The following is a 144,179-nucleotide window of genomic DNA, read 5'->3' on the forward strand; positions in this document are numbered from 1 at the left end:
CAGAACAGGCAGAGCCTTTGGACACCGTCTCCTGCCTCTTGCTCGGGGCATGACCTCTGTGCTTGCTGCTGCTGCTTTTCAGTTAGCTCACCCTTTTGCAAACTTTGTCTATGAGTATTCTGCTTCTGTCTCTCCCACTTCCCTTCTGTAAACGTTTAACTTGTATTCTATGTAGCACCCAGACATTTTTGGATTTAAGTGCCCTGAGCTCCCTAGGATTCAGGGAAACGACAACTTGGATTATCAATAATAGCGATTCCAGTCGATCGTGGAAATTGCTGGAGTTAACAACTCAAATCTTCAGACTAGCATTGTGCAACACATGAGCAGCATCCACTACATCTTTGTTCAAATTGCCACAATGTTTTGAAGTAGTTACAAAAGAAAGTATTTTAGGGAAATCTCTCATACTGGATTTTCTATGGGTAGAAAATAACTTTTTTCTCAACTGAAGCTGGTTTAGGACCTACGCATGTTTTAATTTTCAGACTAAATCAGGGGGTTTATTATTTCAATCTTTTTAATATGTCAGGACACACATTCAATGAAATAAAATTGTGAAATGTGTTCCTGGGGCTTTAAGAGAAACGAGAGGTCCTGGGCCTCAGGTGGACAACGACAGAGCTGGGCGAGGTGGTTGAAGCAGGGTTGCAGCACCAGTGTGGCGCTTCCTGGAGCTATTCTGGGATGGATGTGTGGAGAAGTCAGGGAAATGCCTAGATTCTCACACTGAAAATTGCCTCTCTAGCTCTGTGGAGCGCTTCACTGACACCACTCTTACGGTCCCAGTCGGCTTGCCCGGATCGTACAGAAAAGAGGGCAGTAGGCCATCCCCTGGGAGGCTACAAAGCAGCAAAGGGCTTGTGATTAAGCACACTGAAGAGCCAGTGGGGAAGGTTGTTAACCCCTTGTCAGGTCAGCAGCTGGCTGCTATGAAGTTTGTTGGTGCTAAAAAGTAACAGAACAAATGTTTAAAAAGTGAAATATATTTATTTGGAATTCAGAAATTCCACGTTGTAGCACATCAGTAATTCAATAAATGTGAATTCTCAAAAAAAAAAAAAATTAACAGAACTGCTGCATCACTGTCTTTTCCATGAAATCCTGGTCTCGCTGAAGTACTTCTAGTCCCACTGTAAGGTCATGTAAGGTCGCTAGGGTATAAGATCGGGGATGGAATTGTAACACTGAAGAAAATGACAGCAGGAGATATACAGAGGAACATTTCAGGAAAAACCTACCCGCAAAGACAAGATGAACAGTTCCTCTCCAACTCTCCAGATAACTTTGAAAATGTCAGAACTGGGCATACCCAGGGCCCAGAGGCAGGCTGTGCTTGTAATTCAGAACATAGCAATTCCCGCCTGACTCTATATTCTTTGCTTACCGGAGACAGTTCAACGAATCTTGTAAAGTAGTGATATCTCCCCAACAGGAGGATGTTAGGCGAGTCCTAAGAGATAAAAAGCACAGCACCAGAGCCTTCCTAGTTTCTTCAGCTGAACAATCCAATTCATAGCATTAATTGAGCAACTACTCTGAGCTGAACCCTGATGATGTGCCAGGTAAGGTTAGAATCTTACATGTTTATGCATGACACTTCCTTTAAGTGAAGAATACCTGGAAACTTCTGCCCCTAGCGCGTCACTTGGCTAGCTGCTTCTTTTCATTCGGGTCTCTGCTAAGTGCCATCTTTTCCAAGGCCTTCTCTGACCATCCGCCCTGGAGTTGACCACCCTCCTTGTCACTCTTCATTTTACTACCCAATTTTACTTTATTTATAGATCTATGACTACCCAAAATTATCTTGCATATTCATGTGTTTAGTTGTTGGGTTTATCAGCTGTCTCCTTAACAAAAACAGAGGCTGCATGAGAGTGGGTCCTCACCTGTCCTGCTCTGTGCTCTCGCCTGGTGCCTGACACAGGTATGTGAATGGATGCCAAAGCAGGACACGCTTGCCAAAGGGTTGTCAGTCAAGGGCTGCCGCAGGCCACGCCAGACTCCAATGTCTTCCCCTTGGTCCTTCAGAGGCTGAAACTGAGATTGGTTGAGGTGTGGGGAGGGTTGCGGACTCCTTCCTGGAGGGCACTGAGTTTCAGAGAATGAGCAGGAGTTAGCCAGGTAATGGAGCAGGGGAAAGATATGCCAGGCAGAGGAAACAGCTCGTGCCCGGGGCGCAGTGGCGCGTGCCTGTAGTGCAGCTACTCGGGAGGCCGAGGCTGGAGGATCGCTTGTGCCCAGGAATTCTGGGCTGTAGTGGCTGTGCCGAATGGGTGTCGGCACTAAGTTTGGCATCAAGATGGTGACCTCAGCCAGGCGCGGTGGCTCACGCCTATAATCCCAGCACTTTGAGATGCCGAGGTGGGCGGATCACTTGAGGTCAGGAGCTCCAGACCAGCCTGGCCAACATGGTGAAAACCCGTCTCTACTGAAAATAGAGAAGTTAACTGGGCATGGTGGCACATGCCTGTAGTCCCAACTAGAATCGCTTGAACCAGAGAGGTGGAGGTTGCAGTGAGCCAAGATCGTGCCACTGCACTACAGCCTGGATGACAGAGCGAGACCCTGTCTCAAAAAAAAAAAAAAAAAAAAAAAAAGAGAAAGAAAAAGAAAAGAAAAGAAAAGATGGTGACTTTCCAGGAGCAGGGAAACACCAGGTTGCCAAAGAAGGGTGAAGGGGCCCAGGTAGGAAATGGAAACAGCTCATACAAAGGCATGGTTCCCTTGAAAGAAGGTATCACACTCTTAGATTTGTAAAAGGTTCAGTGTAACTGAAGCAGGCATTAAAGGGTGAAGAGAGGTAAAAAATTAAGTGGAGGGAAAGAAAAAGAGGGAGATAGGTTGAAAGAGAGAGAGAGACAGAGAAAGAGAGAGAGACAGAGCAAATACTGAGGGAGATAAACTAAGGTATTTGGAATATGATTAAAAGATTTTTAAGTAAAGAGTCAAAAAAACAGCGGTAAAGACCAATCAGGGCTTTTGAGTCACTCAAACCTGAATCCAAGTCCCAGTTCCACTAATTATAAGGCGTGTGCCCTACTGTCTAAACCTCAGTTTCTTCATCTGTAAAATGGGGATAATGATAAAACCCCACCTCACACATTTGTTGTGAAGAGTAATGTATACATAGTTATTTGGCCCTGTGATAGGCACGTAAAAATGTGCAAGTACTTTTAGTTTGGAAGGTTATTATTGGGGATATCATGAAAAGTTTATATTTTAGAAAACACCTTCTGACATAGGTACACAGCAGGCATTGACAGGTATACTGATTTCATGACGGGAAAGCTTTATTGATTATAGTTGATGAATAATAACCATTTTTTTTTTTTTTTTTTTTTTTGAGACAGAGTCTTGCTCTGTCACCCAGGCTGGAGTGCAGTGGTGCAATCTCAGCTCACTACAGACTTGACCTCCTGGGCTCAAGCAATCCTCCTGCTTAAGCCTCCCCAGTGGCTAGAACTACAAGTGTGCACCACCATACCCAGCTAATTTTTTTTTTTTTTTTTAAGATGGGATCTCCCTATGTTGCCCAGGCTGGTCTTGAATTCCTGGGTCCAAGTGGTCCTCCTGCCTTGGCCTCCCAAAGTGTTGGGATTACTGGTGTGAGCCACTGTGCCCAGCCACACTGTACATTTTTAGTATACTATTTGTAAAACATTTATAAAAAACATCAGTGACTAATGCAGGAAAGCCAACTTAAAATAGATGTATAATAAAAATGACCTATTATCACCATTTCAAAATAAATTATTTTACCACCAGTAGGCAGGAAGAACATTCTCTCCAAACAAAGGGTGAATGTTCAAATTGAAAAAAAGAAATTACCTTTTGAAAAACTCACTGCATCCTTCAACATTTTCCCCCAGATTAACAAAAATTTGATCCTGGATTGGTGTTTGGGAGGCTCTGATATTCAGGCTTTATTAGAGGGAGTGACCCTGGATGTAGGGAGGCACCATGGGTGGCAATTGGTCCCAGAAAGAACTTGTGAACGAATGAACTAAGTAAGATTGTCCAAATGGGTATGGAATGTGGGTGATCGACTCAAGAAATATTAAGAAGGTAGAACGAGTATGACTTGGATGTTGGGGATGTGTGATGGGAAAAACTCCAGGATGGACGACGGAAAGAAGCTTCCTACCACACAGGAAGGGAGGAAGCTTAGTAAGCAGCCATGTGGTGCTTTCTTTGTAATGTGCTGACTTGGGAGCTCCAGCAGGACATCCTAGTGGAGTGGTCTCACGGGAAGGTGGGATTTATGAGTCTGGAGCAGGTGATGCCTGAGATGCAAAATTGGACATCATTAGCTTCAGCGAGGCAGTGGAAGCCACTGCTGTGGAGGCTGCTCAGAGTGGGAAGAGGGAAGGGAAGGAGGGAGATAGAGGGAAGGGGACGGAAGAGGGGAGGGGAAAGAGACCAAAACGAACACTCTAGGGAACATCAACGTTTGAGGGTCTGATGTAGTACAGAAATTAGTGAAGGAGCTGGAAAGACAGCAAAGAGAGAGTCACAAAGCCTGGAAAGGGTGTTATTGTAGAAAACGATGTGCCATTTTTGAAAAGATAACGACAGTGAGCATTTCCAGAATGCCTTCTATCTATCAGGGACTGTGCTAAGAGCTGTACAAACTATTTCCTCTGGCTCTCCTAACAACCCTATGAAGTAGCTACCATTCCTAACCATTTCTACAGCTGAGATGCTCACATTTTACCCAAATGAAGGCAGCAATGCCCACAAGGCTAGTGAGTGGTAGAGCTGGAATCCTGTCCCATGTGGTTTGAGTCCAGAGCTCATCCAAGGGCAAGGGAGTGGCCTCTCCTGTCAAGGAATCAGCGCGTTGGTCAACAATGACAAAGCCTGAAATGTATCTGTGGTATTTGGCTATTAGAAATCTTAGCTTAGCTTGAGGGTCTGAGTGAGGTGTGAGGGAAGGCGAGAAAGAGGAATGCCACATGTTAGTGGATAGAACCACCATATGTGGTCTTGATATATGTGTACTGTATAACTCCAGGTGGTGCCATTGACATTGATCACAGTATGAGCAGCTCCTGGAGTTATGTTATGTACAGTCTGCATAGCCATTTGCAGCAGCCCTGTCTGAGGGTTATGTGGAGTACAGACGAGGCACTCCCACATACTTTGAAGAAGTGTGGTGTTAAGGGAAAGAACAAGAGAGGGTAGGAGTTAGAGCAAGAGCACTGAGAAATGAGAAGTCCTTGTTTTTCAAGATGGGAGAGGCTTGAGCCTGTTTCCATTCTAAAAAGAAGAGGATTGGCTTGCCTGGGGTAGCCCCAACTTACCTGTTGTTGCTAAGAATGATTAATAGTGCCCTTTTCCCTAGAATATTTCCTGATTTGTACAATACATTATATGACCCCCACAGGTAGGAGAACCCTGGGAGCAGGAGACAGAAGATGTAAGAGATGGAAGGACTGTTTGTCAGAATAAGATTCTGGAGACAGAGGGAGTGGCTATGGGGCAGGTAGAGGGTTTTAGAAGGGAGGGGGATAGGGCTTCCCTGAAGCAGGAAGGTGATGAGGTCAGAGTAAGTGTGGACAGCAACGGGTAAGGGAATGGATACAAATGTGTGAAATTTTTTACTTGATCCCCTTTCTTTGTGAAGTAAGTGGCCCTAAGGTTACAGTTTGGGTTTCAAATTCCCAGGCCCAATTTGCTTTACTCTGTTAGTCATGAGGCCAACCTTTTCATAAATACGGCTCCGTTTGTCTCTATATGAAAAGGTGGACAATGTGGATAGATCTGTGCTGAGCATCAACAAATAACTGAAAACACACGCTCTGAGAGAAGGGAGATTAGCAGAGTTTCCATCACATTTGAAGAGCAGTATCCCATTTCATTATGATAATTCTAATAATAGCATACGATGTGCTAGAAAGTGTTCTAAGTTTTAAATTTATGTGTTTTGAGGTAAGATTCTAAATATATCCACTCTTCTACTTTTAATTTTATTATTCCTTTTAAAAACTTTATTTGTTTATTTTAAAACATTTTTTAGAATCAGGGTCTTGCCCAGGCTGGAGTTCAGTGGCACAATCGCAGCTCACTACAACCTCAAACTCCTGAGCTCAAGCGATCCTCCCACCTCAGCCTCCCAAGTAGCTGGGACTACAGGTGTGCACCATGTCCAGCTAATTTTTAAAATTTTGTAGAGACAGATTTTCACTATGTTGCCCAGTTTGGTCTCAAGCTCCGAGGCTCAAGAGAACTTCCTGCCTCAGCCTCCCATATATAATGTTGGGATTACAGGCGTGAGCCACTGCAGCCACTGCACCCAGGACCCCGTTTTCTTTGAATAGATGAGAAACTTACTCAAGCTTCCATATCTAGTAAATGGCAGAGCAAGGATGTGAATCCAGGGCCCACACTCAACCAATATGTCATTTCTCTCTCTCTTTCTAATCTACTTAAGTTCATTTCAGGTCTTCTCTTTTATCTGTGGCATTAAGTCAAAGGTTGTGATTGTGTTAAATTAATCATGTCGGAATCCTCTAAAAAGGATGACCCAGTAATCTGATATGAAGGCTCCTGGCATGCTAGACCAGATGCCAAGCAGTACAGGGTCATTAGTTCTTAATGTTGTTGCTACCCCTGGAAGAGAGTTAGGCCCCTGGCTCTTCCCTGAAGTCTCTCAGGAGCATGCTGGAGGAGGTGCATGCTAACTAGATTGTTCAGTTTAGGAAATACAGTCATGAAATTCAACCATGTTGCCCAATAAGGCCTGACTCAGGAACTTAATGAGCAATGATGTAGGCCACTCTCTGGCTGCAGCCAGTCTCCAACTTCCCTCTGTTAACGTGGAAGCCTTCAAGAGCAAATGTGAGGCTTGCAAGAAACCTCTCCTTGATTCTTTATTTTGCCCTATCAAATATTAATATAATATATAATACATTCATTGATAAACCATGCCACTATCTCCCTTGGTGAATATAAGACAACACAATTGGAATGTGTGGAATAACCCATCGATCAAGTAATCAATAAAAACTAGTGTCAAAACTTTATGGCATGACTATGCTAGAGGTTACTGGGGTACAAGAGAAATAGGATTTATAGTTCATGACACAAGATTAATGTTAACAGTACACTTGCCTACACGGAGGAAAATATAATTCTTACATAGGATATTTTTTTAAAATCGGGGATCGGGTATGGTGGACTGGCTCAAAAGATACTGGAGGCTGAGGGTAGGAGGATCACTTGTGTCCAGGAGGTAGAGTTCAGCCTGAGCAAAATGGTGAGGCCCTCAACTTTAAAAAGAAGACAACATTTGATAGAGTTTTACTACTTTTGGCACGAACAATTTTTTAGTTGGCTGGGCGCAGTGGCTCACCCCTGTAATTCCAATACTTTGGGAGGCCAGGGCAGGTGGATCACTTGAGGTCAGGAGTTCGAGACCAGCCTGGTCAACATGGTGAGACCCCCATCTCTACTGAAAACACAAAAATTAGCCGAGCGTGGTGGTGCATGCCTGTAACCCCAGCTACTCGGGAGGCCGAATCAGGAGAATCGCTTGAACCTGGGAGGTGGAGGTTGCAGTGAGCTGAGATCGCGCCATTGCACTCCAGCCTTGGCAACAGAGCAAGACTCTGTCTCAAAAAAAAAAAAAAAAAGTTGTTGTTGTCGAATAGCCCTATAATAATGGGTTGATCTCTATGACAATGAAAACCAGTAATAACGATTATGTCTTATGATATCAATTTGATGATAAATTCTATATTTATTTGACATGATTTAACATAAAATTATATAATAATTCAACATTACATAATGTTACTAGAATTTGTTTTGTCTTTCTATTTCTTGGAACAACTTAAAGGAAATGCATTCCCATGTGCATTTGAAAATTACAAAGAAATTGTGGCTGCTTCTCAAGAAGTTTCTATTTTCTCATTTGTAGGAAGAAAAAATAAGGTGATGATATCATCATGAAGCATCCTTCCAGCTCCAGCACTAGATGATTCAATGACCCCATAGTGTCCACAAAGTGAGGTCAGGTCAGGAAGAAAGGCATTGAGCGGCATCAGCAAGACACAAAATTCGAGGATTCTTTTTCTGCTAGCCTATGAATTCTTAGACTCCCCCACTCACATTGCTGTTGGCAAAATAGCAAAAAACACGTTACCATTAAAAAATGTAATTCGTTTTTTCAAAAGTGAAATTCTCCAACCTTAACATGAAAATCATTCCTCTTGCCATTGGCATATTCTTTTAGTCATGGGAGAGCCATTGAGTTAAGCCTTGGATATCATTTCTGTGGAAACCAGACACAGCTCTAGGTCTGAAGATAACATTAAGAAGGTAATCCTTGACTTTACAGAATCACAGAACTGGGAAGGGATTTTAAGACATCACATGTTCATCTCTGTAATGCACTCAGAAGATTTTTTTGAGTGCTTTTCGCTAGGTTAAGCCCTGGGGATACAAAGATGACTAAAACCCAGCTCCAGCCCTTAAGGAGTATACACATAGTTGGAGACACCAGGCACAAACTGATGGAAAGATGAATGATAGTGAAAGAGACAAATATCATTCTATTGCTGGTATGACTAGCAATTTAAAAAGAGAGGGAAGGACAAATGTCAAAGCTGCCAAATGGTAGCAAAACTGGGTGTTGCCTCTTTCTACATTCATGATGGACGGCCCAGGAGTGGTATTACCGAAATTGTCTATGAATAAGAATATGATTTCTAAAGTTTAACAGATTGGTATTTGTACTCAAGTGATTCTAAAACCAAGGTTTTATGTTGCACACAAGTCCCAAACCTAACTAACTGTGCCTGCTGCCCTGTTTCTGCTTGCTCAGCATCCACCCTTCAAAAATGTTTGTTTGCTATGCATAGGAAAAGGCCTGTAATCCCAGCACTTTGGGAGGCCAAGGGGGGCAGATCACTTGAGGTCGGGAGTTCAAGACCAGCCTGACCAACATGGAGAAACCCCGTCTCTACTAAAAATACAAAATTAGCTGGGCGTGGTGGCACATGCCTGTAATCCCAGCTACTCAGGAGGCTGAGGCAGGAGAATCGCTTGAACCCGAGAGGCAGAGGTTGCAGTGAGCCGAGATCGCACCATTGCACTCCAACCTGGGCAACAAGAGTGAAACTGTGTCTCAATAAATAAATAAATAAGTAAATAAATGGCTGAATCTGATAAAAATCATCAAAATATAAAACGAACAATCGCAAAGTACATTTTTTAAATCTAATAAATCAGCATGCATAGGCAGACATGATTCCAACTTTTATAAATATTTGGGGTTTCCTATCTGGTTGGAATGTGTGTTTGCGTGTGGATGTGGGAGGGTGTGAAGTGGGGGCTGTGAGGGTGTTGCTGAGGCTGTGTTTGTATAGCAAACACTCATTTCTACTTGGATTGTATCTTTACCTGGAGTATGGTAGAGTTAGTTGACTTTGGAAAATACCAGTGTCAGGCCCAGCCCTGGAGAGTCAATGATATTGAGAGGCTAAGACCTCCCTGCAGTCACCACTGTGCACTGCCACTGCGTCAAGGTTATGCGTGTATATTATATACACGCTGATACAGCTGTAGACACGTATAAGGGCTGGAGGTGGTAGTGGGAAAGCTGGATTCTCATGCACAGGTAGCATTCTAAGCAGGTAAAACCCTTTTGGAAAGTAATTTTGCTATGCAATTCAAGCACTAATTGAATGCTCAGAGACTTTGTGGCCAGTAATAGCAGTTTCTGAACTCTCCCCTAAACAAGTAACTCAAAATGCAGATTTATTTATAAGCACAAATAGTGAACAATTGCAAGCAATCTTATGCCTGCCAAAAAGAAAATGGTTACATATGTACCAATCAATATGCAATGTAAGAGTGTGTAGCTCTTAAAAATGAAAACGAGCAATTGAAAATGACATGGTCATTTGTAAAAAATGCACATTTTTATTTAAAAGAAAAAACTTTGCTTTTAATATTTAAGAGAAAAACTTATGTATATTATAAATGTGTGATATCATGTACACACACCCACACCCACACACACACACACACACACACAAAATCATGGAAGGAAATATACCAAAACCCAAAAATAGATCTTCTAATTTCCAGAATTGCTATGATATACTGATGTTACTCTTTATTTTAAAAACAGAAGGGGAAATACATTTTTACTGGGTTAAATATATATTATGTAGTAGAATGACTAAAAGTCCTTGTTTTTATAGAATTTTGTTGGCGGGAGGTGGGTAGTGAAAAAAGCATTGCACTAGGAGTCAACCCTGGTAGCCCTTGATACTGGTAGGTTTCCTGATCTGCAAAATGAGGAGATGGTATTTGATGATCTCTGAGACCCCTTAAGAGTTTTAAAATTATGTCAGTCCAAGAGGTCATACAACATGACAACTGAGCCAAAACATACAGACAAAAAGTACTATAGGAGTTCTTAGACCTTTTCTTTTTATCTTATTACATCAACAGATCTTATCATGACACTCTCCAGCTTAAAAACTTTTAATGGCTTCCTTTTGCTATGAGGTTAAATCCAAACTGCTCAGCCTAAGTTACAAAGCCTTTGGTGATTTACCTCTAGTTGCTCTCTCCTGCCCCTCTCTGACCCCAGTCCTGCCTTGATTCCCAGAAGTAGCCATCTGAGTTTTAGCCACCTCCCTTCTCTGCCTCACTCTGCGCCATGTATTTTCTTCCTGATTACCCTGCCTGTTCACCTGGCCTTCACCTGGTTAAACTCCACACGCCTCAAGGCTGAGTTAGTTTGCTTTATTTCCTCTGTGTTTTCAAAGTGCCTACTGCATGTTCCTGTGGTGGCATTTAACAACTCATCACATGGCGTTTTAATTTTCGCCTTATTTGTCTGTGTTTCTTACTGGACTCTGAGCAAAGAGGGAAGCATCTTGAGACAGAGACTAGGGCTGCATCAGGGAAAGGTCAATCTCTTAGTTATTAGGTTGGTGCATGAATACAGTGGCGTGGGGAGTGGGAGGAGACAGCGGTGTGCTATGATTGTTCCTCAGACCACTCAAGACTGTGGCCATGGGGCACCTTTATAAATCACAGTACCTTCAGGTAAGCACTCTCATAAGAGAAACTAACTGGGAAAAGAAGGGGAGCTGGGCAGAAGGAATCTGGCATATGCAGTGTTTCTCCCCTGCACATTAGAATTACTTTAGAGATTTGGAAAATATCAGTGTCAGGCCCTGCCCTAGACAGTCTGATTTGGTTGGTCTGGAGGAGGGCTCAGGTATTTGCCTTTTTAAATGACTCTCAGCGATTCTTTTTTATTTTAATATTTTAATTTGACAAATCATGATGTACACATTCATGGGATACACTGTGATGCTTTGATATGTCTATACAACCCGGAAGGATTACATCAAGCTGGTTAGTGTAACCATCACTTCCTTTACATAACCTTCCTCATCGTTTTTTGTGGTGAGACATCTGAAACTCAATGATTTTGAGACATACCCTACATTATTGTTGACTATAGTCCTCCTGCTGTGCAACAGTTCTCAAAACTTCTTCCTCCTGTCTAACTGGAACTTTGTAGACTTTGATTGACAACTCGCCACTCCTCCCCACTCCCACTCCCTCAACTCCTGGTAACCATCATCCTTAGGCTATGGAATCAGTCTAAGTGTCTATGGACAGATGAAGGGATAAAGAAAATGTGGTATATAAACACAATGGCATACTATTCAACTTTAAAAAGGAAGAAATCCTGTCATTTGCAATAGTATGGATGAAACTGGAGGCCATTACGTTACGTGAAATAAGCCAGGCACCGAAAGATAAATACTGCATGATTTCACTTGTATGTGGAATTCCAGTGATTCTTATGGGAAGCAAGTTGAGAATCTCTGGTTAGGAAAGTGTGAGGTTAACAAGCTGGAAGTATCTGCCATATGTGTATGGGAGTACAAAGAGGTCACCCAGACTGTCCTATGTATTCCTTTGCTTTACACAATTTAATTTTGTTCTTTATATTGCAAACTCCTTCAGAGGACAATTTTCAAATCTAAACACACATTCATTTTGCTCCAGCAAGAGTAAAGACTAAGGGAGGAAAATCCATTACAAAATCATTCAGTAAATTATGTCTAGTTTCAGAGGAAAGCCCTTGGCCACTCATGGTAGGGAATCAACATTTCTTTTTTTCTTTCTTTCTTTTTTTTTCGGAGATGGAGTTTTGCTCTTGTTGCCCAGGCTGGAGTCCAGTGGCGCGATCTTAGCTTACTGCAGCCTCTGCCTCCCAGGCTCAAGTGATTCTCCTGCCTCAGCCTCCCGAGTAGCTGGGATTACAGGCGTCTGCCACCACTCCCGGCTAATTTTTTTTGGTATTTTTAATAGAGACAGGGTTTCACTACGTTGGACAGGCTGGTCTCAAACTCCTGACCTCAGGTGATCCACCCACCTTGGCCTCCCAAAGGACTGGGATCACAGGCATGAGCCACTGCATATGGTGGAATCAATGCTTCTTGAGACCCCATCTATGTTAGAGGGTTTCACATAGTTTTCTCATGGGAAGTTTAGAATAATTTTACTAAGCCTTTGAAGTGACTCTTACATTGGCTAGAATCGAATAAAAGACTGAAAGAAGAACCTTAGGCATGGTTAGAGTGTGATTGCCCTCGCACTGGGCCCCTACCCCGGGCCATGACCAGGACACATAGGGTTCCAGCTGCCCTTCGATGGGAAACTCCAGACTGTGTCTGGGGTCCTGGGTACCTGCAGATCAGGCCAGCCTTCAGCAAAACTGAATGGCGATGGCAAAGGCTATCTCTGCTTCTTATGGCATTTTCCTACTCTCTGATCCTTTGTAAATGTCAGTGCATGGCATCATGAGATAATCAACTAAAGAACCACATGATAAAAGCTTACTGGTCTCACAGAAGGCAATCCTTCCATTTAGTTACTTTAACTTCACGAGGTTCCTTGAGAAGATCCTTTGGAAATGATCTTAAGATGGGAGCCATTTTAGACCCCTCACGTGGTAGGTGGGGGAGATATATTTGTTAACAAATGTATGAGATTTAATTTACATAATGAAAAATCCACTCATTTCTCAATAACTCAATGGTAGAAACAATTCATATGTCTATCCATGGATAAATGAATACACAAAATGTGGTTTATACATACAATGGAATATTATTCTGCCATAAAAGGGAAGGAAATCCTGACATGTTATAACATGGATGAATCTTGAAGACAGTTCACTAAGTGAAATAAGCTAGTCACAAAAAGACAAATGCCATATGATCCTATTCATATGAAGTATTCAGAGTAGTAAAAAAAAACCATAGAAACAGAAAGTAGAAAGGTTGTTGGGAGAAAAAGGGGAGTTAGTGCTCAATGGGTTCAGGGAGCAAAATGGAAAGAGTTGTGTGAATGGATGGTGGTGGTGGTTGCACAGTGTGAATGTACTTAATGCCACTGAACTGAAAATATAAAAAAGACTAATACGTTAAATTTAATGTTATGTGTATTTTGCTACAATTTAAAAAATAAAGAATGCATTTAAAGTGTACAGTCCAGTGGTTTCTAGTGTATTTACAGAGTTCTACAACCATCGCCAAAATCTAATTTTAGGTTGTCATCACTCCACCTTCCCTGTCCCCCCCAAATCCCTCCTACCCATAAGTAGTCACTTAGGGAAGATATTTTTAACAGGCCATGAGTGTCATGCCCTATTTTGCCAGGACTTGACACTCATAGACTCTTAGAAGGGACCTTAGAGATTTAGTTCAAGCTTCTCAGATGAAGAAATTGAAACTCATAGAGGCAAAAGGTCACATAACTAATCCATGGCAAAGCCAGGTCTTTTGAGTTCCTGTGAAGTTATTTTTCCCATTACAAAAATGCTGTGTCGTTCACTTTCTTCCAACTGATGCTGACAATAGATTCACGGGGTCAGGAAGATGCTACCTTTTCCTGCTAGGGACAGCTGAACTCCTTTCTACAGTCTCCCATCTCACCGGTCTGAGCTGGGAAGCAGAGAGAAAAGAAAGAGTGGAAAAATCTGCAACTGTGTCCAATAATGTTACCTCATGCCTTAACAATGTTAGGGATGAGTTATAATGAGTTTTATTGAGAATAATGTCTCAGCCTCTCTTAGAAGAGTAACTGGAAACACAGGGACTTTTGAAAGACATGGCCTTTTGTAGAGGTGGCAGTGGTAACCTGTAGCAAACAGCAACTCTTGCCTTTCTACTTATAGTAGCACTTAGGCCTGGCAGTGCCATGGCCAGGGAGGTCATTGGATAAAAGTTGGAGTCAAGGGTGTGGTGGAGGGACTAACTCTGTGAGTTAGAGCTTTCAAACTGTGCTCCAATATTCCTTCTGAGCTCATTGGTCAATTGAAGCATTTTCACCTGCCGTTATTTCCTGGAGGGCTGGTGGAGGGGTAGGGGGACTCTGTGGTTGCTAAATATGGCAAATGAGCTACCAAATAACAAAGGCCATGGAAAATCATGTAACTATGGACTTGGAAATATCTAGACAAAGTCTGAAGCCTAATCACAGTGAGATTTGGGCCTGTCTTCTCTTCTGGCCTTTGGTTTTTTGGAGAATTTGATCTATCCTCCTCAGGGTGATATAGTCCCTTAGGAGTGTTTGGAATTTCTCCACCCAGGCTACTCAAGAGGCAGGTACTCTAAATGTCCCGTGGGTTTCCATGTGATGAGAAACCCAACTGGAGAGATTGCTGTGGGGAATCATGTAGGCTTCTAGACAATGAGCTCCCTGAGGACAGTGATTGGATTCTGCCCCTTTCCAACAGCCCTATAGACAAGGATGTAATAACCCCCATTGCCAACCCAAGACCTTGGCATTTCTGCCACATGATGCTACTGTTTGCTACAGTGACTCATTTTTAATCTCCTAGTGCCTAGCAGAGTGCCTGGCACATTTGTTTGCTGAATGAGAGAATGAGTAGTGACATTTCATATCAAATGATGCATTACTATTTACAAAGTGACTTATTTCCCATGCATGAACTCATCCTCATAACTACCCCTACTTCACCCCTGGAAGGTAGGCAAGACCATTTTACCGATGAGGTCACATAGCTGTAGGTTGGAGCGGTGACTTTCAGACTCTAAATTCATTGGCATTTATATATAGGTGTCATATTGAGACTGCCCTGTCTAAACTACTCTGTCAAAGGACTAAGAAAGATATGAACAGAGATTCAGATGTTGACCTCAGATTTAGGAACAAAATGCAGAAATCACAAATGTCCATCTGATTGGTCTCTCAACGATGGCATTATTTTCTCCTATTTGCTAATCACTGCAAGGCATATAGGTTTATAATTACATTGTGAGTTATATAGAAGGGAATTTAGGGTCCAGATGGGTAAACTGGTGAATCCCCATGTAGTTTGTAGTAGCTATTTCCTGATACAGATTTGATAAATAACACTGTTGCATGTAAAACAGTTTTGGTAATTTCAGTTAAGTTGACTGTAGCTTTATGGCCCTGGGTTTTCAAGGGAACACATGTTCAAGCATCCTCACTGCTTAATGAGATCCTTGTTCCTGTTGAACTTCTGTGACCTTATTGGTAATCAATGATTGCTTTTGTTCTTCAAAATGTAATGTTGAGGAGACCTAGATGAAATCACTCTACAAAATGCATTGAGATTGCAGGATGTGGAGAGTGTGCTGTAATTAAAATGAATTATTCTGCTTGGAGGTCCAGCATATTTTAGCTCTGCGTGCATATTGTGCATAAGGGAATTTCTCTGTGCAGAATTATTTTCTCCCAACAATTTTCATGATCACAGCACTCCTGGTAGCAGGTATCACTTAACTCCTGGGCAGCAGCTTGTCCAAAGCAAGGGAAGGGAGCTTTCCTTTCCTCGCAACTGTTGCTATGGGGGGGCGTGGCTTCGGAGCCGGGCGAGGACGCATTCGGCGCCTCCCTCCCCCCCATCCTCGTAGACTACACTTCCCGTGATGCTCGAGGGTGGTCTCCGTGGTGACGCACTTAGTGCCCGCGGAGGGAGGACGAGGACGGGGGCGGTGGCTGCGAAGGGGGGCTCGTGCTCTCTCCGTTTCCCCTACTCTCGCTCAGGCAGCCGCCGTCGGTGCCGCCACTGCCGCCATGTTGGCTTGAGAGGCGATGACAGGAGGCGGCTGCGGCGTGTGGGATTGAAAAGTGGAGGAGGAGGAGGAGAAACAAAGCTCTGAGAGGAAACCATTCCCGGGCTGAGGAGAGGGAGGACCCGGCCTCTTCCGGGGACCAGCCGAAGTCGGCGTCGCCCGGAGCTCGCGAGGCCGGGCAGGGGAGGGGAAGGCGGAGACCGGGGAGGCGGCGGCGGGGGAGGCGGAGGCAGAACCGGAGCGCCGAAGAGCCGGAGACGATGCGCCCCGACCCGCGCTGCTGCCGGGAGGCGCCCGCGGCCTGAGCCCAGAGGGGCTGTGGAGTGTCCCCGCCGGCCCCGAGCACCCCGCGCTGTCGGTCCCCCGTGCTGGTCTTTCGCTTTGGCTCCCAACTAGTTAAATGCCCTTGAGCGCGGGTTTCCGCGGCCCGGCTCTTCGCCCCAGCGGCGCGAGTTGAGCCGTTCACCCGCGCCGTCCGCGCGGCGCCCCGAGAGCGGCTCGGCAAGTCCGCGGCCAGCGTCCGGCCACCACTCGGCCGCCACTCAAGGCTCACGCGTCGATGTGTAGCTACATAGTTATCTATGTACATCCACGCTGGGGCATTTTTCTCCTGCTTAATGAGGACTTGACTCGGGAGCGAGTGTGAATCATTGCCGGGGCTGGGAAAGGAGGAAGGCGGATTTAACCCCCTCCCACCCCTCTTGATGTCCGTGTGTCACTCGGCTCGGGCCACCTGGCGCGGCCGGTCCTGGGGCTGCTGCTGCTGCTGACGACGACGACGACAGGGGCTGCCTCTGCTGTCCCGGGAGTTTCTTCCTGCTCCGGCCACACAGCTCCTGGGGATTGTTCCTCTTCGCACCAGAACCTCGGCCTGAGCGGCGCTTTGGCTCCGAAATAACTTATTTTTGGGGGAGAAAGCACATCACGAACCAGTCAGAATCGTGAAGGCTTATTTCTGTAGCTTGAAGACTTCTGCTGTTTTTTGTTTTGTTTTTTTTTTTGTTTTTGTTTTTTTTTCCCCCGTAAACATCTGGGTATATATCAAACGGCAAGATGTCCAGTAATGTCCCGGCGGATATGGTAAGTGACGGATAAGTTATGACACTCTGATTTAACTGTGGTTTCCAATCTTATTTAATCGGAAAGAGGGCAGGCGTGGGGCGAAGATTTGCTGGGGACTGTCGAAAAGCCACCGTGCTGAGCGATTTGGAGAAGTTAGAGCTTCTGGTTTCCCCCTTTTAGAAAGTACTGCTTTTAATATAGGTTCTCTCATTTGGTCGTGTTTTCTAAATCATTGAAGACAGTGGAGAAGTAGGGAGATGTATCATGGTAGCTTGAGGGGACAAAACATCTCCCTCTTTGCCAGAAGCCTCCGAACGCTAGTATTTTAACGTTTCTGAAAACGTCAGTGACAGTGGGCAGAGCTGAGGACGGGTGTCCCTAGGAGAATAGGTAAGGAAACGGGAATCTTGCTTTATGACACAGACAAGATCATCAGTGCAGTAGGGACGAACTTGATATTTTTCAAGAACAGGGATACACATCTCTTCAAGAAAAAGTATGTTAGAATTTGCCGTGAGCTTTCTGAAATGTCAGAATATGGATGGCAACAGAAATATTAAGATATTTTGGGATTTTCACAAACGTAGGCTGACCCTGTATTGGTACTTACTGTGACTATTCCAGGGCTTTTTAATGGCAAATATTTATTAGTAGTAGATTCCATATTAGACATAAAGCTAAGGAAACGTAGTATTGAGCCTCGATCACGATCACTGAGTGTTGAGAGCTTGAAACAAAAAGTACTGTTGTGTATTGACGCCTTTCTTTTTGTTTTGTTTATAAAGGCTAAGGTTGTGAGTCTGTTGACTGGAAGTAACCGTGTAACCTTACAGTGCTGGGGGCTTGGTTTGTGTGAGTGTGAAGTTACACTTTGCAGTCCTAAGGACAAACATAATGCAGTTAATTAACAGGAAGAGGAATAATCCTGTTTATGAAAGAACTGAAGTTAATGTAGTTGTGCTCACATATGTTAACATTTGAGTGTTTGTGTATTCAGTGGAAACAAATTGAACATTGCTGATGATTAAATTTTATTTTTTAATTTTATTTTTATTTTTTGAGATGGAGTTTTGCTCTTGTTGCCCAGGCTGGAGTGCAGTGGCGCGATCTTGGCTCACTGCAACCTCTGCCTCCCGGGTTCAAGCGATTCTCCTGCCTCAGCCTCCCAAGTAGCTGGGATTACAGGCGCCCACCACCACGCCCGGCTAATTTTTTTTTGTTTGTTTGTTTGGTGGAGACAGGGTTTCACCATGTTGGCCAGGCTGGCCTCAAACTCCTGACCTCAGGTGATCCACCCATCTTGGCCTCCCAAAGTGCTGGGATTACAGGCGTGAGCCACTGCACTTGGCCTGCTGATTAAATTTTAAAACACCAGATGTTTCTATAGGAGCAAACCTCATAAACAGATTTTATAATAAAAATTAAATGATTCTAAATGGCTTATTTTGACCTTGGTTTAAAGGCATTTTTGCTCTTGTTTAATTTCCCATTTAATGCAAAGGAAACACAGTGTTCTGTCTCTTGGGTGGCCACATAACAGCTTTACACTCACCTTCCTGAGTCCTAAAACTCGTGCGTTGTCCTTTTAGTTTTCGCTTCTCTTCTGGTGTGCACACATGAAATAGCCTCCTGCCTGGTTAAGGACGGTTGGACAAGGTTTCCTCCATACCGCTCTTCAAGTTGCCGGGAGCGGTCTCTAGACAGAGCTGGGAAATGCTATTTCCCTTGTTTGATGAGTGATCTGTGGGTTCATCCCCTCGAGCAAAGATTTGCTCTCTCGAAAGCCTCCATTTTATATCATCAAGCACAGTGCAAGATAGGTTAACCTTAAGTACCATCTATTCTCTCACAGAAGTTGGAATGAAATAGATGTGTGTTATTAAAACAGTGCCACTACTTCCTTTAGGTCCAGTGAAGAAAAGCTGTAATGTGCGTAGCATCAGTCACAGATTGAGATGATTTGGGAGATGCTGTTTCCAAGTCAGAGAGAGGTTTGGAGGCTGATGTTAGGATCAGAGGACTGGGAAGTAGGAGCAGGGTTTTATTAATGTCTGCAATTATAAAATATAACAGTTTATCTGTTTCAGAGTGTATGTTAAGGCCTTGATGATTCTGTGGTGCTTTGAGATCCTTTGATTAAAGGTGATATGCAAGGGCAAAGCAGTATTATGTAATAAACATATAATGCCCTGATGATGCTATTTCAGAGTGGGTACTAAGGTACAGCACAGTTTGATTGTTCTGAGTATTTTTTTTATGTCTTGTTTTCTGTTCAACTGGTTAGAGGTTAAGATTTTTTTCTTTGTGAAAGTCTTTTAAACGTTCATTTATTACTTTACTTTGCATTTTTGCTTAAGAAGTCTATCATTTGCTATATGCCTAGAATTCTTAACTTTTTGAAATATAACATGACAAATATTGGTTAGAAGTTGTCGGTTAAATGCTTCATAATTATTAAACTCTTCATACCATTAATTGACAATTGATTTTCGTTTACATTCATGACAGAACAATTTACCGCTCCAAACCTTGAAGAGCTCCTCTCACCACTCCCACGGCAAAGCTAATGACATATATCCCTTGTAGCATAACTCTAAATTGATCAGGATGTGTACTGTTACAGTCCGCTAAACTTGCATTTATGAATAAACACGTTTTTGGTAGATGCAGTAAAATGTTAATTAAGCTTTCTCCTAGTTGACAGTATGTGCTATTTAGAAACAAATGTTACACTTTTACTTTTTGGTGGTGGTGTCATTTCTATTGAAGTCAATCTTTTATATGTTAATGGTGCTTGTCAGTTGTGTAGGAAAATCCTGTTGGGGAGATGGGATGGGGTGGTGAAGTTACAACCTCTGTCATGTTTCCAATAGAGATAATTTATTCTCGAGCTACAATAATTGCTAAATCAATTGATGTTTTTGGTAAAGTCTTTATGGCCATGATTATGACTCACTTTCTTGTACATAGAACTCACATTTAAAATTTATTTTTAAACATTCAATAATTTTTTGTGTTTAGCATAAGGACTCTCATTTTTAATAATCCAAATGTCAATTTTTTGGATGAGGGAGTGGCACCCCTAGTGAATGGATTTGCTGTACCCTTTAAAACATAATTTGTTGTTGGTACTTTTACTACATTCTGTAATATATATGTCCTATACATATAAATGTATTTACTTGAAATGTTGCTTTTTCTTTGCTAAGAGTGATTGAGTTTGAACTAGATTTAATAACATCTTAGTGTAGTAACTTATTTTTGAAGAAATCTGAAAATACATGAACAGAGTATCATTATAATATATTGTATTTAAATGATGTATTTATTTATTTATTTTTCAGCCAAGATCATAGTTCATGATGCGGCAGTATTCATTGTTTATACTTGCAGTGTGACTTATGTTAACCACTGTAGGATTTTTGCAAGAAAATATTCACCGCCTGTGTTAGTAATAAGACCTAAGACTGGGCAGCAGTGGTAATTTTGTTTTCTGGATTGGTAAAGTTATCAAGAAATACATTCTTGTTTTTATAAGAGTATTGTATACAACATTTAGGCTACTATGTAGAGCTTTGGACAAAAATTATACTTTATAATATCTATTACATTGAAAAGTTTAAGAGAGAAATTGACAGGGTGAGAATAATGGCAGAGCAATTTTGTGATTCAAAACATTTTAGTTGATAAAACAAAGAAAAGCCCCGTATCTTTAACAACTGTTAATGTAAAAATGGTAGCAGATAACAACAATTTGTAATAGGAGTTGAATGAGATAATGACAATTCACATTTTTTCCGTATATTTTATGTGCTTAATGAGTATTTTCATTATAATTTTTGTTGTATCACTTCCATTCATGTAAGAATTATTGGAGCCCTCTTGTGGACAGGAAATTACTAAAATATATTTCCTTTCAAAGTGAACTTTTATCACTTTTCCAAGTTAAAGTAAAATGACATATGTTGAATATACCAGGAGAAAATGCCATGAAAGAAAAAGGTCCAGAAAATAGAAAGTTTTGAGCATTGAGAAAAGCATACTGAGATTTAATGCCCAAGGACTCTTTTCTCTTTACTTACAGCTCCTTTTTATTTTTCTTTCTCTTCCTGATGATTCTCATTTCAGGTTTAAGTTGAAGGGTTTTATAAAGCCAAAGGGTAGATAAGTACTGTTTTCCATATATGTGTTACTTGAATAGCTTAATAAATAATACATTAAGAATTGAGTGTTGGCCGGGCACGGTGGCTCAAGCCTGTAATCCCGGCACTTTGGGAGGCCGAGACCGGTGGATCACGAGGTCAGGAGATCGAGACTATCCTGGCTAATATGGTGAAACCCCGTCTCTACTAAAAAATACAAAAAACTAGCCGGGCGAGGTGGCGGGCGCCTGTAGACCCAGCTACTCGGGAGGCTGAGGCAGGAGAATGGCGTGAACCCGGGAGGCGGAGCTTGCAGTGAGCTGAGATCCGGCCACTGCACTCCAGCCGGGGCGACAGAGTGAGCCTCCATCTCAAAAAAAAAAAAAAAAAAAAAAGAATGTTTCTCTAAATTTTTACTTGAATGTGTCGCATATTTGGTATTTTGAATTAGACATTTTTATTAAGAAAACGGATAACATTGTTTCCCTCAGTTTTGAATTACTTCTTTCTACCTACCCCAGCTTGTGTCTGAAATGGTCTTTAGTTCATTTTAGGCTACAGTGATCTTTCCTTCCTGTAAACCATTTTCCTTTAGTGCTTTTGACATTCCTCTTACACAGGTATCAAATGTCTGTGGATATAGTATAACTTTTATTTCACCTCTGATAGTTTTTAGACATTCAGAAATTGTTGAGTGACTTTCTTGACTCACAAAGTATTACTGTCTTCGTTACTTATGGAAAAAGTAAATACTGTTCCGTAGTAATAGTGGTGTTAAATATGAAGTCTATAATATCTGCTTCTGTTATCACTTGAAATATGAAAACTATATTTGTAGTATTAAAGCTTGAATTTATTTTAAATTAGTGGTTAAAATACTGATGGTGCTATTAGTTTTCATAATATAAAACAGTAAATGTGTTTTAGGAGACTGAAGCATATACTTAGTAAATGTGCTCTTTAATTTTCTAAGTCATCTTATTCTGGGAGGGAAAAATGAAGAGTGACTGTAGAATTCATGGTAACCTGGAAACCTTGGGTAATAAGTCATTCTGAACCAGTAAATTTTCTGAATACTTGGAGGTTGAGTGTTAAAATAGCCCAGTCTAACAATGTTGGATTACCATTGTATTTGCTTAAATGAAATATACTATGCATAAGTTAACTGATTTTTGGCGACTTAGAGCTATGATTTGAATAATATTGCTTGCATTTAATCAGTGTTTATTGGGTACCTGTCTGTGTATTATACTAGTAGTATTAATAGGTATAAGCTATAACTATAATACCCTCAGCACCTAATATAGATTTGGAAGCTTTATGCGCCTTCACTAGATCAGTAGTTTACAAAGTGAGGTGAAGCAAGTCGATTTTGAGAAGTAAATATGAGAACGTCTATTTGTTTATTTTATGTCCCAAAAGGGAAAAGGATTGAGCTTTTCTATTCGTACTATATGAATTGGCTGTGAGGTTTTCCTAGGTCCACCTGCATTCAGGTGGTCGCTGAGAGTGTGGTTTGCTGAGGGAAGATGTGTGAATTCTGTAATGTAGATGCCAGCAAAAGCATCATGAGTTTCTCAGTTTTCTGTTATATAGTCCCTTTTAAAATACTTTTTAAAAGAAGAATCTATGATACTTTGTATTGAGATGGGGAACAGAGGTTTGCTGTCAAAGCATTTAAAAGAATTGTAGAACTCAAAGATTAATCACACATTTTTATTACAGAAGATGAGTATTCTCTATGCTGTTCTTACCCATGATGACAAGAGGCTACCACAAATAAAAATTTAGCAGATAATTTTAGGAAAACAATCCCTAAGTTGTCACTTCAAGGCAAAATCGACATTTTAAATAGTAAGTGAAAAAGTACCTGCTTTTCAAAAGAAACAAATGTTATGGAGAACATTTTGAAAGCGTATTGAGGTATTTCCTATCTGTTGAAAATCTTCCTTACAATGAATTTTAATTGACTTTGGACCATTTATTGGAAAGCCGAACATTTTGATTTGTAAAAATATCTTATTGCAGTTAGGAAAAAGAAAATTTTAATAACATTGACATCAGGTAGCTGACTTTGAATAAAAATGTTTGCGTCTTTGGTGATAGAATGGAAAAGTAATATGATTTAGTAAATTAGTAAGTGACGTGTTCTTCTATATAGATCTCATCTTTGTAAGGTAAGTTTTTCAGCTATGACTTATGACAACTCTTAAAACCAAGTGTCAAAATACATTGAACTTCACAAATGAAGAAACTAAGATTTTAAAAAATAGAGATATGTTTAATAATAATGCTCACTTAATATGTTAATAATAATAGCATTTTTAGTGATTGAAAGATTAAAATGAATTAATATTTAAAATAGTTGATAGTAAAGTAAAAAGTAAAACAAAATTTTGATCTTTTAACTTCTGTTTTTAGTATGTGTTTTATACTATGTGTATGTTTATAAATGAAAACACATATACTGTAGATATGTGCCTCAAGTATTTTATGTTTGGGATTTTCAATCAAAAAAATATAGAAGCCACTGCATTAGATGACGAACGATTTCTGAACATTTTAACTTCTTGTGTTTAATAGTTACAAGTTTTCTGTCTCCTGCCTGGTTGAGCAGCTGTTTTTTCCTGTGATCAGTGTGCCTACTTATTCCTAACCATTTGCGGTTGCTGGTTTTAATTTGCTATGGGTGTGGAAACCATATTTCCAAAGTTTATTAAAAATAATATGTGTTTAAAATGAACAAATGGTGTCGAAGTAGGATTTTAGGAGTTACCTCACAGTAAAGTGTATGATCTTTTATTTCATGGACTTGATCATATCTGTTTTGATTGCTTAGTATTCTCTTTTTTGGGGGGCTAATTTTCTGGCTGTTAGCTGTGTTTTGCAGATATGCAGTTTCTTGATAGTGAAGAACTGATTCCATGATAAAAAATAAAATTACACTTACAGCTTTACTTTGAGCTCATAGAGGAGAGAGAACTAATATTTGTTGTGTACTTGCTAATACCAGGCAGATGCTTGGCGTTTTACATTATAGCATTTGATTTAATCCTTACAGTCACCCTGGATAAATATAGTTGGTATATAAAGAAACTCTTAATACCCACCAGGTGAAGACCATCAGGAATGCATCTGTGGTGAAACAAGTTAGGTTGACTGTTTTGCAGCTAAGAAGAGCATATGCCAGATACCGCCGCCGAGTGTCAGCAAAAGAGAACGGGAGGGGTGGGCACGGTGGCCCACGCCTGTAATCCCAGCATTTTGGGAAGCCGAGGTGGGTAGATCACTTGAGGTCAGGAGTTCGAGATCACCCAGACCAACATGATGAAACCCCCATCTCTACTAAAAATACAAAAATTAGCTGGGCATGGTGGCAGGAGCCTGTAATGGCAGCTACTCCGGAGGCTGAGGCAGGAGAATCACTTGAACCCAGGAAGTGGAGGTTGCAGTGAGCAGAGGTTGCAGTGAGCTGAGATTGCGCCACTGCACTCCAGCCTGGGTGACAGAGTGAGATTCTGTCTCCAAAAAATAAAAAAGAAAAGAAAGAAGGGGAGGAGTTTTCAGTAGGGTTTGGGCTGTGCTGGAAGCAGGAACTCCTGGATTGAATGCTATTATACATCAAGTGGAGGTGGGTTAGTAATTGGGTCTTTCAGCAGTCTTTGTTTAGGAGACAGGATAAATGAGGGGGACTTGGAGAGTCATTGGTGAGAAAACATAATCACTTACAGAATGGGAGATTGTTGGTCATTTTGGAGCTGCAGTGTGACCATAGGAAAAACTTTCTACCTGTTGATCTTCTCTGTATCTTTCAGATATCACAGTCTGATTATCAACCGAGCTCATTTTTACTTTCTCGCAGCCTAGGTTCAGAGAGGGTAAGGAATTTGTGATCACATAGCGAGGAAGAAGTTGAACTAAAAATAGGAATTTGGGTCTGGTGGCAGTAGTGATAAACGTCTACCCCCCTTCCCCACAACCATAACTGAGCAAACATTGCTGAATCCCTCAGGCACGTTATCCTAAGAATGCCTTAGGTTCCTTCCCAATACCTTGTTCCAGGGAGTCCCTGCTGATTGGTCTGAGCTAGCATGGTAGAAATGGAACCTATTTTATGAAACCTTTTTTATGTATCTTTGTAATGTACTATGTAACCTCTGGATTGGAATGATTTTAATTAAGGTTGCTTGTCTTACTAATTGGTAAAATTAAAGGGAGTTTCCTTTAAACTTGTTGGAACTTTGAGTCTTCTTGTGTATTTATTTGTTACACAGTGGATTTTTCTTAAAAAGTACCACTTTGAATGCTTTATATGTATAACAAATGGATTGACTTGTAAAGGACTTGGTGCTTTTGGGGCATTTTGTTTTTGTCTTCATACTTTTAACTGCATCTATATATATATATATATAGAAAGAGAGAGAGATTATCTATTGGTTGGTCAAATCAAGTAGCATTTTTGGTCTAAGTAAATCTATATTTGGGCAATTTTCTGACTAGATTTTGAGAAGAAAATGTTCTTTCTGCTGAAGAAAATTGTTGAAGTTTGACATTAACATTTTTTATTTATGTACTTAAGATGGCAATTTATTGTGTCTAGACAAAATGTTCTTATGATATGTTTTTCTTTACTTTCATATAAAATTAGTGTTTTTCTTTGCCTTAGAAATAGTCTTGCTTTTGTATCCTGCTATTTTCATTTAGTCATGTTAAATCAAGTTTAGCCTAAAACTACCTCCTTACATATTTTAAGCCCAGCCTATATTGAACATCTATCTATGCAAATAAGTATAGAATCATATTATAATTTTGAACTGATTATGGTAGATGTATATAAATTACTTAGCTAATTCCATATTCATGAGCATTTAGAAGCTATTACAAACAATGATATAGTGGATATTCTGAAGCATATCTCTGTGCCTTGTCTGATTATTACCTTAGGACAAAACTCTTAGTAATGTAGTTGCTCTGTCAGAGGATATGTGTTAGTTTTGGGACAGGTGGGAAAGAGAAGGATATATATTTCCTAATTTTAAAGCATCCTTGAATTTCTGGATAAACCTAGCTCTTAATTATACATTACTCAAATGGTATATGCTAGATAATACTTCATTTATGTTTTTTTTTTTGTTCACGAAAAACATTGGCTAGCAATTTAAATTTCTTGTAAAGTATTTGACAGATTTAGGTATCAAGGTTATGCTGACGTCATAAAATGAGTTGGGAAATGCTTTTTAATTCTCTGGAAGAATTTGTGAGGATTGATTTTATTTCATCCACAAATGTTTGAAATAATTCACTGGTGAAGCCATTTGGAATTTTCTTGTGAAGATTATTGATTCTATTTCTTCAGTACATAAAAAGCTATTCTATTTTCTGTTTCTTTGTCAGTTTTGACAAGTTTTGCTTTTCAAGGGATTTGTCCATTTTGTCTGGATTTTCCAGTTCAGCTTAAGGTTTTGTGTGTGTGCATATCCTTTTATCATTGTTTTGATATTTGTAGTATCTGTGATCTCTCCTTTTCAAAATCTGCTTATTGGCAGTTTGGGTCTCTTTGTTCTCAGTCTTTTCAGAGTCCATTTTCAAATTGAATGTTGTTTTTAAGTTTTTATTGATTTCTGCCTTTACTTTTATTTCTTCTACTTAAAAATGTTAATTTTCTGTACTTTTTAAAGTTTTTTGAGATGGGTACCTAAGTCATTAAATTTCAGCTTATTTATTTATTTATTAAAATCTTTTTTTTTTTTTTGAGACAGAGTCTCGCTGTGTAGCCCAGGCTGGAGTGCAGTGGCACGATCTCCGCTCACTGCAAGCTCCGCCCTCCGGGTTAACGCTGTTCTCCTGCCTCAGCCTCCCGAGTAGGTGGGACTACGGGTGCCCGCCACCACGCCCGGCTAATTTTTTGTATTTTTATTAGAGACGGGGTTTCACCATATTAGCCAGGATGGTCTCTATCTTCTGTCCCCGTGATCCGCCCACCTCGGCCTCCCAAAGTGCTGGGATTATAGGCCTAAACCACTGTGCCCAGCCTATTTTTAAAAATCTTTTTAAGAGATGGGGGTCTCACTGTGTTGCCGAAGCTTGTTTCTGAACTCCTGCGTTCAACTGCTCCTTCCTCCTCAGCCTCCCAAGTAGCTGGGAATACAGATGTGCAGACCACTGTGCCTGGCTCCTTTGTGGGTTTTTTTGGAATATTTTTGGAATTTAAAAAATGTATATGAAATTCCCTCTAAATGCAGCTTAGATAGATCTTACAAGTTTGATGTATATTTTTTTATTATCATTCAATAAAGCATATTTTAAATTTTCCCTTGTGCTCTCAGCATTTGGGGATTTTCTAGCTATATTTTTGTTATTGATATCTAGTTTGGTATCTGTTGTGGTCTGGAATCATTCTATGATTTCACTTGTGGGTGATTTGTTGACACTTGCTTTATGGTCAGTCTTTATTTTTATTTTTATTTTTATTTTTTGAGACAGAGTCTTGCTCTGTTGTCCGGGCTGGAGTACAGTGGCCGGATCTCAGCTCACTGCAAGCTCCGCCTCCCGGGTTTACGCCATTCTCCTGCCTTAGCCTCCCAAGTAGCTGGGACTACAGGCGCCCGCCACCTCGCTCAGCTAGTTTTTTATATTTTTTAGTAGAGACAGGGTTTCACCGTGTTAGCCAGGATGGTCTCGATCTCCTGACCTCGTGATCCGCCCGTCTCGGCCTCCCAAAGTGCTGGGATTACAGGCTTGAGCCACCGCGCCCGGCCTATGGTCAGTTTTAGAAAATTGAGGCCAGTGTGCCATAGACAGCAATTAAGTTTATTAATCATGTTCAATCTGTTGTATCACTACTGAATTTTGTTGTCTTTTTTAAATCACTCAATTGAGAAACTTGTGTTAAAATTGCCACATATGTAAGGATTTGTCTGTATGTTTTTAGTTCTCTCAAATTGTGCCTCGTATTTGGAGGCTAAGTTATTAGCTACAAATAAATTTATGATTGTTCTGTCTTCCTCTCTGGTAACACTTTTTACTTTAAAGTTTTTTTTGGGAGGGGATGTTAATATAGCATTCTTTTTTTTTTTCTATCCATTTCCTTTAAATCTTTCTTTGTCTTTATACATAAGATGAATCTCTTTAAGCATCATATATAGTTGGGTTTTTGCCTTTTTACTAAGTTTGATAATCTCTGTTTTACCTTTAATGTAATTACTGTAGCACATTATTTGGGTTTAAATTTACAGTTTTGCAATTTGTATTTTGCTTCCATCATCAGTCCTTTAGAACTTCCCCTTTCATTTCTTGTTTTCTTTTGGATTAATCAAATAGTTTCCCATATGCCTTTCTCTTAGCTTCTCTGTTATAAATTCTTTTACTATCTTTACTGGTTAGTCTAGAGATTACAATGTACATCTTTAATTTTTTTATCTATCATAAATTTTTGCCTTTGCCAGTTCAGGGTAATGGAATGGCCTTTTAATTTAATTCCATTTACCCCTCTTCCAGTCTTTGCTTTGTTTTCAACCCCAAAGATGTCATTATTATTATTGTTGAAATAATAACAACAATGGTAATAAAATGTTGTTGTGAAAATAATCATTATTCATTTCACTTTGTCCTCAAATTTTACCATTCTGGAAGTCTTCATTTCTTTCTTTTTGATTGTATGTGCATGTGGGTAATTATCCTTTTCAAGGAACTTTTAGTGCAGGTCTTCTGGTAATGAATTCTGTTTTTGTTTGCCTGAAAATGTGTTCATTTTACCTCACTTTTAAAGGGTCCCTACTTCATGCACCTTGAAGATGTTCTTTTATCATCACCTGGCTGCCACTGTTTATGTCAACTCAGGCTTTTAATTGTATTGTTATTCCTTTGAAGTTAATGTGTTTTCCTTTGGCTGTTTTAAAGATTATATCTTGTCTTTGGTTTTCACCAATTTTACTATTGATGTGCTCTTTTGTAGCTTTTTTTTTTTTTTTTTTTTTTTTTTTTTGTAATCTTCATAAAGCTTGTAGAGTATCTTGAGGTCCTGAGTCAATCTTTGGCTTACTATATTTTGTCATTTGGGAATTAGCTAATTTTTTTTTTTTTTTTTTGAGACAGAGTCTTGCTGGTGTGCAGTGGCATGATTTCAGCTCCCTGCAACCTCTGCCTCCTGGGTTCAAGTGATTCTAGTTCCTCAGTCTCCCTAGAAGCTGGGATTATAGGCACATATCACCACGCCTGGCTAATGTTTGTATTTTTCGTAGAGACGGGGTTTTGCCATGTTGGATAGGCTGGTCTCAAACTCCTGGACTCAAGTGATCTACCCACCTCAGCCTCCCAAAGTGTTGGGATTACAGGCATGATTACAAAGTGTTGGGATTACAGTCACCTGGCCCAGGAGTTAGCTAATATTCTTTAAGTATTATTTCTATTCTGTTGTCTTCTTTCCTTATGGGACTACAGTTACATGTATGTTAGGTCATGTCACAGTTTCCATTCTTTTTTCCCCCTTCTCCTAAGCCTAGAGATTTTCTAGCCACCTATTTTCATGTTCACTTATATCTTCACTGTCCAATATCCAGTTATTTCTAATTACTGAGTTTTTAATTTTAGTTTTTGTATTTTTTATCCTAACATTTACATAGATTCAAATTCTTATGTTTTCTTTTTTTTTTTTTTTTTTTTTTTTGAGACGGAGTCTTGCTCTGTCGCCCGAGCTGGAGTGCAGTGGCCAGATCTCAGCTCACTGCAAGCTCCGCCTCCCGGGTTTACGCCATTCTCCTGCCTCAGCCTCCGGAGTAGCTGGGACTACAGGCGCCCGCCACCTCGCCCGGCTAGTTTTTTTTTTTTGTATTTTTAGTAGAGACGGGGTTTCACTGTGTTAGCCAGGATGGTCTCGATCTCCTGACCTCGTGATCCGCCCGTCTCGGCCTCCCAAAGTGCTGGGATTACAGGCTTGAGCCACCGCGCCCGGCCCTCAAATTCTTATGTTTTCATCTGTTTTCTTGAGTATATTAACTATTGTTGCAAAATTCCTGTCTGATGACCGTCATATCTAGATTGCCTGTGAGCCTGTTTCTGTTGTTTTGTTTTTGATCATTCAATCCTTTTTCCTTAGGTGCCTGGCAATGTTTTATTAACATTGTGATGAAAAATTATAGAGAATCTGAATTATGGTTATCTTTCTCCATATAGGATTTAATATCCTCTGGTGAGTAGTTAGAAAGACATTGATTACTTTGATTCATAAGTGACTGATAAGACATGAGCCTGAATTCAGGACAGTCAGGAAATTCTGATAGTCTCACTGTTGGTGCACTACTGGTATATAGCCCTTAGCTTAGCTAAGGTCTCGGTTGAAAGTTGGGCATATTTACCAAGATACCTCTTTCTTGGCAAGTCCCGAATTTCAAGTATCATAAGGCTGATGAAAGCTTTTTTTAAAAACCTCTTTTCAACATCTTTTTGTTGGGATTTCCTGAATTTCAGTCCATGCTGTTTATCATTCAGCACATTCCTGGAGAGGAAAAGTTGAACAGAATATTGGGCTCCTTTCTTTGAGGTTCCTTTTTATTTTCCTGAGATCCTGAATTCCTGGCTCCTTGGTGGTGCAACATCCACTTTTTGTGTCTTCCCAGCCCAGTGAGACTCATACAAGTTCTGGGATGCTGCTTTCTGCTTGGCCTTTTGCTTTGTGCTGGTAATTGGCAAATACCTCAAGGGGGAATTGAAGTGAGATCTTCAAAGTGTTTCCCTTCTCTAAGGAATCTTGGCTTCTCAAGTCCTGACTCTTGGTTGTTCTCCTGAAACCTTCAAATAGCTGGGGATTTAGGGGCATTTTATATAACCTTTATAGTTGTTTTCCATGGGAAATTTGGTCTGATATTGCTGTTCTCTCACAGATAACCTAATTGCCTTTTCTTTTCGTACCCTGGTTTTATTTATTTATTTATTTTATTTATTTACTTATTTTTGCTGTTTTGTGCTGTAGAATCAGCAGTCCTCTATCTCTTCTATTCTTCTAGCTGCTAAGAACGGCTAAAACTAATTACTGTGTTACTTACCATGGCACCATCAGCCAAGCAGTTGCTTAAATCAGACATCTCTTGGACCCATCCTTGATTCGTCTCTTTTCCTTATTCTTTATGTTCAGTCACTTTCGAAGTATATCTAGAATCCATCTGCTTTTCTTCATCTCCATGCTACCAACATAGTTCAAGCACCCTCTCTCTCCTGGACTATTGAATTAATCTTGGAACTAATCCTTCTACTTGCATTCACATTCCCTGTAGTACCTCTTCCAAAAATACCTTGAGTGTTTTCCGTTGAAGAATAAATTTCCATAGAATAAAATTACAAATCCTTACCTTGGGCCTTCAGGGTCTTGCATGATCTAGCGCCTGCCTAACGTGATTATCTCATCTCATTTGATTTACTGTGCTTTAATTATAGTGGCTCCTTTTCAGTTTCTCAAACATGCCTACAAGCCCTGTCCCACAGCAGGGCTGTCTTTTCCTAGGATATTCATCAATAAGACCACGTCTAACTCTGCTGCCAGGCTGGAGTGCAGTAGCGCAATCTCGACTCACTGCAACCTCTGCCTCCCAGGTTCAAGCGATTCTCCTGCCTCAGCCTCCTGAGTAGCTGGGACTACAGGCATGCACCACCATGCCCAGCTACTTTTTGTATTTTTTAGTAGAGATGGGGTTTCACCATGTTGGCCAGGATGGTCTTGATTTCTTGACCTCATGATCCACCTGCCTGGGCCTCCCAAAGTGATGGGATTAGAGGCGTGAGCCACTGCGCCCGGCCTGGATATTCATTGGTATACTTCTGTACCCACTCTGCATCACTGAGTCTTTGCTTAGGATACTCATCAGTATACTTCTGTACCCTCTCTGCATCTGCATGGGTAGTTTTTCTTTCTTCAGAGAAACTTTTCCTGACATCTAAAGTTGAGAGCCCTTACTCTCTTGGTTTCTGTTGCAAGACCATGTTGATTCCTTTGGAGCACGTATCACACTTTGTAATTCAGTTATTTGTCCTCGCCAGTAGGCCATAGATTCCAGGAGGGTGGATATATATATATTTTATTTGCTGCCATAACCAGTACTTAGTATAGTGCCTTTTGTATAGTAGATTTTTCATAAATGTTTGTGGATTAAAGGAGTAAAATGATTGCTTACAGACACTGTGCCAAGCTTATTACTTGGAACAAATTTAATCCGTCAGAAAACTCTCAAAACAATCCTATCAGGTAGGTGGGTGCTACTGTTAACTTCATTTCATTAATAGAGAAAGTGAAGCTTAGTAATGTTTGATTATTTTCCTGAAGCCAGCTAGCTAGGTAGCCTTTTTTGTGTTCTTGGATTTTTAAATTTTCTAACTTTCTGACCATTCTTCACTTTGTCATAATCCTCTTTTTTTTTTGACATGGAGTCTCGCTCTGTCGCCTAGGCTGGAGTGCAGTGGCGTGATCTCGGCTCACTGCAAGCTCCGCCTCCTGGGTTCATGCCATTCTCCTGCCTCAGCCTCCTGAGTAGCTGGGACTACAGGCACCCGCCACTGCGCCCGGCTAATTTTTTGTGTTTTTGGTAGAGACGGGGTTTCACCATGGTCTCGATCTCCTGACCTTGTGATCTGCCCGCCTCAGCCTCCCAAAGTACTGGGATTACAGGCGTGGTGGCTCACGCCTGATACTTTAACCTCAGCTTCTTGCCTTTGCTTAACATTTAATTTTTAACATTTTAAATCAGCATGTAATTTAATAATTTAAATGTGAATTTTAACATTTATTTATCATTAAGCCAAAATGTCAGAAAATAAATTTGAAAGTTGAATGGAAGTTTTGAGAAAGCATTAACTGAAGTTTGGTGTCTTTAATAGGACTTAAGTACTTTAAGTGGTGGATTTGCTGTGTGGCTATCAAGTATTGTGATTTTTCAAGCTATAAAATCTTTCTCATTACTTTGTGACTGTAAAGAGAAAGACCGTATTATAATTATATATATTTGAGTATATTATGTCATACATGAAGAAAACATTTTTGAGCCTTTTATATTTAAAGAACTATTTAGTTACCCATATTTTTTCATTTAACATCCAAAAAGATCAGCAGAATTTTCATGGTAGGTATCATTTTTATGCTTACTTACTAGTCTACATGTAATCATTCTGTTCTTTTTATTTCTTTTTTTTTTCCTCGAGGTGGAGTCTTGCTCTGTCACCCAGGCTGGAGTGCAGTGTGGCGTGATCTCAACTCGCTGCAACCTCTCGGGTTCAAATGATTCTCCTGCCTCAGCCTCCCAAGTAGCTGGGATTACAGGCACATGCCACCCATGCCCGGCTAATTTTTGTATTCTTAGTAGAGATGGGGTTTCACCATGTTGGCCAGGCTGGTCTCGAACTCTTGACATCGTGATCTGCCCGCCTCGGCCTCCCAAAGTGCTGAGATTACAGGTGTGAGCCACTGCGTTATTTATTCAGACAGTCAATAAGTATTTGTTGAGTACTTCCTATGTGTCAGACGCTCTTTTAGGTGCTGGTGTATAGTGGTGAATGAAGCAAACAAATCCTTCTCCTAATAGAGCTTACATTTAAATGGTAAAGATACAGACATTGAACAAAATAAGTGAAGTATATTGTATATTAGATGGTGGTAAGTATTAAGAAAAAGCAGTAAAGGGGTTGGGGGTGCTAAGAGTATGTCTGTGTTCAGTTTTAAATAGTGGGATCAGGGAAGGGCTCACAGAGATGTTGACATTTATGCAAGAGTCTAAAGGAGGTGGGGAACAAGCCATGCATCTCTCTTGGGGAATTGTATTCTAGGCAGAGGGAATATTCCCTTGTTGGAGTCTTTGTTCTTTTTAAATTTCTCAGTGTGTCTTCTGCCATTTCCTCACATTTTTATGTTTCTTGTGGTATTTGTTTTCTGTCCTGTGTGATCTAAGTGGTCTCATTATTTTCCTCACTAATTTGGGCAGCAAACATTTTTGGGTGCCAGTGTCCTAGATAGATCCCGTCAATAGAGCCAATCATTTTTCTCTAATGTGTTTTAAATCAATTTTCTCTTTTATCTCCACTACTTTGTAACCCGATCTCCATCCAGACGTCTTTTTACTTTAGTTATCCACTACTGTCCGCCTTCCACTGTTTTCCCAGATTTGTCTATGGAAAATACAGATCTCAGTGTCTGACTGACTATACTACCTACTAATGGCTGGCTGTCACTCACATGCTAATCCAGGCCAACCTTCTTACCATGACAGCATTAAGTTTCTTCTCTTGGCAGTTGGGCCGCAGTCCAGCCTCATCTCCTGTTGGCCCCTTGTATGTACCCTGTGTTTGAGTTGTAATGAACCCCTGCTTGTTCATAATCTTTCGTTTAACTCCTGTGCTGTTCTCTCATCCTTGCAGAGCCTTCCCTTTCTGCTTAAAGTGGACCTTGACTTCTCTTTATCTTGCTCCATTTGCACCTGAGACTTGTCCTCAACTGCAGTGCTGATTCCTTGGTAATATTTTGTAACTTTGTCAGGCAGCTAGACACTGTAAGTATAGAACATGCTGGGACCTCCAAATTAAAAATGACAGTTGGTGCAAAGCTGACTTCTAGGAGGGACCAAGGAAAGGTAGCCAGAGTGGCAGGATAGCTTCTTCCTTCAGGGATTGCCCGCAATGTAAAGCGTAGACTCCAGAGGAACAGTGCTAGCTTAAATCCTATGCAGGCATCAGTATTTCTGGTTCTGATGGCCCGGGGATTTCTAGGTAGTAGTGAGTCTCAGCATTATTTGTCGTAAAGTCATACTACTAGATGAACAAGGCTAAGTCTACAGAGAAGGTAAATTATAGAAGTTAGGTGAAAGGATTGAAATCCTAGCTAATTGGTCTGAAATTCAGAGCTAGGCCACAGAATTAGTTGCTCTTTCATAATTTTCGTTACCTGTACTCTAGCAACTGTAAGTATTTTTATGTGTTTCTCCCACTAAACAGGCTATGTACTCTTTGAGGGCGGAAAGAGGCCTTATCTTTCTAAACCCCTGTAACTAGCACAGTACCTACTAAATAAGGAAAACTCAATGAATGTTGAGTTAGCATTGCAGGTGTCTGATAGAACTTTGCACATTCATGGAAATGTTCTTTATTGTGTTGTCTAATAAGGTTGCCACTTGCTGGGCTACATGTGTCTATCGAGCACTTTCATCATGGCTAGTGTTTAAGGAGTGAATTTTTACTTATGTTTAATTTTAATGAAAATATCTATGTGTATCTAGTGGCTACTATTATTGGACAGTGCGTGTGTATGGTTTATATGATTAATTCTTTCAGAGGACTAAAAAGATCTTTGACTGTTTTTGGTTTGTTTGTTTGTTTTTGGCTCGTATGCCAAGTGGTCCCAGATTGCTAAGCTTTTCGTTTGACTTTTTGTGATTTTTCAGTTTTCTTCTTCTCAATGTCTGCGTTCTTTTTTTTTTCTTTCTATCATTAAATAAGCTGTCATCAGCCTTTCTTTCAACTTTTCTGATTTTAGTCATTTCTCATATAGAAAGACATATAATCAAGCTAGTAGAGTTGTCTTTCTTTTTTTTTTCTTTTTGAGACGGAGTTTCGCTCTTGTTGCCCAGGCTGGAGTGCAGTGGCACAATCCCGGCTCACCACAACCTCTGTCTCCTGGGTTCAAGCAATTCTCCTGTCTCAGCCTCCTGAGTAGCTGGGATTACAGGCATGCGCCACCACCCTGGCTAATTTTGTATTTTTAGTAGAGATGGGGTTTCTCCATGTTGGTCAGGCTGGTCTTGAACTCCCAACTTCAGGTGATCCACCTGCCTTGGCCTCCCAAAGTGCTGGGATTATAGGTGTGAGCCACCGCACCCGGCAGGAATTATCTTTTTTAAAAGAGCAAGTAGTGTAGGAATCTGTGACTCATTTTACCTCTCCTTAATATCCATAAGAGTGTGAAATTAGTCCTCAGGAAAGAAAAGTCTAAAAAGTATAAATTTATGTGAGCATTCAGTTGAAGAAAAAAATACCAATATGAGATTAGATGAGTCACCAAGGGGGAGAGGGAGGATACCCTGAAGGTACAACCCCTCTATTTGGGAACAAGGGAATTAAAAAAGTGAGAAAAGAAACAGAGTTACAGGAAAAAAGAAAATAATAAAAATGCTCGATTGTCATTTAAGGCATATAGGGAGAAACTCAAGGAGGAAGAGTCATCAGCAACAGCAGATACAGCAAGGAGGTGAGGAATATTGTATAATTTGGTGAAAGCTATATGGGTCTCAATGCATTATCAGATATTTCAATGTGGTCAAGAGTGTTTTTAATATAATTCTTGTAGTTTTCTCCCGTATTGATATGCTAGGCATAGAAGGATTCAGTGTGTCCCATTTTTTTGGAAGTCATTTTTTCCATTCTTGTGCCTATATCTATATTTTCCCAACACTTTCTAATTGTCAAAATATTTTGCTTTGCTACTGCGTATAATCAGGACAGGCATTAACAGTACTTGCTTTTTGCTCTGAAATTATTCCTTTTTAATCCTACACGGGTGAATTTTTCTGTTACAGAATAATAGGGCTGTTGGTTCAGTAGCAATCATCTAGTTCATGCTTTGATGCAGAGTTTGCAAAGAGATGTTTCTTATTAAATTCTTTGTACCCAGAGAAAGAGTTTTACTAAAAAAAACTGGGAAATCAGATTCCCAGCTGGCATAGGAGAGAAGCAAATGGCTTTTTCATTCCCCAAAGTACTGTCTACCTTACTCCTTTGGGATTTAGAACAGGCAGCCAAGAAAAATCAAAAGCTGGGAAAACTTTTGCCCTAAATACCTTTATTCTGGGTTCATTGATAAGTTGTATGTACTGCAGACTACAGATGTAAGCTTGTTATTATATTTTTGCTTTTCAAATTATGCCAACACGTGAGTCATTTTTGGAAGAAATGCTAACATATGTCATTTCTCAGTTAGAGCCACTAGATGGACAGCTGAAGTCTTCCTTGAGTAGTTCAGGTGGCTATCCCAGGGTGGACAAAAGGGATAGCAGTCTACTCTGAAACTGTAAAACCCTTTTTTTGTTTCCCAGGTGACTTGAATAACTTATATAACTTATAATTACCTGAAAAGCGCACCAAAAATATCACAGGTGCAAAAGGGAGGTTTTCCAGAATAGGCACATCAGATTATGACAAAGATAGGAACAATGGTCTAGCCACTCACTCTGTTTGAAAACATAGTATATATGTGGTCACATATTAGATGATTCATTTAAGCTAGAAGAGTAACTTTCCCAAATTGACCATTCTTGTCTTAACATTTTAAGAACATATTTTAATTAAAAATAATAGGAGTAATTTCTTATAAATTTATAATTGATGTGACTATTTTAATGACATAAACACAGTATTTTTTAAAAATTAACTTTTCAGAAGGAAAGCTAATTATCATTATGGAGCGTCAACTAGGTTAATGTGGTTGCCGCTCACTTATCCTCCATAGTAAAGTTAATGACGTGTATTCCTTCTGTGATTCCTCAGTGTACTTGACCAGTGGTTCCTAAAGAGAAGTATTTATGTGGCTTGTCCCATTTTGTCCTTTCTTGGCCATACTCTATTTATTTTTATCTGTCTGCACTTAAAAATCTATATTTGTGGCCGGGTGCTGTGGCTCACACCCGTAATCCCAGCCCTGTGGGAGGCCGAGGTGGGCAGATCACCTGAGGTCAGGAGTTCGAGACCAGCCTGACAAACGTGGAGAAACCTGTCTCTTCTGAAAATACAAAATTAGCCAGGCGTGGTGGCGCATGCCTGTAACCCCAGCTACTTGGGAGGCTGAGGCAGGAGAATCGCTTGAACCCGGGAGGCGGAGGTTGCAGTGAGCCGAGATCACACCATTGCACTCCAGCCTGGGCAACAAGAGTGAAACTCCGTCTCAAAAAAAAGAAAAACCTGAATTTACTGTTTTGTTTATTTTTTCTTTCATTCTAATTTTGTAACTAATTGGAAAAGCAATAAGATTATTGTAAAACTTGTAAAATAGAAAACATTTTAAGGAAAATAGTGCCATTTATAAAATTATTCTTCTTACATATGAATACTATTAATGTTTTTTCTCTCTACCCTCTAGATTTTTTTATGTGTGATGTGATATGTGTGTGCGTGTTTGTGTGTGTGTGTATACAGTTGATAATTCATTTTGAAATGTTCTAATTTGGGGAGGTCTTAAAGATCCAGTTTAATTAAGTGTCCTTTTATGTGCCCTTTTGTGTAGGCAATTTACACTCACTCGAAAGAAAACCTTTAGTTCTTTGAGTTTTTCCATAGGATAAAACAGGCTTCTTTTTAACACATCATAGCTGTACCGTATTTCCTTTTTTCAAATGCAATCTTTGACCAGGTGTGGTGGTTCGTGCCTGTAATCCCACCTACTGGTGAGTCTGAGATGGAATGATCACTTGAGCCCAGTAGTTTGAGACTGCAGTGAGCTGTGACTGCGCTGCTGCACTCCTCCACCTCAGGTGATTCTGTAGAGTAATATGGTTGTACCAGTGACAGGAAACACTTTTCTAATTTTAATCCTGTAATTTCACTAAGATCAAAGCAAGTTAAAACCCACCTAAACCAGACTATTTCGGTAGAATCAAAAGGAGCAGAGGTTTGAGTTTATATTTGAGATTTATGGGATGCTTATTTTAAAATCTTTGAGATCTCACAAAAGGACTGTTTTGTTTTTAACTGTTCCCTCCTTCAGTCAGTACTTTATCCTATTGCTAGATTTGTAAATACATATATGGTATCTATATACATCTCTGTAGTACACAAGACCTTTAAAAAGACTCTTTAGATTTTAATTATGTTTTATTTACTCCCCCTTTCACCAGCTAAAAGTAAATGAAGTAAAAACAAATATCTAAATGTGTGATTTACAAAATTTACATACATTTATCTTTTCAGAAATCACGTTTGCATAAAGTTCATTAACTGAGTTCAATGTCTGCTAATTTATAATATACTTTCCCTGCCTTATATATTCAACCAAGGCAGCATATTCCAGTGGTGGTATTGTTAATTATATCAGAATTAAGAACATCAACACTTTCTCAAAAGTACTGAATGAGAGCAAGTTTCTAGATCTTCGAATTCAGGTAATTTAATTTAACAAAGAGCTTTAGGACTAGTTGCAGTCACCTAGCAATTACTCATAAAATTGTTTTTAATTTCATCTGAGTTCCATGAGAGCCACTGTGTTGAAGATTCTGTTTTGGGGATTTATGTGCAGTCAGATAATTCATATTTTGTATTTCTGTACAATATCAATAGAATAAGACAAAAGCAAACTTACAGAAAATTAGTAAAATAATTTTGTGTGGTCTCGTACTAGAGAATATAAAGCAAATGAAAGATTTTTATTGGCTAAAAACTAAACTTTGCTACCTGTGGTATATGTTTGTAATGAACAAATGATATACATACAAAGTGTTAGAAAGCTCAACCAAAGAAGTTAGTATGTTCTTTTGGAAGTGAGAATGTCTTCATGTTCCAGTGACATTTAGTATCTGGAATGCAGTAGCAGCCTGATCTTACTTTAGAGATTTTAAAGTTAGATCTACCAATAAATGGCTGCAAAAGGTATTACATCTGGCTTCCTGAGCACTTGATTAGTTACTCAAGAGTTGTGATTACTATGACATGACATAGTACAGCTGTAAAAAATAAAGACAATTTTAAGTTTTGTCCTGTTGTGTATACCTAGCTTTGCTATGTTACAGGAAAGGTATTTTCTTTGTGATGAGTTTAGTGTAATAAATCAAACACATATATAACCTATAAGTAATAGGTTTAAAAAGTATAAATATATTGAAACACTGCTCAGATTTCATAGTCTTTTTTTTAAACAAAGTTCTTTTGGTACTTAAGTCAGGAAGCCTTCTTCTTCTTTGCATTATTTTTTAATAGTGAAATACCAGTTGCTGGCATGTATCGAGTGCCCAGGTGGGCACTATTCTATGCTTCACACATGTTAACTCAGTAAAATTTCCCTACAATGCTGTTAGGTAGGTATTATTATTATCCCCATTTTACAGATAAGGAAGCTGAAACATGAAGATTTTAAAGCAGTTTTTTGGTAACTAGTGGAGCCCTGGCATTCAGATCCTGGCATTCTGTTTCCAGAGCCTATTGTGTGACCGCCTATTATTCCCAGAATTCTGGGAAGGCATATGCTGCTATTAAATACTATATACATTAGAAATAAGGCAGTTCATTTTATATATGCATGTGGTAAGAGTATAGAACAAAAGGACAACAGTCATTTAACAAATAATAGCAAATAAGCTGAAGGGTTGACTTCAGTAACTTTAGTATGTAGTTATGTTTACTGTTTTTCTCATGGTTGGAACCTAATATGTTGATTTAAGCAATGTCTGTAGTTAATTCATTAGAATGAAAGGACAGAAATATGTGGATGATGACTCAAGGGAGAAAAAAGCTTGATATAATAGTTTTTAAATGTTTAATACTATTTCAAATATAGGAACCATGAGTGAAAAATAAACTCTAGGATCGCAAGGAATCTGGGGAGTATCCTAAACTTAGAGTTCATTCTGTGTTACTGTAAAAAGTCTGAGGACCTCAGGCCGGGTGTGGGCCTGAGGGCTCACGCCTGTAATCTCAGCACTTTGGGAGGCTGAGGCAGGCGGATCACCTGAGGTCAGGAGTTCAAGACCAGACTGGCCAACACGGTGAAACCCCGTCTCTACAAAAATGTAAAAAGTAGCCAGGCATGTTGGCACATGCCTGTTGTCCTAGATACTCGGGAGGCTGAGGCAGGAGAATCACTTGAACCTGGAAGGCAGAGGCTGTAATGAGCTGAGATCGAGCCACCGAACTCCAGGCTGGGTGACAGAGCGAGACTGTCTCAAAAAAAATGTCTGAGGACCTCTCAGTGGGCTTCTCATTTCTGATACATCTCTCTTTTCAGGATCACTCGCATCCTATTATTACTAAGGACTTAATTAGAGAAGCTTCTTTCCAGAAAAGAAGGGAAAAACCATGTGTTGGAATAAGTTAAGAGACATTGTTAGGCTTATCCGAACACCATAAATCATCCTATACAGTTTATTTGTAGAACCTTTTACGTTTTTGAAATGGTTGACATTTTATCCTTGCAGTTGTCTATAGAAAAGTTTGGGGGGTAGGGAGGGGGGGAAAAAGGATTATTGTTCTTGAATTATCTCCTGTGATAGAGGTCTCAGGTCTTGAAATCAGCCCTTTGACATTAATGAATCTTGCTCATGAATTCTTGGGGGTGGGGGCAGTGGTGTGGTCCTTGGGTTCTTTCTAAATTGTTTTTCTCCAGCTTGGAAACATGGTTCTCTTCTGACTTTTCCCTTTTTTAAAAAAAGTGATGTCTTTTCTAGTAGAAGAAATTTTACTTTTGAAAAATGCTCATAAAAAGAAATCTACGTAATTTGCAGTATCCTACTATTTTAATTCATTATTATAAGTAAGCAGTAATTATATAGATTCGATTACAGAAAGTATAACTGCTTTATTATATTAAATCTTCCAGTCCTGTGATTGGTAGGTTAATTTTTTTCCAGGTTTGTAGAAGTACCATTGTAACAACCTCCTGAGTTTATGGACTTGGCCAAATGTTTTATTCACAGGTAACTGTTTCTTTTGAACTCTGAGCATCTTTCTTTATCCCAGGATCTCTCTCATATGGATAGCCTTGATGCGGTTAAGGGTAAATGCAACAAAATCACCTTACTTGGCTCTTTCCCTTTCTTTTTACACTTCATAGTTCTCCTTTTCTGTCCCAAAGCTAAACATGGGGTTTAATTCTCTCAGACTGTAAAGCATTTAGAGAGTCACTTAGGTGGGATTTTCTAAGCACTTTTATTTTAACTTTCATGAAAAATTTCAAACATACAGAAGTAGAGAGAATATTATAATAAAACTTCCGTGTATCCATATTTCAGCTTCAACAGCTGTCACCTCATAGACAGTAGTGTTTTATCTGTATTTATATTTGCCCTACTTGCTCCTTCTCAATTATTTTGAATCAAATTCCATGTCATTCGTAAATATTCCCAGATATATAATATAGATAGTGATTATTTTTAAAACAACCATAATACTCTTATCACGCCTTAAAAATTAGCAGCAATTACCTAATATTATCAAACCGCACAGATATAAAGTATGTAAAGATGCTATCTTTTAGCAATTGAAGGCATTGAAAAATTAACATTTCAGAATGTGATTCGTGTTAAAGTGGTTTTTGTCTTGTGAACGTTGAGAAGGAGAGAACGTGTGGGAAAGGTCTTTTTAAATTCTGTCTGAGACAGTATTCTCAGAGTTCTGGGTTTTTCAGTCTTAAACAAAAATGAACTAAGTCTCAATTTGCTATCAAAATATACAAGCTATTATACATTGGCCACTAAGGTGAAGTGCAAGCACACTTGTGATATGCATATTATGTGAAGTCAGAACTTTAAAAATAAGGAAGCAAACACTTTTTTGAAAGGCTGGAAAAACTGCCTTAACATTTAAAAATAGTTCTTAGAGAAAAATTTGTCAGGTGATTGGCCTTAATTTGAGAAATTATTAGTTTTCATCTTCTTTTTTATTGGAAGGAAAAGGAAGAAAATAGTTATTTGTGTATTTCTGATCAAGTGACCTAAAGAGTTTTCTTTTTCCTTTGCTCTATAAAAGATTAGTAGTTTAAATAATTGATGTTAAGTGTCTCTGAATTCCTGTGGTTTGAAGGCTTTGCACATATTAACTTTCTCTTCCTGACTGGAAAGGATGTGTGTGATAGTATCTTTTTTCCTTAGTTAGTCTAAATTTAGATTTCTTGATCATGAATTAGAAAGCCTGTGAGTGTATGTGTACATTAGAGTATGACTGTTTTCTTATTTTTAGCTACTTTTGCTGCTGAACTTCCTTTTTTCACTGCTTGATGCAGTTAAGGGTAAATGCAGAGCTGATACTGCTGTAATGCAGCTTCTAGGCCAGAACATTTGCATATAATATGTTCTATACCAGGAACTTGAAATGGGGACTAAATGCAATTTGTGAATGAAGCACATTAATTTGCTAAACTAGCAGCTATGTCAGATTTTAAAAATAACTTTTTGCTGTCAGTTCAGGCTAGCACAAGTTATTTTCTGTAACTCAAATGAATAAAAGCAAAAGTTTAAAACATTCTCTGGATCAAATGTAATTTTGAATTTCTGGCTTACAGAGAAAGCACTTGTTTATGTCTGGTTGCCATTTACTCAGCTCCTTGCTCTCCCATCTGTCAGAATGCTGACCCAGTTTGGGATTAGAGTAGGGATTTACCACATGCACAAGTTTATACATGCATGCACACATGTACATGTGAATTTCTACCTAAGTATTTCACTTAACAAATTGGATTTCAGCATTGATCTTCTGCTAAATGGAATTTTAAAAAAATTATCTATGATTATTTTCTGCTTTTAGAGTTGGATTACAGATTACATTGAAAAAAATAGAAAACTTTCGGAAACCCTCTCCTTTCTAATACATTTCAGCTATTTTGCTTATGGTCTCTTTCCTGTTCCTCCCCTGACCCATTCTTATTTCCATCACCTCAGCCTGCTTTATCACCATAACCCTGTACCCCTCCCCTACGAAGTAGAGCGGGAACTAAGCAGTGATTAAAACATTGGAGCAAACCTGAATGGCTTAATTCATTTTAAAAATTAGAAGGTTCTGCTGCCCATTTATCCATCAGATAAGAGGCAAAATAAACAGAAAAGCTTAGCTTTAGTTATTACAGTTTATGTTTTCATCTTAAACGTGTAGCATACCAAGCTATGGTAACTGTAGACTTCCCCAAATGGCATTCAGATTCTAAACTAGAAAATGCTTTTATTTATTTACTCCAGAATAAATAAAATGTCACAGACAAGAAGTTAATGTATTTACCTCCTAAAATGACTTTAAAGATTGAGGTGGTTTAGTATTTAGTACTGAAACTTGGAATCAAACAGTTCTCGGTACAGAATGTCCAGGAATAATGAGGAAACAGCATGGCAGCACTGCTATGGTTTTTGTCTTTGGGGGATTGTTGTATGCAGGCAGGATAACTTTTACGTCTCACATCTTGAATCGAGAGGTAACCCTAATTTACCTAGCAGTTAGGTATAACAGCAGTCTGCTCCCTAGAGTTTATCCAAGAAAAAGGAAGTAGCAAATGTCTCCTAGCAATAAAAATATTACACAGATTCTTATAACCAAATTTATAAACTTTACTCCTAGAAGATTTTCAGAGTTCAACAGTGTTGCTCTTGCTCTGTCACCCAGCCTGGAGTGCAGTGGCACAAACAACTTACTGCAGCCATGGACTCATGGGCTCAAGCAATCCTCCTACCTCAGTAGTTGGGGCCACAGGCATGTGCTACCATGCCCAACACTTTATTTATTTATTTATTTATTTATTTATTTATTTATTTATTTATTTATTTATTTATTTATTTATTTTGTAGATACAAAATCTCACCATGTTGCCCGGACTGGTCTCAAACTCTTGGGCTTATTCGATCCTCCTACCTCATCCTCCCAAAGTGCTGGGATTACAGGCATGAACCAATGTGCCCAGCTCATTTACTTTTATTTTAGACATGTGTGGTATTATTTTAGGTAAACAGTTTAAAACTGATTATTTCAGCACATAGCAAGAGATTTGCTTTAGATAGTGAAAACAGTCAGCTTCTATGGTAAAAATTCCTTATTGTTATTTAGTTCTCAAAGTAGACTCCCTAAACTCTGTGGTTACATTCCATAATTTAGTCAATTTCTTCAATACCATATTGCTTTAATTGAGAAGGGACTCTATACAAAGTAAAGTAATAATACTAATATTATTCAATAATAAAATTATATGTTTACAGAGTGCTTTTTGCTTTTCAGTTAAAATACTTTCATTCATATGGTCTTATTAAAAAATAGATTATTTCTTCTTAGTCAGATCCAGGTGACGGTGGGGGAAAAAAAATCCTTCAAAGCTGACAGAATTCCTAGCATAGCATTCTGAAGTTTAGTGGAAAATAGCCCTGAGCACCTACCTAATATGTCCTAAAAGCATCATTGTGTGATAAATGATATTTATGATGACTCCATGCAGAGACTGGTTATTTGATAGATATTGAAAGGTGCTAAACTTACCTACATCAGAAATGTATAGATTATTCAGCTGTTCACAAAGATAGCTCCCAAAGATAGCGCTAACATAGACTTGTATGAGTTCAGTTCCTTCATAGCAGTAGGTAAGTTATCTAGACATCTTTCATTGAGTGCTTTTCTGTTTGAATTGGCATCTGTTTAATCACTTTGTGAATGACATAGGTGTAGAAACCCACTCATCTGGTAACTTTTAGGTAGATTTTTAGGCAATTCAGAAAGCACACTGAGAATTTCCATAAAATGAAGCACACTGAGAATTTCCATAAAATGACAGTAACATTGCCTAAAGTTTTGTTTTATGGTTCTGGGTTGGAAAGATAGTACATATTTGGGAACAAAGTGGCATTCAGAAGAGCAACAATAAAATGGGGTTTTGTTTGTTTAGTTTAGCTGTGGGTTGTACATATTCCTTGGCTTCTAGACCTCACAAATTGATTTGTTCAGGCAGTTAACACATTTCTAACTTGGATAAAATAATTTTAATGTTAATATCTTTGATCTATGGTAGGTGGGTAATTCATGGTCATTTCCCAAAGTATGCATTTATCATTTTTGGTATCCAGACTAGAGGATCTCAGAAGTTTGAAGCTCATTTATTATAAGAGATATTTCCCCCCATACACACCCATTCCACTCATCTAACTCGTTCTATTTGAAATCTCAGCTGAGTCTTTTTCTCTGGGATGCTGTTTCAGACCCTTGTAAATCTGTATTGGTGCTCACTCTTTGTGCCCCAGGATTTAACAGGATTTCTGTTATAGTACACACTGGATTGACATTTCAGTTGCTACCATGTTTTGCCCAGAGTTAGGACAATTCATAGGGGTTGGGAACTAATAGTTGTGGACTAACGCAGTAATAATAATCTTTAAATATTTGCCCAACGTATATTTAATGGAAGAGGAATAAACGGATTTTCTTTTTATAGCATTTCTATATGGAAACAAATACCTACTAATTCATTTTCTACTGGACAATGCAGGGTCAGTTTTCTAAAAATAATTAGACAAACATTTCTGAAAGTTTGATAGTTTTAATCCCTTAGTTTTTATTGCATGATTTTTCTGAGACAGCTTCTAAAGGGCGTTTAAAATTACACAATAAAATTTAATTAATTCTGGTAAAAATATATTGTTCAGTTTTGGAACTTCAGCTGACTGCAACCACACATGGCCATCTTATTCCGGTGGTGTATTTCTGGACAGCAGCCCGCCTCGGTCATTCTTTAATAAAACTCTGGTCTGTCTCACTAGCTCATGTGCTTGGAGGGCATGGCACATGGGCATCTTATTCAGCTTTATAATAGGCCCTTATATCTTAGGCCTATTACAGTGCTTGGAAAAGAGTGGGTATTAATATTTATTTGATGACTTTTTGAAAGAGTATTAAAGTTTTTCTTTTTACTCATTTATAAAATTTGACTTGGCATCTGAAAATTTTTATTATTTTTATTATATAGTTATTATAGATCTCTATATATTAAATGATTATTTGTGATAACAGTAGAAGCTGTTAGTAGGTTTTCATGTTGTTGCCATTAATTTGTTCTAGATTTTCTGTTTGGTAGAATATAAATTTGTTTTCCTTGAGAACATCTGTAAGCTAGCAGGCAGGCTCAGTTTTAGTTAAGGACTAATGAGTAAAATTTGTAACTGCGGAAAGGACCTTGTATGATTTTTGATATTTGAAGTAAATAAAACAACCTGTATTTATTCATATTGGCTGTGCAATATAACTTCACAAAATCTACAGCAAAATAACATTAGACACTCTTTTAGAAAAAGAAAGATTCTAAATTGAACCTAAAACTACTGTTTCTTCTTGGATTAGACCTAATAACTCAGTATAGAAATGAACCCTCTTGAATAAGTTGAAGAGGCATGATTTGCATTCCTTCTTTTGTAACTCTGAACATTATTTCATTAGATAACTAGAACAGTGTCACTAATACTCATTAATTACATCTTTTTCTTCTGAGGATTTTCATTTTATTTCAAAAGTGGCTCTGGCTGTTCTTCCCCAAAGCATATGAGAATATTGTGGTGGTGTTTAAAGGTTGCTTTATTTCTTGAAAATAGTGATGCAAAGTGAATTTAAAAAGTAGCAGTTTGAGGAATTGAATACAATCGTCTCTCAGTATGAGGGAAGGGTTTGTTCGGGACCCTACCATCACCCAGTACCAAAATCCACAGATGCTTCAAGTCCGTGATATAAAATGGTGCAGTATTTGCATATAACCTATGCACATCCTTTCCTATTATGTTAAATTATCTCTAGATTACTTACAACTAATACAATTTAACGTCATTATATGTAGTATTTTTTATTTGCATTATTTTTAATTGTATTATTTTCAATTTTTTCCAAATATTTTCAACCTGCAGTTGGTTGAACCTGCGAATGTAGAGTCTCGAGGATACAGCCAACTTTACAACTGTTCATATTTTACTTAAATGAATTTGCCTTTGCCTTAAGTTGTTTTGGTGTTTCCCAGACTTTGGTTCTTATTGAAGATAATTTCTTTTCTCGTTACAACGAAAAAAGATTTATGACTTTCAAGAAGAAAAATAATTTCTGAGCAAAGAGAAAATGAAGAATACTATGGCTAGCCGGAGAAGTGTTTCATGAAGTTCTATGCAGTTACTGAAGTTTGGCTGTAATTTGGCTCTCAGCAAGGCAAAGAGAGATATCTGATTGATAATAAGATTCATAATATTCATAAATTAAAACTATACCAATTGCTTAGGAAAAGGAATTTTTTTTCTGGCACTGAAGTTTGAGAGAAATGTCTTACATAGGCCCTTATAAAGGAGACATTGACTAGCTCTTTCCAAGTAAATGTAATAGGTATTTTTTTTGAGATGGAGTCTCGCTCTGTGGCCCAGGCTGGAGTGCAGTAGCCAGATCTCAGCTCACTGCAAGCTCCGCCTCCCGGGTTTTACGCCATTCTCCTGCCTCAGCCTCCCGAGTAGCTGGGACTACAGGCACCCGCCACCTCGCCCGGCTAGTTTTTTGTATTTTTTAGTAGAGACGGGGTTTCACCATGTTAGCCAGGATGGTCTTGATCTCCTGACCTCGTGATCCGCCTGTCTCGGCCTCCCAAAGTGCTGGGATTACAGGCTTGAGCCACCGCGCCCAGCCTGTAATAGGTATTTTTTTTTTTTTTTTTTTTTTTTTGAGACGGAGTCTTGCTCTGTCGCCCGGGCTGGAGTGCAGTGGCCGGATCTCAGCTCACTGCAAGCTCCGCCTCCCGGGTTTACGCCATTCTCCTGCCTCAGCCTCCAGAGTAGCTGGGACTACAGGCGCCCGCCACCTCACCCGGCTAGTTTTTTTTTTTTTTTGTATTTTTAGTAGAGACGGGGTTTCACCGTGTTAGCCAGGATGGTCTCGATCTCCTGACCTCGTGATCCGCCCGTCTCAGCCTCCCAAAGTGCTGGGATTACAGGCTTGAGCCACCGCGCCCGGCTGTAATAGGTATTTTTAATGACATAACTCTTAGTCACAATTGGGTAAAAATGACTCTTTAGAAAACAGCACTGTCCAATAGAAATAGAACACAACATATGTAATTTTAAATTTTCTGGTAGCCACATTAAAGTTAAAAGACACAGGTAAAATTAATTTTAATAACATTTCACCTGATATATCCAAAATATTATAATTTCAACTTCTAATTGCTACAAAATTATTGATGGTGTTTTACCTTTTTTCATACCAAGTCTTCAGACTCTAAGGTGCGTCATACTTAGAGCACATCTGAATTCAGATGTCAGATTATCATTAGAAATAGTCTATATTTCATAAAATTTACAGTTGAAAAAATAAATTCATATACCCAAGTTCCAAACATGCATAAGGTTTTCTGGTAACTGAATCTCACATATCAATTTTTAAATTTAAATTAATTTCAAGTGCTCAATAGCTGTATATGGCCAGTAGCTACTGTAGGGAACAGTGCAACTCTAGAGTATCTAGAGTTAGAAAAATCTTACCCAGGAGTACACATCGGAATCACCTGATACCTTCAACATATATGACCTTGGAAATGATTCAGTATGTCTGGGATGGTGCCTTGGAATATGCATTTTGGAAAGTTCCACAAATATATTCTGATTTATACCCTTGGCTAAGAATGTATTAATCCCGAAGAGAAAATGAGCTGCATATACTTAAAGTGATATAACCATCCATGAGTGGTGGTTCTTGCAGGTAGGCTTTGTACAAGAGTTCAGCAATAAGAGCCCAAAGTGCAGATATTCAACATTCCCAGCTTGAAAACTCTTAGAATTGAATTTTGAATTGGCTAAACCCTATGCTGATTTGAAAGGGAAGGTTTACATGGGGAATAAATAATGGTGAGACTGTCAATACATTCAGAGAATTGTGGACTTCAAGATGTAAACCCTGTGGCCCCGTTGGAGAGGCTTCTTGAAGGGTACAGGTATTAAGCTTTTACAAATTCATAAGATTTAGATGGGGGAGCATTCCAAGTGTAGGAACATTAGTACAAGTACAGCCTGTATTGGCGAAGAAATTTTGAAGTGAGATGGAAAGCCAGAGTAAGGGAGAAAATTTCGAATTTTGTTTATTTCAAGGGCAGCATGAAGATACTTGGATATTTGAGAGAAAATAGGGAGTGTATCAGTTAGGAATGCTTTTAGCTGCAAAAACAACCAACCAAAAAACCACAAAAACCCCCAAACAACCCCAACTAATAGTGACTTTATCACTAAAGATATTTAATTATCTGACATAACAAGAAATTGGGGAAAAGGCATTCTGGCTAGTCTAGCAACTCAGTGATGTTATCAAGCAGCCAGGTATTTTTCATTATTGGAGGTAGGCTTTTTATCCTTGTGCTTGCTGCTCAGTAGTTTCAAGATAGCTGTGTAGCTGTAGGTATCACAACCAATTGAAAGACAAGAAGAGCAAGGGGTGTGGAATGGCATGGAGGGCATGGCAGGGACAGCATAATCTACCAGTTTCCTTCCGCAGCTCTCTCTTCTTTTCAGCATAGGATTAAATTTCCTAGAAGCCCCCATCAGTCTTCTGTACATCTCTTTGTCCAGAGCTAGGTCACATGGCTAGTACTAGTTGCAATGGAGTTTACTGTAGCTCTAATGTCCTCTTCACTGTGTTAAACATTGCTTCATTTTAAAATACTCTTACTTAGGAAGGAATGAAACAAACATGGCATTTATCAATTAATATTGAGTTTAGCAATTAGTAACTTCTAAATCATACTTAGTAGGTTAAAATAAGTAAAGAGTTTATATTATTTTGCAACAAGAAATTTGGAAGGTGGCATTCCAGGTCTAGTACAGTGGCCCGAGAAGTGCCCTCAAGGAACCAGTATCCTCCTGTCTACTTGCTCTGCTTTCCTTAGTTTATGGATTTCCTCCCCCTGGTCCAAAGATTATCGTATAATAATTTCAAAGATCACATTGTGTTCTAGGTGGTGAATAAGTGGATGGGCAAAAGGCTTTTCCCTAGCAGTGCTGTGAGAAATGACCCTTCCTCCCCAGGTGCTTTAACCTATACCACCATTGACTCGAACTATGTCAAGGATCTATGCATAGCTAGTAACAGTTGAGTACGTTTTCCGGGTGTTTATTGTAAAGGCCCAAAATTCATAATTGTTAACAGTGAGCAAAAGAACACATTCCCACGTTGTAGCCAGCCTTTCAAACTAAATCATTTTGTGTCCTTCTGTTGTGTGTGCAGCTACTTCTTCCTAAGCAGAGTGCTGGTTTTCAATCATAGCTTGCATTATAAACAACATTGGTTCAAATAAGGCAAATCAGTTTCCTTAATTTAAAATAACTAATTCACATGTAGAAAACTCACTGTTACACTAAAAATACCTGTATTTTCACTTAGTAGAATATTAACTAGTTGTTAAATATTTACAAAGGCTATGCACAAAATGTACTATACACCACTGGTCTTCAGTTTACAAATCCAAAAGATGCCTTGTCTTCATCTTACTTGGCCTCTCAGCAGCACTTAAAACAGTACTGCATCTGGCCTTTTAAACACTTTCTTCTTTTGGTTTCTGTGACCCTATATACATGATTTTCTTGCTATCTCATTAGCTATTCCCTCTCAGTTTCTTTTGCCAACTCTCTATTTGCTTTTTAAATATTAGCCTTCTTCAGAGCTCAGTCTGTGCTCTCTTCTATCTCTCTCTTTTCTAGAATTGGATCAGTTCCCAGGCTAAATACCACTTAAATGCTGATGACCCACCACATGTGTATTTCTAGCCCAGACGATCTCCTCTGAATTCCTTAATCACATGGCCAGTTATTTTTTAACATCTCCACTTTTTAAAAAAAACAGACATGTCAAATTTAGGATTGATCCTATTGATACCCTCATCATTCTCCCAGTTGCTCAATCAGGTTTGTGGAATAACCTTAATTCCTCAGTTTCTCCATTATTCACATCACAGACCTCAGCAAGTTGTATGTTTTACCCCTAAAATATACAGTTGGCCTTTCATATTCATAGGTTCTGTGTCTGTGGATTAACCAACTGTGAATTGAAAATATACAGGAAAAAAAATTTCACAAAGTTTCAAAAAGCAAAACTTGAATTTTCTGCAGTCTGAGGACTATGTTGGATCCACACAAATGAAGTAATATATAGTCATTTGTATTAGGTATTAAAAGTAATTTAGAGGTGATTTAAAGTATGTACGAGGATGTACTAAGTTTAATGGAAATACTGTGCTATTTTCGATCAGGAACCAGAGCATCCCTGGTTTTTGTTATCTGCGGGGTAGGGGTCAAAGGGCAGGGTCCGGAAACATAGCCCCACTAATGCCTAGAGATGACTCTGTATTTAATGGAAACATATCTTCTTCACTGCCTCTACCCCTGTCCAGGCTTTTGCCATCTCAACTGGAGTCTTGCAAAGTCTTCTAACTGGTCTGTCAGCTTCTGTTCCTAAAGAAAGAATGCTTTATCCGTACAACCACCATGATGACCTTCAATGTAAATTGGACTGTGCTCCACTGCTGAAAACTTTTCAATGGTTTCACAGTCCACTTTAATATTTAAAGTCCTTCCAGGCTGTGTGAAATCTGACTCTTGCTTGCTCTTCAACCTCATTGGTGGCTGTCTTCCTCAATCACCATTCTGTCCTGATTTATTTATTTTTTCCTCAGATGTGCTAAGGCTTTTTCTTTTCTGCTTTGGAGATTTTATGCATGAAGTTCCCACTGCCTAAACTGTTCTACCACCTACTCTTTGCTTTTCTGACTCCTTCTTCAGGTTTCAGTGCAAGTATCACTTTCTGAAGCTCCCTCTCCCCAGGTTCCCTATTCTAGGACCCTGTTGACCCTGTTACTTCTTTATAGCACTTTCCCACAAGTTGTCTTTTGTTTGCTTGTTTACCTGTCTTCATCACTGTACTGTTAGCTCCATGTTTTCAGACATCCATCTGTGTTTTACATCATGTGTACCCAGTAGGTGTCTAGGGTAGGTGCTCAAAATTTGTGAATGCATAGTTAATAGTCATGCATCTTGGAGCGATGTTTATATTATTTTGAGGAAAAGAAAGATTTATAATTCTATTGAGCATGATCATACTGTGTTAAAAATATTAATAGTCTTTAGTTAATCCAACTTTTTTTTCAATTAAAACTTAAAAACTCTTCTAACTTGCAGTTTTATACCTGAGCACAATGGGAGATCATTGAATGCAACTACTACTTCCCTAAGAGGGGAACATAGAAAATAATATGCTACTTTATATTTTTACAAAAAGTTTTAGAGCTTACAAAATACATTCATATTGTCTCATTTGAGCTTCACAATAGACTTCTGAGTAGTTGGGGTATTCAACTTTTTGTAAGCACTGGTCTTACTACAAGGCATGTGACTTTGGGAGGTAAGTCATTTGCAAAATGAGACTATGAGGGTGGTGTAGGTATCCATAGAATTAATATATACGACAATATTTTGTAAACTACACAAAACAAAACAGATGTTGGTAATAATGATATTACAACTAAGAAACTTAGCTTCCAGGACAGTTAAGTGGCATGTCTAGGATGTCACAGGTGTTAAGTGGTATGGTTGATAACCAAACCCAGGCTGTATAGTGAAATAAAAAAAATCAAAAGGCTGAGTGGTAACATACTAGAATGTCTTTATAAATCTATGTGTGAGGTGGGGGGAGTGGGAGCTTGGGTTTTGAAATTTTGTAATTAATTTAAAATAGTAATGTCATGCTTTATTAAATGGTCATATACGCACTGTATGCATTGAGTATACACTGAGCAAATAAGAATACTGTGACACCTTTTTATGCATTTGATACAAAATTAACTTGCTAGCTATACATTAAATATTTAACTAATTTTTTCCATCTTAAGAGTTGGAAGGAAAATGGAAGGTGATTTTTAATGGTCTAGAATAGATTGTAATGAAAGCTGCTTAAGCAGCTTCTTTTTGTTCATTTTTCCCTTTAGCAAACAGAGGCTTTGAGAATTTCCTCATATATACCTGATTTCTCTTGGAAGTGCTATAAAAGCTGTTTTAATTCATGTTTGTTAATCATTGTGGTTTTTACCCACTACAAAGAATTTATAAAATAGACTATTATAGTACGTGTAACCATTAAGTAGCAATAGACAATTCTTCTAAAATTTAAAAAATGTAGGAAATATTTAAAAGTAGCAAAAAGCCATCCATATTGTTACCTCCCAAAGATAGCCTTTGTAAATATTTTGGTTTCTGTCTTGACAATCTTGCAGTTAACTGTTAGAGGTAAGTCTTGAATCAACTTTTGCCTTCTCTTTTTCAGAATTCCTTTTTTTTTTTTTTTTTCCAGAACAGCAATTATCATAGCTGATTGCTTCCTTGAGGGCTATATTTGATCTGAACAGTGATGCTATTAAGACTACACCAGATGCTATACTTACAGTTATTAAATTAAGTCATACTTCATTGAACAGCAATGTAAACAGTTACTTGGATAACAATAACTACTGAATAAAAAGGAGCCTTAAAAATTCATAGAATTAACAGGAAAAACTGGATGTAGAATTGTAGTTGAAGTCAACAATTTGGTGGAGAGCAGAAAATAAAGGGATAAAAGGCAATGAGAATTGAAGTCTGAGGTACTTGAATCACAGAACTCAGGAGCAGTAAGGCAGCTGAACTGGCAGGCTAGATTCTTATGCAGCTCCCCAGTTTACGGACTAGGGAATTGAACCTTCAGCGGTGAAGTGACTTACCCAAGATTATATAGTCAGCTAGTGTAAAAAACCAAGACTAGGAGAGTCCAAGGTTCCTGACTTACAGTTTAACCTTTGTTTCCCATACAAGAAGTAGCAAGAACTGGGCTTGACATTATAGAAAATGAATTCTACAAATACTAACTTTGTATGAAGTTTGTGGCACCTAGGTTCTCTTTAACAGTAAATAGCTGGGTCTCTGTGGAAAAGGAAAGAAAATATGGTAAACTTTCAGATTCAAATGCCCAAATTCATATTCTGACCAATTCCTTTTTGGTATCATTACCCTTTCTTTGTGATTTCATCGTTCTGAAGTATACTACATACTAGAATAACTGATAATTATAATTGAAATGATAAAATATGGTATATATTAAATATTAGTTTAGAAATATAATGTCATGGTGGGAAAGAACAAGATAGAGGATATTATTATACAACTTAAAAATTGCACCATAGACATAAAAGCTGCTGAAGAAAGCATTACAGATCACAAAAGGCAATAAAGTGAATTATGAGTTTGCATGTGTATCGCTGGGTCAGAAGAGATGGCAGAGCCATGGCCAATATACCCCTTCAGGCAGTGAACACATGTGAAGCCAGTTTTGGAGTGAGAAAAACACTTTTTAATATTTCTGAAGTTAAGCCAAAGAACGCCTCAGTATTTATAATGAAGCAAAGATCTTGGTTCAATTTAAGAAGGTGTTAGACTGGGGTCAGTAAATATATGGCACCCTTGCACATCAGCACTGCATCCACCGTACTCCCTGCCCCCCAGCGCTACCCTTTACTTACGACAGACATGGATGATTAATAGCAACTCATTTTCCACTGAACCTAGAGGTGGTTTAAGATCCTTCTTAATGGAGCATATTTTCAGCAGCTCCTCTGAATTAATACTTGGCAAGAGTGATAAACTTTGTTTTCCAGGCCGGCATTAGATATTTTCTGGATATTTTTCTTGCTAAAGTAGACTAATGTAAAAGTTAGTAAATCAATCAGTAACCATGCAAGAAGAGCTAACTACTCACTTGCTGAGTAATAAAGGTTTTTTCTCTATAGCACAGTTGTATCTGATTGGATGCTAGTATGTAATTTTACTAACATAGAAATACAAGATACTACTTTGTGGGGTTTTTTGGTTTTGATTTTTTTGGTTTTGAGACAGTGTCTTGGTCTGTCGCCCAGGCTGGAGCGCGGTGGCACAATCTCGGCTCGCTGCAACCTCCACCTCCCGGGCTCAAGCTATTCTCCTGCCTCAGCCTCCCAAGTAGCTGGGACTACAGGCACACACCACTATGCCCAGCTAATTTTTTGTATTTTTATTAGAGACAGAGTTTTACTGTGTTGGCCATGCTGGTCTCAAACTCCTGACTTCAGGTGATCTGCCCGCCTTGGCCTCCAAAGTGCTGGGATTACAGGCGTGAGCCACCATGTCCAGCCACAAGGTACTGCTTTGGATGCATACCACTTTATTCTAGATTGGCATTTGTAATGCCATAGTTTTCTGGAAATCCTTAGTAGTTTTAGAAAATGGTAGAATTGTTAAGAATTTATTTTTAAATCTATGCTGTATATAATTTAATGTTGGATAATTGCGTGGAAATTGTATATAATGACTATGTGAAATCATGTTCTATCAACTTCTTGAATGTTGTGATGTTTAAACCATTCATTCAATAAAAAATATGGGAGGGCAAAAGTTAAAATTAAGCCAAACCAGTTGTACTAGGGAGTGATTCTCACCCCCCCAAGTTAAAGGAGACTATTTTTTATTAAAAAGATATATAGCATATACAGTCATGTTTCTCAAAGAGAGGGCAGTATTGGGGATGTAAGAGCCATTTTCTAAGTGGAGATGCCCATGCTTTCATCCCAGAGGGCAGACGTATCAGAGTCTTGGAAGGGCGGGCCCAGGCCAGGAAATACAATTTGAAAAAGCTCCCTAGATGATTTTGAATCTACCTTGCCCTCAAGGACTGCTGAAATCTGGGAACTTTAAGAATTTAGAATCTAAAATTGGGTTTGTTTTCCAGACAGAATTCCCAAGAGAGAATTACTGTGGAAAGCTGCTATAGAGCATTTATTGTGATCATCCATTGTGATAAAATGGCAGACATTCTTAGTTTGGTATAGGTGTATTATGTGTTTTACATAAATCTTAGTATTTCTGATATTTTAAATACCTTTTAATTATTGAGTAGTCTCTTTAGAGAGTTGTTGTTTATTTAAATCATTGGCTTAGCTTAATTAAATGGTCCCATATTTCTGAATCAGAGGGCTATTTTGACATTTAATAATCCTGGCTCTTTCAAGTTAGTACTGTTACCTGAGATACAGAATTATACATAACCAAGTTGTATATATATGTGCATGTGTGTATTTCAGGCCACATGCACATGTGTTGTGTATGTTCAGATCATTAGAAGGTAGGAATGATCAAATGCATTATAAGCTGTTTCTGTAATCTCTGTTGTTGATAGCTATAAATCATGTTCATTGTGGAAATTTGGAAAAATGTGAAAAGGATAAAGTAGAAATCTGAACTCACTCATTATGCTGTCCCCCAGAAGTAACATCTGTTGCATTATTCAGTTTCTTCCTGGTTCGATCTTTGGAGGTGCTGTTTCCAGGAGTTTATCCATTTCTTCTAGGTTTTTTTAGACTGTGTGTATGGAAGTATTCATAGTACTCTCCCAGGGTTTTTTGTATTACTGTGGGGTCGGTGGTGATGCTCCCTTTGTCATTTCTCATTGTGTTTATTTGGATCTTCTCCCGTTTTTCTAGCTAGTGGTCTATCTTATTTAATCTTCAAATAACCAACTCCTGGATTTGTTGATCTTTTGTATGGTTTTTCACATCCCATTGTCCTTCAGTTCAGCTCTAATTTTGGTTATTTCTTGTCTTCTGCTAGCTTTGCGGTTAATTTCCTCTTATTTCTCTAATTCTTCTAGGTGTAATGTTAGGTTGTTAATTTGAGATCTTTCAGACTTTTTGATATGGTTATTCAGTGGTACAAACTTCCCTCTTTATAAACTTCCGTCTTTAGCTGTGTCCCAGAGATTTTGGTATGTTGTATCTTTGTTGTCACTAGTTTCAAAGCATTTCTTGATGTCTGCCTTAATTTTATTGTTTACCCAAAGGTCATTCGAGAGTAGGTTGTTCAATTTACCAGTAATTGTATGGTGTGGAGTGATTTTCTTAGTGTTGAGTTCTATTTTTATTGAGCTATGGTCCAAGAGTATGGCAGCATAATTTCAGGTTTTTTGATTTAGTTGAGGATTGTTTTATGGCTGATTGTGTGTTCTGTTTTGAAGTATGTGCCATGTGCAGATGAGAAGAATGTATATTCTGTTGTTTTTTAGTGGAGAGTTCTGTAGATGTCTGTTAGGTCTTTTTGGTCAAGTATCAAGTTCAGGTCTCGAAAATCTTTGCTAATTTTCTACCTTGGTTATCCGCCTAATATTGTCAGTGGGATGTTAAAGCCTCACACTATTATTGTGTGGCAATCTAAGTCTCTTTATAGGTCTTTAAGAACTTGTTTTATCAGTCTGAGTGCTCCTGTGTTGGGTGCATGTGTGTTTAGGACAGTTAGATCTTGTTGAATTGATCCCTTTACTGTTATGTAATGTCCATCTTTGTCTTTTTTGATCTTTGTGATTTTACAGTCTGTTTTGTCTGAAATTAGGATTGAAACCCCTTCTCCCTTCATTTGCTTGGTAGATTTTTTCTCCATCCCTTACTTTGAGCCTCTGGGTGTCATTGCATGTGAGATGGATCTCTTAAAGACAACGTACCAATGGGTCTTGCTTCTTTTATCCAGCCTGCCACTCTATGCCTTTTAATTGGGATTAAATTTCAGCCTGGTTGGAGGACCCCTGCTGGGAACTAGCATGGTCAGTTGGAAGAAAGAAGACAGGCTGGCATTTTCGGTTGCCAGACTTCGTGCACTGGTTCTTTCTTATCTGTGTGGGCTGATGTTCTTTAACTGTTGTGTAATTCGAGTACAGTCAGTTAACTTCTTTTCTGGATGTTTTCAGAAGGCCAAGGCACAAGCCTTGGCCTTTTATTTGTGCAGGGTCTTTATTTGTCACTGAGTTCTCTCCTGGGTTTCACAGCAGGGTGTGTTAGCAAAGTATTTTTGGTGTTGAAGTTTAAGCTGTGATCCAGTAGATGGTGCTTAAGCGTAATGGCTAGTAGGTAGGCTCTTGCTCCACGGCATGGCCCCTCTGTATTTCGTCACCATTGCAGCTGTGCTTCCTCTCCGTGCTCTGAAAGTGTGGGCTCCTCTCCCACTTAAGTGCTGGCTGCAGATCTGGCCTTTGTACTCCCAGGCTGCACACTGCTGCCCTTGGATGAGCTCAGGCTTCATGTTCCCTTCCCAGCTTGGAGGCAGCAGGGGAAGGGACCTTGGCAATAGCTGTGGCAGAGGGCCTTTCACTTGCCTCTTGGGGCTCCACCCCAGAGAAATGCAGACCCTCTACTAATCAGTGTGATTGGCCTGGGGTGGGGTGGCTGCATAGTGGGCTCAAGCCAGGGAACCCTGCCTGGTGACGAGCAATGGGGAAAGAGGACTTTGAGGGGAGACAGTCTGGCCTGTTCTCCTTAGGGCGGCTATGACTTCCTAAAGGTATAGTTAAAGCATTCAGGGTCTTCACTCCTTCCCCAGTCCGAGGGCAACAAGGGCAGTACAACTGAAGTGGCAGAGGGGCTTTCAGTTGTCTCTGGGAGTGAAATCAGAGAAATGCAGAGCCATTGCTACTGTTCAGCCAAGGATTGGGAAGGCTGCACTGCTGGGCCAAGCTTGGGCCTCTGCTTACTGGAAAATGCGGGGATTGAGGGCTCATAGTGAGAAGAAGCTGAGCTCCTCTGTACAATGACTGCCGTGCTTTAAGTGTGAAGAAAGCTCTCAGGCTCTTTGTTTCTTCTCTAGTCCAAGAGCAGCCGGTGCAGAACCGCTGCTATTGGTTGCCTCTGGGAGCCCCTCCCCAGGGAAACAGAGTCACTAGCAGTGGGAATGCTCAGCTTGGGGTAGCTAAGCTGAGCTGAATGGCTATTCAGTGGTTCCGAGAGCAGGCCTACCTGGTGAAGAGTGGGGAGTGGGGTCTCACAGAGAAAAGAGACTGGGCTTCTCTCCATAGCGTGGCTGTGGTATGCCAGAGTTACCATCAGGCCCTCTGTTCCTTTCTCAGCTTGAGGGTAGCAAGGGCGGTACCACTGCATCTGCAGTGGTAGAGGGGCTGTGGGTTGTCTCTGGGATTTTCTCCTTAGAGAAATGCAGAGCTGCCACCCACTGAAGTGTTCGGGTAGGGGCAGGGCAGATGTGCTGGGGGTCCAGGTTGAGAGGCACCCTGCCCCTACCTGGAGGTGAAAACCCATCTGGCCCATTTTCCATAAGGCTGCTGCACTGTGCCGGGGTCCCTGTCAGTCCCCAGCCGCTAAGCTGCCTTCTAAGCCTCAAGGCAACAGAAAAGAGGTCTGGTGAGCAGCAAAAATGGCAGCCTGTTTGCTCCCTCTGGGAGATCCATCCTAGGGAGGTGCAGAGCTGCTACCAGCCTGAGCGTTTGTTCCTTAGGGCAATGTTGCTCCAACGATTTAACAGACTGGCAGGTAACTATCATGTCAAAAGGTTGGCTTGACTTATTCCATCCATATTTTATAAATTTTTATGGCTGCATAATATTCTTTCAAGTTAGTCTGCCATATTTTTTCTTTTATCTTCTGTTTTTTTAGTTGTATTAAAACATTCACACTTTATCATCATTAGGATTTTAGAAGACGTTTTCGTATGTCATAGCTTTTTGTCTTCTGCCTTTTTTGAATTATTTACATTGAATCAATTTCTAGGAATGGAATCTCAGTTAAAAAGAGGGAATATTTTTTACAGCTTTTGATATTAATTGCCAAATGACTTTTCAGACAGGCTTACACTGTTCAAGTGCTCCTCTGTCTCCTCAAATCTGCCTACTCACTGGCCGTCAGAACTTATTAACTCATTCAGTCAGGGGTTAGGAGGAGAAATAAGAGACTGAAATTTAAATCCATCAGTCTTGTTACTTTGTTGGTGTCTCTTGTCATATCTTCAGCAGAGCCAGTGTTGACACTAGCATTTCAAAAGATATTTTAAAAATTAAATGTGAAATTCAGTGATTTATTGATTTGAATTGACTGCAGGGTGTTTGTGGAAGTAAGACTTAAACAATCATGAATATAAGCTTGGAAAGGAATTACTGTTCAGCAGTTGGATTTTAAAATAAACGTTTGAAACCTTTGGATGTTAGTATAGTCATCCCCCTACTCCCTACCCTAGTCATCCTAGGAAATTTTGTTCTCAGTCCATTGGTTCTGCCATTGCATACAATACTTTGACTTTTTTGGCTTTTTTTTTTTTTTTTCAGTACCCACAATGTGACAAATTTTGTCCTTTGATATTTGGACTCATTTTGAAAATAGCAATAGTAATTCAAAACAAAGTCTAAAATAAAATGGTGATAAACTACATAATATTATCCTGGCTTAAAAGAAAAAGCCAAGTGTGATTTGTAAAATAATAAGGCAAGGTTTGTAAATAAATGCCATGTGGAAGTGAGGTGATGGAGAACAGCAGAGAGATATTCCTGAACTAGGTTTCAAAATACTTCCAAAATACAGGATTTGACTCTTCTTTTCCCTTCAGTGGCAGCAATTGTGCACATCCTATCCAAAGGGACCGCTTTGAAGAACCACTCATATGCACAGAAAAACTTCTATTTTTGTTACAGACTCTTAATTTTATAGTCTTAGTATACGGGAACAAAGAAAATAATATGTGATCATGTAATTTATTGCATTTAGGTACCTTTTAGACATTTTTGCTTAACCATATAACATCTTCAGTTAGTCTTATTTTCAAATGATTTTAAATATCCTATTTGCTGAGTAGTTTAAAATGTGTGAAATTATTGTATTGCTCTAGATTTCTCCAAGAATGTGCTCTTGATGGTTCATCATGGTAAAGGTATGAATTAAGTAATACTTTACTCAGCAATGATTCTCAACCGAGGCAATTTTGCCCCCTAGGAGACATTTGACAATGTCTGCCTACATTTTTTTATTGCCACAACTTTGCCGGGGGCCGGGGGAAAGGGGGGCAGCAAGGGTAGAATGCCACTGATATCCAGTGGATAGAAGCAAGGGATGATATTATACCTCCTACAGTGCACAAAGCCCCACCCCCACCACCCAAATGAAGAATTATCTGGTCTAAAATATCAGTTGTGCTGAGGTTAAGAAACCCTATCTTAGCCTAAGATCTCTGTTCAGAAACAGAGCTGTATTCAGTTTCCCACTTACCTTTGGCAAGAAAACCTCATTCACGCCTCCGTTCCCTTATCTGGAAAATAAAGAGAGTAATATTTACCTTATATAATTATAGTTAGCACAATTTCCAAGACGTGGTAAGCAGGCAGCACATACTGTTCTCATTGTTGTCACCACCAATAATACCAAGCATGTCAAAAATTACTAAAATTATAAAGTTTGATGAGTACTTAAATGCATCTATAGTTTTCGGATTTCTCTGTTAATTTTGCTCATTTAAGAATTCACATATCCTTTGTGAAATAGCTGTGCTGTTGCAAGTATGACTACTTAAAAGTGTTTGTTTTCCATGTGTTTTCTAATTACAGTTAATTCAGACTACTCTATTCATACTTGTATTATCAAAATAATAATGGCTTAAATGCTGTGAAAAATTTGTAGAATGATTGCACATATTTAGTGGACTCTGAGTCTTTAGAATAAGGACTCTTAGTAAGCTTATGGACCGTGGCCTCTTCTTTTTTAGGGCTACATCTGCAGTAGTAGCTGTGGCTTATTAGACATCTTGTCTGTAATCATGGTAATTATGGTATTTTTCTCTTTCTTTCTAATGGCCCCCTGATGATTTTATTGATGTACTTTTACTTTAGGGAGGACGATCAGCTGCTTTAGTAATTGTACCATGCCTTCATTAAAGATGTTTAGGGCCAGGCGCGGTGGCTCATGCCTGTAATCCCAACACTTTGGGAGGCTGAGGTGGTCGGATCACCTGAGGTCAGGAGTTTGAGACCAGCCTGACCAACATGGTGAAACCCCGTCTCTACTAAAAATATGAAAAATTAGCTGAGCACGGTGATGGGTGCCTGTAATCCCAGCTACTCCGGAGGCTGAGGCAGGAGAATTGCTTGAACTCAGGAGGCAGAGGTTGCAGCGAGCCAAGATCGTGTCACTGCACTCCAGCCTGGGCGCAACAGAGCGAGACTCAGTCTCAAAAAAAAAAAAAAAAACACACACACACACACGCACACAAAACTACATTGATCATATTTATTTTATTTGATCTTTGCAGTAGTCATAAAAGGTGAATGAACAGTTATGTAATGTGCCTCCCAAATGCATGTAGGTAATGTATGTAATGTCAGATTATAGATTTGAAGATGTATTCGTAAAAATGTAATGGTAAAAAAAAATGTATTGGGGAATGTCAGTGTAGAATTTGAAGGGTTCTTTCTCCAACACTATCTTGGCCAGTGTAAATAAATGTATTTCAAGACCTTAAAGAGGATTAGGGGGATTCACCAGGGAACCACATCTTGGTGAAAATATTCTATAGAGACATTAAATTCCTGTAATTTTAAGATTCTGTCTGTACCCTTCAAATCACATTTTACTCACTAACTAAGCCTGCTTCTTTGACCATGAGCATCATATCTCTTTCACAAGGAAGCAAAGTACCTAGCATGTCATTTTCTTTCTCTTTTTCCTTTTCTGACCTGAAGAAATGTACAGTTTCAATGGGGAGACAAAGACCAACCAGCCAACAGAAAACTGATACTAAAATATGAAGAATGAGAAAAATACATTAAGAATTTTTTTCTTTAGAGCCTGTTTGATGTTTTCAATAAATAATTTCTACTAATTAATTTATAAATAATTAATTTCTAAGTACATTAACTGCTTATTCCATGGCAGTATAATTGAAATGTCAGTGGTTCAAGAGACATTTAGACTGTTCTCTTTATATGACCCATGCTTCCTGCCCTTAAATTTTTTCCTAAAATCTTCCTGTTACTTTTCTAAATCTAGAATACAAAGCCCTTGAGGAATAGCAGCTGAGTTTAAACAGTATCTAGTGAAAGCCTGAAAGAATCCTCAAATCTTTTAGAAGAATGACTTTAACTGTTGTGATCAGAATTCAGACCAAGTCATGGGAGAGATCCAAGATGAAATCATTTTATCACCTAAAAGATTGTCAGCGTTTTTGATTACAGCCTTCTTAGTGGGTTGGAGATGGCGTTTCACTGTGGTTTTGATTTTGATTTTCCTGATGACTAAATGATGCTGAGCATCTTTTCAGGTGCTTACTGGGCAGTGTCACTTCCAATTTAAAACATGTACTTGAGTAGTGATTTTGCTTGTGATTTTTAGGAGAAAGGCTTAGAAGTTTATTTATAGGACCATAACATTTATGAGAATTTCAGGTTGACCATGTTTATAAGTTTAGTTTATTAGATTTATAAGAATTATAGGTAATTGGGAAGATTCATCAGCGGTTAGTGGAAATATCTAAAGAAGAAATTGAATCTGTTCAATTAATAATTGCAGTTTAAAATCTAAATAATTGAAAGCCAGTGGTAAGTGATACATTTTGACAGATTTGTAAGTTAAGTAAAACTTAAAGCTAACTTTAAAAGCTGGGACTAATTTTTTGAATTTGTTTGTAATTTTCATAAATCAAATATTAATTAAAAAATAAAATCAAACTTCTAGATTCTATTTTCTTTGCACAAAAACTACTCCTGGCACAAAAACCACTTCCAAGGGCTCCAAAAGCAGCTCACATCTTCAGCCTTTTAGCAAATGGCTTAATTTTAATCATCTAATTATTTATATTAGGCCAACTCTAACATGCATCCTCCTCTGCAGTAGATCTTTCAAGTTTTCTCTTCTGTTCTCTTTTCAGGCTTTCTAATTATAAGAACCGAACAATAGAACTAAGTATTTAAAAATATCATTAAAAAGAAAAACTTAAAATTCTTCTCCTTATTTAAAAAAAAAAAAAGGGAGAGCCAAGTTTTCCTCTGCTACCCAGGCTGTAGTGCAGTGACACAGTCATAGCTCATTGTAGCCTCAAACTTCTGGGCTGCAGTGATCCTCTTTCCTCAGCCTTCCGAGTAATTGGGACTGCAGGTGCATGCCACCACACGTGGCTCTCTCTCTTTTTTTTTTTTTTTTTTTTTGACATGGGGCCTTGCTATGTTGCCCAGGCTGGCCTTGAACTCCTGGCCTCAAGTGATCCTCCTGCCTCAGCCTCCCTAGTAGCTGGGATTACAGGCACAAGCTGCGTGTCTCCTTAAGGTTGCGGTGAGAATTAAATAAGTCAATATATAAACATCTAAAAGAGGATCTGGCAAGAGGTATATGGATTAGCAATTACTAATAGTGTTATTACTTATTAATAATGTTACTAACATTATTAATACTGACACAATGTTACTAATTGTTGCTAAATAATAATATAACTAATGTTAGTAACTGTTACTAATATATTAATAATGTTACTAGATCCTGACTACAGGATCTAGTAAGAGTTATATGTATTAGTAGTTATTAATGTTACTACTATGTACCGCATATGAAGTATATATTTTTTATATTATTAGATTATATTCTTAGGAGTTCGCTAGGATACTTGCTGCCATATATAACTCATTTTTTCCCCTTTGGAAAATGTAATCCAGGTTACAAACAATGGAGTTACAAGTTAAGCCCTTAGGACATAAAAGTTTATAAATCAGCATTGGTCAGGCTCCAGATTATTTAGTATTTGCTAGATTAAAGCCACTGGTAGTAGAGTTATTCCTTGAAGGCATTAGGTCTTACGCACATCAAAGTTTATGTATGAATATATATGATCAAAATCACTAACTCTGTTCATGAGTGAATAGCCTGAGTACTTGAATTTGAAATGAATGTTTGCTGTCTTATTTGAGAGTGTCAAGATAAGAATGTTTTGGCTACAATTCGTAATAATTGTCTCTTTGAGCAGAATTCTGCCTTTGTTATTTTGTAGTCTTGATGCATGCATTTAATTCTTCCCTGTACCTGCTGCAAGAAAAATGTAGTCAAATGCATAGCCAATTTCATGATCTCAGAAGCACATATTGAAGTGTACCTGCTAATTTCTGTTGCTTTTGCAGGTCTTGAATATTTAAGCATTGATATGATAAGTGCCTGATAAATACATTTTGCATGGACAAATTAATACACAGGATTAACTAGAGCAAGATATATTGGAGAAAGGGCACCTGGTGTCTGGGAAGACCCATTAGTAGATTACTTACCTAGTGATAAGAGTCTAAACTAGGATGCTGACCGGTGAATGGATAAAAAATAAAGGATAAACACTGCAGAAGAAAAATTAATAAAACCTGGTGACTGTATAGCTCTATAAAAATAGTTGTGATTAAAATACGATTTAAAATCATATCTGCTACCAACCATGTTCTTTATATCTTCTTCTAACTTCTAGGATCATTATTATTCTCTAAATTCAATTAACCTATACCTGGGTACTTAGTTTTCACCTAACAAACATAACTAAAGTAAATTAGAAAAGGTCAACCTGCACATAGATAGGGGTGTGTGTGTGTGTGTGTGTGTGTGTGTGTGTGTGTAGTGTTAGTAAGATTCTCTCTTATTAATGTTGAATTGCTATTGAAGAAAACTGAGAAAAAATAATTTCCTAAGAAAGCAGCTTTTATGGCATAGTCATACTTAAACTTTTAAGATAAAGTAAGATAATACCTTCAGTATTGGTAAGTGTTCAAACATTAACATCTTGACTATTATGAAAATAAGAGAATATCTAATAATAGGCCAGGTGCAGTGGCTCACACTTGTAGTCCCAGCACTTCAGGAGGGTGAGGCAGGTGGATCTCTTGAGGCCAGGAGTTTAAGACCAGCCTGGCCAACATGGCGAAACCTTATCTCTGTTAAAAACCTAAAAAATTAACTGGGCATGGTGTCACATACCTGTAATCCCAGCTACTTGGGAGGCTGAGGCAGGAAAATCTCTTGAACCTGGCGGGTGGAGGTTGCAGTGAGCCGAGGTTGTGCCACTGCACTCTAGCCTGGGCGACAAAGCAAGATTCTGTCTTTAAAAAAAAAAAAAAGGTGGTGGGGGGAATCTAATAGAAGAAATGAAAGTGGTAGTGACACTTAGTAACACATGTTAGTTCTTGTAATGAGAGGTCCAGAGACTAATTTAAATCTTTTCCAGACTTGTTAGTTACTCTGAGTTATCATTGATATATGGTAGCAACTTCTGGCATCCCTGAAATATTCTTGAGGATTGTAGATATAGATAATTGTAGATAATAGATGTGAGTATAGGCTATATCATTGATTAAAAATAGAACATTTGAGTAATTTATGAACAAAAGAGGAAGAAATTTAGAATATTAAAGTAATAAAAAAGAAGAAAACTAACATAAATAAATAGAACATTGCTAAGCAAATAGTTCATGTCAGAGGGTTGCCATACCTATACCAATTTATTTGGAATTCTGTCTTGTCTTTTATAACCTTAGATAATTCTCTACAAACTCTGAGCCTCTTTCTAAATTTGCAAAAAAATATGTGATATTTTCTAGCTCAGTGCCAAGGATCCATTAGTTCTTGAATTGTGTCTCTAACAATGAAGCATTCTGCTCTTTTCATGTCCATGGCTTTGGGTAATTGTCTAATCTGCGTATACCAATCTTTCCTATTCATGAATATTATTTCTGCTGTCTGTTAGTCATTGACTTTTCCCCAGGAGTTTATCTGTTCTTTTCCTTAGCTGTTTCTTTTTAAATTTTTTCCTTTCAATTTTAATTTGAACTTTACCGTTCTGTAGTTCTCTTCTTTATTTCCCGGGACTCTTTGAAGCCATCTGCTGCCATTTGTTTTGCTCTCTGTATTGTAATACGAAGTGTTTTGATGCTGCTAGATTTATATTCTCTAACAAAGAGCTTATGAGCATTCTGTTTTTTAAAAAAACGTAAATAGTGTGATGCCTTCACCTCTAATAAATAGCACTTAATAATTATGTTAATGAGCATTCTTAGTTTAGAAAGTATGCATAGATGCAGAATTTTGTGCTGTATTTTATATTATGTAGGGACAGGGATGCATTTGTCACCTTTGCTTGTCGTTTTCACTGCTTGTTATGCAAAGCTGTCCTGAATAATTTGTCATACCAATTCTAAGTAAATTGATAAATTATGTATTAGGATTTTAAAATTTAATTAATAACTATTAATAAAACACCATTGTATTCAAGTAAGAATTCATGAGTATTCCAGAGACATCTATTTATAAATGAGAACTTCAATATTAAGAGCACGTGAGATCATGGCTCTCTGGGGCACCACTAAGTGACAGTATCACTAGTCACAGGTTGATGCAAATTGTCTGTGCGAGCTGAATAGGACTGCAAAGCAGAGGCAGTGTGAAACAATCGTTTTCTTCATAGACAGACAGACTGTATTCTTTTTAAACAGGAGAGCTTGCTATCACTTTTGAATAATGAGTTAACTGACAACATATTGTAAAGAATAGGATGATTATTTATTTATTTTTATTTTTTCCCTCTTTAGAGCAATTGGCTTTTATTATCCCTGTGATGTGTTTCAGAGCTTGTATTCCAAAATGGTTGTGGGAAATAGTGTGTTATCACTTAACTGTGTATAACAGTAAAAAACATTGGATAACATTTTTTCTTGGTAATTATTGGTAGATCCCCTTGCTGATTATACATGAAGTGTCCAGTTGCATGTATATCTTTGAAATATTTTAGTAATGTTGGCTATAGTTTGGCATACATAATCTAGTACACTATTCATTCATCCTTTCAAAGTATTAAATACCTACTGTTGTCAAGCACTGTGACTGAGGTTAACTATATGAATTAACTTAAAATGAATTATTTTTCCTTTTTTGATTTAAAAGCAGGATTTAATTGAGAAACAAAACACAACCAGTGGAACCTCATCTCTACAATTGTTCTGTAGCCACATACACATAATAAATGTGCCTGGTGTAAGAGAAATAAGACCAGTTTAAGTTTTAAGATTGATTTTCTACCTTCAAGGACCATGATTTAATTGGGGGAGTTGGTAGGATATGGACATAAATGGTTTCTTGCTACAATAACAGATGTGATATATGTAGGATGACCTTATAAGTTATTGTCTAAATTGAGGTACTTTTGAGAATGAAAGGGGGCATAGTAATAGTGAGACATATAGTTAATAGTAATAGTGAGACAACGAACACGAATCAGAATTGTCCTAGGCAAGCATGGACCCTATAGTGACAGTGATTGGATGGAAACTCTGAGGAAGGAATGAGTAGCGTAGGTTTGAGTGGTCACTTAGGCTTCAAAGGTGACGTCAGAACCAAACAAGAACAGTCAGAAAGTCATTCTGGTGATTCTTGCCAGGATAGGATTTATAATAAATATATTGCTTTGGCTGAAATAGAAATTTGGGTAGGAAATTGGCAGTAGTTGGACTGAAGAGTTTGGATTATAAATATTTGTTCTTAAGAGTTACTTAACCTCAGTGTCCCAGTTTACCATCTGTAAAACAGAGATAACGGTACCTGTCTTACAGGGTCCTGTGATGTTTAACTGTGTACGTCATGGAAAGTACTGTGCAGCACTTGTAAGTGATCAGTAAATGTTAGCTGTCTAGAGCACCCTGACAGAATTTTAAACTTTTAAGAATGTGTTTGAGAGTACACGATGGATTGGGCTGAGAAACTGGCAGAGAGAATTTGAAAGAATTAGTAATTGGGTGAGGGCAAGTGAGAACAAAGGGCAGGAGTAAATGATGACTGAGCTTTCAAGCCTAAAGGACTGGGAGATGAGGAGAATTCAGCAGAAATAAATAAGGCAGGAAAGATATCTGTTGTTAAGAAATAAGTTCAGTTTTAAATATACCAATTTTGAGGAGGCAGTAAGCTATCTACCCAATCAGAAATGGGCAGCTAGCATTTGGATAAATGAAAATGGTGCTTCATGGATGATTAGTTTGGGAATATTCCAAATGAGTGGCAGTGGAAACCTTGGGAGTGAATGAGATCTCCCAAGGATGGAGCAGGGGCTGGGAGAGAAACTGATGAGGGAACCTTGGAAAACCCCATATTTGGATTATAAAAGGAAGAGAAACCAACTGAAAGAGAGAATCAGAAGATTAAATAAGCAGGAATAGTCTTCCCAAAGGATGTTTTACCAAACACTAGTTCTGTGAGGTGGTAACAGGTAGTATGGGAAAGAAAATTGGTTCTATAGTTAAATACTCATTCACTGCAAGAATTCCATGCCCTTTTACGGGAGGCTGAGGCAGGAGAATGGCATGAACCCGGGGGGCGGAGCTTGCAGTGAGCGGAGATTGTGCCACTGCACTCCAGCCTGGGTGACAGAGGGAGACTCCATCTCAAAAAGAAAAAAAGAATTCCATGCCCTTTTAATATGTTAACATACATGACACATCTCCAAGAAGGAAACATATAAAGTAGTGTTTTGTAGATGTATCTGACATCAGAACCCGTTTCTCCCCAAAATACCTCTTGGGGGTTGGTGTTCTAGAAAACATACTTTGGGAATTATAGGAACCTAATGAGGAAAGACGTTTAAGAAGTAAGGGGTTAAATTGTGTGGAACGTTACAGAGAGACTAAGGAAGATGAGAAATGAGAAGAAAGTTTTTGGTGTTTTCATTAGATGGTCATAAGCAACCTTTAAGAACCCAGTTCAGTAGCATGGCTTCAATAGACACAGGTTTAAAAGGAATGAAAGATAAAGAGTTAGTGATAAAGAAATTAGAGCATTGGATTTATGTAATTTTACTTCTATCCAAGTCTAAAGTGTGACTGATAGGAATGAATTGGTCATTATTGAATGTTTATGTGTCCTATGTATATTATTGTATTCCTAAATAACATTCTCTTTTTACTTAATAATTTTCATATATTAGTGAGGAACTTTAACAGTCATCTGGAACAATACCTCTGAGAACCATTAGTTTCCTTTTTATGGGATAAAGTCGTACATTAAAATTATCTTATTTTCTAGCCATGGCATCAAGCATTAAACCATTTCCCCATGTTTTCTTAAAAGTATGGGGAAAGATGCACCTTTTTAAATTCTGTGTTTTTACAGTGTCCATCTTATGTGAATTTTATTCTAATAAATAGTAAAGACCATCTCTGGGTATATTCTGGTCTTTCATGCCACAGTGATGTAAATATTTAATTCATAGTTATGCTATAAAAGGGGGAGTCATTTTTACATTCCCTAACAATAAGTAGATTATTTTAATTACAGTTATTTTAACATTTTTAAAGGTAGCAATGCTGTGTCAGAGGACTTCTCGCTGACTTTCCATTACAAGTAAAATTTTGTTTCTACATCAATACATTATGCCCAACAAATTTGAAAATCAGCAAATAAACTTGAATTTCAGTGACCTGTTTGTGTTAGCCCCGTTGCCTGCTGAGGTGGCTGAATGCCTTATAGCAACCCAAAGTACTGTGGAGCTAGCAACTGTGTTTGATCATCTCTGTATTTTCTAGTGCATCTAGCCTAGTGCCTTTTTAACACACATTTGTGTGTTCAGTCTTTTGAAGAATGAGCTAAAAGTAGAACAATCTTGAACACACTAATAATACAGGTATAGCTCTCCTCCCTCTTAGAGATTTTGACATACGAAAGATTCTGAATTTTGCAATGAAGAAACTTACTTGAATTGAAATTTCTTTTATGTTTTTAAATTGTGATAAAATACATATAACATAAAGTGTACCATCTTAACCATTTTAAAATGTGCAGTTCAGTGGTATTGCACATTTGTCATGTTTTGCTACCATCACCGCAGTCTGTCTCCAGAACTTTTTTCATCTTGCAAAACTGAAACTCTATGCCCATTAAACAATAATTCCCGCTGGGTGTGGCAGCTCACACCTGTAATCCCAGCACTTTGGGAGGCCGAGGCGGGTGGATCACCTGAGGTCAAAAGTTTGAAACTAGCCTGACTAACATGGTGAAATCCCATCTCTACTAAAAATACAAAATTAGCTGAGTGTGGTGGTGCATGCCTGTAATCCCAGCCACTTGAGAGGCTGAAGCAGGAAAATATCTTGAACCCGGGAGGTGGAGGTTGCAGTGAGCTGACATCGTGCCGTTACACTCCAGCCTGGGCAACAAGAGTAAAACTCTGTCTGAAACACACACACACACACACACACACACACACACACACTATTCCCCATTAAGCCCCACCTCCATTCCCTGGCAACTGCATTTTTTGAATTTTTAAACCCATTTCCAAACTTATTTCACAGTAATTAAGAATTCTTTTTATCTTAGCATCTATTTATATTCCATACAAGTTCCATGGGTCAGAGAAATGCAGGATTCGTTTTCAGTTAGTATATAGCAGATTAATTAAGGAATATTTTGTCTCAAAAGTTGTGTAAATCCTAAGAGAAAACAAGCTTTTCTGGAGAGGCTATTTGAATAAGATAGAAATAAAATATTTAAAAAGAAATAGGAGTCTTGAGCGGGTGTTTTTGGGGTGGCATCGAAGTGTGCTGGAACAAGCCCTGACCTAGGAGGGAGAAAACCCAGGTTCTAGCCAGCCTCTCAGGGCCTCCCTGTCCTGGTCTTTTCCTTATCTATGAACTGGATGAATTCTGAGACTCCTGGGTTTTTTTTTTGTTTGTTTTTTTTTTTTTTTTTTTTTTTTTTGAGACGGAGTCTCGCTCTGTCGCCCGGGCTGGAGTGCAGTGGCCGAATCTCGGCTCACTGCAAGCTCCACCTCCCGGGTTTATGCCATTCTCCTGCCTCAGCCTCCCGAGTAGCTGGGACTACAGGCGCCCGCCACCTCACCCGGCTAGTTTTTTGTATTTTTTAGTAGAGACGGGGTTTCATCGTGTTAGCCAGGATGGTCTCGATCTCCTGACCTCGTGATCCGCCCGTCTCGGCCTCCCAAAGTGCTAGGATTACAGGCTTGAGCCACCACGCCCGGCCTCCTGGTTTTAAAAATTGTTCTGTGTTGAATGATTGAGGAATATTGTGAAAGGCATAGAATTTAAAGTAGTACTGAGAATTTGATAATGGCATAGAATAAGTAGGAGAGAGGGAATCTGGGAATTGACACAACAAAGGAGCAGACAGCTCAAAGGGGATATTGTGAAAGGCTCAAATAATGGCAAAGCTAAGGCAAATAAGTGTAGACATAAAAGATTTATCCTGTGTCATACCTGGATTTACTGGAATATCTAGATGGTTAGAGAGAAGAGAAAGTACAATATAGTAGGTACTGGAAATGTGCCTTGTGCTAGAACTATTCAAAAGAAAACTGGTGTCTAGTTGATCTTCAAAAAATACTGGTTAATTTCAGGCTGTCTTATCCAAAAAACTTCCACCATCATGCCCCCACTAATGGGAGGTGGACAGGGGAAATAGAATTGTCATCTTCCTGAAATATATGAAACTGTATCATGAATATAACTACTCTTCCCCTCCCTGCTGTCCTCTCTAGTGCTTTGCCTTTACCATTTCCCTTTTTCCTTTCTTAGTTTAATATCTTCAGCGTTTGGGTGACAGAAACAATTGTACTGAACAGTTGTTCTTTATTTACTGAGCCATGTGACCTCAAGATACTCCCCAAAACAAAGATTTCTCTAGAAATCAATCCAGTGCCCTAGAGAAAGTACTTTTGAATTCATTCAAATTTGTTATTTAGTTTAATAGTATGTATAGAAAACTAGAGGGCTACCATTGCCCATTGAAATCAGGTTAAAGCTGTTACCTTGTATCCTAGATGCAAGGGATATCCTACAGTCAGGTTTTAAAGTGATACAGACCATAATTTAATTCAGAATCAATATGCTCTGTAAGCTTACAGGATTTTGAACTTGCAAAAAAAGTAATTTTAAGAATAAGTTGCAGGAATTCTCAGTAATACATACTGTCTTCTCATGGAATTTTAATTTTATCAAAGTTTCCCAAACTGAAACTAAATGTACATTTTAAAGTACTAAAGGAAGCAGCATTATATAGTTAGCATTACGTTATTTACTAAACTGATGATGGATATAATGGTGATGATAATTTGTGATAATATCTAACTATTAGGGACTTATGTGCTGGGCACTAAATGCTTTATGAATTGTGAGTTTTATACTTTGATTCTGAAATGTATTTATAAGAACCCAAAGTTTTCTTTGTTTCTTCACTGATGAAGGAAAAAAAAAAAAAAACAGTTTACATAGAAAGCAAGGAGGCTAATTAACTATTACTATTCATTCCTCTCCATAACCCAACAGCTTTTCGTTCATGTTCATGAGTCTGTTCCCGAAAATATTTTAGCTAATAAGTAGTTGAATGGTTTCTGTAATTCAAAAATTACTAAATGTTGCTTTGGAATGTAGTTTTCCACCTACATTTTTAAATGAGTTAAAATGTTCTGGAAGTTCACATTCCAAGTAAATGAGATGTCGTAAAAATTTTATTTGGGAACTTAAGCTAGAAGACTCTCTGACCTCTCTTATCTACCTCATAGGGTAGGTAAATGTTTCCACAAGTAAAAGCAATCTCACTGAGTGTTCTACCTATAAGGATTTAATATTAACATTTAATAAATGTTAGAATCTACTTCATACTAAATGGTAAACAGAATATAGAAAAAGACCCCATAGCTTCTTCCATCCATTTAGCAAATCTAAATGTACCCTAGTTTACAACTTCATGCCTTAGTCTACTGAATACAAGTAAATTCATAGCTAGGAATTCAGATGTATTATGGGTTAAAAATCTGTTTTCACAGATGGCTTAAATTATTTCTTCACAAATATGATTGCTGCCCCATTTCAGTGGGGGAGAGAATCCTTTCTTGACTTCTCCAGTTCTATTTTGACATTCTTTTTCTTTTCTTTTTTTTTTTATTATACTTTAAGTTCTAGGGTACATGTGTATAACATGCAGGTTTGTTACATATGTATTGACATTCTTTGTCTACTCTTTTTTCCAAAACATGGGTCATTATTTCATCCAAGATGATTAGATGCCACAGGATTTATTAATGCCATTCCCTCTCAAACATCTAGAAGCTAGAATGTGTGAATTGGGGTAGAGGGTGAGGAGTGCAAAGCATTCTAGGCAGAAGGAGAAACCTGTGTAAAGGCCTTGGGGCAAGTAAGAAATCAGCAGTTTTGACTGAAAGACCCCTGTGGTTGGAGCCTAGTGAGGGGAAGAGTGGTGGAGATGACGTTGGAGAATAAGCAGGCCCATATAGGGACCATGGTAAGGAGTTGCTGGTCTTTAGCAGAGTGATATGGCAGCTAAGTGCTGTGGGCTCAGATGCACCTGGGCTCAAATCTCAGCTTATCTGCTTACTAGTCTCTAAACTCTGTCCCATAACTCTAGAATGTGAGAGTAATACCTTTTTCAGAGATGGGCTAGGTAGAATAACCAAGTGCAGCACCTGAAATATACTGCACCACTCAGTAAATGGCAAGCTATTATTTTTACTTTTTATAACTCGCTGTTCCATACCCTACTCAGGAATCTCAGACCCACAGCTGCTTCCTTTTTATTATTTTTAAAATTCATCCAGCAAATATTTATCAAGCACTTACAATTAACATATCCTGACTACCCCTCCCTCCCATAGTTATCTGTTTGTATGTCTCTCATAGCTTCAAGGTTATGAGATCCTCAAGGAATTTCATATTAACCTTTTGCAATCCAGGTACCAAGCAGTGTCTGTTTTAGAAAATGTTTGAATAAGTGAATAAAAGAAAGTTTATGAAATATGTAATTACTGTATTTTAGCACTGCAATTGTTTGAATAATTTTTATTTTAAATCAGTCTTACATAGGAAAATGAATGTATCACTTCCTCATTCTTTGTTTCTTTTACAGTACAGTTAACAAAAATTCAAAATATGCCCTTTATAAATTCGTAACTCTAGAAAATGTTTATTTTAAAATTTATGTATTAAAATAAGTCACTGATAGGTTTATATTTTTTTGTAGATCAAGTAGCTGTTTTAATATGATATTATTTTTAAAAAACTATTCATTTTCAAATGCAAATAAGAAAAATAACGAGAGACTGGCATAAACAACAAATTATCAGAAAGTTGAGCACTTAAAAAAAAGTCTTTTTGTTTTGAGACAATTGCAGATTAACCATGCAGTTTTCAGAAATAATACAGAGAAATCCCAAACACTGTTCACCCAGTTTTTCCTAATGGTAACATCTTACATAATCACAGTGCATATCACAACAAGAAATTGATAATGATAGGCCGGGCATGGAGGCTCACACCTGTAATCCCAGCACTTTGGGAGGCTGAGGCAGGTGGATCACCTGAGGTCAGGAATTCGAGACCAGCCTGGTCAATATGGTGAAACCCTGTCTCTACTAAAAATACAAAAATTAGCCGGATGTGGTGGCGTGCACCTGTAGTCCCAGCTACTTGGGAGGCTGAGGCAGAAGAATTGCCTGAACCCGGGAGCCGGAGGTTGCGGTGAGCCGAGATCGCACCACTGCACTCCAGCCTGGGTGACAGAGTGAGACTCTGTCTCAAAAAGAAAAAAAAAGAAAGAAATTGGTAATGATTCACAGACTTTATATTTGTCCAGTTTTATGTGCATTTATGTGTGTGTGTTTGTGTGTATGTATTTAGTTCTATGCAGTTTTATCACAGATAGATTCCTGTACCAACTACCACAGCCAAGATACAGGATAGACAGTTCCATCACAAGAATTCTTTGTGCTACCCTTTTATAGGCAAAGTAACCCTTCCTGTCTCCTCCCTTCCAGCCTGGCCATTCTCCATCTCTAATTTTGTCATTTCAAGAATATTGTATAAGTGGAATCATATAGTATGTTACCTTTTGCAATTGGCTTTCTTCACTAAGCATAATTCCCTTGATATAAGTTGGGAGTTTTGTTTTTTTTTTTTTAAGATTTGCAAAAAGGATTGAATACCTTTCCCACTGGCTACCTGCTTGTTGTTGCCATTTAGCAGAGAAGGCAGGAATGAGCAGTAGAAAGGCAAAGGGTGATTCTGTTGATGGTTTTCTCTAAGGAAGACTGGCATGTGAAGTAGAGTATCCCAATACTCATTTTATTCTTAAGAGATTCTCAGAGGAGAAGTGGGAATTCCTTTTCGGATCAACGCATTTGTCCTTCAGCAGAAAACAGTCTTTTTAAAGGGCATGGTCCATCTCCATGATTATATTTTATACCCAAAGACCATTCTAGTCAGTTCCATCTTCCATCCTCCCTCTTTCTTTCCCCTCATTTTTTTTATCCTGACTGATTAAAAACATATTATTTTATAAACTAAGTTCTATATGAAATTTCCCCAAATTGATACTGTCTAACAAATAGAAATGGCAGTTTGACTAAAAATGGTTCTAACTTGAAATTACATGTGTTGAAGAGTTCTTGTTGTATCCATTGGCCTTACAGGAAATCATCATGGTAGTTCTGCCTCACTAATAGTCTTGTTTGATTTGTTTTGCCTCAAAAGTACATATAAAAAATATATAATTCATTTGAGTGATGTAAATGCCATCTCTTAGGAACTTTACTACATATTAGCTCTCATACCAAATCAGAGTCCTTATTACCAGTTTTCTTTTAGACAGGTGTGTACACAAAGTATCTTACATTTTAAGCTATAAATAACTCTTATTTTTAACCCATTGTTGGTGTGTCAAGGATCCTACAAGCAGAGGTTTTAAATGTATTTTATACTTAGGCTTAGCTTGGCTTCAAAGATGTAAAAAGGTCTTTCATTAATAAATATTTAAATAATAAGTACTTAATATTTTAAAGGAAACTAGCTCACATTTATAGAAATTGTCATACATTTACTGAGAGGAGCTACAATTAACATTATTTATCTGAATAAGCCCTGGAAGATTCTTACTATAGCATAGGAGCAATTAACTAATAACCAGCCCAGATATCCAGTTGTTTATCTGCATGATTGCTTTCAGGATTTCTTCTAAAGGAAATTATGGGAATCCAGTGTTTTTCTCCATCTTTCTTACAGTCCTAAGGTACACTTGACAAGCATACTGAGGCAGATTCATGGCTCTAGTCTACTAGCAAGCTTGTCTCATAGATATAAGCATAGGCCCAAGTTAAGACCAATCTGTTAATTGTCTATGTCTATTAACCTAGTCCATTTGAAAAGTAGGCCCAAACATATATGTTAATATGGTAACTTAGAATTAATTTTACTTTTCAAAATATCTTACTAAATGATAGCATTTATGTTAACTGGGGCATGTTGCTGACAGTAAAGATCCAGAGCCCAAATCAAAGATTGAGGTGTTTACGCATTTGAACTGTCTGCATGACCATAGCACTACCAAGAAACAATTATTATCCATTCCTGTTCTACCTACTATGCCACCCCTTCAATACAATGCCAGAATGCTGAAGCCCAGGTTTGAATCAGCTCTGACCTTTCTAGTCTGTACTTTCACTTGCATCTTGAAACTGAAAAAACTGAAAATTAGTCCACAGTTACTGACTACGTACTATGCGCCAAACACTGATATAGTAGGCACTGGATGTTTCAGGCAAGAGCTACTTTACTCAGCAGTGCAGTGTTGTGGGTTTGTTGCTGCTCTTTTCAATTTTGGACATAAGCTTCTTTCCTGAAGCAGTTTTACTATAAGACTTGATAAATTTTTAGACTTAAGTATTTACACAGTTACTGTTGGCAGTTGTCATTTTCTCCCCTTTCCCCACCCAAAAGGGTGATTACGTTTCCTCTGAGTAGAAGATTTTAAAATCTTACCCTGCTTTTTGTTCTCATTTTATACTTCCAAACCACTTTCAGACTCTACTGTGAGTTAACAAACTCAAACGTTTTCTGGAACTCGGCAGTTTCCTGAGTGTTTGAAGCAGGCCAGGGGGAGTTAGGAGGGTCTCTGTCAAACCGAAGATGCATAACCACCTATAAACATTGAAATGATATTTTTTAAACTTGGTTCAAACCTATTTAGAGGCTATGAGGTTCCAACGTTCTGAACATCTAGATAAATATGAGCTCTTTAGACCATTGATTTTTGAAATGTGAAAGTATAGTATCAGTTTATTGGCAACTGTGATGTGTGTTAGTTTTAAAATAGGAAATGCTGAAAATTTTGTGGCACGAGCCCAGACAGTTAAATTTATGGAGTGCGGTATGTGTGTCTTGTTTTGTCTTGCTTTGTTTTGGTTTGGTTTTCCTCTCACAGGCTTAAAAGCTTAAAAGCTTGTGAGAGGAAAAAAAGAAGAAAAAAAGAAATTGGGAATGTTCAAAGATAATTTCTTCAGCTGGACATCTAGAACAGAAGGTCTTAGGTTCAGTGAATCGCCTTCAAAGGATCCATGAATATCTTATAACTTCATTTTAAATGTTGTATTTCTATATTTCTGTGCTTAGTGTTTTTTTAATAAAAAGTAGACTTTGTTGATTTATTTTTATTTTATCTTTTTTTAGGGATGGGGTCTCATTCTGTCACCCAGGCTGGAGTGCAATGGCATGATCATTGCCCTGTATCCCCACAGCCTCAAACTCTGGGTGCAAGCAATCCTCCTGCCCCAGCCTCTAGAGTAGCTAGTACTATAGGCATATGGCGCCACACCTGGCATTTTTTTTTCTAAAATTTTTGTAGAGTCAGGGTCTCACTTTGTTGATCAGGCTGGTCTCGAACTCCTGGCCTCAAGCTATTCTCCTGCCTCAGTCTCCCAAAGTGCTGGGATTACAGCCATGAGCCACTGCACCTGGCCAACTTTATTTTTTAGAGCGGTTCTAGGTTCACAGCAAAATTGAGAAGGTGGCAGAGATTTCCCATTTACATTTTTCCCCCATGCACACATGGCCTTCCCTGTTATCAGCATTCCCCCACCAGAGCGGTATATTTATTACAATTGATATGCTTATTTGTCTACTTAAGAAAATCATTTATATTTCTTTGAAAGCCCATACTGATACAGTACTTGATGGCTTTAAATTTTTTTAATATTAATAGTTTATTAGGAATATCCTGAAATGATTGAGTACTCTTTGAATTAAATGTTACTCTATTTTAAAAGTAATACAGACTTAATGTAAAAATTAGAAAATGCAGGAATACACAAAGAAACTAAAGATGAAATAAGTACTGTTATATTTGGTACATACCTTTCAAGACTTTAGTTTGTACATATATATGTGTGAGATGTACACACCCATACTGTTGAAATATAAACAGAGTTCTGCTTTGTATTTTAGGTTTTTGAGCTGTCAGAAGCACTATTTATTTATTTATTTTGAGGTGGAGTTTTGCTCTTGTTGCCCAGGCTGGAGTGCAATGGTGCAATCTCGGCTCACTGCAACCTCCGCCTCTGGGGTTCAAGTAATTCTCCTGCCTCAGCCTCCCAGATAACTGGGATTACAAGCACGCACCACCATGCTCGGCTAATATTTTGTATTTTTATTAGAGACAGGGTTTCACTAGGTTGGCCAGTCTGATCTCAAACTCATGTCCTCAGGTGATCCACCTGCCTTGGCCTCGCGAAGTGCTGGGATTACAGGCGTGAGCCACATCGCGCCTGGCTAGCACTTTTATTCAATTCAAAGTTATAAACTTATACACTGCTGTACCAGAGAGACAAGAAACCAAGTTGCTGTAATAAAACATTTTGGCAACAAGAGTGTCCTGATCTCTTTATATGGAATGACAGGAAAACAAAGTAGAAAAATTTTGTCATTGAAGATAGAAAATATAGGATAGTTAAATGTAGTCTTAGTTACACCTTTTCTCAACCTGGTTAGTAAACAGGTTACTTGTTCAGCAATCCATGAATATTCTATATTTTATAGCCTCTTGGAGGACAGCAAAGGAATTTATAACACAAAAGTTGAATAAGCAAGATGTTTTTAGATCCAGGTAATTTAGTTTTTAGTTTTTGTTGATTTTTTTTTGTCAACCTTCTCACCAATCATAGTTTCTATGAAAAGCTGCTTCCCTTTTTAAAGGGAGCCTCACATTTCTTATTTTATATTTTTCTTTGTGTGTATTATTCAACTTAGACTGCCACAGCAAAATACAGCAGACAGGCAAAATACCATTGCCTTCTTGTTGTCCTCACCTGGAGGGCAGGAAGAGAGAGGGAGAGAGCACAGGAGCCGAGCTCTTTCTCTTCGTATAAGGCTGCTGTTGGACAGACGAGGTCCTCAGCCTTATGATCTCCCTTTAACCTTCATTACCCTGTCCTCCAGACACAGTCACTTTGGGAGTTCAGGCTTCAATACAGAGATTTTGGGGAGACGTGAGTCAGTACATAGCAAATAGGCATGTGTTCTTTTGTTCCCACAATACTGTTTTATACCTGGCTGCTTTCTCTCACTTAATATGTTGTGGCTGTCTTTTCATGTCAGATCATACAGGTCTTTATCTCATGTCGTTTAACGCTGCGTGGAGCTCCATTGTAAGGATATACTCTCATTTGTTTTCCCATTTCCATATTGATAGACATCAGGGAAAATCAAAAGTAGGCTTTGGTATCACCTTTACAGATCCTAAAGACTAAATCTATTTCCTTTCATGATTTTTAAATATAATTTGAGTAAAAACCCAATGGAAATTAATTTTAAGCTTAAAAAATTTTAAGAAGTAGTAAGTTCACATAATTTGCATTACTCTTAATTAGGAAGCTTGAATTTAATTATATTTTTTCTAGTTAAATACAAGTGGCTGAACTATTAGGGGCAGAATTTCTTGGACATTAATGACTGAAGAACCTTAAATATTCCATATAAGTTCATAAGGTAATATGTATTTGTTATTCATACATTAAGAGAAAGCCATGAGTAGTAATGTATCTGTGATGACTAAAATTCACATTGTGTTGCATAGATGTTAGGTTCCTTGCTTGAAGAACTGCTCATTACCGATTTGCTATAGGAAATAAATAAGGTGTTACTTTCGTAGAGCGTAATCATTCTTGCGGACTACTACTTGAACTCGTTCAAGTGGAACTCAAAAGTTTTTGGATCACTTCTTTACAGCAACGTGTTTTTATCAGATCTCTTCCTGTATTCAGCTATTTGGTATAACTTCATTCTAATTAGAAAAAGCAGCAAGAAATTTTTATTGGGCATATTGAAAGGGCTTTTCACCTGCAACATAGATTATTTTCTTTTATCTTTTAAAAAACTTTTAATTGAAATATGTAGATAGAATATGAAATCTACTTCCACTCCATCTAATATGAAATTCATTTGCATTACACTGAATCTAGAATTGTGTATATGCATTTTTATAGGGGAGATATTTTATAACTTTCAACAAAATTTTCAAATAATTTTCAAATTGGTGAGGTGCTGGAAGTGACACTGGCCATGGTGGTAAGTGAATATAGTAAATCAGTGACTGCTGTAATAGGCACCAATTTATTTATTATTGTAGTCTCTGACATCTTAAAGATTTTCTGGCATTTTTAGTAAGAAAAAAATTAGTAACTAAAAAGGAGAGCTTGGGTAACCTGGGATCTGGCACAGTTCAGACTGGTACAATGAGATTCTCTGTTCTTTACATATAAAGAGACTAGGCTAGATTGCCTTATCCCAGGGCACAGCTCTGGACTGGACCCAACTTTTAGTAAGATCTTACTTACTCTTTTAACAAAGGCCAGGAGTAATAGAAACAACACTTGTATTTCTGTGACTTACAGGGGAATACATAGATACGGTGTTTTTTTTAAAAATAACATTAAATTAATTACAACAGATAAAAATTAAACATTTGTGAAATATATTAACAATGGTATAAGCAAATATATATTGACTTGGAAATGTGAAGCCAGTAGATCTCAAACACTTTAATTCTCTTATCCCCCTTAGGGTTATCACTGAAGGTGAATTTATATCCTTTGTCCCATGTGTCCTAACTTACTCCGCCTAAAAAATATATGGTCATGCAGTTGGGACTAAAAGAGCTACTATTATTGATTCCTTCTTTAACCATGATAAAGTTCTTTAAAATTAAAGTTTCTTGGCCAGGCACGATGACTCACACCTGTAATCCCAGCACTTTGAGAGGCTAAAGTGGGCAAATCACTTGAGGTCAGGAGTTCAAGACCAGCCTGGCCAACATGGTGAAACTTCATCTCTACTAACACAAAAATTAGCCAGGCATGGTGGTGGGCATCTGTAATCCCAGCTATTTGGGAGGCTGAGGCAGGAGAATTGATTGAGCTCGGGAGGCAGAGGTTTCAGTGAGCCAAGATTGTGCCACTACACTCTAGCCTGGGTGACAGAGCAGAGACTGTCTCAAAAAATATATATATAGTTTCTTGTTAATTTGTCTAGGTTTTAATAATTGTCATAGGATAAAAACTTGTCTATAGTTTTTCTTTTAATTATATTTTTTAAGAAGTAAAGTATCAACTAACTTTTTTTTCTGTTTAGTGATGAGATCTTCAGTGCCAACATTTTTATTAATTTTTGGGTAAAAATGTATATAATAATAGTGATAACTTGCAAAAGTTCAATTCTGAACATTGTTGGAGTAATTAAATTTAAAAGCATAATGAATTGTTTTTCCTGCATTCATTTATTATGGCAAATATGTCTGACACACACACACACACACCTTAAATAATAGGCAATAAAATCAAATATCAAATTCCCGTTCTTTTTAAAAAAGTTTTATAGAATTTAAATAAAAACCACAATATGGCATTGGTAATAATTTAGGATGTGATTGAAATGAAAAGCCTTTGAGTCTTCTTTTTTACTTAAAAGATTTTTAGATTTATGTTAAAAGAATCATTGTCTTCTTACAGATAAATTTACGCCTCATTTTGGTAAGCGGAAAAACAAAAGAGTTCCTGTTTTCTCCTAATGATTCTGCTTCTGACATTGCAAAGCATGTATATGACAATTGGCCAATGGGTAAGTGATATTTTTTCCTTGAGTATGAATAATGTTGATTCTTTATTGCCGTACCTTGTCTCACAAACATTTTGAAACTATTATAAACATATAACATTTAAAAGAACAACCAAAAATTGGGAGTGTAAGTCTCAGATGTAGAAGATCATTGTATCCTTCCTTATCTTGCTCTTCAGCAGTCTCATTCCCAGATGGTAAAGGAGCCCAGGATGCAATGGCTCCTTTTGCCTTAGAACTGTTTTAATGTAAGTGAAAAAAAAAATTTTTTTTTTTTTGAGATGGAGTCTCGCTCTGTCGCCAGGCTGGAGTGCAGTGGTGCGATCTCAGCTCACTGCAACCTCTGCCTCCCGGACTCAAGTGATTCCCCTACCTCAGCCTCCTGAGTAGCGGGGACTACAGGTGCGTGCCACCACACCCATCTAATTTTTGTATTTTTCGTAGAAACGAGGTTTCACCGTGTTGGTCAGGATGGTCTCGATATCTTGACCTTGTGGTCTGCCCACCTTGGCCTCCCAACGTGCTGGGATTACAGACGGGAGCCACTGTGCCTGGCCAAAAAATATTTTTAATAAAGAAAAATGCATCCAGGAATGGTGGTTTTTACCTGTAATCCCAGCACTTTTGGAGGCCAAGGCAGGAGGATTGCTTGAAGCTAGGAGTTTGAGACTGACCAGCCTGTGTAACATAGCAAGATGTCATCCCTACTAAAAATTTAAAAATTAGCCAGGCATGGTGTAGTCCCAGCTACTTGGGAGGCTGAGGCAGGAGGATCACCTGTGGCCAGGAGTTTGAGGATGCCATGAGCAGTTATCACACCACTACATTCCTGCCTGAGCGACAGAGCAAGACCTTGTCTCAAAAAAAAAAAAAAAAAAAAACCACACACAAAATACTGAATATACACACACCTTCATATCAGTAAACCTATTTTTACCAAAACACAAAGTAAGAGGAAAGAGCAACATTTTTAACAGATAATATATTCTCTATGGTCTTCTCTAGATAGCCTATTTAAAATTAAGTTTGAAACAAAATTAACTTCTAATTCATGTCAGTTCTTGTGTTCTCTGAACTACTATAAGGTCAAGATGATTAATATCTGTCTGTGCTTTCCATTTTCAAGCCAGTAACCATAACAATCTTGGAAAATGTTCTTCCTTTCTCTGATTTTTTTTTTTTTTTTTAATATAATAAGACTGTGGGCTGGGTGTAGTGGCTCAGGTCTGTAATCCCAGCACTTTGGGAGGCTGAGGCAGGCAGATCACTTGAGATCAGGGAGTTCAAGACCAGCCTGGCCAACATGGTGAAACCCAGTCTCTACTAAAATTACAAAATTTAGCTGGGCGTGGTGGTGCACCCCTGTAATCCAAGCTACTCGGGAGGCTGAGGCAGAAGAATCTCTTGAACCTGAGAGAGAGAGCTTGCAGTGAGCTGAGATTATGCATCTGCACTCCCGCCTGGGTGACAGAGCGAGACTCCGTCTCAAAAAAAAAAAGAAAAAAATTACCTCCCTCAAGGGAATTGTTGGTTTGTTTTCTTCCTTTGAACTTCCCCAGTGTCATCTTGATCCTTATGTCATGTAGCATAGTGATACTAATTGTTTTCAGCTGATTTCACTTAATTTTTTTAGCAGAAGCAATTTGAACTTTTAAAGGACAAGACTTGTTTTGACAAAGAACATAGTATATGTACAAAATGAGTCAATTAGATCAGTGTTTCTCAGCCTTAAATAATATATGGAACTTTTCTAGAGGAAGATAATTCTTGTAGATCTCTAATTGCTGACGTAAATTATTTTTATTATAATGAGTATTTTAAAATATAGAAACATAAACCCAGTTAAAACTCTTTATTCTTGTTAACTCGTATGTATAATCATAAAACTAAAAAAGATTGATTCAGAAAATGCAAATATAACTCTCAAACCAATAACATTCAAATTAACAACATTAATGTGCTAGATGATGTATTTTTGCCAGAGCCAACTCACTGCTTACCCCATGAATAGTGTTGAATTTGCCATGCCTGTGTTCCTACATAGTGTTTGATGATCAAGTTATCTGTAGAGTCACCGTAAAACCTTGACTTATACAGTATAACAAATTGTTACTCAGTTTTCTCTTAGGTAGAATGCATCATTTACCTGTTAAGTGAACCTCTGTTCTTATCTCATTAGCCTCTTTGGTGCCAGTACAATCATAAATGTAATGCACACGTGAGTACTGAAAACCCCAGGCTGCGCTTGGTTATAAAATGACTATTTAAATCATCTGGACAGTCTCCTCCAGATTTCATTAAAATGAAAATACAGATTTTCCAGATTTTCATTAAAATGAAAATACAATTTAAAACTTCCTGAAGAGGACTTTTAGACCCTAAGGACATGTCTTTGTGGATTCATAGGCCTACATTTAAGAAATACTGATTTAGACAAATACTTTCAACTACTGGATCTTTCTTCGCATTAGTAACCAAGCGGCTGATTCCTAAATCAGAGAGATACTGAAGCTATAAAGGTCTTAGCTAAGAAGGCATTTCGGAAAAGCTAAAGAAGACTAAATTTGGGCTCTAAGAATATTGGCTATTCTTTATAGCCAGGCGGAAATAGATGACTATCAGAATGAAAAGCATTTTTAAATACCCAACAGTGATGTTATTCTAAGTGTGATACAAAAAGATTACCCTTACGAGATTTTTTTTGGGGGGGTGGTCATAGTAATAACTCTTGATATATGGATATTATAGATGAGATAACACAAAGCAGAAGAAGGGTAATCACTCTGAAATTTATTTGGGCAGTATCATCACTTAAGGTAAAACAAACACTTTTACTTTCATAATTACTTACTTAGATATTAAAATTAGTTTAAATTCAAGTATAGGTCTTTGCCATAAATAGTATCCCAAATGAACAAACCATCTACCAATACTGAAAATTGATTGTATCAGTGGATGTTCCTTTATTTTCAAAAAAAAGATTTTGATTCCCAGTATTTCCTCAAGTTGCCAAATCTACTCAGCGGTTTTAGACACTGCAAAGAATAGAGAAGTACTTTAATTTTTATTTTACATAAAATATTTAAATTAAAATTGTAAGTCTGTATTGTATCATATAATGTACTAAAAATCAGCAAATTACTTATTGATGCTAATAATAGATGTGTGGCAAATATTAAATCAATAGAAGAAAATACTTAATGCACTGTACTTGTTGAAGGAATTAGTTTTCCTTAGCATACCCTTATGCTGTTTAGTGGAAATATTACTAACAGGTGGAATAGTCAGACACATAGCTGTTATTGGGTCAAAGGTTCAAAAAAATCTGTTAAACTTAGGATATGTTAATAACACCTGAAATTCTTCATTTAAGCTATATTCTAAGGTTTCTCTAAATTTTAGATCCTTGGAGAGGGGAAGGGAGATAGCATATTACACCGGTGAAGTACGTGGAAATCGTGACACTCTGTATAAGATAATGAAACATGGGACTTCAGGTTTCTGCACCTCAAAAAAAAAAAAAATTCAAGTATTTTTAGAACATTAGTCTTTGTTTCCTGTGAATTAAACAATTACTGTAATTTACCTTTGTGTCTATGGAGCACTTCCATCTTGACCAGTAGTATTCTATTAAACAATAATTTTGGAAGTGATGAATTCAAAACAATTTGTACTATAGTGTTAGAGACTTATTTGATCTTTCTTCTGAAATAGGAGGGACCTGGGAGTAATGGGATCAGAAGGCAACAAAACCTTGCAGGAGGGAGAAGAGGGAAGAGACTAAAGGCATGGGTTGGGGGCAGGAAATGACTGGGATTTATTTCTCCTCTGCTCATTTCAGCTGTGCCTAAGTCACTTATAGGCAGTGGTTTTATCAAATTCATATTCATCATTTTGAATAGTCAAAAAAAAGGGCAAAAGAAAAATCTGTAATTACTTCCTTTCTCTTCTGTCACTCTTTCAGAATACTTTAAACTATTTTTTTTGTGTTGCCCATTATCTCTTTCTATAGGAAACAAAGACGTGAGAATTCTTGACAAAAAAGACAAAGAAATTCTCAGATCATTAATAAACTCAAGGCTTAAATTGTTACATCTACAAGCTCATGAAAATTACTAACCCTTTACCCTATCTTAACACTCGTGTCCTTAAACCTTTATTGTAATGGAGTAGCTTCCATCTTTTACTATTATATAAATTATAGGCTAAAGTTAAATAATCTTTTACCCATTCTACCTACCAGTTTGTCTTTTGATTTTCTTTCTGCGTACACTTTTCTAAGCTTTCATGTTTGTACAGTACCTCCTAATATATATTAGTTTTTCAGTTTCTTCCAAGTCTTCATTTTGGGTGAGGTGAACTAAAGTTGTATCTTCTCTAATGTTTACTAACTGACTTCAGATAGAAAATAAGATAATAAATCAACATTATCCAAAAGTAAACACAGTTTTTTTTGTTATTCTTAATATCAATATATTAACTGTTTTTTAGATATTTGTTAAACCTGCTGTTTTCTAGCCTTAAATGTACATTGTAACAGGTACAAATATTGGAACATTATAATACTATCTATTAATTACTGGTAGTTGAAATTAATTTTAAAATGGTATTTGTTTTTACTCGGTAGGTCTTTCCCAACTCATTTTTATTAATTTTAAACTTGGGGACTACGATTTGGTACATTTTAGTATTCTTTAAGAAGCAAAATGAGTCTTTTTGCAGCTCTTGCTACTTAAGAAGAATAAGCAAGAACCAGGGTTGCAGTGAATATATGAATAGTGCCTGTTTCTAATAGTAGGAAGCTCCAAGGGCATTCTTTGTACTCTAACTGATTTGAATCTGAATTTTTAAAACAATATAGTAGTACGTTAATTACGTGTTAGAATATACCTAACCAGTTCACTGGATTCTTTTCAGACTGGGAAGAAGAGCAGGTCAGCAGTCCAAATATTCTACGACTTATTTATCAAGGACGATTTCTACATGGAAATGTCACATTAGGAGGTAACAGCCACCTTTGTAATGGGATTTCATGTCTGTCTCATGGTAGCAGGATTCCTTTGTTTTAAATGCTAATGTCTTTGAATTTACTAAAAAAAAAAGACAAATTCAAACTATGAATTCTGCCTACTTCTGGTATGCCTACTCCTTCACATTGTGTATTCTGTTAAATTTAATTTTAGGACTGTAATAAGTGTCTACTACCTTGTGAAATAAACTCTATCCCAGTATAGATAGAATTCTATACCTACTATTTTTTAAATGTAATGTTATTATATTTCCAAATAATGTAATTCAAATATAGTATTTTAAACTTAAGACTGGACACACAAACTAGGAAAAATTTATGGTAGTTTTTAAATATATGAAGGGATGTTTTCGGGTGTTCCTACCTGATATAGTTGCTAATCATGTGAGAATAAAGTAAGTGACTGACATTAGAGCAGCATTTTAGCGTAATAGTTGAAAGAAAAGATTTTGGAACTAGACTAAGTTGTATTAGCTGCACTTCTTACTGGCTGTGTAAACCTTGGGCAAGTGACTTAACCAACCTGTGTTCCAGTTTCCTCATCAGTAAAATGGAATTACAATAGTGCCTACCTCAGAGGTTAAAAAGGGTAAATTACTTTATATATTGAAAGTGCTTACATGCATGGCACATAGTAAACACCCTAATTGTTAGCTATTATTATTCTTTATATATGATTGGCGAAATGTAGCTCAATAGTGCCCCCTTATGGGATACATTTTCTACCATCAACAGGATTTGTTCAGTTTTGAAAATAGATATTTCAAATATATTCAGATAATTGGAAATGTATAGGCAAATTAAAAGATCTATCTAAATATATATTTCATTAAATATAGTCTGACTTTTTCCTCTAAACCTAATATTTAATCTGCTTTTCCTTAAAGGTAGAATGTTTGCATTCACTCATTTAGCATGTATTTATTAAATTCTTATGTGCCAGCACTGTGCTGAGCACTTGGGAATACAGGATTGAATAAGACAGAAGCTCTCCCTTCAGGTTGCTCTAGTATTACATAGGACAAACAGATAAAATGCACTGGTAAAAATCCTGGGCAAGAAGGGCTAAAGTAGATGAATGCAAATGATTTTATGACAATGTCAAGTGAGTAAAACATTTCAGGCTATAATCTCACGCTGAGTTTCACTAGTAGTTTTATAACTGGTCTAAAAAATGCTTCTATCTACTAAGCTATCTGGCCTTTAAAATAGAGCTTTTTTGATTTGTAGCTTTTTTTATAGCTTTTGTATAAATAGGTGGACCAACTCTTAATGCTCTTTCTGTAAGAATTGACTATTAGTTCCCGGGCTATATTGTACATTCATTAAGCATGGGACCATGTTCTGGTCTTTTTAAAATTATGGCTCATACAAGATCTTACATGAATTAAAAATTGGTCAATGATGGTTGAATTTAATCTATTGATTATATGAGTGAACCTTGAAATACTCCATTTCCCTTTTGAGCATTGATCTATGTGAGCAATTTCCCACCAACTCCATTCCTTAATTATCTTTTCTGTTGTGACCTCAGAGTTTGAACTTCATATTAAAGCTCATAGAACTTGTGTTAAAAATCAAAATTATTGATTCATTCCCACTAAAGTATAATTTTTTACCAGTATTTTTTTGAAATTGTTTTAGAATAATTAACAGATTGACTTATATAATTATCATTGTCATTCTGTATTGCTGTCCTTCTTTTCAAAAACAATAAACTATCTCCAGCGTAGAAGCATGGCCTGGACCTCCGCATTAATAATGATAACTGGATGTTTGAGCAAGTTTGGATAACGATAATCAACTATTTGTCTTTTGGGTCTCAGTTTTTCTTTTTAGCATCCCTGTGTTCTTCAATGTGAATAATAAAGAAGATAGTGCACAGGGGAATGCAACCATCTTTAAATATTTGAGTGGCCTGTGTGGTAGAAGGCTTTGTGTGGCCCTAGAACTTGCTCTGTGTAGCCCTGTGAATTAGACTTAGGATCAATAACTGGAAATCAAAAACAGTTTTCTATTCAATATAGGAAAGAATATGTGAATACATTGAACTACCTAAAGAAAGACTAGACTGCCAGGGAAAGTTAGTGAGATCTTTGTTATAGGTGGCGGTCAAGCAGTGGATGACCACGAAGTAGTGGGTATACAGCCATGAGTGGAATTCAGCCATTATGTGGACAGTGAAAGTAGGAAGCCAGGGCATGCTCTGCCATTCTTGAAATTTTCTGGTTCAGTTAAGTTTCAGGTTGAAATGTTCAGTTATCAAATGTCCTAAAACATAGCCCTGAATCCCCCTTTATGAACTAGAACCTTTATATAGTCATACAGAGTTTAATTTCATTAAAGGAAAAGTGTGACAGCAGCCTTGTTAATCAGAGGGTGAAGAAGATAATCAGCTAAAGCTTTGGCATTCATTATGGCCCAGATTTGCATTTCCCAAAATGTGGTTCTGAAATAATGAGCATGAGGCTCATCTAGGATACTTATTTTAAAATACAGATTTCTGCATGCCCTCTCTCCCCAACCCGTATCTCCTGATTTTACTAAAGAATTGAATTCCTGGGTGATTTTTATGTACCCTAAAGGTTGAAAACCTCTACTCTGGATATTGTACTATGTCATAGGAGAAAGCAGAAGCGTCCACAGTGAAAGGAAGAGAACGCATTTTAGATTCTGGCATTCCTCTTCTTTCACATTTTTAAATGTTACTAACATCAATACCTACTATTTCTAGTTAAAATTCAGATGAAGAAGAAAAAATAATAGCTCCCACACATTACATTTGTAACTTCAAATGGTGAGCCTCTCGGGAACTTTCCAGGCCTGTCTGGCATTTTTTCACATTTATATCTCAGTTCACCTACCTTTTTTCTCAGATTCATTTTCCTTGCTATCTCAAAACGATGATGGTAGTATATACTGAATGCTTTCTTTGTGCCAAGCTCTGGGCAAAGCACTTTGCTTGGATTGTTTGATTTAATGGACACAGCTACAAAGGGCATGTAATGGAATTAGTACCTCCGGTTTAGTTGAGGAAACAGAAGCTTAGAGGGTAAGTAACTTGCTGAGAGTTACACAGTTGGAAGCAGCAGAGATGAAAATTTTTAATCCAGGTCTGTCTTACTAGAGCCCGGAAGACGGGTATGAGAGTGATACACAGCCTGGTATGTGCGCATTTTAAGTTCAGTTCAAGGTTTGAAGGTATGAGAATGATATACAGCCTCGTATGTGTGCATTTTAAGTTCAGTTCAAGGTTTGAAATGTTGATCAGGCTTTCCCAAAGATTTAGTGAAATTTTTCATAACATAAAGTCGTATTTACATTTTAATTTAAGTCAGGCCTAGGAAGTTATTCTAAAAGCCTCCTTTTTTTCGTCATGTATTTATGGGCCATCGTGCTTCATTTGAACATCAGAGGTTAAGTAGACCAAATAATGGCTGGCCAACTTTAAATAAGATGGGAACTCACCTTTAACATATGAAATAGTACCAGTGTTGAAGATAATTAGGATTCTTTTTAAAATCTGCATGGTAACCATCATCCTATAGAGCAAGTTTTAAAACAGGGAGCTGGAGGGTCATTATTGCTAAGTAATGATCTTTGGCCTTACTTCAGTTTGTAGTTTTTGAAGACAGGGTAATTTGAGGTGTCAGAACTAAAACATGACAACTATAGAAACAGTTCTAGAAGCTAAATATACCAGCTGCTTCTAATTTTATACCCAGAGTAACAAAGGGATTTACCATGAAACTCAGTGTTTGTATTTGCCTTAGTGGACATGGGTGTGTATTCTATGCCTGAGATATTTCATGATAAAATTTATTAAATTTATGAGTGAAAACATGTTATAAAGACTTGATTAGGAAACAGTGATTATTGATAACGCCAAGACAGTGATTATTTTAACCTAATCTTTTTAAGAAAATTCTTTTGTAATGGACGAATACAGGGATGAGAATAAATGTTTAAAATCAAGTTTGTTTCTTGCATTTCTACATCATAGTAGCCTGTTCAGTGCAGTAATTTTATTAGACAATTGACAGGTAATTAGATTTAGAAATGAATATCTCTTAATCTAAACTTTTACCTAATATAGAAAGTATTTTTTTTTTTTAATTTAATCCTTGTCCTCTAAAGGTAGCCTCTGATATTAACCAATTACATATTTTTTCTTTTATCATTTCTTAAATAATATGGATAAATGTGTCAAGCAAATGGCTATATAACTGCAAAAAATTTTTAAATTTTAAATGTTATTTCTGATAATATTAATCTAATTTTGTGAAGGTACTCTGAGTTAAGAGTTCAATCTGTTAAAGAAGTCAAAAAAAGTAATCAATTTTTAAAATGGTTTTAAATCTGGATAGTGAGTTTAATAGGTCGATATATGTGTAACTAATCGTCTTTTGCTTTTCACGTAGCATTAAAACTTCCTTTTGGCAAAACAACAGTGATGCATTTGGTGGCCAGAGAGACATTGCCAGAGCCAAACTCTCAAGGTAAGCCATGAGCTGGAAAAGTGTCTCAGTTGAGGCACGAAGACAGGCATTCAGAAATGCTGGGTTTTTCTTGGAAATTCTGAGGGAAAGGAAGTTTGCATAGTTTATGAATACAGATTGTCAAACAAATAACCAGACATTTTTGAAACATGCTAAAATTAAAAGAACATTTATTACAGCTTCTTAATTTTGAAAAATGCAAACATTTTTAAAAACCCAAAACTACTTCTTCCTATACTTGATTGCCTAGCCCCTTTTCCCCTCCAGTTCTAGAGTTTTTATCAACGAGGCCCTTCTTCTTCTTCCCTAGGTCAGAGGAATCGTGAGAAGACTGGAGAGAGTAATTGTTGTGTAATCCTGTAAATGCTGTCTGCCTAGTGTGATGTGATATAGTCTTTGTCTTTCATGCTGCTGGGACAGAAAAGACCCGACATTGCTTCAGAAACCGTTCAGAACAGTCTGCCTGTAAACCCATGGAACTGAATTACCACATGAACACTGTCATCTTTTCTCATGAAAGTAAAAAGAACCAAGAACATTTTTCACTCTGATTTTTTATTTCTCATATTTTTATGTTGAGCCGTTTTAAAACATAATGGTTTTTGAATGTCAGTCTCCAGGGGAAAAGTTAACAAGTTATCTTTCGTAGCAGAAACCATTTTGCTGCCACAAAATTTTCATCATCAGAACTAATAAATCAAGTGTTCCAAATACAATTTGCACTAAAAAGATTGGCATTATTTTCCTCATCAGCAGAATTTATAACAGTTTATGGTACCTAGAAATACTTATATATACAATTCCACACTGGAAGACACTCAGCAATTAATGAAGTTAATTACTGGGCCAACTTGAGAGGAAAAAATGGAAAAGAAACAAAAATGTTGGGTGAATTCTACCAAAGTCAGCCGTGGTGGCTGCACTGGCACAGAATACTAAACTGAGTGTGACTATTTTCACTGCAACAAATGAAAAAACAAAATGTGCCTGTTTAAAGCACTCAGTAGAGGGCTGATGAAACTGATTTTTTTTCCTTTAAGACATGCACTCTTGAGTCCTACAGTAACTGAGTGCTTGTTTAGACAGCACAAGAAGGGGTGAGAGTGCGTCTCCTAGCCTTAATGTGGGAGGGTAATTCCAGTCACTCATCGGCTTTCATTATTGTGCAGAAATATTAGAAAACCTCATTGATCAATTTTATGTATTTGAGTATCAGTGAATTGAAATTTTCCATAATTATCATTAATTTGTACCACATCCAGTGTCATTCTCACTCCTTAGAGAGTTCAGATGAATTCTTAAAATTAAAAAAAAAAAACTCCGTAGTACTAATTTTGTTTCTTTATATAGTTTGCATTTGATATTAGTGCTTGCAATTGTATTAAAGTCAAAAGCTGATTTTTATGGCATACACAATTAAGAATGCCACTTTTTCTTTTATTTCATACCAATAATTTAAAGATTGATATGCTAAAAACAATTTGCACAGCACTAAAGCATGAGCTAGTTTCATCTAAACCTGTAAAAATATGAAAGATTTTATATTTTTTCACTTGGAAGAAATTCTTCCTGGGTGAAATTACAAATATGTGTAGAATATATTTAATAAAAGACTTATAAAATACCTAACTATAGGACTTAAAATATAGATTGGCTTGTAGTATATAGAACAATATTCCATATGAATAAGTTTAGCCTTTATAAAAATGAAGTTGCAGGCTGACATTACATTCTGTACTTACTAAGTGTCAACAGCCCTTAAAAACATTAAATGTAAATGGTTTCAAATGGTCAGCGTTGTTTAAATGTAATCAGGTTATTTTATTCATTGTTAATGCTTTGATGAAAAGGCTTTATATGCAGTAGATTTACGAAAATACTGTTCATACTGATCAGAATTAAATTTGTATAGAGCAGAGTTTTAAAACGAATGTAAATAGCACTAAACATTTTCTTTCTACAACCTGTACTTATAGATTCTTCCTGTAAACTAAATAAAAAAAAAATCATAGTGCATTTTGGTGGTAATTTTAAAGGTCTTGATAAGGTCAATAATTGTTTAAGCACTGTCTCATTCATGTTTTCTACTTTTATTTCTTAAGCTTTTAAAATTCATTTAATTAATATTCTGTTGTTGGTTTGGGGAGTATTCCCAATGTATCTTTGATATTTAACCTGGTTAATTTGTATACAGTCACAACAACGGATAGAATTATGTAGTCTCTGTTATCACTAAAATGTTATATTCAAGAGATGTTAAATATATGCTTTGTTGACTAGCTGAAATGTGAATTCTGTTAGTGTTGACTAAAGAATCTGGTAGTTGCTTAATTGGGCAATTAAAACAATTTATGGCTCTATTCTTTTGTAAAACAAACTACTGGTAATTATTTTTAATACCTATTTTCATTCTAATTACTCTTTTTTTAAGTTAAAGACTATCAGTTAATTAAGATTGAGTTTTTATGATGGTTAAAAATCTCTATTGGTTTTTCAGTATATTTTTCTGTGTGTTCTCAGATTATATATTTCAACCAATTTAGAGTTTGCTAAGTGAGATAAACTGGTTCACTAGTAGAGAAAGAATTATGTCGCTTAATACCTAATATCATAGTTGTACAACATGAAAAAAAAATAAAAAGTAGCAGTAAAAGTATATACTGAAAACACCAAAAATTTAGATGCCTTAATAGTATATACGTGAAAATACTCAGCTGCCCCTTTAAAAATAATTCCTTGGACTGCCTGGTGGTTAAAATACGATTCCTCATATCCAAGCCTGCTTTTGAAGATCCCTCTGCCAAAAATACAGCTTGCTTATCTAAAGGTGAGAGCCTCATAGATCCAGTAATGTACATAAAGCCTGAATGATGAGCCTATCGCTGGTGTCTCACTCATCTCTTTTATCTAAATTGTCCTGAACTTTGTTAAGTGTTCGGACGAGGCCAAGCTTTTCTTTATTAAAACCTTAGCATGTCTCCCTGATCTGAACTATTTGCTTTCTCTTCAAGATAAGTTGTGTTTTGCCATGAAAAAATACAGTATCTAACATTACCATTCACATTAAATGAAGTTTCCTCATAACATCTATCTTTAGTTTATGAAGTCATCGTGACCAATGTTACAGTAATTTCTGTTAGCTGATTGTGGTAAACAATGTTTAATGTGAAAAGAAATTAAAACTTCATCTATTGTAGAATAAGTCTCTAAAATGACTTCCATTCATAATTCTGGTATATTTGCCTATTCTTTATTTCACTACTGTTTTTGTCTTCTTTTCTTTCTTCAGTTTATGATACTCTTCAGTAAAATTCAACATTGGGCCAGCCTTTACTCTGCTGTGGTTTAGCAAAATCAAAGAGAAGTATCAGCCAAAATTTAATATGCCTTCATATCGTTTTTATTGGTAACTTTTGCGAGCATTCCACTTTTTTTTCCATTTGTGTGTTGTAATATGGTCACTTGTTAGCCAAATGGAGTGATTGGGGTGGGGCACATGACCCGTAATTACAAACACAGCTATAATTGAAACACAGCTGCAGGCTGTGCTGGAGTCTAGGCACAGTTTTTGTGGCCAGGGTAGGGTGGGGTTCTTGGGCGTGAGCAGTTGGTGGTTGGGTGTGACTCCTGGTTTACCCTGACCCCCGCCAGGTGGTGTGCTTTCTTCAGAAGGCAGCGGCTTCTATGAGCCTTTTTACACAGGAGACGGTTGACTTCTGAAAGAGATCATGGGTAAAACTAAGTGAGAAACACCTAATTCTTAAATATCAAGAGTTTAAGCCAGTACTAAAATGTGAAAACCAATTTCACTTACTACATTATTTGTAGTTTTCGACAGTGATGTCAGATGTTTGTCTTTTAATATTTTTCATATTCCTCTTTTTCAAAATGACAGCTTTCAAGAAATAGGGAGTAGGCATAGTAAATCCCATTTGGGGAAAGGAAGTACCCATCTCTTTCATGTGAGCCAACCAATAAAAACGGAGTTGGGTGAACACATTTTCTAACTTGGCTCTGGAAGTGGTTTGTTGTTAGAAGTCTTAGGCCAAGAGTCTGGCTGGTTTTAGAATGTGGTAAGTATACATTCAAACATTATTTGATATCTTTTATTTTCTACACATGTTCTTGAAGCTTATTGGATGTAAGGGAAGTCTTACAATGAAGTGGGAGAAACTTGGCTGTAGTTAAATAATAAAAGGAGGCGGCAGAACCTAGAGGGGAACAGGGACAAGCCGTAGCAGAGCGAGACCCTCAAAATTCTTGTTGGAACATACAAGAAGTTGGCCAATGCTCAGTTGTCTGTCAGATAAGATAGTTTTTCTTTTTCCCTGCATGCTGGAGCATGGCTCCCCTAATGTCCTTCTTCCTTATCACATGATTTTCTCTGGCCATCACTCACCTGGGTTCCATTAGTTAGGGTGCCACTCTCCCCCAGTGTTGCTCAGTAACTTTTTTTTTAAGTCTGATAATTTTAACACATCTACATTTTGATTGATACTGTTCTTCAGTCCTCAGAGTTCAGAAAACCACAAGAATAGCTGGACTTTGGAGTCAAGCCTGGCTTTGTTCGGGGTGACTTTGAACAAGTTACTTAATATCTGAGCTTCAGTTTTTTCATATATAAAAATTAACACGTAGTTTAGAGGGTTGTTGTAAGGATTATTTTAAAATAAATATTTAGAGCACTGCTTTGAGAACTCCTGCAAGCTAGCAAACCTGTCAGAAGGCCTTATGTTGGAAATAAAGTGCTGGGCATCAACATATACTCTAAACTTTATGAAAGTAGCTTATGAAGAGGCCGGAGAAAATGTGGATGATGCTGTGTTCGTTTAAAAGGAAGATGAGTGGGGAGATCTGAAAAATAAGCTCTGGAGTAGAAGGAAAGTAGGGGACCCAGTAATGATACAGCTTCAGATGTGTATATGCGAGGTACCAGGTCATACATAGAGCTTAGACATGTTAACATAAGGCCATAAACATGAGTGTCAGAATCTGAGGTGCTACTTGTTGCTAGGGTACAAAAATTACACTGTTCAAAAGAAACGGGTCTAATAAAGGTGGGAAACTACTATACATCAAGAATACACAAAAGGAACTTAGACCTGAGAGGGAAAGTAAATGAGGAGTATGTGAATACTGATGAAAAAAGACAAAAATATGATGGTTGGGTTATGTTGTACTTTTCTTCATCAGATTAAGACTATGGATTTCTGTTCTGAATCTGCAACAGGAAAACGGAGACAAGACACGGTAGGGATGCAGTAGTTGGGCTATAAAAGACCTTCCTGGGTATCTTATTTGCTAAGAGTCCGATTAACTCTTGACTTGCTGCTAATGCCATCCCATTAGGTTACCAGACGTAACAAAACTGCTGCTCTGGGATTCCTTTTGACCCAGTGGGAAAGAATCATTCCAGGGGAAATGTTAGGAGCCTGTAGTGAACACAGGTGTGTACTCAAATGCTAGTAATGATGAAACTAAGACAGACACTGGTGATTGCTTCTCCAGCATCCCTCCTCCTTCCTGGCTGGAATATTGAGGAGTAACTTTGCTTTCCCCCTCCTCGTGGCTTAGGGAAGTAGGACGTTATCCCAGCTCTGTTACCTCGGGTATAATTGCTTTAGAAGTGGCCATGGGACTCCATCCTGGCAAAGGAGGCGTGAGGGAACTCTGCTGAGGGTGTTTCTGGGAAAAGTTCCTTCACTCCCAAGGAGAACTTGCCAGAGACTTTTTGCCTGCGGACATTACTTTGCCTGAATGTGACGATTGAAACTGCTATAGCCACATTGGGACCCAGAAGGGAGCTAGCCTGAGGGCAAAGCCAGCACGTTGAAGCTGTAGAGGAGAAAGGAAAACACTTGCTCTTGCAGAACTGCTGATTCTTTTTTAGCTTTTAAGTTCAGGCGTACATGTGCAGGTTTGTTATATAGGTAAACTCGTGTCACAGGGGTTTGTTATACAGATAATTTCGTCACCCAGGTATTCAGTCTAGTACCCATTAGTTATTTTTCCTGATCCTCTCCCTCCCACCTTCTACCCTCTGGTAGGCCCCAGTGTCTGTGGTTCCCCTCAATGTGTCCATGTGTTCTTGTCTTTTAGCTCCTGCTTATAGGTACGAACATGCAGTATTTATTTTTCTGTTCCTGCATTGGGTTCCTAAGGATAATTACCTCCAGCTTCGTTCCTGTCCCTGCAAAAGACATGATCTCATTCTTTCTTCATGGCTGCATAGTATCCCATGGTGCCTATGTACATTTTCTTTATCCAGTCTACCACTGATGGGCATTTAGGCTGATTCCATGTCTTTTCTGTTGGGAAGAGCGCTGCAGTGAACACATGCATGCATGTATCTTTAGGATAGAACGATTTATATTCCTTTGGGTACATACCCAGTAATGGGATTGCTAGGTCGAATAGTATTTCTGTTTTTAGGTGTTTGAGGAAACACCACACTGTTTTCCACAATGGTTCAACTAATTTACACTCCCACCAACAGTGTATAAGTGTCCCCTTCTACACATCCTCTCCAGAATGTGTTATTTTTTGACTTTTATTTAGTTACCTTTTATTGTTTTTGAGACAGGGTCTCACTCTGGCCCAGGCTGGAGTACAGTGGTGTGAGCTCGGCTCACTGCAACCTCTGCCTCCTGGGCTCAAGCGATCCTCCCACCTTAGCCTCGTGAGTAGCTGGGGCTACAGGCTTGTGCCTGGCTGATTTTTTATATTTGTAGGGATGAGGTTTCTCCATGTTGCCCAGGCTGGTATCAAACTCTCATGCTCAAGCAATCCACCAGCCTCAGCCCTCCAAAGTGCTGGGATTACAGGCAAGAGCCACCGCACCCAGCCAATTTTTGACTTTTAATAATAGCCATTCTGACTGTTGTTAAATGGTATCTCATTGTGGTTTTGATTTGCATTTCTCTAATGATCAGTGATGAGCTTTTTTTATATGCTTCTTGGCCACGTGTACTCTTGTGAAAAGTGTTCATGTTTTTTGCCCATTTTTTAATGGGGTTGTTTATTTTATGCTTGTAAATTTGTTTAAGTTCCTGATAGATACTAGATATGAGATCTCTGTCAGATGCATAGTTTACAAAATTTTTCTCCCATTCTGTAGGTCGTCTGTCACTCTGTTGATAGTTTCTTTTGCCTGCAGAGGCTCTTAAGTTTGATTAAATCCCATTTGTCAATTTTTGCTTTTGTTGTGATTGATTTTGGTGTCTTCCTTATGAAATCTTTGCCTATTCCTATGTCCAGGATGGCATTGCCAAGGTTGTCTTCCAGGATTTTTATAGTTTGGGGTTTTATATTTAAGTCTTTATTCCATCTTGAGTTGATTTTTTGTGGTGTAAGGAAGGGGTCCAGCTTCAGTTTTCTGCATATGGCTAGCCAGTTATCCCAGCACCATTTATTGAATAGGGAGTCCTTTCCCCATGCTTGTTTTTGCCAGGTTTGTTGGAGATCAGATGGCCATAGAGTGCAGCTTCATTTCTGGGCTCTCTATTCTGTTCCATCAGTCTGTGTGCCTGTTTTTGTGCCAGTACCATGCTGTTTGGGTTACTGTTGCCTTGTGGTATAGTTCAAAGTCAGGTGGCGTGAGGCCTCTGATATCTCCAGCATTGTTCTTTTTGCTTAGGATTGCCTTGGCTATTGGGGCTCTTTTTTTGGTTCCATATGGGTTTTAAAATAGTTTTTTTTCTGGTTCTGTGAAGAATGTCATTGGTAGTTTGATAGGAATACCATTGAATCTATACATTAGAAGAGCTGCTGACTTTGCTTGGTGTGGAGCCCGATGCTCTGGGCTTCTTGAGAAGTACTCTGTTGGAGTTTTTTCCTTCTTCCAGTTCAAAGCATCATATACATAGAAGAGAGTGTTAGGCATCAACATCTACTCCAAACCTTATGAAATTAGCTTACAAAAAGATGAGAGAAAATACGAAGATGCTTCTGTGTATGCAGATCTCTGAAAAATAAGTATATGCTGTGTAGTCACAGATTATTTTGATGAAGGGAAAAGAGGCATCTAAAGAGACCATTGTGGCTACAAGTCAGCTTTCCAATCTCATAATTTTAAAAAACATGAACAAAAAGTGGGAGTTTGGATATATAAATCAAGGATGAATATAATAAGTACCAAACACTTCTGTGAATAATGTTGGAAAGGCCTGGGATGAGCTAGAGGTGACAGAAAAATAATAAAAGCTACATGTTTGTTATGGTCACACAAAAACCAGCAGGGATACACCCCATGGTTCTCAAGTGTGGCTGCACATTAGAATCACTCAGGGAGTTATCATTTTTTACTTTTTAATATCGATGCCTGGGCCTCATACCAACCACGTTAAATCTGAACACCTATGGCTTGGAGAAGATCCCTAGAAGGGAGCACACGCTAAAGCTGGGAATGAGGACAGTTAATGTGGCACTGGAAACCAGCCGAGGTGACAAAGACAGGAAGCAGGTGCCCCGCTACCTTGGTTCAAGTCACCAGACCCAGGTAAAGTTATATTTCAGTTATATTTCCGAGTTCTGAAAGAACTTGTGCACTCTGAGTAACTTGTTCCTCTCTCAGTTTCATTGTCAGAAGTGGAAGGCAAGCCCTAGGCGCTCTCACAACCTCGCCATCACCATCTGCTCTGAGACCAGAAGGAACCGCAGACAGCCACGTCCCCTCTCAGTGTCCTCACTGGAGTCTCTATGGACCCAGGACATCCCCTTTTCTATTCCCACTTTCTGTCACACACCCTCCCCCATTCCAGAAACCCTTTACTGGCCTCTGGAGGTCAGGCTCCACTGGAAACTTGCCATATGCCTTCGACCTCTCTGAAAGTTCCCTTCACTTTCTTGCTCTGACCCCTGACTCGCCTGAGGGCACCGCCTCGTTTGCAGTCCTGGGAGTGTTCTGTATTTTAAGGCTGTCATTTATTGACTGTTTACTTAGTGACAAGCACTGTTCTGTGGTCATAGCATAGGCCCATTTTACAGATGATAAAACAGGCCCAGAGAAGTCCCATTTATTCTTTGAACATTGAAGGTTCATTTTCTCAGGCAAAAACTATTCTTAAAAATACGCCTTATAATTTTTTTCTGTTTTTAAAATTGATATTTTTCCACTTTAGGACTGTAATCACATGATTACAGAAAAGTATGAGGGGAAAAAAATGAATCCCACTATCCAAAACCAGCTCTTAATATCTTGGCAAATTTCCACTAGTCCTCTTTATGAATATGTATACATTAAAATAAAAGAGTACTGTATACAGAGTTTGTATGTGATTTTCATCTTTACGTATCACAAGCATATTCCCAGAATATTAAATCTTTGAAAACGCATTTGCTTATAGCTCTATAATACTCCATTTTATAGGCATGCCATTTTCATCCAAGTGTCAAACGGATTGACATACAATTGTTAATAATCTTTACTTTTTATACTTTAAACGCCATAGCATCTGTAACAATATCATCTTTTTTCATTCCCGATACAGGTAATTTTTGTCTTTTCTTTCTTTTTATTTCAGTGTAGCTAGTGGCTTATATATTTTATTGCTCTCAAAGAAACAGCATTTTATTTTCACTGTTTTTTGTTTTGGATTACTTACCCATTTTCTAGTTCATTGATCTCCACTGTTATTTTATTTTCTGTTTCTATTGTTAATGTGCTCTCACTTTTCCTAGCTTCTTGAGGTAGAAAGCTTAGATTAATTTTTTTCCTTCTGAGTGCTGCTTAGGCTGCGTCCCACAAACTTTGCTATATTGTGTTCTCATTTTCAATCAGTTAAAAAAAATTCTAATTTCCCTTGTGATTTCTATTCATGGCTTATTTATCAATATGTGTTTTCTTTCCAAGTAGGAATTTTGTTTTGTTTTTCTTTTTTTTTTTTTTTTTAGACGGAGTCTCACTCTGTTGCCCAGGCTGGAGGGCAGTTGCACGATCTCGGCTCACTGCAAGCTCCGCCTCCCAGGTTCGTGCCATTCTCTTGCCTCAGCATCCCAAGTAGCTGGGACTACAGGTGCCCGCACCATGCCAGGCTAATTTATTTATTTATTTATTTTTTGTATTTTTAGTACAGATGGAGTTTTACTACATTAGCCAGGATGGTCTCGATTTCCTGACCTCATGATCCACCCGCCTCAGGCTCCCAAAGTGCTGGGATTACAAGCGTGAGCCACCGTGCCTGGCCCCAAGTAGGAATTTTAAAGATATCTTTTAATTATCAATTTTCAAATTAATTCCACTACAGACTGAAAACATTCTCTGTATAATTTTAATTAAGTGTATTGAAATTTGCTTCATGGCCCAGCACAGGGTCTATTCCAGTAAAAATTCTGTGTGCCCTATAATAGGATATATATTCGGGATAAAAGTGAATTCTGCTATTATTGAATGTTGTTTTCTATATATCTCAATTAGGTCAAACTTGTTGATAGTGTTGTTCAGGTCTTACTGATTTTCTGTCTGCTTTTTCTATCACTGAGAGAACTGTTGAAATTTCCAACTCTAAATCTGGATTTGTCTAACTCTCTATTTTGTCAGCTTTTGCTTCATGCATTTGAAGCTGTGTAATTAGGCGCATACCCAATTAGGATTGCAGTATCTCTTTGTTCCCCCCCTTTTTTTTTTTTTTTTTGAGACGGAGTTTCACTCTTGTTGCCCAAGCTGGAATGCAGTGGCGCGATCTCGGCTCACTGAAACCTCCACCTCCCGGGTTCAGGCGATTCTTCTGTCTCAGCCTCCCAAGTAGCTGGGGTTACAGGCATGCGCCACCACACCTGGCTAATTTTGTATTTTTAGAAGAGACGGGTTTCTCCACGTTTGTCAGGCTGGTCTCGAACTCCCGACCTCAGGTGACCCACCTGCCTCAGCCTCCCAAAGTGCTGGGATTACAGGCATGAGCCACTACGCCCAGCCTCTTTGTTCCTTTTATCATTACATTTATCTTCATTTCTGATGATGATGCAGGGCAGGCGAGCCCCAAAACTGAGGCTTAGTCAGGGAGGGTTTTTGGCTTTGTCCAGGAAAAAACTGAATGGTGAGCTGGTGGTATCAGACAGCAACTTTCATTGAAGCGGCGGTGCATGGTAGCAGCAAAGGGGCTGCTCCTTGCAGAGCAGGGCAGGGAGGCAGCGAGGGGTACCCCATAGTCATTGTGTCCAGGGTAGCAGTTTAGAGGCAGTTTTGTAGTCATGTTTATATTTATTTTTAATTATATGCAGATGATGGGGCGGATTATGCAGACATGTTTAATAAAAGGGCTGTAACTTTCTGCTCGCTGAGTCATTGTCACGGAAAGGGGTGGTAAGTTCAGGGTGTTGCCATGGCAATGGTAAACTGACAGGCACACTGGTAGGCATGATGGAGAGGTGCTTCTGCCCTGTCCCTGTTTTAGCTAGTCCTCAGTTTGGTCCAGTGTCTGAGCCCCGTCTCTTATTTCAATATTACTTTTCCTAAATTCTATTTTTTTTTTTCTGATACTAACATTGAAACTGCCTTTGCAAAATTATAACTAAGGAAATTATGACAGTGAAAGATATCAGACCTAACCAACTCCATCTTGCTTCTAACCTCTAAACTGTCCTTGCCCATTCCTGGGTATAGGCCGAACGAGCCTTGGGAAGGAACTTAGTTTAGGGTTTAGATAATAGCTTTTACCAAAAGTGAAACTGTTCCTGCAAAATAAATAAAAGGTCACCAGCCACGAAGTTAAGGATGAGAGGCGCTGGAATTCTCAATATTGCCAGCCATTATTCCAGAGGTCATAAGATTGCAACTTCCCCGGTTACTCTTGAAGGTAACATCACCATTGTGAACCTACGATTGGTCTGTTGAGATGTCTTTTCAGATTTTTGCATTTCTAACAACTGAGTGTCCCCAGCCTGGAGGTGCCAACCAGTCCTGTGGCCCCCATCCAGGAACTGACTCAGTGCAAGAGGACAGCTTGGACTCCCTATGATTTCATCCCCAAACCAACTAATCCGCACTCCCGACCCACTAGCCCTACACACCAAATTATCCTTAAAAACTCTGATCCCTGAGTTTTCAGGGAGACTGATTTGAATAATATAAAACCCCAGTCTCCCCTACAGCCTACTCTGCATAAATTACGCTTTCTCTACTGCAATTCCTTGTCTTGATAAATCGGCTGTCCAGGCAGCGGGCAACGTGAGCCCACTGGGCGGTTACAACATCCCCACTTCAGTTTCCTCATGACTAGAGCTTACATAGTGTATCCTTTTTCGTTCTTTATTTTTAACCCATTTATGTGTTTAAAGTGTATTTCTTATATACTGTATATAGTAGATTATTACTTTTTTTTACAAAAACTATTCAATCTCTACCCTTTAATTGGAGTGCTTTTACCATTTCTTTCTTCCTTTTTTTTTTTTTTTTTTTTTTTTTTTGAGAGAGTCTTGCTCTGTCAAGCTGGAGCACAGGGGTGCAATCTCGACTCGCTGCAACCTCCGCCTCCCAGGTTGAAGCAGTTCTCCTGCCTCAGCCTCCCGAGTAGCTGAGACTACAGACATGCACCACCACACCCAGCTAATTTTTGTATTTTTAGTAGAGATGGGTTTCACCAGGTTGTCCAGGCTGGTCTCGAACTACTGGCCTCAAGCAATCCACCTGCCTCAGCCTCCCAAAGTTCTGGGAATCCAGGCGTGAGCCACCGCACCAGCCTTTTTACTATTTACATTTAATGTAATTATGGACATATCAGTTTACTGTCCTGGCATTGTGAAAACCAGTTATGCCACACTAAAGATTGTCTCATCTGTTCTTTTTCTAGATCAAGTATTTTTCTTTTTTAAATTTATAAATGGGAAGCTTATATCAAGGTATTTTTAATTCTAACTCTACGATTGGCTTAATAGCTATACCATTTCCTTTCTTTTAGTGGCCGTTCTAGGGCTTACAATATATATTTGAAGTTTTCGCAGTCTACCTTCAATAACATTACACTACTTCACATGTAATTCAAGACCTGAAAGAAGATTACTTCCACTTCTCCACCTCTGTCTTTTGTGCTCTCATGCTGTACATTTTGCCTTTATATGTTACAAATCTCGGAACATATAATCATTGTTTTAAACAGCCAGTTATCTTTTAAAGAAATAAAAAGATGACTTTTGAAAATGCTTTTATATTTGCCCACATATTTACCAGTTCCTAAACTCTGCATTAGATATGACTTTCCATTGGATATCATTTTCTTTCAATCTTTTGCCTTTTAAAAATATCCTTCCTTAGAACCTTTTTTAAAAAAATATAATGCTATGTTGTTCTCAACGTTTTTTAGTGTTGAAATAAAATCCAAAGAATCAGAGAGCTCCTGGAATCTATGATGTGATCAGAAGATGGAGCAGTAATTTAAAACTGATTTTAGCCTCCGTGTGACCCAACATTGTTGAAGGGCTGCCAAAAAGCATGTTCTATCTCAGACTTTATTAACAGGACAGTAAGTCTCAGGATATAAACAATAATGTTGTGCTCCAATCTCATCGATGACGTGGAATGTTGTGTTCAGTTCTAGGTTCCACATTTCAAAGTCATTGACACATCTGAAGTGTGTTCACAGATGACCACGCAGGATCATGTAGGATCTAGAAATGGTGTCAGGGTAGGGCTGTCAGAAGAAGTGGAGATGTTTAACCCCCAGCCAGGGAGAAGAAACTTAAGTTACTTGAAGGGCCGCTGTGTCAAAAGGCATCATACCTATTGAGAGTCGCTGCAGTGGTCAGAACAGAGCTAATGGGCAGAATTTGCAAGTAGACAAAATTTGATTCAGTTTGGCTCAGCACTGTGCAAAAAGGAAAGGAGTTATTTTTGATAGTGAGCTTCCATCGCAGGAGGTGTTCAAGCAGACGCTGTCAGAAAGCAAAAATGCCCTGCCTAGTAGGTAGGAGGGAGAAGAGTCATGTATTGGACGTAAGGATGAATTAGTTTACATCCAAGCACATTTCCAAATCTGATTCCTTCCCTCCTTAATTTCTCTGCTGGTTCCTGCCTTTCTTCCCTTTGTCAGTGTTATTTTCCTGCCTATACACATTCCTATTTTCATCTCTAGGCAGCCCATCCCTTCCCTGCCATCTCCTTTCTAGTATGTTTTTCCTTGACAAGTCAGGATGGTCTTGGGACTTGTACTTAAATTATAAAGACCTCCTTACATCATCAGTTTCTCCAAAGAACCACTTTCCTGTTGTAACTAAAATGTGACCATCCCTAAGTATGTTGTCTAAGCCAAGATTCCCTGCCGGATAGAGGCTTGGACAAAGCTTACATGCCAAGACTAGGGAAATATTGTGGAAAGAAAATGTGTATAAACCAGGCTTCATACAGTAGGCTGGGTCTCTTGTATTCCATGGCCTTACTTTATTCTCGTTTTTCTCCAGTTTTGCTTACTCAACTTTAGAATATAGTTTTCTCAAAGTAAGATTTCAAGGCAGTAATCATGGCTTGGGGCACTTTGTTTCCTATTTTTATTTATTTTCTTTTTTTTTTTTTTTTTTTTTTTGAGATGAAGTCTTGCTCTGTCACCCAGGCTGGAGTGCAGTGGTGCGATCTCAGCTCACTGCAACCTCCACCTCCCGGGCTCAAGCAATTCTCCTGCCTCAGTCTCCCGAGTAGCTGGGACTACAGGCACCCACCACCACACCTGGCTAATTTTTGTATTTTTAGTAGAGACGGGGTTTCACCATGTTGTCCGGGCTAGTCTCAAACTCCTGACCTCAGGTGATCGGCCCACCTCGGCCTCCCAAAGTGTTGGGATTACAGGTGTGAGCCACCGCACCTGGCCAGTTTCCTACTTTACATGTGTTTCCTAGTCAGCTGTGCTCATTCATCCTCAGACCCTCAGTCGACTGGTGGCCTGTGCCCACAGCAATGAGTGTAGACTCACTGGACCCATGCTTTCAAAGGCAGCTCCCTCCACCTCCTGGGACAGGCTAGTTTCCCTTGTGAAAGGAAAATATCTTGGGGTCCCTAAACCACTGAGCTAAAGGGAAGAGTCAAGCTGGAAACTGCTTAGGGCAAATTTGTTTCCCATTCTATTCAAAGTCACCCTCTGCTCACTGAGATAAACACATATCTAACTGCCTTTTTTGGCGTGGCTAATCAGAAACTCAAAAGAATGCATCCATTTGTCTCTTATCTGCCTATGACCTGGCAGATAAGAGACAAATAGGCAGATAAGAGACAAATGGATGCCCTTTTCCTACTCGAGTTGTCCCACCCTTCCAGACAGAACCAGTGTTCATCTTACATATGCGAATTGATGTCTCATGTCTCCCTAAAATGTAGAAAACCAAACTGAGCTCTGACCACCTTGGGCACACATCATCAGGGCCTCCTGAGACTGTGTCACGGGCGCGCGGCCTCAACCTCGGCAAAATAAACTTTCTACATTGACTGAGACCTGTCTCGGCTTTTCGGGGTTCACACCCTCTTAATGTGACTTTCTGCTTTATCCTCATGTTGGATCAGAAAAAGGCATGTGCGTGACTTGAGAAGCTATATGTGATGGTCAATTTTATGTTTGACTTGACTAGGCCACAGGGTGCCCAGAGGTTTGGCCAAACCTGTGGGTGTTTCTGGGTGTCGTGGATGCAGTTAGTGTTGAAATCAGCAGACTGAGTAGAACTGATGGTCCCTTCCATGCGGGTGGGCCTCGTCCCATCAGTGGAAGGCTAGACTAGACCAAAAGGACTGATTCTCCACAGTTTCAGAGAGGATTCTTCCTGCCTGACATTGGCTTTTTCCTGCCTTTGGACTTGAACTGAAATGCTAGTCTGGGTCTCAAGCCTGCCAGCATTTGGAACTGCACTGCTGGCTCTCCCAGGGCTCCAGCTGGCCAATTCCCCCTGCAGAGCTTGGTGCTTGCCAGCCTCCGTAATTGTGGGAGCCAATGCTTTGTAATAAATCCCTGTTTCTCTATGTATACATCCTGTTGGTTTTACTTCTCCGGAGAACCTGACTAACACACTGTGCAACTGAAAACTCTCATGAAAGGTAAAACATTCAGCAACGTGGGTGGGGGCTCCTGCCATAATAGCTCCCAAGAATAGGACATCTTTGGAGCCCTTGCCTCGCTCTTCCTGTTTATTTGGTTTTCTGGCTTTGTCTGAGGTATTCTTATTTTTCTTTTGAGACAGGATCTTGCTCTGTCACCCAGGCTGCAGTGCAGTGATGCAATCCTGGCTCGCTGCAGTGCAGTGATGCAATCCTGGCTCACTGCAGTCTCAATCTCCCAGGCTCCAACAATCCTCCCACCTCAGCCTCCCAAGTAGCTGAGATCACAGGCACGCTCCACCACATCTGGCTAATTTCTTAAAAAATTTTTTGTACAGACAGAGTGTCTATGTTTCCCAGGCTGGTCTTGAACTCTGCCTTAACCTCCCAAAGTGCTGGGATTACAGGTGTGAGCCACCATACCTGTCCTGTGGGATTCTTATCCTCTAACATCAGAGGTCCGGCTGTATTACTAGAATGTGTTGCAAACCTGGACAGTGAAACCCTTTCTGCTATAGTATTGACTGTCGCCTGTGTTCTAAGCATTAGGTGAGCTAGTAAGGATTCCGAGTCAAATGAAGTGATCTCTACTCTCAAGAAGCCCATAGTCTAGTGGGGAAGTTGGCAAGCAGAACTTACAAACCAGCAATTGCAGGATAACCTAACAAATAAGATGGTGTATGCACAAGACATCACAAGAACACAATGGGTAGGTACCCAACCCCAAATAAGGAAACCAGGAATGGCTTTCAGAAGATGATATTCAACCTGGAATCCTTACAAATGAGTAGGACTTGTGTGTTAGTGATTATAGCAGCATTGCTCACAATAGCCAAAGGGTGGAAATGACCCAGATGTTCATCAAAGGACATACAAAATGCAGCATACACAAGATGCAGATGGATATACAAAATGTAGCAGTATATACAAAATGCAAATGGATATTTAAAACGTAGCATGTACAATGGAATATTAGTCAGCCTTAACAAGGAAGGACATTCTGACATGTGCTATAAAATGTGTGAACATAGAAAACACTACACTAAATAAAATAAGCCAGTCATAGACGGAAAATACTGCATGATCCCGCTCATGTGCAGTCCCAAGAACAGGTACATTCATAGAGACAGGAAGTAGAATGGTAGTTGCCTGGGGCTAAGAATGGGGTGTTGTTGTTTGTTGAGTATAGAGTTTCAGTTTGGAATGGTGAGAAGGTTCTGGGAATTGAAAGTGGTGATGGATGCATAACATTGTGAATGTGCTTAACACTTTTGAATTACACAATTAAAACTGGTTAAAATGGGGCTGGGTGAGGTGGCTCGTGCCTATAATTCCAGCACTTTGGGAGGCCAAGGCAGGAGGATTGTTTGAGCCCAGCAGTTTGGGACCAGCCTGGGCAACATAGAGAGACCCTATCTCTGCAAAGGAATTGAGAAAGGGGAGGCTGGAAAAGTAAGCAAAGAATGTGACTGAGGAACCATGGAAGCCCTGCCAATGACTTCGAGGTTTGGGCTTTTTTCAAAGACAGTTGCACAGGTATCATCCACATTCACATCACATGGAATGAACTCTGGTTGTCACCTTGGCATATTTCCCTTCTGTCTTTATATTGCAGGAAATTATAAATTTTTGTTTAAAAAATGCTTACTATAAGGAATTTAAACAGTCCTAAACATGAAGAGATGAAAATGTTTCACATTACCCCAAGCCCATCACTCTTTTTTTTTTTTTTTAGAAGACAGGGTCTCCCTATGTTGCCCAGGTTGGTCTCCAACTTCTGGCCTCAAGTAAGCCTCCCACCTCGGCCTCCCATAGTGCTGGGATTACAGGCGTGAGCCACTGCACTCGGCCCATCACTCTTAAGTAAGAATATTAACTGAGTATTTTTCTTACAGATAGTTGAAATGGTTAGTAAACAAAATCACATTTAAAAACTCGGGATCATGTAATTGCAGCCATGTAGAATTTTTAGGTATTTAATTTTAGTTAAATTTAACATAAGAAACTGAAGTGAAACCAAAGGACTCACTGACACATAAAAATATCTTCACCACTAGAGGATGATTTCTTAAAGATCTGTCTAGGATTAAGAAAAGAGTAATTATGAGGAACACAGAAGAGAAGACACTGGCATTATTGTTTGTATTACACATTACATATCAATTTCAGAAAATACTGATTCCCTGCTATGAAAGACAAAAATGTTAATACTTCTTCCACCTAACCCCCTCCGTATTTTGTAGGTTACATGATTATCTCAAAACGTTCCATGCCGGGTGCAGTGGCTCACATCTGTAATCTCAGCACTTTGGGAGGCCGAGGCAGGTGAATCACCTGAGGTCAGGAGTTTGAGACCAGCCTGGCCAACATGGTGAAACCTCACCTCTACTAAAAATACAAAAACTAGCCAGGTGTGGTGGTGGACACCTGTAATCCCAGCTACTCGGGAGCCTGAGGCAGGAGACTCTCTTGAGCCCGGGAGGTGAAGGTTGCAGTGAGCCGAGATCGTGCTACAGTACTCCAGCCTGGGTGACAAGAGTGAAACTCCATCTCAAAAAAAAAAAAAAAAACTTCCAGGTTTCCAGCACTTGCACTGTGCCCTTTAATTAATGTTCTCCTAATTGTTCAATTTTAATTCAATATTTAAACGAGTTCCACTTACTTGTCTGTCTTTTATCAGGGCTTCCCTACTCCTTGTCATTTTTGTTTTTAAATCATGATTCACCTAAAGTTGGTAACTTTTTTTTGCTTGTTTTTTTGTTTGTTTGTTTGTTTGTTTTGTTTTTGAGACAGAGTCTCGCTCTGTCACCCAGGCTGGAGGACAGTGGCACGATCTTGGCTCCTGCAACCTCCACCTTCTGGGTTCAAACAATTCTCATGTCTCAGCCTCCCAAGTAGCCGGAATTACAGGTCCGTGCCACCACACCCAGCTAATTTTTGTATTTTTAGTAGAGACAGAGTTCTGCCATGTTGGCCAGGCTGGTCTCGAACTCCCAACGTTTTATGGTAAATGTTTTTTCAAGAAGATTCGTGACATTGTGTGGAGATGTCTGCCTGTTCCCTTTCCATTTGAAGGGCACCTTGACAGGTTAGATAGTCTCAGGTCACACTTCCTTTGGAACTTTGTTGACGTTACTCCATTGTCTTATGGCATTGATTGCTGTGAAGAATTCTCAGGCTGGTCTAATTCGTTTCTGTTGTAGTTGATTTCTGTTGCAGTTGACTTGTGTTTTTCTGGATGCCTGGAGATTTTTTGGCACAGAACCTCCTGCAGTATCAAAATCTCCAAGAACATGGAGTGTGCTTTTAATCTGCAGAGTCAGTCCTGCCTGGGAGAGCCCATGTAGATATCTTTGAGTAAACCTTCTCCACCCCTTTTCAATCCTCTGCTTCAGGAACACACGATTGTTCTTATGTTGGTTTCTCTTCTTTTCTGTACCATATGCATTCTCCTGTCTGTTTTAACATCTCTGTTGTCTTCATTTGCATGCACTGAGATTACTGGAAACCTTTCTTCTGTGCCAGTGTGCTTGAATTTTCAGCTATGTCTAGTCCTTTGCTTTTTAAAAATCTACACGTTAGTTGTCTAATTACCATGTTCTGGAGTTTGAGGAAATGGAGTGGGGGAATAGAAGGAAAAGGCAGAAAGCTTGACTGTGGCCATGTGCAGCCTGTTGGAGAAGCTGCACCCCGCTCTCTGCTGCTGTGTTGCTGTGTGGAACCTCGGATCACTCTGCCTGGCTGCAGGGGTGGTGTGGGAATGGCAGGTGTCAACATTCCCGCATGGGGCTTCAGATGGTTCTTCTGATTTGGGCGCAGTCCTGGAACCCTCCTTTCTGCGGGGGAGTCAGCTCTATGCTTCACTTTTCCCATTTCTCCCATTCCTCTGCCCCTCAATATCCCCAGTCTCCCCCTTGACTCTTTGATTCTTTGTAAAGTGCTCTATTTACTTCTCAGGCTGGTGGTCACAAATAGGGGAAAATAGCAAAGTCTATTGACCCTCCGTGTTTTAAATAGTTATTTTAAAACGTTCCTTTCGGCGATCACTCGCCATCTTTGACTTTTCCCTTTCATTCATTTGCTAGTCATTCACTGGGCACGTATCACATGCCATGCACTGGGAGAGATACTCTCAGTTCAAGGACAAGTGGCATAGTCTCTGCTCATGGAGTTTATGGTTCATTTTATTTCTCATTTCATTAATCACCAAATCTTCCCAATTTGCTATTAGTTATTATCCTCTTCCTCTCTACTCTTGTCAGCCTGTTCCAAGCCTTCATTATCTCTTACGCATGTGATGCAATCACCTCCTGTACATTCCTCCTTATCCGAGAATTCCCGTTGACAAGTCAAGCCTGCATAATATTTTTAGAGAAATCACTTCAAAATCACTTTCTTCATGACTCTCTTCTGACCAAGAAATTATCAGCAACTCCTTACTTGTGACGACGCAAGCCCAGGCTCCCGATCACAGGTCCCTGTCCTGTGGCTCCAAGCTCTCCACGTGCAGTGAATACTGTGGAGTGGCTCGTTCAGCATCCATCCCAAACCCTTCCAGCATTCCTTTCATAAGCCGCCCAAATTGAGAGCTAAAAATTACATTTTTCTGACTCTGCCGCAGTTAGAATCCCAGCTGTGAGGAGATTCCGATTGTCAGATGCACTTGGTGAGCTCTGATTCAAAGCTGAGGTATGTGGAAGAGAACTGGGGGTGAAGCATCCATTTTGCCAGCGTGGGTTGCGACCAGGGCAGGGGAGTCTGGTTTGGAGGCAGTGGCTTCCTGGTCTGGAGGCAGCTTCTTAATGTGGCAGCTGCCAGGTCATGGCAGAACCCTCCGCTATCTTGGTGACCATGTCTCCAGTGTGGTTAAGAGTCATTCTTGGCTGGCCAGGTGCAGTGGCTCACACCTGTAATCCCAACACTTAGGGAGACCAAGGCTGGCAGATCGCCTGAGGTCAAGAATTGGAGACCAGACTGGCCAACATAGTGAAACCCTGTCTCTACTAAAAATGCAAAAAGTTAGCTGGACTGGTGGCACATGCCTGTAATCCTAGCTCCTTGGGAGACTGAGACAAGAGAATCACTTGAACCCGGGAGTCAGAAGTTGCAGTGAGCTGAGACCGCCCCATTGCACTCCAGCCTGGACAACAAGAGCGAAACTCCATCAAGAAAGAGAGAAAGAGAGAGAGAGAGAGAGGGAGGGGGGGAGGGAGGGAAAGAAAGAAAGGAAAAAACAGTCATTCTTGGAAGCTTAACCTAGAGACTAGAGACTTTGTTTCTTCTTTGCGTTGTCCAAGTAGCATATACTGCTAAGTCCTTTCCGCTTTAACTGTCTAGCCTGCACCTGGTTCCTGCGATTATTGCCTCTGACTAATCAATGTATTCTGCTATCCAACTTTAATCCTCACTTTCCCCCAAAACTCACCAGGCTCGTCTCCTCTCTGGTTCCAGGAATATATCCTGTTCACTCCTGCCCCTCGGCCTTCGTTCTCATTCTCATTTGTCCCCTGCCCTGTAGTGATCTCCACTGGGCCCTCTAATTCCAGATCTACAGCCAGATCGGTCTCCTGGAGCCTTCTTTGACGGCTGTTGTCCCTACTGATCATCTCCAAAAGACAGGAGGGCACAGCCCTGAGAGTCGGGCGCAGGTTTATAGTCTCGGCTCTTCCACAGCCCAATTGCAGTCCTGGAAAAACCAGCCCTCAGTTTCCTTCGTCGTCAAACGTGGAGGCTGGACCACGTAGACACTCCATTCCCTTCCAGTTCTAAAGTCGTTAAGACTCTTACAGCTCCAAGAAAAGCCACTTTCCAATTCAAGAGAGCCAGGCTGCTCTTAAACACATTTTATTTCAAATTCTGTGACATCTTTATTTCCTGACACCTTTTTTCTGCAAGGTTGACTGTGCACATGTGGAATTGTTTATTTTAATTGCTGGAAAGTCCCTGCAGCTGGCAGAGCCAGGCATCGAGTGATGAGGAACAGAATTTTTTTTTTAACAGGGCAATTTCTCCTCCGAGTGTGGTCACTGCTTTATGGACAAAATAAACAACTTGCATATGTTCAATTACCCGGCTTGTCTACTGAGACCTCCTGGCCATAGCGAAGGCCTGATTGGTGAGGATCCAAAACAAGCTCTCAGTCCACGTTCCAAGAAAGGCAGACGAAGAGGCCCAGAGGACACAACGCTGGGCCATGCTGGGCCTCATTAGAGGCTCCACGAAAGTCAGCACCGAGGAGCAAACGCTTTGGAGCCTCGGGGGTGATTGACTTGGCAGAACAATGAGATCTTGGGGTGAGACCATTCCCAGCCTTTTCCTTCAGAGTGAGAAAGAGAATGTGCTGATTTCCACACCACTGCAGAGGCTGTCACGGTCATCTGGTGGACGGAGCGGGAGGAAGGAGCACACCAGAAGCCTCTCGAGGCAGGTCTGCCGCTTCCCAGGCGCGGGAGACGCTCATCTAGTGTGTATGCCCATTTGTCCCAACGATTCTTAGTCTACTGTTTATCCAAGAGCTACATCCCTACATCACATTACTTCAATCATACCATGGCAGGCCTTCATAGAACTTGATGGCAGTGTTGTCTTTATTTGTTTGTTTATTTTTTGGAGACAGAGTTTCGCTCTCATTGCCCAGGCTGGAGTGCAGGGGCACGATCTCGGCTCACTGCGAACTCCGCCTCCTGGGCTCAAGTGATTCTCCTGCCTCAGACTCCCAAGTAGTTGGGATTACAGGCACCTGCCACCATGCCCAGCTAATTTTTTTGTATTTTTAGTAGAGACGGGGTTTCACCATGTTGGCCAGGCTGGTCTCGAACTCCTGACCTCAGGTGATCCGCCAGCCTCAGCCTCCCAAAGTGCTGGGATTACAGACGTGAGGCACTGCATCTGGCCAATGTTATCCTTATTTTTAAAATTTTTATTATTATTATTTTTAAGACGGAATCTCCCTTGGTCGCCCAAGCTGGAGTGCAGTGGCATGATCTCGGCTCACTGCAAGCTCCGTCTCCTGGGTTCACACCATTCTCCTGCCTCAGCCTCCCGAGTAGCTGGGACCACAGGCACCTACCACCACGCCTGGCTAATTTTTTTGTATTTTTAGTAGAGACGGGGTTTCACCGTGTTAGCCAGGATGGTCTCGATCTCCTGACCTCGTGATCCTCCCACCTCGGCCTCCCAAAGTGCTGGGATTACAGTCGTGAGCCATCATGCCCAGCCTATCCTTATTCCTAAAGTATTATTTTTGTTTTTCAGAAATGGGGTCTCTGTTACCCAGGCTGGAGTAGAGTGGTCCAATCGTGGCTCACTGCAGCCTCGAACTCCTGAGGTCAAGCGATTCTCCCACCTCAGCTTCCTGAGTAGCTGGGACTAAAGGTGTGTGCCACCACGCCCAGCTAATTTTTTTATTTTCAGTAGAGATGGAGTCTCACTATGTAGCCCAGGCTGGTCTCAAACTCCTAGACTCAAGTGATCCTCCCGTCTCTGCCTCCCAAAGTGCTAGAATTGCCTTTGATCAAGCAATGATGTAAAAAATAACCAGTTGGAAAATGCCTCTTGTTTCTTCATGCATCTTGCATGTGCATCTCGGAAGCCATGGATGCTACTTTAACAAACACACACAGCACTTAAGTGGCCTAATTTGGGGACAGGAATAACTCCAGACTTTTATCCTATTTCTATCAGTGTTCTCTTCAGTGCATTGGTGCCTTCTCTTACACACACACACACACACACACAACCTTGGCCCAGATTCACGTGTCTGGGAGGCCTGGCCCTGCTGCTTGAGTCTGACCCTGGCCTGGGACAGCCTTGGTTTTTTTTTTTTTTTTTTTTTTTTTTTTTTTTCTCCTAGTAATTGCCACTCACTCCACATATTGCCCCTACTCCTGGACACCTACCTCCTACAACCTGAACCCATATCATCTTGACCCCACTTCCCAAGGGATGGCGATAAAACAGTTCCTGAGTGGTAGAAAACATCAGACATAATTATACTGATCCCATAATTGCAAAAGATTTTCAGAGCAAATTTCTCAGAAAGTTTATCTTCATGAATTGCTTTGACCTATGACCCACCGTAGCTATTTTTGGCTTATGTGTTCATGAGTGCATTGCAGAGACAGATAGGGTATCCACACCAAACAGGAAAATAAACATTAAAATTGGGGCTTTGTGTTGTCTGACCCACAGCTGCAAGAATGCCCGGATTTTAAGCAACGGAACGGGTAGAATTTAGCCTTGCCAGATGGGGTAGGTGCATGAGCCACAAATGCAAATTTGGTCCCTGGTCTCAGTTCCCCAGAACTGCTATGGGGATCCCCAAGACGAGCCCCCAAGTAAAAAGTAAGAACTGTAGCTGTAAATATTTGAGAATTGTCTCCAAGATCATAGACAAGAGTGAAAGCCAGAAACGAACGTTATTGCACAGCTTGTGCTTGACTCAGGAACAAATGCTGAGCTAGTTCGAACTATGCACCCCCCTACAGATAGGCTCGTGCTGGTAAGCTTGAGTGCGTCAATGCAAAGCTCGCTGCTTCTGGTCTGAACTCTTCTCACTGTTCCTCATTACTTTAAGCAAATGACGATGTGAGCAGCACTCAAGAAAACATTTGATTCATTGGAGGTAGAATGCGACATTCTGCAGTGCAAGAAATAGACCTTATTCCTGTCACCCAAGGTCCTACACATTCTTATCAGGAGGAGAGACAGCAAAAAAGGACCAGAAACTAAAGAGAATCAAATTCAGCAATGATTTATAGGAAGGGGAGCCGTATGTCCCAGTGATGCCTATGGCCTGAGTGTAGCTGTTAACAGTGCCTCTTTTCACTCTTTGATTGACTGATTGATTGATTAAGGCAGAGTCTTGCTCTTTTGCCCAGGTTGGAGTGCAGTGGTGTGATCTCAGCTCACTGCAACCTCTGCTTTCTGGGTTCAAGGAGTTCTTCTGTCCCAGCCTCCTCACCAGCTGGGATCACAGGCGCCGGCCACCACACCTGGCTAACCTCTGTATTTTTAGTAGAGATGGGGTTTTACCATGTTGGCCAGGCTGGTCTCAAACCCTTGGCCTTAAATGATCCACCCGCCTTGGCCTCCCAGAGTGCTGGGATTACAGGCTTGAGCCACCGCACCCGTCCTCACTCTTTATTGATACTTACTGTATTTGTTTTCTAGGACTGTCGTAACAAAGTACCTCCAACTGGGTGGCTGAAACACAGACATTTACTGTCTCCCAGTACTGGAGGCGGGCAGACTGAGCCTCAGGTGTCTGTAGGACTGGTTTCTCTGAGGGCCGAGAGGGACTCCAGGCCTCTCTCCAGTGCCTGGTGGCTGGCTGGCCATCTTGGCTTTCCTCGGCCTGCAGACACATCACCCCAGTCTCCGATTTCGTGTTCATATGGCATTCTCCCTGTGTGTGTCTGAGTTCAGATCTCCTCTTTTTTATAAGGACATCAGTCATCTTGGATTAGGGCCCATCCTATTCCAGCATCACCTCGTTTTAACCAACTACATCAGCAACGACCCTATTTCCAAATAAGGTCACATTTTGAGGTCCTTCATAGGAGTTCTTCAATGTATGAATTTTGATAGGACATAATTCAACCCATAATAACTACTATGTGGCAAACCCATGTGGATGTTGAGAGACAGAGGAGACACCCAGGACACGGCTGAGGCAGGGCAATGGAACTATGAATGTAGCTCCATGCGAGCGTGAAGGCGAGGCTTAGAAAAGCCGCGTTTAAGTACTAGCTTGAGAGGCACCACCTTCACGTTGTATCCTAGTGATGCTGAGGGGGATTTTTGTATCTAAGACTTAGTTTCTGAGAATACATTTTCAAAGTCACGTGCCCACCTAGAGCGCAAAACTGCGCAGTTGTTAAAACCAATACACTGCGGAGCACAAACAGGTTAGAGCTGGAAACGGAAACACTGTGTTAGGGGCCGAATTGTGCTCCTGAGATTACTATGCTGAAGTCCATCCTCTAGTCCCTCAAAATGTAACCATTTTTGGAGACAGGGTCTTTTAAGTTAAAATATAGGGTGGGTCCTAATGGAATATGATGGTGTCTTTTTCTTTTTTTTTTTTTTGAGGTGAAGTCTCACTCTGTCGCCAGGCTGGAGTGCAGTGGCGCAATCTTGGCTCGCTGCAACCTCCACCTCCCGGGTTCAAGTGATCCTCCTGCCTCAGCTTCCCAAGTAGATGGGATTACAGGGTTGTGCCACCATGCCCAGTTAATTTTTGTATTTTTAGTAGAGAAGGGATTTCACCATGTTGGCCAGGATGGTCTTGATCTCTTGACCTCGTGATCCACCCGCCTCAGACTCCCAAAGTGCTGGGATTACAGGCGTGAGCCATCGTGCCCTGCCAATTGTGTCTTTATAAGAAAAGGGGATGAGGACACACAGGGAAAAAAGAGAAGCCAGGGCTGTACATGCACAGAGGAAAGGCCGTGTGAGGGAGGGGGAAGACGGCCTTCCGCACGCCAAGGAGAGAGGCGGCAGAAGATGCCACACCTGCCAACACCTTTGTGCTGGGCTTTCAGCCTCCAGAACTGTGAGAAAATAAAACGCTGCTGTTTAGGCCACCCAGGCGGTGGTACTTTGCTGTGGTAGCCGAATACATGCTGTGATTAGTTCAGAATCCTTATGCACTTTTTGTTTGTTTCTTGTTTGTTGTTAGTCTTGTTTTGCTTGTTAATGTTTAACTTCAAAATCGTACATGAGTACATCCGCTTTCTGCCCAAACCTCCTCTTCTCTCCCATGTTGCCACTGTTTCAGTTTGGAGTGTGCAAGCATATGCATATGTAGGATTCTTTTTAAAATTAATGTGATGGTACTGGGCATAGTATTCTACAACTTTTCTTTTTTTCTGAGTAATGTACCTCTGAGGTCTTTCTATGTTTTAACATTTTCTTTATTGATGTATTTTTAAATTGTTTCCAGTGTTTGCTGTTAAAGTCTATTTTTAAAAAATAGCTCCTTAGGAATGGTTGACGGTTTAAATAGTCCAGTTTCTTTAAACTTGCATGGGGAATAGAATGGTTATTTTGAATAAACTGCATGCCTCAGAAAATTGAAAAAATAAAGTCCTCAGTTTCTTAAGAATTCAGCAAAGCCATATTCCTTAATTTTATGGTTTCAGTTTTTAAAAACTTCAATAAAACAGTGTAACATTTTCCAATACGTAGAACTTACACCCAAACCTAAATGTGTTTCTGACTTTTTAGTGCTTAGTTCCCTGAAATGTGGATTGAATGTGGCCTGCAAGGCTTGGTGGAACTCTGCGTTTATTTATTTATTTATCTATTTATTTTATTTATTTATTTATTTATTTTTGAGACAGAGTCTCGCTCTGTCGCCCAGGCTGGAGTGCAGTGGCCAGATCTCAGCTCACTGCAAGCTCCGCCTCCCGGGTTCACGCCATTCTCCTGCCTCAGCCTCCTGAGTAGCTGGGACTACAGGCGCCTGCCACCATGCCCGGCTAATTTTTTGTATTTTTAGTAGAGACGGGGTTTCACTGTGGTCTCGATCTCCTGACCTTGTGATCCGCCCGCCTCAGCCTCCCAAAGTGCTGGGATTACAGGCATGAGCCACCGTGCCCGGCCTATTTATTTTATTTTTAAGACAGAGTCTCACTCTGTGGCCCAGGCTGGAGTGCAGTGGTGCAATCTCGGCTCGCTGCAACCTCTGTCTCCCGGGTTCAAGAGATTCTCCTGCCTCAGCCTCCCAACTAGCTCGGATTACAGGCGCCTGCCACCATGCCTGGCTAATTTTTTTGCTGCCTTTTTTTTTTTTTTTTTTTTTTTTTAGTAGAGACGGGGTTTTGCTATTTTGGCCAGGCTGGTCTCTCTAACTCCTGACCTCAGGTCATCCACCCACCTCAGCCTCCCAAAGTGCCGGGATTACAGGCATGAGCCACCGTGCCCAGCCAACTCTGCATTTTTAGTCTTTAGCTAGAATATTTAGAATGTACAAGGCCTGGTGGCTATTTGCATTTTATTGTAACCTGAGTCTGAATTGTTTTGAATTAAAATCAACCCTTGGGCTAAGAAAGGCTGATATAATTTATTTCAGGCTTTCAGTGACATACCAGATGTGACAGCCCCTTGGATTTGCCTTTACCTTTGAGAGATTGGACTCTAAGTGTTTTACAATCTACTCCCAAAGGATTTTTACTTCATCTTTAAAATCTTGGTCTCTTTATCTTGTTCTCCCAAGATTATAGACAAGAGTGAAAGCCAGGAATAAATGTCACTGCACAACTTGTTCGTGACTCAGGAACAAATGCTGGGCCAGTTCAAAATACTCACCTATAGATACACTTGTGCTGGTAAGCTCGAGTGCGTCATTGCAGAGCTCGCTGCTGTTGTCACGATTGCTTAGTCAGTTATTACTCAGACGTTTTACGCATCCAATTTAGCAGGGAGTAACTTTTGTTTGAAGTCGAAAGCAAAGGCAAACAGAATAATCTTATAGGATGTGTGCTGAATTTGAAAATCTGGGAATTTTATTTAAAAATCAATTTGAGACAAACAGCATACAAAATGTCCTGATGCAAGTTGATATTATTAATAAGTACCTAGTGGACTGTAGTTAGAATATACAACCTTAACTAAAAATAGTAATAATTTGGCCGGGCGCGGTGGCTCACGCCTGTAATCCCAGCACTTTGGGAGGCCAAGGAGGGTGGATCATGAGATCAGGAGATTGAGACCATCCTCGCTAACACAGTGAGACATGGTCTCTATTAAAAATACAAAAAAAAATTAGCCAGACGTGGTGGCGGGCGCCCGTAGTCCCAGCTACTCGGGAGGCTGAGGTAGGAGAATGGTGTGAATCCGGGAGGCGGAGCTTGCAGTGAGCCGAGATCGTGCCACTGCACTCCAGCCTGGGCGACAGAGTAAGACTCCGTCTCAAAAAAATAAAATAAAATAAAAGGAAAGAAAAGAAAAGAAAATTAATGCAGCATGGAATTCTCTGAGTTCATCTTAAGACATAACATGATCTCAATTCCAGGTCATTTAAATATTTCAAAAAAAGTTTCACCCACAGAACATTTACAGTTCAGCACTCAAAATTCGAGCTCTGCCTGACATAATGGTAGTTATCTTGATGCTATTTGTACTCATCATTCCAAAGCCATTCCTTGAGTATACATCATCTGCCAGGTCTTGGGCTAGTCATTAATGAGAACTAGAGAACATGACTGATGTTTTTATTCCTGTCCTTGGAATCTTTCTAATGTGAGACACAGTAAACAATTAAACGAATAAATGATTGCAAATGATCATTTGTACTCGGAGAGAAATAGCTGAGTGCTAAAAAGCAAATGTCTTTCTGAGGAGGTGATACTTAGGCTGAGTCATAAGTGATTAGAAAAAAGATAACGACAACGAAGCAATTAGAGAAAAACGTTTCCAAGTCTGGGAAAGAGTGAGTGCAAAGGCCCCAGGGCAGGGAAGAGCTGTGTGTAGTCCAGGAACACGGGGGCCCTGTGACTGGTGCAGAGCAAAAGAGCAGGAGACAGTCATGGGATGAGGCTGTGAGGTTAAGAGGAGCCAGAATAGACAGAACCTTGTTGGCCTTTATCCTCAGGGCAATGGAACATCAGCAAAAGGATTTCAGTAGGGAGGTGACATAATCTGCCTTTCAAAGAACACTTTGTGGAAAATGGCAAAAGTGGAAACAGGGAGACCCGTAAGGGGGCTGCTGCCGTTGGCCACATGAGATAGGGCTGTGGCTTTGACCCAGATGGTTGTGGTGGAGATAAAGAGAGATGGGTTTGTACCAGGTATAGTTTGAAATATAGCCAACAGAACTTGCCACTGGGTTAGACAGAGGTTAGATAGAGGAGAAGAGACATGTGAGTCCGGGATGGGATGCAGTAATTAGGGGCGCTAGTACCCAAGTGAATGGCAGTGCCTCTTGCAGAGACGAGAAGGTATGGGGAGGATCAGACTTGGACTGAGTGAAGGGCTTCAAAGGTCCTGTTTTCATGTCTGAATTGGAGATGTCTATGGGACATCTAGGTGGAAGTGCTGATCACTGAAACTACTTAAAGGGAGTGCATAGACAGACACCAGAAGAGAACCCAGGACCAAACCTTGATGATGCCCACCAGCTAGGGAGCAAGGGGAGGAGAAGCCTGCAGAGGAGAATGAGAGAGGTCAGATAGTAGGTGCAAAACCGAGAGAGTGCAGGACCTTAGAGGCCAAGAGCGATGCCCAGACTCTCAAGAAAGGATAAGGTTTCAAGAGGAGTGGACGAGTATGTCCAACAGAGCAACTTAAAGACCAAAACACCCCTTGAAGTTGGCGATATGGAGGTTCTTGGTGATCTAGTCCCTCACAGCTTCGGTGGGGAGGGAGGTGTACAGGGTGGGTGGATGCCACACAGGAGCATGCTGGGGAGAGGGCACACTACTTTTGCAGACAGCTCTTTGGAGAGGTTTTCCTTTTTGCCAAGCAAAGGGGTGCAGAACAGAGTCCCACACTGCTCTGGACAATCACTTTTCCCAATTAACCACTGTCAACCCCTCAGCCTAGACACCTTTCCCAAATGGCACAAGCCTCTCCCTGTGCCTCCACCCCTGACCTTTCTCCTAATGGTCTGGTTGGGAAGGAGAAGGAACCACTTGCTTTCGGCCTCCATGTGGACACCTGTTCATCCCACTGCCCAGGATTCATCTCCTCTCCTTCTGCTAATAAGCCCCAAGCTCTGCCCTACTTGATTTTTGACTTTGGCTAGCTCAAATTAAGTTTCTATCACTTTCATGCAAAAGGCTTAAGGCCAGCTTTTCTTGGCTTTCTCACTTAGCCAACAATGAGGTAGGACATGAAAAATGCTAAGAAATGCCAAAGAGTAGAAAATGAAGGAGAACTTGTAGGAACACAATCATTCTCACAAGGTTTTGTTTTCTCAAATGTTGTTTTGTTAAACTAACCGCATTATGGGAAATTGCCAGGGGGGAATATTGACTTTTCAAAGCAGAGTAGTGCTTTAGAAAGACATTATGTGGCTTTGACTGAAATCGCAGGACAGCTTTATTTTGTACATGCCCACTATCATGGCCTGGGGAGGGAGGAAGATATGTAACAAATGTGAGGAAAGGAATAAAGGCAATTTTATTAAGGGTGGGATGCTAGGACATGAAGATTCTAGCCCTTACATAACTGCAGAAGTGTAGAAATTGGGTATCAGGAACAAAAAGAAATAAATAACATAAGAGGCAGCAAATTTAATGGATTTGAATATCACCAGCCAGTTAGACTCTCCTTTGCAGACCAACATATTTTCCCTATTTGCAGCAAAGCTTCAAAGCCTCAGGCTGGCCTCAGGCCATCGGAATATTCAAACAGGACATTTCCTGGAATCCAGCACCTAACTCGCATCCCTCTTTCCCCTTATCTTCCCTACCCTGTTCCAAAACCCAAACTTGATGGGAAAGAAGAAGAGTGTTTCCTTTTCGCTCACATGCTTGCTATGCCTCCCAGCAATACAATATATTCCTCAACTTGCCCCATGTCCCACGTCCCATCACATCCGGGCAGTTCCAAGCCATGCGAGTCTGGGCAGACACAGGAGAATGCATGTTCTTTTCTCTCAAAGTCTTCATGGGAAATTCCCAGAATTCTACAGCAGAAAACTGTCTATTTTGTTCCCTCTCTATTTCCGGTGGCTGCACAGTGCCTGGTGCATGGTAGACCTCAGTAGCATTTCTTGAAGGAATAAATGGAGGACTAAGCTAAGCTTTTCTAGAGGAGATGTTCACATGCCAAACATCCCATCTCCATGTCCGCATGCTTCCATTTACCTCTAAATAAATTCATCCTGTTTGTTTTTGTATCTTTCTTCCTTGAAGTGGAAAAAAAGTCAAAATGCTGAAATGACATTTTTGTCGAATCATGAGGCATGAAGGTAAAAGGACCAGAGTGTGGCAAATCTGTGAAGGTGATGACCTTCGATGCCCGACTCCCCTGCCAGGGTCTCATCCGCAGTGCCTGCCTCCAGATCACCTCTCCATTTCTCTTTCCTCCCGCCTGCCTCTTGCTTCCTCATCCCACTCCCCTGATCTCCAGGGCTCAGCTGTCCATTTAACTGCCCAAAGTGTAGCTCATGAGGACTGAGCCTTCCTAGAATTATCTGGATTTAGTGGAAGATTCTTGAAGAGTAGCCCACACGAGGGGTAACATTTCCAGAGGGGAGGAGCAGGTAACTTAGGCAGATTTGATTCTCCCACCTCAAATTATCCCAGAGGCAGCAATATATTCCAGCCATTCAGAAGGCTCTATCTGGCCACTGATCACATTGATGAATAAACTTTGGGTTAGGACCCAATGGATTCTCATATCGCCAGCCAGTTAAACTCTCCTTTGCAGATCAATATCTTTTCCCTATTTGTGGCAAAGCCTCAAAGACTTAGCCTGGCATCAAACCACCAGAATATTGCCAACTTCAATACTGCGAGATTGTCTTCAGTGAGGAACTACTATCCATTCACCCATCTATTCCTTTCATTCATTTGCTAAAGACCAGTGGTGAAAAAGAACTACACGTCAGTTCTCCAGCAGCTTACACAATCACGGAGACAGAGAGATAGTAACCAACTAACCCAAGAAGTAAAAGAAACACCTGAGATAAAGGGAGGCAAGATATGGGGGTTCATTCCACAGGAACCACAGAAGCTGGGTGGGTTGAGAGGTGTCTTCCAGAGGAAGGAGGAGCAGGAGTTAAGGGTGGAGAAAGGGGAGAGGAGATTCCATGGGGAGAGGGCATGGCTTATTTGAGGTACAGAAAGCAGGCTGCAGTGGCTGCAGTGCAAATATCCAGGTGGACAGAAAGGCAAAAACCAGACCATATGGGCTCTTTGGGGCCATATTGAATATTTTTGTCTTAAGCGTAATAGAAAGCCACGGGCCGTTTCAAGTGGGAGCAGTGCAGTGATGCTGGCGCACACCGAGATGTTTTAAAGCTATTCACGTATGATTGGGCTTTTCTTCTTTTGCACTCATAAGTCAGAGCATCTCTTGCTGAGGTGAATTAAAACGGTGCTTTCTTGGAAAGCAAAGGCAGAGCCAGGGTCAAGGTTCCACCATCGACATCCACTTCAGAGATCATAGAAATAACCAAAGCTCTGATTGTTAAGAGCAGAGCTTTTAGTGACTCAAAAAGCAGAGTCCTGAAAAGAGCAGGGCAACAAAGTTCAGTCAAACGTGAGCAGACAGTGGTCAGCTGGAGTAAACGCAGGGGGAGGGGAGTGGACGAAGAGGAGAAGAGCAGAGGCCAGAGGGCCTTCTTGACCTTTGGGAAGCACATCGAGAGCAGAGAAGAGCCTGCGTGGAGAGACTGCTCACCCTCTGCCCCCTAAAACAGGGTGCCTGTGGGGACCCCGCCAGGCTTCCCCAACCCAGCCACAGACTGCCCCTATCTGGGAGAAAGCGTGCGGCCTGTCAGTGGCCTGGGCTGAGGGGCCATCTTACCAGCTGCCTGCACTTTGCCCATCACTAACCCAGCAAAGGCAACACCCCTTTTTGTTCAGTCCATCCAAACTATCTCCTCAATTAAATGGCTGATGACCTATGTACGTTCCCTTTCCAGAGGGAAAATAGTAATGAGTACATACCCAAATGGGCTGGTGATGCTTCAGATGGAAGAGATCCTTCATTTCTATATGTGGATGAGAATAACAGAAACCCCTGGGCCAAGATAGTGTTCAGACCCATTCCTGTTATTAATGTAATTCCTTTCCAAGGTCTTTGCTGCTGGGTGGAGAGCTAAGTGCCACGCGGCCAGAGCAAAGGCTGTGAGAACAGGCAGGAGGTCATTGCAGTGGCCCAGACAAAAAGTGGCAGTAGCTTGGCTCAGATGGTGGTGGCACTGGAGATGAAGTGAAGAACAGGATTTTAAGATGTTATTGAGATCCACAGATAGGGTTTAATGAAGGAACAGAGGTGGAGAGTTAGATAATTGTATTACTTAGGTCTCCCCTATAATGCTGAATAACAACTCCAGATTCTCAGTGGCTTACAATAATCATTTATTTCTCTTGTTAATAGTTCTGCAGGTTGACTGGGGCATTTCTGCTTCAGGTCGCAGGTGAGGTTCAGGGCATCCCTTTGTGTCTCTTGTTCTAGGACCTGCAGCAACACAGGGCAAGCTCTCCATGGTTGATAGAAGAAGGGCAAGAGGCCACACCCACGCACACAGCCCATTCCAAGTCACCGGCAAGACAAAGCCTAAAAAGTGTCTTTGTGTATACATCAGCCACAGGACACCAAATGGCAAAGCCCAAAGACAGTGACAGAGGGAATTAAACTCCACCCCAGGGAAGCCATGCAGGGATGAATTGTGAGCAAATAATGCTTTCTGTCTTAAGAATCAAGGGTGGCTCCTGAGTTTCTGGCTTGCACAGCTAGACAGTGCTGTCCTTTGCTGAGAAAGGGAACCTTAGAAAAGGAGCTGGTTTTGGAGAGATAATGAGCTCAGCCTTAGACATTTGGGTTTAAAATGCCTTTTAATACCAAAGTGGCGGAAGCTGTAGAGGAGTCTGGCCTGGAGGTATAGATTTGGGAGTTGTGGCGAAGGCTACCAGTTGTCCCCTACCATTCATTCACTTATCCTTCTTCTTTAGTATTAGAACATGGGATTTTTAACTGGCCACCGTATCTCCCTTGAGCTCAGGTGGTCATCTGACTAAATTTTAACCAATGAAATATAAGGAGTGTCATACATGACTTCCAGAAAGGCATCCTTAAAGGAACAGTGTGCTCGTTCTCCTGCCTTATTCCTTCCTGCTGGCAGAAATGGGATTTTGATGACTGGAGCCCAAGAAGACGTCTTGGACCATGAAGTAAAAGTCTTATGTTAACAACAGAAGAGCAACAAGACAGAAGACCAGTTCCCTGATCATCATATTGCTGCCATGCTAGCTCTGGCCTGCCTTTGCCTGTATGTGTGAGAAATACACTTTTAGAGTATTTATATTACTGATATTTAGGGTTTTCTGTTACGTTCAGTCAAATTCTGTCCTAACTATAACAGCAGTCACAGAAACAGAGAGGTCCTGGAAGCCATGGAATTTGAAATCAGATTTCCAATGAGACAGGTTTCCAATGAGTGAGAAGTGAAACATGAAGGGGGCCTAGGACTGAGCTTTGAGGACCACAGCGTGTAATGGCCAAGCGGAGGAGATACCTCTCGGGGCACAGGAACAGAAAACAAGTAGCCCAAGAGGAAGAAGGCAAACTAGAATGGGCTGTCATGGACACGAAAGGAAGAGAGTGTCTCAAGGAGAAGAGAATGGCTAAAAAGTGGGAATCGTGCTGACAAGCTGCTAGGTGACTACAGCAGACAAGAGTTAAGCTCAGTGTACGCCATGGCTGTAAGAAAACTCTGTTATAGCCATGAAAACATACTTTTTAACAATTTTCCAAATATTCTTAAACTGTTGACTACTCTGATCCCTGTTGAAGATGCTTTAGGAAGAGCTATCTAGTTCTATCCTGACAGTAGAAGATAGCCAAAACTGATGAAGGAAGCAGATAAGCATCAACATCACTTTTTCCCTTAAACTTAGTTCACCTCTCCGCCCTCACTGCCTTTGCCTTCCTCCAGACCTTCTAACAAGTCTCCGCCCCTCTGACCTCTCTTGTCCCTTCCCCACACTGCATCTCATCATTTTCCTGATAAGAGATCTGATAACTCTTGCTCAAAACTTACTTGCTCAGAATTCTTCCAGAAGTCTCTCTTGACTATGTTATACATTTCAGATTCCTTAATCAGGTATACTAATCTTTCAAGACACAACCCCAAGCTTTATCTCCAGGCTTATATTTCTACATTATATCTCAGCAACATTAACTTACAAGCCCAAGTCAACATCTAACTGCAATCAAATAAGATCTCAGTGGGTACCACTCAGTTGTGACTAGTCAACCTACAGACCAATGGGAGATAATAAAATGTTGTCTTAAGATACTAGTAAAACTTAAGGCACTAAGTTTTGAGACAGTATGTTTTGTTTGTCTGTTTTTTGAAACAGAATCTCACTTTGTTGCCCAGGCTGGAGTGCAGTGGTGCAATCTCAGCTCACTGCAACCTCCAATCCCCAGGTTCAAGCAATTCTTGTGTCTCAGCCTCCCGAATAGCTGGGATTACAGGTGCATGCCATCACGCCTGGCTAATTTTTGTATTTTTTAGTAGAGACGGGTTTTACCATGTTGGCCAGGTTGGTTTCGAACTTCTGACCTCACGCAATCCACCCACCTCGGCCTCCCAAAGTGCTGGGATTACAGGTGTTGAGCCAGCACGCCTGGCCCGGATGGTATGTTAAGCAGCAATAGACAGCAGATCATTTATAACTAGGAGATAGGCTGGGAGGAATTAATCTCTACGAGGAAAGTAGAGCTCAGCGTGTGAAACCTGCCATCTCCAACACACTGAATTCACAATTTTCCTTCTCTCCTTCAAAGGGAGAAGCCTGGTTCAGTGAGAGAACATGACTCAGAGAAGCATTATGAGAAAAACACTTTCCCCTAGGGACATGTATTGCCTGTTTGCCCCTGTTTATCCTGGTTATTGTCCTGAGAGGAGTCTTGGAATGCAGAAAAGATGGCTTTGGTGTTAAAAATTATTATTCACTTTTTTAAAGGAAAATATTCTAAACCCCAGATTTTCTCAAGTTTTTAAGTCAAATTTAACAAATCTTATTATTTTACTTATAAGTCTATTATTTTTTTTTGAGACAGAGTTTCGCTCTTGTTGTCCAGGTGGGAGTGCAGTGTCACGATCTTGACTCACTGCAACCTCCACCTCCCAAATCCAAGCGATTCTCCTGCGTCAGCCTCCCGAGTAGCTGGGATTACAGGTGTGTGCCACCATGCCCAGCTAATTTTTTTTTGTATTTTTAGTAGAAACGGGGTTTCTCCATGTTGGCCAGGCTGGTCTTGAACTCCTGACCTCAGGTGATTTGCCCACCTTGGCCTTCCAAGGTGCTGGGGATTACAGGCGTGAGCCACCACACCTGGCCTAAATCTAGTAATATTATATTAATAGTTTACCAGAAGACTTTAGAACTTAATTAAATTCCTTTGAACATTTTATAGTAATTTTATAATTAAAATGTACTTAATTTTCCTTTTAGGCACTTTGGTTGTGTAATAAACAACAACACTTTTCTAAATAAATAATGCTTGCAAAATGAACATCAATCCTTATAAATATATCATGGGAATGAAATTATCTATCTTAAATGGTCACCACTAGCTGCATCTAGTAACCCCACAGAGCCAAGCAGCCTTGGGAGTGGCCGGCCCTCTGGTGATTTGGGAAAGGGTGGGCATGGGAAGACAACTATTTCCTGTGAAAGCAGAAGAACCAAGGATGCAGTACAAACCTGACCATGAGAAAATTCCAAGTTGTCCGTAGAGCTGGTTCTTCCTTAGGCCATACCTTCCAACAGGAAGACTAGCAGGGTGGCCTCCTATGTCTATCCATACATCAAACTTGGGGCATCTTCCTGTTGGCCTCATCTCCCTGACCAGAGGTTGTCCACCACCCAAGATGAATTCAAGACCTCTGCCCTTGTTTGCCCAGGTCTTCAGTAATGGCCCCATCTCTGAAGTTTGCTTTGTACACTCTCTCTTTCACTCTTCTGTTTCAGATGTATATAGCTTTTCAACGAATTCATACTTGACTTAAAGGCAAGTGATTCCTACTTTCCTTTTAAGTTCCACCATGCTTGTCATGGAGCTAGCCACACAGTACGAACAGTACTCAGTATTTCTATAGAATACATCATTCATGATGGGATCCATCCTTTTGTTTTGGTATCTGTAATTAACAAGAAAACACTCCAGCAGAAATTCATGCAGTTGCTGGTTAGTGAAAGGTTCAACTCTAGAGAAGTCAGTTGATAGTTTTGAGAGTCCACACTCCAGAAATGACACTCTCCAGAAGCAGGTGCAGCAAATGATTCTGATACCCAATTCTTGAGCCATTCTTGAGGCTTTACTAATAAATACGGCAAATGTCTGAAAGAGTATTGATGAGTAAAATTAGTTGCTAACTCATTAATGTTATAAATATTAGAAATGGGCCTCATTGGTGAAAATAAAGGTATTCAGGAAGTGTGAGCTGGTGAAAATACTTTAAAGACACACCCCACCCTGCACAGAGAATAGCAATCTGTAGCCTGTACTCACACAGACGACACTCAGGCTCAATCCGTAAAGAGCCCTGTGTCTAGCCGTGGCTTTGGGAGCACCCCTCCCAAAAGTGTCTGATACGATGAAAGTCAGAGCCTGTATCAGGGTGGTGGTGTGTGTGCTTTGGGGTTCTTTTACACAAGGTGGGTCCACCTGAACTACAGGGAGCTGAGACATCAGCAAACTTACAAAACAGATTGTATGAAATCTTTTATGCCTCCTTTTCGTAAATGTTTGGCTGTCAGAAAACAAACACATGGCAGAATTTGATCTGAGATTTGCTTTAACTAAAACCCGATAGCAAGGCTGTGGGGAGATCTAATCTGCTCTCAACACCACCCACCAAAGGGACCCTTAGAGCTGGGCATGACCAACAGTTTGCCTTTTATCGGTTTACATGAGATTCAGACCAGTTAAGGGGGTTCTGTGTTTAGAAAAAGCTTGGCAACAAGGAATTTGTATGGTTCCTTTTGAGTTTCCATGAGTCCCGCTGAATCTCTCTGAGGGAGTTCATGTTCTGCCTTGCACAAGGATCTCCCGTAAAGACATCAGAACACAATCTCCTGTAAAGACATAAACACAATCTCCCTTTGGGTCAAATGGCCTTCAAATGATATCCACACGGAGCTCCAGGAAATCAGCCCTTGGGGACTGACTTCAAGATGGATCCTTCCTGATCCATGTTCTACACAGTGATAAACAGCCAGGTTCCAGATCCTGCGAACATTTGCCTAATGTGCAGGAGACAATGTCATTTACGTTTTCTCGTTTATTCTTCAAAGAAGCCCCGTGAGATAGTTATTATTGCCTTCATTTTGCAGATGAGGAAACCAAAGGCTGAGTAAAAGATTTGTCCAGGGACTCACACTAGAAAAAGACAGAGTTAGGACTCAAGACAGGTCTTCCAGGTTCACTTTCCGCAGCAGCAGTTTCTACACCTGACACTGATGGTTTTGTTGATAAGCCTCTTTCTTCCCTGTTGCTTCCTGACAATGACTTACACTATTCCAAGAGTGCTTCCAGTCAAAAGAAACCCAGACTAAGCAAGATTATATTCAGACTGAAGGACATTCCTTAAAGCCACAGGGAGGTGTTTAAAATCCAGAGCCCAGAATAGGGAAGTCCACAGGGTTCCTCACTCTTTGATAGGACAGCTGGGAAGGCCAGGAGAACAGCATTCGTGCGGACGGATGGTTCAGGCCCAATAGCTCCAGCTCCGAAGCTGATGTGAGTCCTGCCCCATGCCAGCTTATAGCTCACACTTCATCCAATCAATCACACTTAATGTGATTATTCTTCAGGGAGACAGTAAAATCTCAGATATGCTTTATTCTGGATGAGATGTTGGGCCACAAGTCTGGAAGACTGTCATCTTGTCACATTTCAGCTGGTGGCTCCATCCTGGGCACTCACCCCCTATCAGCCTTAAGCACTTTGGCAGGAGATCCACAGCTATTTAGAGCAATGTACAGGACTGGCTGTCCCCACAGAGGAGGCCCCCATCCATGGTGTCAGCGAATGCAGGCCTTACAGTTCTATGGCTGGGCATGCTGGTGGCTGCAGTTTAATAAGGGGATAGACTTGGCCATTTATAAAATCTGTCTCTAGGATTATGTACATCATTGACTCCTGTCCCGAGTGACCAAAGATGATTCCTGCTCCCCATGGGCTTACTGCCCAGCAGAGGACAGCAGGCAGGAACGGTTACTGCCTTCTCGCATTACTCCTGGTAAATCTGGTAACTCTGGGTGCAAGGAGCTGAGGACAAAGAGCTTCAAGCACTCAGGAATGAGAGAGGTTGCTTCTGGCTGGGCAGGTCGGGGAGGTAGCCAGGGGGCCCCGGGATGGGTGTTGAAAATTATCCTGGGAAAGAGTCCCAGAGGATTCCCCTTGAGATGCCTGAGCAGTCATCTTCACTTCAGCCAAGCCCAGGCAGTGGGGAAGAACCATTTTTCTTCTTTTGCATCCTCCCATAGTCAAAGCCTAAAAATGCAGGCATCATTCTCAAGTGGCTCTTGCTATGGAGCTGAGGACCCTCAGTAGCAGAAGCTAATGTACCAGAGACATGTGTACCCTCACAGGTGGCAGGGACCAGAGAGAGCCAAACGCTTGTGCCCAAAGACTGCAGTAAGAAACATTGACTGTGACTGTTTCTTCAGTCCAAAGTTAACACTGATCGGTCAGGTACCTGAGGTCTTAAATCCATTTCATTAACCCAGACACAGGTTAGATATGAGACATGTGAGGTGTAAAAAGTGTGCTTACTATTTTTAAAGATTCCCTTGAGGAGTCAAGGAACCTTGGCTAACAGGAATTCCTTCTGAATTGTATGGGAGTCAGCATTTACCTGCAATTCCAGGTCTTCCCCACCAGAGTGCAGCAGTGCACAGTCAGCTCTGGCTTCAGAAATCACTTCAATTTGGAATTCATTTATTAATAGAAATCTGTACACTTGTCTTTTTTTTTTTTTTTTTTTGAGACGGAATCTTGCTCTGTCACCCAGGCTGGGGTGCAGTGGCCAGATCTCAGCTCACTGCAAGCTCCGCCTCCCGGGTTCACGCCATTCTCCTGCCTCAGCCTCCCGAGTAGCTGGGACTACAGGCGCCTGCCATCTCGCCCGGCTAGTTTTTTTGTATTTTTTAGTAGAGACGGGGTTTCACCGTGTTAGCCAACATAGTCTCGATCTGCTGACCTCGTGATCCGCCCGTCTCGGCCTCCCAAAGTGCTGGGATTACAGGCTTGAGCCACCGCGCCCGGCCGTCTTTACAAGAAAAAGAAAAGGCATGGGCTGAGGTACATCTACCCTAGAGACAAAATCCAGAAGTATACTACTTTAAGAACCAAAGTCATGTAACCCTTTTGCGCCTCCATGAATCCGAGCTTGCAGCCGTTTGTGAGAAACAAAGCAGAGCCTCTCGATTTTTCATGCGCATACAAGTCACCTGGACATCTTGTTAAATGCATATTCTGATTTGGGAGGTGAGGGCTGAGAATCTGTGCTTCTAACATGCTCCAGGTGATGCTGCTAGTCTGTGAGCCCTACAGACTTTCAGGAGCGAGTGATCAGAGCACTGTCTTATCCAGGGTCTTCATACATGCTGTTGCCTCCCACAAGGAGGGTCCCCACCTTGTGGCACAGAGTAAAAGTTTATTAAGCAATATCAAATGTATATTATGTCCCTTGAGGTGCAGACATGCACTGTCAAAGGAAAGCCCAAGCAGAAGGCAAATCCAGGATTGGCAGAGTCAGGCCGAAACCTATGTTCCCCTTGGGGAAAAAGAGGAGGAAATTGCACTTTTTATGAAGGAGTTTAGCCTGGCTTCCTTTTGACTCCACACTCATCATGTACTGCATGTAGTATTTAACATAGTTAATGTAATGTTGATCATCAGTAAAGCAGAGGGAGTTTTGGAAGGCTTGACCTTCAGGGTTAACCTGTAGTGGTAGGACAATTGTTGGTGACATTGGATCCTTCTCTTCCTCAGACCTTCAAACCTATGGCTCCTCTGGGGTGACTTCGGTCAAGGTGAGACTGGTTTTCGTCCTCTCTGTCTTCAGGTTTGACCAGGGGCTCTGCACGTTGCCCACAGGCTGTATACAGAGTGCTCCATCTGGCCTCCAGGTTCTATGGCTCCTCCCTCTGCTGTATCCCCTGGACTTTTGTTGGCCTCTTCATACCTGGGAACCAGGTGGAGCAGTCTGCATGCAACCTATGGGGTAGCATCAAGAGCATTTGTCTTTGGAGCCAAGAAACCTGGAGATAAAGGGCAGCCATGCCACTAGGTGGCTAGTATTTTGCAGTTGGTGATACCCTGTATCAACATCACCTAGGTGCTGGTTTAAAATGTGGCTTTGGCCGGGCGCGGTGGCTCAAGCCTGTAATCCCAGCACTTTGGGAGGCCGAGACGGGCGGATCACGAGGTCAGGTGATCGAGACCATCCTGGCTAACACGGTGAAACCCCGTCTCTACTAAAAATACAAAAAAAAACTAGCCGGGCGAGGTGGCGGGCGCCTGTAGTCCCAGCTACTCAGGAGGCTGAGGCAGGAGAATGGCGTAAACCCGGGAGGCGGAGCTTGCAGTGAGCTGAGATCCGGCCACTGCACTCCAGCCCGGGCAACAGAGCAAGACTCCGTCTCAAAATAAAATAAAATAAAATAAAATAAAATAAAATAAAATGTGGCTTTATGGGGCCCATTGAATTAAGACCCCTGGAAGTGGATTAGCGAGCCCCCCACCCCACCCATTTTTTTTTTTTGAGACAGAGTCTCGCTCTGTTGCCCAGGCTGGAGTACAACAGCGCAATCTCAGCTCACTGCAACTTCCCCCTCCCAGGTTCAAGCAATTCTCCTGCCTCAGCCTCCCAAGCAGCTGGGATTAAAGGCACCCACCACAATGCCTGGCTAACTTTTTGTATTTTTAGTAGAGACAGGGTTTTGCCATGTTGGCCAGGCTGACCTCGAACTCCTGCCCTCAGGTGATCCACCCGCCTTGGCCTCCCAAAGTGCTGGGATTACAGACATGAGCCACTGCACCCAGCCTAGAGAGCCCTTTTGCACACTGAGTTTTGAGACTTGCTTCTCAGCGGGAAGCCAGGGATGCCTTTGGGAGAGCGTGAATGGTAAAGAGGTATCTGCCTGGGGCTCTGGAAGTGACGGGCAACTTTCCCACGAGCCAGGAACCCCGGAGCACTTGGGTTTTTGCCCCGGTGGCAAGAACACCTGCTCTGTAAGGATCCACTGAGTCCCAGCTAACGGGCTAGTTTCTTTCCCTGGTGGGGTGAAGGGAGCAGCTTTTCCTTCTTAAAATGCCTTACCTGTTTCATTGGCGCTGCTGCCTTTCCTGGACCTTTAAGGTGAGGCAAGAGATAATGGTCTTAAACATGCTACATACCTTGAAAATATGGAGGACTCTGCACAAATAGCACCCAGTAAACCAAAAATAAAATTTAACGCTTCCGCCCACCCCCTACCCCCACCTCCCCCCCGCCCCCCACCCCGCCGCCCGGCAACTGACTCAATGGACCTCACCTCAGCCAAGAGAATTCCAAAGTAAACCTGAAAAACTAGTTTGGGGCCATGATGGGAAGGGGGGCAGTGGTTAGATACACTTCATTATACTCTCCTGCCTTTGGAATTCAGGAACAACTGACCAGCATTAAATTAAAACAGAGATCTTAAGATTAGCAAAACAGACTCTTGGTAGCAATAAGATACCAAATTCCAACTTGACTCTAGCATAACTTCACATGACAGATAGCAGGCCCTGAAAGAAATCAAATTATTTTCACTCTCAATATATTTCTTTGACATATTTTGAAATGGCAGTGCAAAGCTGTCTCTTGGGGAAATTTACATTCTTACCTTTCCAGGTCTTTTTCTGATCCTGGAGAGATTAGCTGAGAGTCTAGCACCTTTGAAAAGTCTGAGTAGGAAACATTTGCCATCTATTGCCTCTAAGGGCACCTACCTATAGGACTTTACAGAATAAGAACTTTGGTCTCCACAACCCTTTATCTTAACCCAGACACTCCTTTCTATTGATTCCAGGTCTTTAGATAATAACTTAATTCTCTCGACCAATTGCCAATCAGGAAATCTTTGAATCTACCTGTGACTGATAAGCCCATGGTCCAAGTTGTCCTGTCTTTCCAGACCGAACCAATGTATACCTTACATGTATTGATTGATGTCTGCCTGTAACTTCTCTTTCCCTAAAATATAGGAAATCAAGCTGGAACCCAACCACCCTGGGCGCATGTTCTCAGGACCTCCTGGGGCTGTGTCATGGGTCATGGTCCTCACATTTGGCTCAGAATAATTCTCTTCAAATTATTTTACAGAGTTTGGCTTTTTCATCAACAACTTGAACCAGCAAGAAAGTGTGGAAAATAGTGCTGATGAGAAAAACCCAGTTTTCTAGGCTAGAGGCGTGGGTCTGCGCACCTGCTGAGAGGCTTCTCCAACATGGCTCACCATTCCTGGAAGTGGTGTGTGGCTGAGCTTGTGCAGAATATCATATCAGGACACACCTGCACCAGTTAGTCTGGGCCAGATCTCTTGACTCTGGGAGAGACTGGGTCCGCTGACCCGCGAGTAAGATGTTTTCCACGCTGTTAGTAAATCAATGGCCTTTTCCCCCCCGAGTGAATGAATTTGGGAATAGTACCTGAATCAGAAAAGTTTCTGAGGATTTCTCTTGGAATTCCAAGGGTCTGTAAACCCTGTGGCTGGCTGGGAGCCTACTTTGATGATCTTTAAGGCGGAAGAGGATGTATTTGAACATCTGGCCTGGAAATTGACTAAATCTATCTATAGCATAATTGGTTCAGAAAGAGCTGGAAGACAAATCGAGAATGGTGGGCGTAAACAGAAGAAAAGGTGGCAGAAGGGGAGCCAGATGGATGAGCTGAGACACAAAACACACACAAACAAAGGCTGCTTGGGATGCCAGCAGAGCACATTTGCATCTGGGGTCTAGAACAGGATGGTCACAAGGGAGCCTCCTTGGCTTGGGGATGTCTAGACCCAACATCCAGCTCCCAGGACAGAGCCTGTCCCTAAACAGCAAGAATCCAACCACCTTCCACATGGGGCAATCTCTGACCACACTGGGATAGGTGGTCCAAATTGGCTTTCTTAGTGAATTCAGAACACAAAAAATTCATTGAAAAATCAGTGGATTTCTTAGAGAATTTAGGCTCAAGTATGCTGCAGAGGTCTGATCAGAGACAGATTAGGGAAAGATGATTTCTTCATTACTATATATAATTTTTCCTTTTGCACGGTGCCATTCCAAGGCAGCTGAAATATATTCTGTTTGCAGTTCTGACAGGGTGTTGTAGAGTAGTAGCTTGCATGTGGTGGGCCCTCAATACTATGTTTGGTGATAGAGAGATTTCCTTATTTGATCAAGCCTTGCTGCAGCCAGGAGGGAATCAATAGTTAAAAATGTCTGCTGCTGAATTGCTTCTCGTGCTCATTTGCCAGTGGTGAGTGAGAGAGGGTGTTGTCAAGCAGGCTTAACTTCTATCTGCACCCAACAGATACCTATAATTAAAAAATAATAAATTTTGCATTTACTTACAAACACTGAAGCAATTTTCAGAGTATCAAAAAGAGCATGGGAGAGACCATCGCAGTAAGAGGTGACATTGAGCCAGGTGCATTGAACAGCACAACAATAAATAATTACATTGCCCTTTTCAGAACCGCGACGCGTGACCTACCCAATTAAGCCTCCCCGAGTCTCATTCTGATGGCCCATAGTTCACGACATCCTTCCCACATTTGTCATAACAGCTTTGTTTTCTGCAGATGCTTTCTTTCACAGTTTGCACCCCGTGCAGTCAAATTTCATGCTTCCACAATGAAAAATAAAACTGCCAGTTCTCGTCTCTTTGGGGGAAATTAGTCTTCTTTCTCCCATAAATCATAAGCATGCTTCAGCTGTAAACAGAGCATTAGCAGCTCTGGAAGTACATTAACTTCCGTTATTGGCAAGACCTGAGGTTACTGAGAGTGGTTTATTTGCTGGTTTTGACTTAGGGAGGGGAAGGCAGGTAGCTGCAGAGCGGGTGGGAGGTGTGGATTATTCACCATTTCAGTAGAAGGAAGGATGTTCTCATCCGTGCAACCCCAGTTTATGCTGCTTGTCACAGCACTAGTATGAAGAGCATCCCTTTCCCTCTAAAAGCGTCCCAGCTTGGATGACAAATTATATGGTCACTCTGATTAAAATGCAAATAAAGTATGGAGCAAAAGCTTGTTTTGTGAGTGAAGCCAGACACAAAAGGCCACATGTTGTGTGATCTCATTTATTTGAAATGTCCAGAATAAGCAAATCCATAGAGGGAGAAAGTGGATTAGTGGTTGCCAGGGGCTGGGGTTCCTGGGGGAAATGGGAAAGGATTTCTAATGGGTATGAGATTTCTTTATGGGGTGAGAAAAATGTTCTAAAATTGATTGTGGTGATGATTGCACGACTCTGTGAATATGCTAAAAACCATTGAATTGTACCTGTTAAATGGGTAAATTGGATGGCACATAGATTATAAGTCAATAAAGTTGTTCTATTAAAACAAAAGTTAAAAAAAAAAAAGTTAAACTACGTAAATCCCAGAAAGGGAAAACAAACAAATGAAAAGCTTGCATTCTGTCTTTCTGCTCATGAGCATTCTGCCCTCTCAGGGCTGGTCCCTCTGAAAGAGCTGATTCATTTGAAGGATGTGGTGGCACATGCGGGGATCTGGAGGGCCAGCCTCTTGCACACAACTGTATTTTTATGATCTTGTTGGAGCAAGAAAGGGAGCATGAGTTTCCCACAGTCATTGCTGAACATCAAGGTGTGTGCGTTGGCCTTTAAATGGCAGGGGAGCTGGTCGGGGGACCAGCAAGAGCATCAGGTATATAAAGGGCCCAGCAATGACAGCTTGGCTGGAAGGAAGATGACAGAGGATTCTGATAGGGACTCACCCTTGCCCAGTCATGCCCAATGCCAGTGAGTTCCCATTTAGGAAGAAGAAGGGAGGAGTTATAGGATGAGGGTGAAGGTAGGCATGGGGGCAACAGGAGTTTCAGTCTCCCAAGAGGAATGGAGCCCATGATTCTGCAGGTAGCACAGGAGTGGGGCCAGATCTGTCCTCTGAGGTCAGGAACTCTAGAAAACAGAGGACAGCCATGGAGGGGCCTCTTGACACTTAGACCTCTCAGCCTAGTGCTTTGAAAGGGATTATTCAAAGCCTAGTGTTTTGAAAGCTTAGTACTAGAATGAGCCCTGTTCCTGGTCCATCTTCCAGCATTGGGATCCTCCTTCAAAAGACGGGAGTTGAAACGTGAGGAGACTAAACATTTACCCTGCACATTTTTATATCTTCACCCCCTAGAACAGTCTGCCATGCAGGAGTATGTGGTTGGACAGACGCACAACACACAGGGTTCCGTTGAGCTGATAAGGTTCTCTGGGGCAGCCCGTGTCCCAAGCCAAGGGCCAGGGTATTTGGTCTGGGTTACCAACAGAGGGTGCTAGACACCTTCAGAACAAGGCTGGGTCTGGGGCCAGGGCCTGTCTGGAGGTGATGGAGTTCTCTGCTCATTGCAGACAGAGGTGGAGCCGGGGCAGGACTTGAGCCCCAGTATCCACACATTTAGTGAAGGGAGAAGATAAACCTGTTCCCTGCTTGGGCATTTCCCCAGCATTACAAAAGGAAGACCAACCCCTGAGTGGATAGAGGACAGGATCCGTGTTGGGTTTGCTCACCAGTCTATCCCCAAGGGCCCGCACACAGTGCCTGGACAGAGAGGGCATGTGAGAGGAGAGTAGGAGGGAATGTGGGAAAACCAGACTGGAGCGGGTCCACAGTGTTCTCAGGCTTTTATCTCTGGCCTTTGCCTAGTGAGTCTCGGAAACAAGAGTTACACATGAACTCCTGTACACCACCCAGTGGGGTCTGTGCCTGGGCTGGTCTTTCAGCTGGATAGAGCTAGGTACAGACAAGGCCCAAGCAGGTCTCATTAGCTTTGCAGAGCGGACAATTCCTGGGACCGTGCGCCTCTTCACACCACCCTCCCCACTCCCCAGACCAAGTCCACAAAAACAGAGGAGACAAAGCAAAGAAGGAACAGAGCAAAAATGAGATCAAAACCCTCCTACAGAGGGCCAGCACATTGGGCCACCATGTCTTCAGGTGAGAGTGTCCATTTGATATTTTGAGAGTCAGAGATGGGGCTGCTGGGGCCACAGGTGAATCCAGGAATGGAAGAAATGGAGCTGAATGCATCTACTGTTGAGCTGCTCATCATATAGTTTTCTGCGTTTCACATACTTGTCTATCTTTCTCTTTATTGCAAGGAAATCCTCGTTGTGTGCAAGGAAATCAGCAGGAAAAGGGTGCAGTCAGGAGTCAAAGGGAGAGCCAGACAAATAAGGGAACACTGTTCTTCAGAAGATGAAGCCTGGCAACTGTCACCCAGGGCTGGCGGTGAAACACTATTGCATCCACAGGCATCCCTTCTGTGGGCAGCAGCTTGCCACCTGCAAGGTTGCTCAAGGACAAATGTTGTAAGAACAAACCAAAAGAGCTTATGATGTTACCCAGTGCGAGTCCCTCACAGCAGCACATTCTGCTGAGAGGGTCGGGTGTTATAACAGTGAATCAATGAGGAGGAGTTGAAAAGTTTTTCTTCCTGTGGGTTTAGAGTTCCCGCATAAGCTTGAACAGTTGAAAGTGTTTGTGAACTCCTTATTTTTTGTTTTAAATTCTCCTGGTACATGTTTCATAGGATCTTAGGATTTTAGAATGGAAAGGAAAAAACAATAAGACCTTCAAAGTCTCTTCCTTACATTTATAGTTGGAGAAAGCCAAACACTGTGGTGGCTAGTGTCTGACCCACACCTCAATACACATAGCACACATATATACTCACACACACACTCACACAGAGAAAAAAGAGTAGTAAGGATGAATCTTCCTGATATTAAGCACCAACTAAAGGCCATTCCTTTGCATCTTATTTATGGCTCTGTAGCTCACATCAGGGGCCCAACTCTCTCCGTGGCTGTGGACTTCCCTGAGCACCACCAGCCCTCTTGCCAGAAAGTGTGAGTCTTGGCCATGGGGTGCCTCCCTTGCTTCTCAAGGACTTGGTTCTTAGAGTGAAACTAGAAAAATTTACCGATAAAGGATTAGCCATCTGTGAGAATTAACTAAGAAAAATTATTGGTAAACATGTCACCAAAGACATTGGAAACATCCAAAACTCAAGCTGGCTAAAGGAGGAAACATGAAATGTGGCCTGTGGTGATAATAGAGTATGTGGGGTTCTAGCCATGCCCTATTTAGAGAAGGGCAGTGAGAATCCACAGGATGGCTCGCTCTGTAGGCCAAAGGCATGGAAAGAAGAGAGGAAGTCAGGGAAGCCAGGTTCACCTCCCTTTCTCCCCACACACAGGGAGCTGGGGTGCTGGTTAAACCTCCAGAAGCCACCCAGCAAGGCTGTCCCCAGAGTCAGGAGGGAGATTCCCTCCCAGCACCTGGGCCAGGAGAACATTCCAAATGTTGACCAGCACCAGCATCTGATTTTCTGCCCTCCAACTGTCTACAGAGGCAGAAAGCCCTGAGCAGGTGCTGGCCTCCCCTTCTCGGTGTGTTTCTCATTGTAAGTGCATAACTTGTTACTCTGGGATAGGGGAAATACAAATAGTAAAACAGGCCCAAGACAAGAGCAGGGCTCTCTTTATTAGTTTTCTGGGGCTACTGTAACAAATGACTACAAATGGAGTGACTTAAAACAACAGAAATTCATTCTCTCACAGTTCTGGAAGTCAAGAGTTGGAAATCAAGGTATCAGAGAGGCCACACTTCCTCTGAAGGTTCTAGGGAATAACCTCTGTTTGCCTCTGTCAGCTCCTGGTGGCTCCAGGCTCACTGGCTTGTGGCTGCATCACTCCAGTCTCTGCTTCCTTCTTCATGCAGCCTTCTGCCCTGTGCATCAAAGCTCTTCCACTTTTCTCTTAATAAGGATACCTGCCAGTGGACTTAGGGCCCACCCTAAATCCAGGGTGATTTCCTCTCAGGATCCTTAACTTAATTACATCTGTAAAGACACATTTTCTAAATAAGGTCACAGTCACAGGTTCCACAGGTTAGGACTTGGCCATATCTTTTTGGGGGCCATGATTCAACTCGCTACACTGACCCATATCAGGGTCCCAGGCCTGACATGCTGGGCCAGCCTCTGGGGGATGCACACTTTCACAGGGATAGCCAACCCGTGGAACTGTCCGGGGGCAAACTGCCTTCATCAAGGTTGCCCCTTGTGGTAGCATTGTGCTCTTATTTTAAGCTAATTTTGCTGACCACTTCAACTCTGACATTGCATGCAAAAAGGCACCTGTGAAGGTGTCCCTAGCTGGTCCCCACTGCCTGCAAACCAAATGCTCAGCCTTGAGGAGCACAGCACATGACAGACAGAGCCGACTTTCGAAAACTTCTGGGAAATCTCCCCCTCTGCAGTCAAGAAGCTTCTAGAGAAGGTTGGGTATTCCCGGATATGGAGTATAAAAAGAGGCTTGCCTAAACTCATTTATTTAAAAATGCGATTTCCTCATGTTTTTTCCCAAGGGGAATATACAAAGGGCTTGTCCTGGCTCTGCCAGTCCTGGATTTGCCTTCCACTCTGGCTTTCCTTCTGACGGTGCGGGTCAGCACCTCAAGGGACAGCAGCTCTGCACCGACAGGCTCAGCCTCAGAACAGTTGCCAGGCATGAAAGAAGCTCAAAGTGCTTCAGCCGATGCTGGCAATCAGGAACAGATAAGGAATGGGAACAGCCACTTAGAGGCAGGACACACAGTGGGTCAGGCCTTAGAATCTAGACTCAGACTGGGTTTGAATGTTGGAACTGCCACTGGCCAAGGATATGACGGTGGCCAGAATCCTTAATCTCTCTGAGCTTCATCTGAAAAGTGAGCAGTTGTGAAGACTGAACAAGTTTCCCAGGTAAACTGCTGAACATTCTGTGTTTGGCTGTCAGTGTGTGTTCAGTATGCATTCGTCATTAAGGCTGTTCTAATTATTAAGAGGAAGGAAATGGGACTTTTCTACTCCTTTATTGGATCCCTCAACGCCCAGGGCTTAAGGATTGGAAACAGAACTGTGAAAGAATCACCTC

The 144,179-nt window shown here is 40.1% G+C and overlaps 1 protein-coding gene across 2 annotated transcripts; it reads left to right on the plus strand.

Annotated features, from left to right (window-relative positions):
* Positions 1-15,981: 15,981 nt before the first annotated feature.
* UBL3 (ubiquitin like 3) lies at positions 15,982-96,500 on the plus strand. Of its 2 annotated transcripts, none has more exons than XM_023208754.1 (5): positions 15,982-17,192; positions 83,668-83,776; positions 88,691-88,777; positions 93,224-93,301; positions 93,612-96,500. In XM_023208754.1, exons 1-5 carry the CDS (start codon positions 17,166-17,168, stop codon positions 93,662-93,664), a joined length of 354 nt encoding a protein of 117 aa, XP_023064522.1. In that variant the 5' UTR covers positions 15,982-17,165; the 3' UTR covers positions 93,665-96,500. The 2 variants fall into 2 exon arrangements, 1 of the variants encoding a protein (XP_023064522.1); XR_002730990.2 differs by lacking the exon at positions 15,982-17,192 and adding an exon at positions 17,401-17,564.
* Positions 96,501-144,179: the final 47,679 nt, after the last annotated feature.

Source organism: Piliocolobus tephrosceles, chromosome X (assembly GCF_002776525.5).
Source record: "Piliocolobus tephrosceles isolate RC106 chromosome X, ASM277652v3, whole genome shotgun sequence".
In the NCBI taxonomy this organism is placed as follows: Eukaryota; Metazoa; Chordata; class Mammalia; order Primates; family Cercopithecidae; genus Piliocolobus; species Piliocolobus tephrosceles.

What these genes read in the sequence shown, in the direction of transcription:
- UBL3 (XM_023208754.1), top strand. Translation starts at nt 17,166, where the DNA reads ATGTCCAGTAATGTCCCGGCGGATATG. An exon ending in ATATGACAATTGGCCAATGG is followed by an intron (nt 83,777 to 88,690) that starts GTAAGTGATATT and finishes GATTCTTTTCAG; the next exon opens with ACTGGGAAGAAGAGCAGGTC. An exon ending in GCCAGAGCCAAACTCTCAAG is followed by an intron (nt 93,302 to 93,611) that starts GTAAGCCATGAG and finishes CTTCTTCCCTAG; the next exon opens with GTCAGAGGAATCGTGAGAAG.